We start from the raw sequence: 114372 nt of genomic DNA, 5'->3' as shown, positions 1-114372 counted from the left end.
CTCTCTTCGGCCGAATGCTTCGTTTTGGTATATCTTTTATTTGCACGTCTAGTTTACTGTTAATGGTTTTAGAAGATAGAAAATTAAAAGTGAGAACAAATTAAGGTGGGATTTTACCAACTTGATGTTTTTTTTTTCTTGCGCTCACACTGATGAGACATAACAATTTCATAATGTCTTGAGATCCTGAAGGCTGGTGGAGTAGAAAGGGGATATTCTGCATGATTTCAATACAAAAGTCCTGAAAACACGGTTAAGGTACATCACAACAAAACTAAAGGATATTATCACTTTTGTCGAAATATTACATATATCTAAACGCTTTTTAGGAATAGATATATCCATTTTTAAGCAAATTTGAGACAAAAATTATGAAAGGGAGGAAGTACCTGCAGAAAAGAAGAAGATTATGAGTAAGACAGGTTGTCGCTCGAATACCTTGATTTCTTATACAAATCCACGACAGTTAATTCGGGACGGAAGGAGTACATGATTTATTGCTTTCCGTTCTTCAGGGAAGCACCTGGCTGCAAAGTAAAATTGCACATGACACGCATGCTTAAGAATAATACTCCCTCCGTTGCATAATTCTTGTCTCAAATTTATCTAAAATTGGATGTATCTATTTTTAAAAAGTGTCTACATATATGTAATATTTCGACAAAAATTATGAAACGAAGAGATTAACATTTTTTATATTGTACGTTAGGAGGAGATCTGTGTGGTCCATGGAATGAAAGATGGATTGGTAACAAAAAGCGGCGCTGGATGTCAAGAAATTTTTCTTGAGTGGAAAAATGCAAAAAAAGACATACTTTTGTTAAGAAATCGAATAACAAAATTGATAGTAAAAAAATTACTTGTCTGAGCCCAGGTTCGAACTGGGGACCTTTAGTGTGTGAGACTAACGTGATAACCAACTACACCACCCAGACATCTTGACAAATTACTTATAAGTGCTAATTTAAACCTGTTCATAGCAGACCATCGCGCGAAACTTAATTTAACCGCAGTTGTATGAATTACGCAAAGGAACTAGAAATACTCCTCCTCCAGGAAAGTCCAACAGCAGCGTGACGATTGAGAGCACCGAGATTTCACATTTTCGAGAGACGGGGAGGAGTACGTACAGACGTAGAGTAATGAATACGGGATCGAGCATGTCCAAAATTGCCGTCACGTCTCGCATGAACCGATGAACCCCTTCTGTTCCGGCGTCTCTTCTGCGAGGATGCCATGTGCCCAGGTTGATATGCACCGAAAATTAATCTGTTCAAGTCGTGTGTACTTATCCAACGAACTAAATTAGTACTCCATTCATTAGTATCTCTAATGCATATAGTCTTCAACCTTGACGGTGGGTAAGGCCGTTAGGTGGCTGATACGCTTGGTTAAAGGTACAGCTAGTTCAGGAGGATGAGTCTAGTACTAATTCCTCGGATCACGTGGGATCGATGAATCGATCAATTGATTGAGCCTTCCAATCCAATCACTAACTCCTCGATCGAGAACGCGCGCATATGTACACGCGAGAAAATTGTTGTTGAAGCATGGGAGAGTAAGTTTTACGGTACATGCATCGGAGTAGTTCGTGGCCGCCTGGCTGTCGTTAGAGCGTGCTTCGTCCGTTTCATAATTCTTGTCCAAATATTACATGTATCTAGACATTTTTTATAAATAGATAACTATTTTTGTCAAATTTAAGACGAGAATTATGAAACGGAGGGAGAGAGAGTACTAGTTTCTCAGTTTATGCATACAATATTAACACTGCCATTGCTGACAAGATTTTGCCTGGAGTAAGTGCATTTTGCATTTTGTTCTCACGCCGGAACCATGTTTATTTTTAGGATGCACAAAGGTTCAAGTCTTCTATTTTTTCAAAAAGGGAAAGTTTCCGGCCTCTGCATCAAAGCGACAACATGGCTATTTTATTGCAAAGTCAAGGTAACAACCGGAGATACAAAAATCAACCAAAGAAACAAATATGTAGCAAAGCGTCTCATGCATCCTGCAATTTAACGGCACGCGCCAAACAGCCTGGTCGAAAACAAAGACTCGAGTATGTGCTGAAAATGGCAATTGGAACCTTCGACTGCATCTGGAGACTTTGGATGATACGAAGAAACACACTTTTCTTGATGGGAGATTGTTGTGTTTAGAAAACCGAGTTGCGGTCGCTCTGATTGTCCTCTTGTGTGAACGAGTCAGCCGATACAGCGTGGAGAATGGGCGTTATATGCTGCTGGGCCTAAACTCACTGATGGGCTCTATTTGGCTTTATTCTTTTTCAGAAACCGTCCACGAATTTTTGGCACGGCAACTGGAAAAGAGTTCCCGCGGAGGCGGAGCTCCTCTGATCCTGCCCCTCCTCAGGACTGGTGAGTACCCCCTGTTCCGTTTCCCTCTGCAATGCCTCATCCCGGATGCTTGATTGAATCGCCAGGGAATTCGTTACATTTGATTGTTAACGCCGCTGCGCAACTGGCCCTGTCCGGTGGCGGCTTCCTACTCCTACGAAAACCATGACACGTGAATAAAAAACACCGCTTTGGATCAGGCCAGGGATGGAATGTGTTCGGTTTTGAAAGTTGAAGGACGAAATGTGCTCGGTTCTGAAAGTTGAAGGATGAAAAAAACAGTATGAAATTTCGTCTAAGGGACAAAAAACAAACTTTGCGGGAAACCCTGCAAGAAGCAGGGAAACTAAATACTGTACCATATTTTACCATGTGAGTCCCTAATGACATCACAATTCACAAACCTAGCTATAACCCAGAAGATTATTCCAAAAAAATTAAAGCCGGAAACCCTGCATGAAGCGGGGAAACACCAAACAGATTGACGTCCTATCATTTTGTACCAGAAAGCAAGATCTATATCATCACATGCCCAATCAGATTTGCAGTCCAAACACGCCTTGCGCCTTCCCAACCGAAAGGAAGAAAACGGAAGACAGGGCAATACCCGTTCCAGCCTGTATGAATCTACCACCACCTGAAAGTCAAATGGATCTTACTCTCCCAACTGTTTATTTGGTTCCACCACGAAACCTTGAGTATCAAACATCACATCGATGGACTTAGGGCATCCAACGTGACGTCTCCACGGTGTTGTGGTCGTTCACAGAAAATGCAGTGTTTCTCATTGAGTTCTGATGCTGCAACTGGTATGAATTGGTAGGAGAGGGGGCATTGTTTTTGGTGCATTGTGGCTCACATGGTTCCAGGAACATAAGTAGGTGAAACATGAGGGGCAACTGCTGTTTTAATCCACTGCAGTAAGCATGTACGCACATAGAGAGAAAAGTATATAAGGTCATTCCGGACAGTGCGGGACTGGAGCTCATCAGAGTAGCGTCAAGCTTGAACCATCTGCACACTAACATGAAGGGAGTTAGAATTCAATGGAGATGTGAATCGCACTGGTTATTTCTGTTCGAAAGGAATGCACTTTAATCTAATATTACCTTCGCCTGAAAGAGCTTTGATGTTAAAAATTAATACATTTTCCTAGTAAAGATTTCGTGCTAAAAATTAATATGCTAGCCTAGTAAAATGGTCAAATAAAGAACGACGTTTGTTCTGATCTATCTATTCAATGGTGCCCGGCCCCGGCCTCTGTACAGTTTCTGTTTTTGCTGTTCTTTGCCTTCTGTTTTGTTATTCACTTTTGTTCCAGCTTGCCGGTTGTACTTACGCTTCTTTGCGTCTCCTTAACGAAAATGACACACCGCTCCGTGTCTTCGAGAAAAAAAAAAGAGACAACATAACAAAACAGGTTCTGACAGATAAAAACCAATGTGAAAAGGCAGAAGCAGAAATAAGCAGATTTAAATTGTGCTTCATGTTTTTATGATGGAAGTCGTAATGCAAGCACTTATCCCTTGTTTGTGGTAGTACATCCTTCAAATATGGATTTGTATGCTCAGGTTTTCTAGGAACTCTGAAATGAGAAGTTCACAACCATTCGAGCAAAAGACTACTTACAAAAGAGTTTGCTTTTCCTAACAGTCCTTTCACTGGATGTTTTTTCTTGAGATCTAAACATGGTGAGAAAGATTCAACTAGAAAATACTCCATGCATATGGTCTACATTAAATTTCCGAATGGCAGGTTTCATTTATTTTGTTTACGAAAGGCAGGTTTCATTCATAGGGAGTAATGGAACATGTGGGTCATTTTGCACACAAATGGTTGTCCTTAAAAATAGTTATCACTGAAGAAAAGTTGAAAGGGAGAAACACCTCTTGGTTTGGTGGTGTAGTTCCTGAGGTGTAGTTGTGGGTGCATGACTTCACCCATCAGGGTTCAAATCCTGGTGCTCACAATATAGTTTAGGGGTTATCCCCTACAGTCTTTCCCTCAAAAAAAAAAAGGTGAAACATAAAGGGGGTTCATTTGACAACTATCTGAATCTGTTGTTATCCTTATTGACAACAGCAACAACAACAACAACAACAACAACAACAACTAAGCCTTTTGTCCCAAGCAAGTTGTTATCCTTATTGACACAGCAGAAATTTCACAATGCAGAACCTGCTGGTTGATCATATATAGGTCGAGAAGGATTCCAAACTGGGGGAGCTTCTTAACTCTACTAAATAGAATAGGGATTCTATTGAGCTCAAATTATCCACACATGAGCAATAAAACAAAGAACCAATTGGCGACAAGTAGTCAAGCACTATTCCACATGGTGTTTCGATTGGTTCCCACTTGGTTACATAGTGAAAATCATTCCGGCAAACTTGAGAAAGGTTATCGATATATAATTCTTCAAAAATGTGTCCAATGAGGAAAGGTGACACTTCTGAGATTCAATAAGGCACCACTTCGAAAATTAATTATATTATTGTATTTGCAAAATGATGAAAGCGTTTTCTATGAAGGAAATTCAAAGTGGTGTCCAGGAGCACGTGCTCTCGGGTAAAACTAACAACATTCCGAGCGTCAAAAAAAATTTGAAACAATTTACAGATCTACATGTCCATGGCTTCTACATGTATGTACATTTTAAGTTTTTTTATGGAAAAAGAAATATAAGATTTGAGTCCTGTGTAAAAAGGCAAATTTACTGCTTTAAAAATTGCTTTTTAGAGCACGGATTTGCCATTTTTGTGTAGGGCACAAAATTGGTCCTTTTTCCATAAAAATTTACATGCATACAAAGGACACAAGATTATATAGTTATATGTGCGTAGAAACATTCAGAATTTTTAACACTCTGGACTATTATTTTCATGCTCCCCTCCCGGGAGCCAAAACGCTGCACCCCTTTCTATGAGGACTTCATTCGTGCCAATTTTCACTCATCCAAAGTTACAAGCTACAAATTCTAGACAATAACTGTGATCAAGATAATATGGTTTTACTTGAGTATCATGCACGAGGAAGTGCAAATAAAAATAAAAGGTGAGTTGGAACCATTGTTTTGTCGACACCTTAGATAAAGTCACCTTCAGAAAGTCAGAATCTTCACTTTGTGAGCAAATGATTTTATAAAAAGATTATCAATTTGGCATTTTTACTAACCAGGGATAACTAATCGGTTACTAAGAGATTATGAAACATTTTTTACATGTGAAAGAAAAACAATCGGACATAACTAGATAATTCAAATATTAGGGCTATTACCAGTTCTGGAACATTTCTGTTCTTTAATGTCAACAATGCTGCTTCAGCAAAAGCTTGTGCAACTAGAGCATCTGCTTCTGCCGCCTCTGCTTCTCTTGCACTGCTTCAGCCTCTGCCTCTATAACTGCACGAGCAGCAGTGGATGCAGCCTCTTCTGCAGTCATGGTTAACATATGCGCCAATTCAGCATTAACTTGATATTTTGTGAGGTCTTTACTATCATCGTTCCCTATTCTCAGGGGTTCCCTTCGTACGTCTTCTAGCAGCAGTATTTTGGGATTTCGTTCCTCAGAGTACAGTGCAGGTGCAATCCTGTATTTCCGATTCACCTGTAATATTAATAGAGAGGCATGCTAAAATGGCCTGTAATCTATACTCAGTACTCTTTTTATGGGTAACTGTGTCTAGAGCATAGATAAGAAACAGTATTCTCAATTTCTCATGGTCAAAGCTACTTCACATTCCCAGATAACTGCAGTCTAGAACAAGGCAGCTCCTGGCCGGTTAAAAAATAAATAAAAAATTAAACAATAAAGGATATGTCATGAACAACAAAAGGCATTAACTAAAAACTAGGATTAATAAGACTTTCCAGTATTTAGTACAAATAAATCACACACTTGGCAGACCAATGAGATTGAACATGAAACAGAACGAGATATTGTAGTACATGTTTGGTATTGTAGTAGCAGTCTAATAGAGTATGGTGCACAGTTAAATACATGTATGCATCTTTTGGCATACATGCATATGCAATTGTGCCAAAACATGGCAAATATTGGTGGAAAAATCCTGTATTCTGCTTTAGCAAATATGATAGGCTGTCAGTGCCGACTGTTCAGTTGAATGAAATTAGGCTTCTAAAGATTTTGCATGAGGCAGACTGTATGCAAGTAATTACTTGAACATTACTCCATGTGGGGTCACTAAGTAGTATCGCTTCAATCATCAATAGTTCAATGCTGTATTACATTAATTTCCTCTGAAAAAACATAAATAATCAGTTACAAATTAAAATTGGACTACCTTTATAAGTTTTCCACTGGTGATCAAGTCCTTCAGTTTTGCAGATAATATGTGATCAAAATCATCAGATGGACGATATTGCTCCTATATGGAACCGGGTTAAGAAAGTGATCACATGAAAGCAAATAAGAGGAAGTGTAACAAATCTCTACAAGATTTTTATTAGCAAAAAGGAGCAACCATTTCAGATCAACAAGGCAACAAAAAGGGCGCAACAATTCAACAAGAAGAAGATGGATCAGCAGCAGAACCTAGGATCTACAAACCCATAATCATTCAGGTTATTTTTTGGCCGATCTCCAGCCAAAGAACTGATCCTGCTCATGCTGCATATCAAATTCCAACTTTATTTTTTTCTGTCAGAGTTGGAAATTTGAAATTGGCTCCCCACAAAAAAGAAAATTTGAAATTATTACTAATGACCATATTTTAGTAGAAAATGTGATGAAAGAGAGTGGGGTGGAGTGGGTGGGGATACAGGTAACAGGGAGAAGGTTCAGAGAACCATAAGCAGTCTAGTTCTGGTTTACTGATCAGTTCTGGCATGTTTCCAAACCCTGGATGGGGCAGCCAGCAGGTGAAAGGGAGTAACGGCAGTAGACTGCACAAAAACAAATGCAGGATATCTAGGTCCCACACTAACTTTATTGTGGGATTATCCTCATTTAGATAGTGGAATCAGGCTAGGCATAGTCTTTTGCTTTTGGTAAAACACTGTTTTTGCTTAGGATTTCATTTCAGGCACACACATCATTCAATGAAAATATCTGTTCTCTCTCTTCGTGGAACTAATCCATGGAAACCAACGCCTCTCCGTGAACTCTCAAATGGTTCAGAGTTTTGGTGAAGTCAAAATACTGAATCCATATATGAGAAGCTCTCATGCTAAGTAAAACCTTGGGCTGACTAAATAGAAATGGACAAAAGTGGAAATTAGAAAATTGTAAGCATTTCCGTGAAAGAATGTGAACAGGAGATAAGCAAGAAGATAGACAATAAGAAAGTACATTTGTAGACAGATCAGAAAATATATACCTGTAGTGGTAGAAACGAAACGAAAATAGAACAAGGATGCAAACCTCTATGTAATTAGCAATGGTAGTTCTGTGTGATCCTGTAGGCTCATTCAAATTTTTTACAGACTTCAATATGATATCATTTAGCCTGCAGGAAAGTTATGAAGTAGTAAAACTACAGTGGAGCATCCATAATATCTTGTTTTTTCTTGGACAGCACTATGAGGGGGGTACTAAATAATATAAGGATTTATGAATTAGAGTATTAGACACATCTAACTACCTCCAACGAGATTTTTTTGGTTGTAAACTGTTCCACACTTCACTACACACTGATGATATAGGCTGTTCATCACCATTAGATGCAACTGTCCTGATTGCCATTGAGTGGTCACTGTTCTTAGGAGTAGCTCGGTTCTTCTTTGTGGCAGCCCTTCCCTTCTCCAAAGAACCAAAACCGTAAAAAATGTGTTGATGTTGCGCCACTTGTCCTAGGAGAAAAGGGCATGCACATTAATAACTGCAAATGAATTTGGGATTTAACATCGAAGATTGCATGATTCATAAGAACAGGAATTTTGCAATGGCCCTTGTAGAAGTAAGTGACCTCAAGAAAAGTGGTATCAAGCGCAAGTAGTTCTAACCTTCAGGTCAACATTCGAGCGGTAGCGCAAGATGGAGCTAAATTCTGGATCTCTCAGTATCACCTGCCAACTTCCCACTCCATGCTTTGCTATCCCAGCTCTGAGAGCAGCTTCTTCCTCTGAAGTCCACCTATGTTTTGGAGCTCCCATGCTTATGCCCAATCTCCTCCGTCAAATACAATACGAACATGAATGTGCACCTTCTAACCTGAATTTGTTCATCAGAATATTGTAAATGCTTGCAGAACAAACAACCATAAATGACCAGTGCTGAATTGCATTTAGTCGCTACCCACTGCAAACACTGAATATTCTATCTCCTAAATAACGATAGCTCATACCTTCCCCAAAATCCAACATGTGCAGAAAATACCCAACAGAAATAAGAAGAGGAAATAAACGTGTTACATCCGTCCGTTCTTAGTTAAAGCAAGAAACTAGGTTTATAATAATACCAAACAATGGGGGAAGGATGAAGCACCATGCAAAATCTGGGAAAATTTAGAGTTGTTTAAATAATATTTTGCTGTTGACATCAAAGATCTTCTATTCATTCATTGTTAAATACAGCCCATGATTTACTTAGTGATACAAATTTGAGTCAGGGTGATACTTTGATACTAAACAAAAAATTGTCCTTACAATATGGTCAAACAAAGCAGCAAATTAGGGTTTATACAGACAACCTCAAACTCCTCAGATATAGTTGACGAGCTACAACATGTGGCAACTTCGATGCATCTCTGGATAAGCTTGTAACCATAGTTTGATAATTATGGCCATGTGCAGTGTATGATTGGTGGGTGGGAGACTTGCCCTTCCATTATATATGTATATATAGAAAACTCAGTTTATATATTGATGAGAAATTTCACTGCTATGTTAATGACAACAAGCGCCTAAGGGTCTCAAACAAACCACAAGGAATATCAATTGAAAATGCAAGACGTAACCATGTTGGTCCCTTGGTGCTGATAAATGTAAAAGGTGTGCTAAGAGCACCAAAGGGAAAAAAGAAGAATAAGAACACTGGCATTTCATAAAGCTAGAATTTGCTCCACCATCCATAGTTTTACCTGAAACTCTGACAGCATCCTAAAACACGTCCAAATATCACGAAGTATTGGTGAAGTACAATTCCTTCCTAACAGCTTGAGTTTCTGATTGATTACTAGTCAAATTGAGCAAATATCTTAGCAGAAAGTGATGGATATCATAATTATATGGCTCATTCCTCATCAAAAATGGAAATGTGACTAGTATCTAAATGACTGGTCTGGATTATGATTTATGATCACACCCTAAGGCCCCGCTTGGGAAGTATGTATATATATACTGGCGGAAACATTCCCAGGTGTATTATACTTGCCCCCACGAAAACCCGCTGTTATACAGGGTTTTTTTTTAGGTCGAAAACTTCCGTTTGGCTAGGAAGGCCTTGAAACAAGATGATATTTTGCAAAGAGGATCCATTGATGGGGACTTGACAAAGTCGGTCGCCAATGATGTGATTGCATAAATAAATGCATTGACATGTCTAAAGATTGTTTCCGGGCTGCGCTGAAATCTATCAGCTAATGTACGGTAGCTAGCATTTCGTGACATCATATACATCAGCATTCCTAGCTGTTCTTCAACGCTAACTTCTCTTGAATTTTGCAAAAGATTTTTAGATCTGAGATAATCGGCAAGTCCTTGGAAAATGTTTGACTCCATTCTTAAAACATCATAGCATCTAGTTGGGTGACCATCAAGTAACTCTTGGATATACTTTGGACCCGTGAGAATGGATGTATTCATTGGAATTTTAGTTTTCTTGGAGAGTAGGTATAATGCCGGAAAAACTAAAAACATCATTTCTTCTTCTTCTTCCTCATCAGAATCAGAAATATCCATTTCCAAATAACTCATAAAGGCCTAAATGACAAAATAGGGCAACAATAAGAGGCTAGTATAAGAACAACCATACAGCAGCAGCATACCAGGAGCAGCACAAGCAGCAATAAAATTAGACAAACATGATAGAATAAGAGCAACCATACAACAATTATTTATTACTAATATAGGAGATGCAATACAAGCACGGAGAATGTACTGAAATTGGACAAGGAGAAGGCCAGCTAGTTTACACCTAGTTAACAGGAATCGATTCCCAACCACATTTTTCTGCAAGCACTGCATATACACCTAGTACTTTAGGAATGTTAAAAAGATCATTTGTTTCATCCAATTTCATGTTCCTAGTGTTAGAAGGCTACCATCTTACTATGCTGCTACATCTGGATATAAAACGATCAACACGATGGGCAACACTCTTTGACAGTGTTAGAAAGCTACCAATTTTCTGCAAGCACCTAGATCTATATTTGGATAATATAATCTATCATATCATGTCTGATTACAAAGAGAGCAAAGGTAGTATGATATAATCCAATTATATATGCTTGAAATAACCTCCATTCACATCATTGATCTTATGGGTAACAACTAACAAATGCATGTAAAAAAACTATGTGGGACTAGTACATCTTGCTTGATTGGAGAATATCTTAAGATGTGTGGTGTAGGCAACAGTGGTTGGACATTGGTAATCTTTGCCAGTAGAAAAAGAAACAAGTGCAGGATGGGAAGATGTACCTGCTTGCCACCGGAGGAGAGCAAGGGCCTGGAGGATTCGGTTGCGGAGAGTCCGAGCGGCAGCGTGGTCTTTGGAGAGCTGGTTCCCGTCGTTGCTGAAGCCTCGCGTCTGGCAAAGGCGCCGAAAGCCTTGCGTCTCCTCACCGCCGCCTCCCGAGGCTTCGTGTTGCCTCGCTGACGCCTCCTCGGGGTCTCCAGTCGACAGATCCCACCTCGCCTCGCGCCGGCGGCAGGTTTATAGGGTTCTCGCACCCCGCGGTCGCCCTTCTCCTCGCTTCTTTCTGAACGGGACTTCACGAAGAAATTTTTCCGGGCCTCCTTAGGACATCTCAAGGAACCCCAGAATCCCCCCGTTTTGTCCAAATCTATTCATGGTAATAAAAGCAGCAAGGTTTTCTTCGTCGTGTCATGCATCAATTTTCGTGCATGTCCTGATTTTTCGTGTCTCCTCGCACTCCATCGAACCTTCATTCTCCTATAGTCTTATTCCCACATGGCTGCCCTCCTGGGCCGCTGCCGCCGACTCAACTGCCCGCGCTGCACCTCTCTCCAGTGACTACTCTCGATACGGGCCGGCACTGGATCAGATTCCCGTGCAAGAGACGAGCAGAGAGGTCCACGGCTGACCGGCGCTATCCACCGTCACGCGGTTCCTCATACAATGCACCAACGCGTTCTCCGTGACCTTCTTTTGACGCCAGCACGGCCAGCGGGCGGCGTGGACTGGGTGCCATGTCCGTGGCCATGGCTACTAGCATCAGGCCCGAGCTGCTGTTTGCGGTGCGAGGGAGAGCGCCAGGGAGGAGAGCCCCCGCACGTCGGCGTAGAAGACGGGGGAACGCGGGACGCCGCCAGAGGCGGAGGGGGAGATGAAGAGGGATGCGCGTTGGGGGCTTGGGGTTAGGGGTGGAAATCAGCGAGGGATCTTTCGCCAGGCTGAGCACCAAGTGGAAGACGAGGATGCCCTTGAGCTGGTGGCCTGTGCAAGCTCCGACAGCCCCGCCGCGAAGATGCCGCTGGCGAAGTTGTGCGACCCCGCGATGGGCGTCTGATACCTCCTCTCCTCATCCCTTCCAATCGTCCGCAACCCAAGAAAAAAGGCGTAGAATATCTGAAACCTGGTACCTTTGATAAATTTTTTGGAAATATTCTAATGGATACACATGTGCATAATTTGATGAAAATGAATTTTTACAGCACTGATTTAGATTTCAGGTTGATACATTAATTACTACTCATAATTAATAAAAATGATTTTGACATCAATATGTAAGTAGAATGGACGAGCAAAGTATTTGTTTTAGGCTAGAGTGTATATGATTTATTTCAATTGTGTTTTGTACTAGGTCCGTATGAACCTTTGATTAAATACAAGTGGGAAATAAAACACCGTTGTGTAGACAACACGCATGTGGGAAATAAAACACCGTTGTGCAGACAACACGCATGTCACACTTGACCGTACATTAGGAAATAAATAACACTTGGATTAACACCAAATATTTCGTTCATTTTCATTGAATGTCCAATTATGTTGTTGTGTTTTGTATAAACGTGAATTTTTATATGCATATGTTTAAGAGGCTGTGGCAACGCACGGGCACTGTACTAGTCTGTCCACATATGAGGTTCATGAGCAAAATACACGATCCAATGGGAACCACCATTTGTCCAAAGGTGGTCCACATCCCTCATTTTTTCCCCAAATTCGGGGACCCATTTGTGCAAAACGCGTCCAAACATTGTCCACTTGTCTTCTTGTCCCACATGTCATAGACTCATAAAGAGATAAATGGGTTACCATTGGATAACTTGATATTTTGTTTACCCCGATTTGCCCAAAGACCCCTCAGATGGACAAATGGGGAGGACAAATGAGGGCTCACCGTTGGAGATGCCCTTAGGTCCGTAACAGTTTTCGTCATTTCGGGCCGAAACCGGGGGGAAAGGGAAACGACGATGACGAATCAATCGCGATTCTGGGCTTTGAAGTATCTTTTGTGGCCTCCGTAATTTACACCGGTATACGGGCCGAAAACGACCATCCAATCAGGCCCTAAGTCATATATATTGTGCAATGTGATTGGATTTCCTAGCACACCAGTGTCACTGAGAAAATTTACTTCATGGCTAAAATTTGATCAAACTGACATGTCAAAAGAATGTTGAAACTTGAAATACAAAAAATCAATGCTGGACAGCAAAAATTCATACATTTGATGTAATATAGCTTCAGATGATAGAACCGTTTCAAAAGATAGAACCTTACAGAAACTGATACTGCCAAGAAAAAATTGGAACAAATACGGGGTCGGAAAGTGCAACACAGTAATGTTGTGACCTATATTCCACACAAAACCATGTTCATACACAGCACGATGTGTCCCCAAAACCACATTCACATCGCAATCCCAGTGAATACTCCAAGATGCTTGCTTTTGCAGTTTGGTCTAAAACAGCTAACCTGGATATAATAATTACAATCGCAGTTTTGACACATCAAAACTCAGTACAGAAAATAGCACGCAGAGGGTTTATCCACTTGCCACTTCCAAAGACCCATTAATCGTGACCAAGAACTACGATGCTTATACAGATCCTTACCTCGGGGTTCCCAGCCAAGAATTGTATCAGCATAAATGCGATTGATCGGGACTCGGAAGAAGATGCTATCCCAAGAAAAAGAAAAAAGAGCCCAGGTAGCGTCGATGAAGCCGGAATGTGTTGGGTGGGTGGGGGCGGGGAGAAAGGACGGATACGAGGGATCGCACGAGTGGTTCCAATTCGAGGAATTAAAAATTTGTTGCGAGGATCGTCAACAAGATATTACCTTGGCGGCCGGCGGCTGGCATTGAGCAAGCTTGGTTGGCATGAGGGTCATGATCCGAGGACAGGGCAGACGAGCAAGGACAGCTACCTGCAAAGAGGAAATTGGGGAGATTACCTGTTCTTGGTTTCTCTTTCTCACTTTTCCTAGGGTTTGTGAATTGTAAAGGCAAGAACAATGTGCCAAGGCCAAATACACCAAGTAACATGGTCCAAAGGATCTCCCGACCAACATATTTTAAAAAATATAAAAATGCAGTGTGGAAACGTTCTAGAAAATCAAGTAAAAAAATGTACAGTTTTTCCAAACAAACTTAGAATTAAAACATAACAAAAAAGTAGATGTTGTGTTGCACGTGCATGACACTTCAAGCATGAACAACCTTTTTAGACCATTACGGGTTATCATCCTAGTCTTTCTATACCATGAGATGCACACTCTTATATTTTATACAATCAACTCGAGACCAAACAACATAAAAGACAAAGAAATATCAGGCAGGGGCTAATGTAGAAGAACGTGTCATCTATGTGCACTACGACGTATCGCTCTTACAACCTAGCACGGACAACAAAAAAATACTTCGGTAGCAATCAAGGTATCAAGACATTATTTTCAAGAAGGTAGCGACACACATCCGGCAATGTTGTTGGAACTAGGCGAAGAAGGCTATAACAAACCTTGGAGTTCTCCTTTACCGTTGGCTGCAGAGGAGCACGTGAAACTGGTTGAATGCTAATAGGTAGATGTGGTGTCGATCTCACCACCACAACACCCTGAGACCATTAACAGGGTCATCGTCTCGGGAAGTGATTGATGTCTTTGGTCAGCCGCAACGATGGAAGAGCGCAAAAGGTCCCTATCGTCTGTCCACCGTGAGGACGAAACCGAGCCATCCTCCAACAACGGTGAAGGTGTATGCCATCTTCAATATTAGTCGGTCACCACAATGGAATCAGAGAGGGACCTCGTCGCCACCATTCAACGCGAGGCTTTTGGTCACAACATCCTCCACAACGGGGAAGAGGAGGGTGAAGGCTAGAATTGAGGAGGAGAAGAGGTGTCTAGGGTTGGAAAGGGAGGTGGCTCTTTGGCTACTCAGACCATGACCTATGTCCTATGTAACACATAGACTGATTTGTGAAGTTCAAAGCAGGAGGACGTCGCTAAATGAATACATGTTGCTAGTGGTATAAGAATTGTGGTGCTAAATGAAGATACAATGTGCAGTGTCTCTCCCAGCCTAGTGGAGGAAGTCACTGACTACGGCGGATTAAATTTGCGGAGCTTAAAGTTTGAATAAAGTCACCAAACATACTTTATTAGTAAAATAATGGGCCATTCATATATTTATTTTTCTACTGTCCATCGTCGTAAAATTGTCAACTTAAAGTTCAATTTATTTCCAGTGGTAAACATTATCAGGGCAGGGTAAGATTGTTAGCTACTTTCTCCGATCCATAAAAAGTGTCGCTCATTTTGTACTAAGTTAGTGAAAAATTTGTACTAAGTGAATGATACTTTTTATGAATCGGAGGGAGTACCGTATTTTTCTACGCACTGAGCATTTGTTTTCTTATGTCACAAAGTACCTTTAGTTTTTTTTTATAATTAGTCAAATTTTGAAGATAGCTAACCACGTTTGCTGCGTGGTAAAGTATCTTTAGTTTAAGACTAATAATACTCCACTCGGTATGGATTTATATATTCTTCTCTGCTTGATAATCTCAATTGAAAAATGCAGGGCATATTTTGATTATCCAAGTCCATGTTTTGAAAAGCTCAAAAAAAAGTCCATGTTTTGACCAACTACGAATTCAATAATACATGGATCCTGTTATATAAATGCAATATCATTGAATTCCAATAAAAATACATTCTGCAATGTTATTTTTGTACAATAAATTTGTGACCAGGCATAAAATAAATCGTACACTTTGCAAGTACACTTCGTTCTCACGGGAGCTGCACAAATGTTAATCTGCACACAAACACTTGACACAGGTCCATATAGACATGTTTACACAGACACTGTACTCTCTCGCCACATAATTGTAATGTTGCATTGTGGCCTGCCCATGAGTACATGTAATTAGTGTTGGTTCCGCTAATTAGAGTGGTAGTATGACTTATTGTGATATCAATAAGTGTTAGCACTAACAAATATTTATAGAACAATCTGAAATTTTGTGTAGTATTGTTACAGGATGTATGCTACAGAAAGCAAATTTTAAGTGTTTGGTTCACCTATGTAGTATTGTTACATCTACATAAAACTGTATGTCTCAATTTTATCCACACCTTAAGATACAAAATGTGCATTTTATTATGGGTATTGCCACAAAGAGATAGAAAAGGTGGGACTGTTGTTCCCTGCATAATTGGCCCTTTTCTTGACACATGGTACTATTTTAGCCGGAATTACCTCACATACGATGTTTTCCCATCCGATCTTTGTACGATGTTGTAATCCAGGGCTGTGCTACCGCTGGTTCTTGTAATCACTGCTGATGATAACTATTGTACTAAATATGTTGTACGCCAAGCAGCTCTCAATTTTAGCAGAATTTTAAAAGCAGAGATGTGTTATTGTGTGTTGGTAGGCAATACGTAGCACTGTAGCACAACTCCTCACATTGAAATTGTAATGATTTTTTTGAAATTTATACGAATTTTCAATGGCTTTCACAAAATTACACGAATATTATCTTTGGTTGGCTTGAGTCAAAATGCAGAATCATTAGAGGACTCAGTGTAACATCACATCAATATTAGTCTTTCCAACACATTATCACACTTTATCCTCACGTTCCACAAAACTTTCGAGGAGGCCACCCGTCCCAAAATTGTTCGTAGCCAAGCACTTTTAATTGGCAGGGTTGTTAGGTAATAAGTTAAAAAAAGATGACTCTAAATGATATGGGTAGTTTCTCAATTCTATTAACCCATAGACCAGCATGTCACGCTCCGACTCTTTTTCACGGCTGTCACACCTGAAGACGCCATCTGAATCTGGAGGAACGCTAGCCTAAGCCGGAGTTTGCCTCCTGAAGCATTATCCCAATTGGCATTACAGATTACACTGACGAGTTTACTGATCAGTAGCTCTGTAGTAAATTAAAAGATAAGTCATCTTACGTTTTGGTTTTATCAACTTGCAGAGGAGACAATTGTTATGGATTGGGATGCCATCACAAACTCTTGACCAGTTTGCATCCGAAGAACAGGTAACCAGAGAAGCAAATATTATTGTCCACTGTACTAGTGAACAAAACTGCCCAACTGGAAAAGACAGTTAACTCGTCTTAGAGAACTACCAGTAGCATTTGGCAATGACGTTCCAATTATCTTTGCATTTTGCTTTCCGATTCTAATCTACTCCCTCCAGGTCAAAAACGCTTTTTAGGAACATAAATTTTTAGGCAAACTTGAAACAAAAGTTATGGAACGTATGAGTATATATCTAATTCCTAAAGAAAGGGAATTCCCAGCTTATCAAATGCCAAATTTGCCATGCAAGCAACATTTATCAGTTTCAAATTTGCTTCTAGTGTTACTAACGCAGCAGTCGAAAACTGCGGTAGTCTTCTATCCTTCCATGGATGCTTCGCGCGAGTTCCTCGTGGCTAGAACAGCTAACAGCCTTCCTCGACTTATCGATCTAGTGCAAATGTGCAATCAATCCCCTCGTACAAGGCTCCAACTCCACTGTTCCTGTCCACAGATCCGAGGTTAGCTGCTCCACCGACCCCAGCGAGCGACATATTGATCTGGTGTGCAAGTGAGCTTGCGTTATTTTGTTCTTGTTGACTCTTGAGGCACAATTTGCCTGAACAATGGTTTAACTACGTATTCCTTCATCAATTGTTTAACTAAACAACGTTGGCAGTCGAAATCTGCTGGAGTTTGACAATGATAGGAAAGTGTCCTGGTTCTCTGATTTCCCACAAACGGTATTAACGGGTTGTAAATAAAATTATCTGTCACCCCGTCTGGCGGGTGCCTAAGATCATCTTGTTCATGCATACTAATTGATCTTTAAAGCTTGGCACAGAACAGATCTATCATGAATCAGTAAGCAAAAATGAGATCTTGTATACAATTCCACTATTTGATCGTGTAGATCTCGGAGAAATACAAGAAAATATGTGACCAATAATAGATGTAAACGGGGGTATAGTAACAGGAAGCCCATCTTACGAGAGCAGCCAGTGTCGCAAAAACCCGTTTCCTTCTCGCTTTCTGCCAATCTAACGAGAAACAAGGCCATTGAAGAAGACCAAGCATCAGATACCACATGGCATTCCTTTCGTCTTCTAAACTCCTTATTCATTACAGATACTATATACTAACATTAATAGCAACAAAAACAGAGGAACCGCAATTTTGACCAAAACAAATCGACAGACGTAGATTAGAAATAGTTGCAACCTCTCAGCCGAAAGATGGTGATTAGTGTTGTGAGATAATCACAGAGGAACTCAGCACAATTAAACGACTTCATCACCGATTGCAACCGCTCAAAGCATCAAAAGGAAAACGAAGAAATCCAACGCAAACACCACCAGACAAACAAAAAGGGAAGAATCAACGATGAGGGGGAGATCAGATGGTAGTGCATGTAGTTTCTCATCATCTGAAGATGCAGAGATTTGGTTATGGATTGAGATTCCTCATTTCAAACCCCCATGAAGATGGATCGACCAAGAAACAACTCAGATAAAGAAGAAGAAGAAAAACGGCAATAAGAAGAGAATCCTTTTAGTACTTCTTTCGTCGAGCTGTGCTTGTGTTTTCGGCGGCGGTACCCGGGGTTCAATTTATAGGCTGCCGCGTCTAGGGTTTGGTTCGCACGGGGACCTCGTCGAACCAGTGGGCCGGGCTATAACAGAAGTGTTTTGGGCCTAAGAAGCACCTCAAGTTGGGAAATCAGTTTCCCTCGGGGGCCCCAAAAAATCAGTTTCCCCTGGGAAAAATAAATTGCATAGAGAACGACATGCTCTCTCTCAAAAAAAATGGTTTTCTTGCATGATACTCCTTCCGTCCGGGTATTTAAGTCCCGTACGGAATTTTATGTCAAACTTTACAAAGAAATTACATTAGTTATATGAGTTTTTTGTGACACAAAAAAGATATCGTTGAATTATTATTGGAAAACTCTCTAATGATATAACTTTTATATACATATAGTCATATATTAAATGTTATTTGTATAATTATTGATCAAAGTTTGACACAAAATCCAATAAAAACCTTATAAACCTGGACGGAAGGAGTAACACGAAGATAGCTCACTGTCATTCGAAGTAAAACAACAAGAAAAATTTAGTATCGACGGAAATAGTGACATGTATCCATGTCTGGCTTTAACTCTGGCTTTAACTCTGGTACCTAAAAGGTTTGCGTGTCTTCAAGGCAACCTATTGGGTGTGGAGAGATAGTTGTACAAAATAATGATATAATGGCTGCATCATAGTTCTGGTGTGGTCTCGAAGCTGACACCATAGGCAAGCGATTCTTGGTGCTCGTTCTTTCGTGTTTTTTTATTCTTCATCCTCGATTCATCCAAATTATGATCCAAGACTTAATGATTATTGAAATATTTCATATACTCCATCTATAATGCCTTGTAGTATTTGGGGAATCATTTGGTTGCATGAAGAACTGCCTCTACCAAAGCATGAACAAAGCTTCATCGAGCAATGGCAATATATTCGAGAAAATTGCCCCGAAGGTATTTTTAGTACTCCCGCTCAGGATGGCCCCTTTTGAATATATAAAAAAATGGGTCAACCATAAATCACGCATGGCAAATACCAAATCAACAAAAGTCTTTGTCCGGTCAAGGTGACAACAACAATTGGCCGAGCCACCTAGGCGAGTTAGCATTTAAACAAGTTGAGTTAACTCAGCACTCAAATGAAAGGATCCAAGCATAAGGAAAAAGACTCAATTTAGGACGGTAAAACTAGACACCCTTCAAGGCCTCTTAGGTCATAAAGTATGTGCACCGTGTGATGACCCCCTCGCCCGATCCTGTCCGTAGGGCTGCTGCTCTCGTAGGAAAATCGAAGTGACTGGTTAACTGGGCCGAAAATGAGGCCCACGGACAAACGTCATCCACACTCACAACCCCGGCCGCAGCATCCACGTATCGTCTTCCTTTGTACGCTGCTACCTCATGCCCTCATCGTTTTCACCCGTTTGATCTCATCCGCCGACCATTCCTGGCTGTTATATCTTCCAGTCCGTTCCACCTGGGCCGCTTGTCCTTCGGACCGCTGCTCCGTTGGAAAAATCCATGGAATCTGGTTAGTTGTGCCAGATTAGCAGCCCATCTGTGCAGCAGAAGAGCAGTCAGAATAGCGAGAAAAAAACTGCTCGATCCAGATCCGTCCTCGTCGATGCACACCAGCCCTCCAGACCTTTGTTCTCCTACACTGCAATCGTCTTGCTCGAGCCGCCTGCCCTCACAAGCGACGGTGCGAGTCCGTTTCCAGCCTTCTAAAACACCCCGACCACGAGTCAGTAGGCTCCCCACATGTTTATCCTATCCACGGGAGGAGGAGAAGACTAAACCCCACCCGTCTTTGAAGAAAGCTTTGATCTCTATCGGTTCCCCTCGTCTTTCATAGCCGCTCCGACGTTGAGAGAAGAGGGAAACCACTGATTAACGTTTAACATCCAACTGGTTTTTTCTTATTAGGTTTGGGTGTTCTTCCTGGCGGCAGTTTGGTGTGGAGACCATGTCGTCCATGAAAGGACATTTCGATCCCTAATGAGTTTTGGTGTTAATGACAACATAACCTGTGGACTAATCGTGCGCCATGTGTTTTCAGATTTTATAACTAGTGTTGTGACACGATTCATCGCCCTCAAAAAGGAAAGAAGAGTATAAGGATTTACGGCTTTTTACTTTATTGAGTCGTAGGGAAATCCGTACTATAAAGAGGGAGTCCATTTGGGAACGCTTTGCGTGAATCAACTTCACGTACACAAATCTACTAAATTGCACCCACATAAAGCCTAAACCCAGTTTTGAGTTGAGAGTTGTTGTTATCCTGCTAAGCCTGACAGACAAATTCAGTTTTAGCCGGTACTACCGCCTAAATAGCCGGAGGTTCCGGTGGCCGGAAGTTCTGCCCTGGTACTGGTCAGGTACTGAAACGCTACTGGAATCCTACCGCGTATAGCGGTAGGAGACCGGTAGCAGGGCGGAAGTTCTACCCCCTAGAACTTCCGGTCCACTACCGTCCTGGTACTGGTGTAACTGAAATGTGTCTTAACGGTTGGATTTCAATGGGGTATAAAAGGGGCTTCGTCCCCAACAGGTTTCTTAGGAGAACACCAACAGGTTTCAATGGGGTATAAAAGGGGCTTCGTCCCCAACAGGTTTCTTAGGAGCACATCCAGTTCATCCCCATTCTCTCACTCAAGAACACCAAGAGCTTCAAATCTTGAGATCTCTCTCCCTAGTGCATCCCCCAAGCCAATACTTTGAGGAAGGGTTGAGAAGAGCTCGATCTAGGATTTCACCAAATCAAAAGTTGATTCCCCTCGTTTTCCTTGGTGGATTTTGTTACTCTTGGGATTTTGGGATCCCTAGCTGGAAGATGTTTCTTCAAGCACTCCAATCTTGTGAGTAGGTGTTTGAGGATTTGGCAAGGAGTTTCCAATTTAGTTGTGGATTCGTGCACTTCCCCTTGTTTGTAAAGGTTCGGCTTTCGCCTTCAAGGAAGCCATTAGTGGAACTCACCTCGCCTTTGTGGTGTTGTGAGAGCTCATCCCGCCTTTGTGGTGTGGTGAGTTGGAGAATAGAGTGAGCCTTTGTGGCGTCTCTACCTTTGTGGTAGAGCACTCCTCCAAACGGAGACGTACACCGATCCCAATAAGTGGAACTCCGGTGAAATCTTCGTCTTCCGTGTGGTATCATAGTTGCCCCCTTTACTTACTTGTTTTACTTCATTGTCTATACTTTGCTTCGGCTTGTGCTTCGGCTATTGCACTTCATACTAGGGTTGCATTCCTTTTAGAGAATCTAGTAAACCCTAGGATTAAGTGTTTGTATCTTTCAAGAAAAGAAAAAGAAAAAGTAAAATTTGTTAGTCGCCTATTCACCCCCCCTAGTCGACCATACCGATCTTTTAGTCCACAAGATTGATGTGTCCTGACTCCGTCATTCTGGTGTAGGTGGCGCGGCCTACTCCATGGATTAATGGCTATAGTGGCTCATCTTTGGGCGGTTTTGGTCTTTTTTTCTGGTCGATTCAGCGACGAAGCAGTGGTTTCACAACTTGCATTGCAGGGGTGTGCCCTCGGTCATGATGCGTTCAACGATCTTAAGTTTATACTTTTGTAAGTGGACAACTCATGCGACTTTTCAAAACCTAACAGGTTAGTCCAACTCGTGCAATGATGATGTCTTGCAATCGTCACTAAATACCTTGAGGAATATCAAGATGTGAATGATGAATTTAGCGGTTTTATTTCGAAGAACCATGCTGAAGCTTTTAGTTTTTTGAGAACCTTTATTACTCCCTCCGTTCCAAAATAAATGACATGGATTTGTGTACCTCCATCCCAAAATAAGTGATGTGGTTTTGTATAGACTACACAAATCCACATCACTTATTTTGGAACTTACTATTCCCTCCGATACATATTAATGTCTCAAATTCACTCAAATATGGATTTATTTATGTCTAAAAAGCGTCTAAATACATTTAATATTTCGACAATTAATATGGATCGGAGGGAGTAATAATTTTGTTCTCTGCAATTGTATATTGTATATATCGATTTAAAGCTAGGTACCTAGGTTGCTACTAAAAAAAAAGAATTGCCACAACACCACTAGTCAAAACCAAGAGTTCCCAAATAGCATTGAAAAAACCAAACTTGCCAAAACAACACTGTCGTTAAAGCTTTTTGGGCCAAAATAGCACTATGTTAGTACTCCGTTAATCTTCTCGTCTAAACCAAACCAGCCCGTCCCGTCCCCTTCTCTTCCTCCCCACGAGGCCACTGGTATAGTCCTTCCCTTCCCACGTGTGTTTTGTTCGGATCAGTCTTTTTTTAGGAGAATTTTGTAGCGCCGTGCAATGCAGCAAGTTTCTCAACCTTCTATTGCAACTCCAAGCCCAATGGCAGCAGCCATCGCGAAGGCTTCTTCACCTCCCAATGCATTTACAAGGAGCAAAATTAACTACTACTAGTAGTCCTCTTAAACAAGTTTAGTTAGTTTGCTTGCCAGTGGAAATGAGAGACCTATGGTGTGTGAAGAGTTAAGGGCATATATGTCTTTTTGTATGGCTGTTAGTCTCCGTTAGACTCAGTTAATGGCCTGTTTGGTTTGCTACCAAAACATACCATGCCGATTTTTTGGCCATTGACCAAAATTTGGTATTTGTTTGGATAGTGACCAAATATTTGGCTGCCAATGTTCCATAGCAAACTTTAGTTCATTTTTTTAGTTAAAATTGGCCAACTCATGTACTAGCAAAACCATAACCAATTATTTGGCTAGCCAAATTTTTGGCAGGGCAACTTTGGGATCAAACAAAAGAGCCCCTAAAACCAAAACTGAAGCGGTATTTTGACAAGTTTGGGTTTTTCAGTCGTATTTGAACTCTCGGTTTTGACTCGCGTTATTTTGGTTGTTCTCGGAAAAAAAAAAGGCTCAGCTGGACGCGCGACCTCCAGCCCTAGCCGCCGACCCACCTCTCCTGTTCCTGATTCCCCTCCTCCTCCTCCGAGTTTCAGTCCCTCGGCATCCAAGCGGTGGGTGGCACAACGCTGAATCCAGCATCCGCGGGCGGCGGGCGGCAGCGCCACGCCTACTCCAGCAGCCGTAGGTCCTCATTCGGTCCTCCCTTCTCCACCGGCTGGCGCATGAGGTAGGGTGGCTGGCAGCGACCTCGGTGGCTCGGTGGAAGAACAACGGCGATACTGTTCTTTTTCTCTGTTCATTTCGGGAGTAGATATTTCGGGTTTGTTTGGTTAAAACCGAGAACCGAACCGAACCGAACATTTGGGAACGAATTTTCCTACCAAGCTCCGCCAATCCGGCCCTTTGACCTAGAGCTCCCGCCGTGCCATAGCCCAGCATCACGGCCAGAGGTCTCATCCTCGCCACCCACTGTCATATCCTCCCTCCCGAGCTAGGGTTCCTGCCTCCGCCGCCACACCCTCCCAGCTCCGCCACCGGACGCCCCGCTCTCATCCCGCCCGCCTCCCCTGCCAATCGTGGACCTCGTCCTCCTCCGGTGAAGCGAAGCCGCAGGCGAACCAGAACTCCAGAAGCAGCAGTTCTCGTCCTCCCGCTGCCCGACCAGCTCACCACCGGACGTTCTCCGCCATCCTAGCTCGCTGCTCCCCCTCCTCCCGGCAGGACCAGGTCGCCATCTCCCCCGCCGGAACAGCACCACCAGCCGCCGGACGAGCCCTCTCCAACCTCCTCCACATCGCTGTCTGCCATAAGGTCAGCAATTTTTCAGCCACGTCGCCGGCTACTCATTTTTCAGCCACTAACATCTGCTCCCTTCGATTCATAATAAGTGTCGGGGATTTAGTACAAAGCCTCTGATCCATAATAAGTGTCGGGATTTAGTACAAAGTTGCACTGAGCATTTTTTTGTATGTGTATGTGTGCACAGTGAGCATCTTTTGGCATGTGTAGGTGTTGACAGTGAGCATGTAATTGATATTAGTTGAGCAAATTTTGGGCATGTTAGGCAGTGAGGAATTACACATTTTAACGACGTGATGCTTATGATAGATGGATAAGCGGAAACACCAGAAAGCTACGTGGGTTACACATTTTAACGGTCATGTTATGCATACCATAGATGTATAAGAAAACGTTAATGCTTTCCTTTTATTGACTTGTACATGAGTAAACATCGACTGTATCTTAGTGTCACTGCCTACGCCTGGATCCTGCCTAAATATTTTCACGTTCTCAGGGTGCCAACATCGCCGTCCCTGTTCTTCCTCGTCGGGACATCATTTTCCTTTCCTCTGTCCATCCTGTCGGCAGCCTTTGGCCATTGGGTTTTGAGGTCTGAGGTTGTTTTTAGCTAGGATTAGATAAGTCCCACTGACCTTCAACAATTTCTGGGTATGCACACACCATCTAGATCCGTCCTTGGGCCATATGCTGGTAACCACGAGCCAGTACTATAGATGTCAGGTAGTATAGTAATATGCCTTTGTACTTATTGTCAGATCTAGATTTTCCCTAAGGGTATGCAACTTACACAAAATTTTGATAATATCACAAGTGCGAAATGTACGGCATTTGCCAAAGGTACAATGCGGAAGCTTAGTAAAGTCTGGCAACATTATAAGTTCAACTCACTGCCATCAGCCTGCTGCTTATGGCCCATGCCATGGAACTGCAGAAGCATGGCCGTGCCCCTGCTTTCTGTGGCCTGCTACCATGCGTCCTTGCCTGTTGCCATCGGAGCCCAGAGTGGTCACCTGTGCATCACCTGTTGGCAGTGCGCCAAGGTGCTCACCACTGTCTGGGATGTGGCACCATTCACGTGCCTAGCGCTAGAGCTGGTAAACAGAGTAGGTGGCTAGAGTAAAGCTGCTGATCTGGTCTCTTTTTCTTTATTTTCTATCTAGGCTGAACTGTTAATATTTACAGATTTCTCGGGTAGTCATGGCCTCATGGGCCTACCTGGACTACCCACTGGGTATGCCCATGTTTGTCCTAGTGTATGCATGAATGGATTATTGCTTAGTAGAAATAACCGATCCTCATGTATAACGCAGTTCAGGGTGAATTCTCTAGCAACTTCGTATAGCAGGATGAAGTATTCATTGTACTGGATTTTGACATTATGAATATTTACCTATATATTTTTTACCATATATAGAAGTGTTGTAAGAAAGCCTTCTGTCCATACTAAAAAATCGTGACAATGGCAGATATAATTTCTGTTTGCAATGTTGGTGTTAGTTTAGTCTCTCATATATTCTTGGGAGTGTAACCAGTTAACTTCTTCCGTTTGCCTGGTTGCTTATCTATGTGTTTTTGTGAAATCAAATCTTAGGTGGACATGCATTTTGCAAATGTCAGGATCTAATCAGATGGATTCTGATGGCAAATTTGGAAAAGGTAAGATTCTTAGGTACTACAATTCTTCTTGGTTTATGGAAAAAGGAAACACCATTCACACTAATCTTATGATGAAGCATGTTGGACAGATAAAAAAAGCATCGAGTGTTAACAAAACATCGAGCAATACATATTGCTTCAATTTGTTGCCCTGATTAGTACTGAAAGTTGAGTTTGTCCAGAAGACCATGTTAATATTGTGTCTTCAACTCAATTAAAACCGCTTCGTCATGTGTCAAATCTATTGATCTGTCATAGGCTGATAGCATGGAAGTTGGCATTCTACCACATGTATTATATTCTGTTTTGAGTAGATAAGTTCATGAGTACCATATGCTTAGAACAATATGAACAAGGCTGCAGTATTCCCACCTTGTTTGACTTCTAACATTGAGCCAAGTTTTATCATTATTCAGTTAAGTAAATTGTTGTTATATATTCATTGAATTTACACAGACCTTATGACTTCTCCAACAAAGCACTTGCATACTTGCTACTGAACTGATTCTGTTCAGAAGTTCCCATTCCTTTATCAATTTTGCCCCCGAAGGCCTGAACTTTTGTTATTGCTTGAAAATGCTATTTGCTGAAAGAAGTCTGGACTCTTGACGCACCAGATTGCTTTCGGTGTTTTTCAGGTCCTCGGGAGCTCACTGGTGCTGTTGATTTAATTAGCCGCTACAGGCTGCTGAATCATCACAGTTTCTTTTGCAAGAAACCATTGCCGCTGGCTATCTCAGATACACATTATCTTAACAACGTTGTGGGTGACACAGAAATCCGTAAAGGAGAAGGAATGGAGATAGATCAACTCATTCAGAATTCACACCTGAGAGAGAACACTGCTTATATTCAACCTTTTGACATGGAAACATTAGGACACGCATTTCAGTTGCGTGAAACAGCACCAGTAGATTTGTCTTCGGTAAGATATCCATATCCCTATTAGGAAATTTACTTCTTTTGCTCCACATTCACTTGTTTCACACCTGGATTCACCAGGCTGAAAAGGGTACTCCTACTATATCGGGAAAATCAAAGCTTAAGTCCAGAGACAAAGTCAAGAAGCACAAAAAGCACAAGGAGAAAGACAAGGACAAGGAACAAAAGAAGCACAAACATCGCCATAAGGATCGGAGTAAAGATAAAGACAAAGACAAAGAAAAAGAAAAGGAAAAAAAGAAGGATAAGAGTGTCCATGATTTGGGAGGTGATCATTCCAAAAAACATCATGAGAAGGTAGTCCATTAATTCTACGGGTTTCAAAAAATGAGCATGATTGACTCAGATTTTCCTTATGCTCTAAATTCCTGCGAACTTTGTAGAAGAGGAAGCATGAAGGAATGGAAGACTTGGCAGATGTGCGTAACCACAAAAAAAGTAAGGTAGCATTTACGATGTATTTAATTCTTGCTGTGACATATATCCTTCAATGACACTCTTGTCCTTGTTGCCATTCCTTGTTTATATATGACAGCACAAAAGCGCAAAAATTAATCAAATGGGGAATGAACGTTGTTAGGTGCCAGATGTGACAACTTCTTTTCTGTGTTAGTTCTCGTAATATGGCTCCATGTTTTCTGCTGTTAAAGGGTGGCTCTGAAGTTTTTTGGTCAAACCACTTCCGATAGAGGTATATGCTTCTTGAACTTGTATATTATGTTGTTCCATTCAGTTTTGTGATTTGATTTTTTTACTTCTATTTTGCGAGTGAAGTTATGCCTTATAATACATCACCAATACGCACAGGGACCACCTTATCCATATAGGATATGTCCCCGATACGTATCGGTAAAATATAGGGAAAAAAGAGAGATTCTAATTTAATTCAAATACATGTTGGATACCTCCCTGATATGTAAAGGATATGGCTTAGCCCAGTAAGGGCTTGCCTTATCCTGATTCCCTCTGCCGTTCCTCCGCCTACCGTGACCTTAGAGCATTTCCAACAAATGATGTAAAATAGAGCACCTGAAAACTGTTCTAGGGCACCAGTTTTTGGGTTTTAGGGCACCCATACTAGATGATGTAAAATAGGGTGGCAGCAAAATTTCGGTTGATGCAAAATAGGGCACCACACACATAGGAACATGCCACGTTTTAACTTTGCAAGATCACCACAAACATATCACGAACATATGAATTTAGGTCTTTGCAAAATCATCACACACATTAATAACAACAACAACTAAGTCTTTTGTCCCAAGCAAGTTGGGGTAGGCTAGATATGAAACCCAAACAGAATTTTTTGGAGAATGAAAGTAACACACATAATAACATATGAATATGAATTAAAATCTTAGTCTGATTATCACACACACATCAAGTTCAAAAGCATAGCATAGTTCAACAAGAACACGGGCGGCGGTGGGACATGGAATTGGCCGCCGACGTCTTCGGTAGTTGGCGCACCTCGTCCACGGCCGCCGCCGGCCTTGATCTTCTTTGGCTTTGCGTTCTCCGACGCGAACGGCGCCAACTTCAGGCCGCTGGCCTCCTGCGGTCCCCTTGTCGTCGCTGGCAACGCGGTAGGGTTCGACGCAGCGGTGGCTCGTGGGGGCGCGAACACTTACCGGCGGACGGGGGCGGCGCTAGGGTTCAACGTGGCGGGGGAAGTGCGCCGGCACGGTAGGGCTGGAAGGCAGGGGTGGGGGGAGGGCCAGAGGCGCCGTCCATGGCCAGGATTTCACCGCTGGCAGTCGCATCGGGAGGGTGGCGGTTGCGCGCAGGATGTTTCAGCGCAAGGTTGGCGTTTGCGTGCCGCTGCGATTTGTTTGGGGCAGCCGTTCGGTGCCCCAAATATGCATCATGAGATGCCAAAACTTGGGGCTGCCCAAAAAAATTTGCAGCACAAAATAGAGATAGGTCATCTGCTGGAGCACTGTTTTTGGCCGCTCGTGCCCTAAAAATCAGTTTTTTGGGTACCAAATTTGTTTTACATCATCTGTTGGAGATGCTCTTACTCCCAGTCCCTTCAGCCTGCCTCTCTCCAGCAGGAATCACCATCTCGGCAGGAAAGGAGGGCAATCCACTTATATTTCTACACCTAACAACAAAATTGCTTTTTGTGTGCTTGTCTAGTCTACAAGATGTCTAGTGATCTACCCAACAACCTCTCCACTGTGTACTCATGTTACTGTTCTAGAAAAAAACTGGAAATGCAACTATTGTGAATTGCTATCATGTTGGCTTTACTAGCTACTATAGGGTGCAAAGTCATTTGCCGAAAAATAATAATTTAGGGCTGCAGGAATCCATGCATGTAAGATGGTAATCTGCTGTTGCTACGAAGACATACTCCCTCCAATCCATAATAAGTGTCGGAGATTTAGTACAAAATTGTAGTAACTTTGTGCTAAATTCCCGACACTTATTATGGATCGGAGGGAGTGTAGTTTATTATAAAAATAGTCAAATTGTCTCCCTGTGTTAGTGTTTTTGAAAATTGGCATATACCCTTATCCGTATCGGCCTGATACCGATTCTTGTATCTGTATTGGTGCCAATCCTTTTAAAAAAAAACTGAGAACTAAGATTACAGGTTCCCCATCTCCATTCAACATTTATATACCCTGATGAGTTACGAAATGCTCATTTGACACATTAAACTGGCTCGCGGGAGTACCTACGGTGCAAATTTGTTTGGCTGTCGTGGCACTGATGACATGGAAAGGGCGGGTTGTTTAGGCATGTGTGTGGCTCCTGGGGTACCAAAGATTTTGCAGATTTGTGTAAAAAAAAAGAGATTTTGCAGATTCCAACTTAGGGCTCGTTCGGTTAGTCAGGGTTTGAGGAGGATTCGCCGGGATTTAGGGGAACTTGACCTGTAATCTTGCTAATCCCTGTTCTTCCCGGCTGGGGTGGGAACAAACGAACGGGGCCTTTACAGGGTTGTGAATCGGAATGGTTGAAGTCCTTGTCGAAGTTCCCGGTCATCAACGAAGTGTACACCTTCACCACCCTCCATTTGCAGCCCCGGCTGTTCACCAACTTCCGGTACAGCTTAGTTCTACATCGTGAGCCCGCGGCAGCTCCAGATGACCCGTCAATTGCAGCACCAGCCGCAGAGCCACAAGCTTTTGGTGATGAATAGGGAAGAGGAAGCATGAGGGATTTCGGAAGGAGGCTGGCAATTTTAGGGATCTGGAGGAGGGGATTTAGTTCAGGAGGAATCCTTTATGAATATGGATAGAGGAAGGAAATAATGACAAAAAATAAGGGAGGAGCCGACCAAGACAGTCACTCTTGGCGAACGTGGAACCTAGAAGGATGAAAATATGAGGTTTCCAAAGTTCTAGGAGGTTATATGAAAAACTAGGGAGCCCAAGACCCACACAAAACACGTCACCAGTGCCAGGTCAGCAGAATACAGTAGCCAAACGTATTTTGGACCATAGGTGCTCCAAGCCAAGTTTAAGGTGCCAAGTGAGCATTTTGCGAGATATTGAACTAAATTGCTCCTGCATGCCAAGTTGTTGTGCTAGCAGCGTCATTTACTCTAATTTTATTGTACTTGCTGTCAGCACATACTAGAGTTATTATTATGCCTGCTGTTGAGGTCGTTGATGATTGTATCCTTAAGCTGTATATGCCATACTGGGTGCTGGAGGGATAAGTTGCTAATCTCTCATCAGTTGTAATTTCAGGCCTCATTCTTGATCTTTTCTGATCAGTTACAGCAGACCCATTTGCATTTCTAGTTTGTTTCAGTCGGGACTTCAGATCTTGAAGCCAAATTGGCTATCGGGCATCTATTGGTTCTAGCTTTTGGCCAGTTTTCATCTTTGAGTTAAACTTGGGTACAATAGCTTTTAAGGGTTCTTTTCCGCATGTCAACATTTGGTACAATTTATTTGCACATCATCACAGAATGTGTAAACAGACCAGAATTTAGATAGATGTGCTAGATGGTTTCTATGGTCATTCATCGCTTTAGATGACTTACTGTAACTCATTTCGTACTGTAACATATAGTGATGAGGTACATGTTATATTATGAAACATATATGATGATTTCTTTTGTGTTCTCCTGTAGACTGAAATGAATATCTCATAACTTAGATTCTCGGTGTTGACTATCACATAAGCTGTAATCCTCACCTTTCAGCCTTTTCAAAGATTGTGTCATCCTCATATTTCAAGCATTTATCTCATCCGCTATTTCAAAATGTTGTGCAGCAATTTACTAAAATGATATTGTAAAATTGGCATATGATTGTTCATTTCCTAACTGAGAGCACTGCGAGTTCCTTTTATTAGCATTCATTTAACACATACTGTTTTATTTTACAATGCAGTTACTGCAAATGGAATTTTCTTCATCAAGCTGCGCAGACTTGAAAAGAGCACTTCAAAGTGGATCATGATATGCTAGAAATCTGGGAGAACTCTGAACTTGTCGTATGGAATGATTTGACCTGTTAATTGTTACGTCAGTTTTTCGCTTATCAGCAATTCTTCAGTGTTGCCGATGTATGTCCAGCTCTGCTACATGTATGCCATACCCATGTCCTGTAATCCTGACAACAACAACAAAAAACTGGGCTTATTGTCAATACGCATGATGTGACCATGTACAACGGAGAAGCTAAGTAGCAGACACATACCATGATCCAGCAAAGTGATGAACCTATAAACTATGGGATTTGCAACACTTCCTACGACATTTTTCTCATTCTGTATGGTGACATCGTGGTGTGTGATCGGAGGTTAACTGCACGGGGCACGCCCACGTGCGAGTAGAAATGTGTCGAATTGGGCATTACGACGAGCTGGGTGTCATCCTGTTGTTGGCGTCAAGAGGGGATTGGTCGTGCTCACCAGTGGGCAGTGGCCGACCAGTTGGTTCTAGTCAGGACTCGGGAGCCACTTAGCATCAAGAACGCCGCCACTTCCTATCCAAGTTGCGTGGGGCTACTTTCTTTCTATGCCTCCATTGGAGTAGCACGAGCACAATTAACCAAAGGCATGCCAATTGTAGATGAGCATGCAGCTTCATAACCAAGAAAGTTCATCATAGGTTGATTGATTTTCAGTCAAATTCGGACCCAAAAGATATCGTCTCACTGATATAAATTAGAACTAAAATCTGGTGGAAGCAAAAAATGAGATCCAATGGCTGCCCAGTGGACATCCCAATTGGAATCGTTGTTTTCGATCAAAGTGCTTGACGTATCTCAAACCCAATTTTGGTTCTTATAGCTTATAAACTGAAACCACGGTTCTCCAAATAGAACAAAATCAAATGCTTGTGTGGCTAGAGCTGGACTCCATAGGTCCGATTGTGCCGCATGGTATGTAAGACTTTGTCCCCTGGCACCATACTAAGCCTCTGTTTGGCATTGCGGTGGATTATCATAATTCCGTTTTTTTCACCCGCTTTTCACTATTTTCGTGTTTGGCTAACCAACTTCTCCTACTTTTGTGTGTATTTTTCCACATCGGATTATAAAATAAGTTCAGGGCAACACAGTTCAGTAATGCCAAACTGAGACTAAGGATGGTTTGTTCTGTCCATTCGTGCTGAATGGGATTATCATTTTAGTAGATGAGAGAGAAATACATTGGGTTTTCCTCTGAACTGGAGTCCGACTCGATCCATTAGTTAAGAAGAATAGAGTTGCCCAGTTAATTAACGGGAAACCGGTCAAAAACCTTCATAAACGTCCAAAGTGTCATCATGAAACATGACCGCACCAAAACCACACTGGCCGACCTAGCCACCCACACTCGCTCAACGCACGCAGCCGAAAGAAGATAATCATCGAGGTTGCACGCATAAGTCATCGTCGTCACACAAACTCTCCTTTTGAGCTGTCAACTCTGACTTCCCCCACCAACGCCCAAGAACGTGGTCTCTGCCTCAGCAGGTACGCAAGCTCCCGTCGGCCATTCCAAACAGTCGACCACCCTCACAAGCGAACAAAAGATGCCGATTTTGATGGCGAGCTTCGGATGGTAAATATGCGGCACCGCACAAGAACCCTAGAGATCGGACCACTTCTCACCAAGTCATCGTCATCACGGATCACTCTTATGAGTCGGGGATTCCGACTTTCCAAAGACGAAGCAAAACCAACCCTGAAAGACCAGCAGACACGTCAGATGGACTGACTGCTATTTATGGCTAGCTACTTGATGTTCCGCACACCATAGAGTTATTTTTTTCCATGCCTCCAACAGATATTCTTTTTCAATCCACATCAAAACATGAGTAAAAAGTGGGTAGTTTGGTTCACCAAAATTGGCTAATATAATGGGGATGTCATGTGCTTTTAAACCCGGATTCAAATGATTTAGAACCAGGGTCGTAGCTTCTTGAATGGGGCTGGTGTCACTTGACACCAATGGATTTAGATAATTCTTCATTAAATCAGTGATGATTATCGTTAAATAGTGAGAAAAATGAACCCAATATAACGGAGATGACCCCATCGGCAATTTTATCTGGCTTCGTCCCTGTTTAGAGCGTCTCCTCAGAGTTGTGTCCGAAGCTTGGAATGTTGAGGATACGTACGATCTTATTGAACTTTTCAAACGGGGCCTACGAGTTAGCCACGACGCTAGCGTTACTACTATGCGCATTGTTGGATCCGTGTACATCAACACATGCGCCAGTCAACTTACACGTACTACTATACCAGGAGCAGTTACGCAAAATGCACGCTCCTCCGAGACCCTCACGTCGCCAAATTAAGCAGCCACTACGCCACGTAATATGATATTTTCCTCCTCGAACGATTCAGGCGGCCATGCATGTGCTCGTGCCATTAGTTGGCCACTCATCCTCTTAATGCCCAGCTAATAAAATAGTACTAGCAGTCTACCACACCCTACAATCAATGATCGACAATTAAAAAGATCTAAACTAAAGACTGGGACAATGTGTCTTTTAAGATTCACAAGATTCCTCTTTAGATATATAAGTGAGTCTGTGAGTGTGTAGGGCTCTTAGGTGATCCATCATACGCAGGGCATCAGACCCCCTGCACGGCTTGTCTCCCTACCAAAGCAGCGCGAATATTGGCGGCCCTGTCTGTCCCCTTCCCCTACGATGGATCTAACATAACCCTCGATCCAGCCTGCTTTACTTGTCTTTGGAGAGAAGAAGCCGCGCGTCCCGTTCCTTCCATATGCACGGCGCGCGAATTAGTTTAATTAAACCCTGCTAGCCTAGATCGCATGTGATCCACCTGTAGCTAGTATGACCTGCGGGCATGCAGATCGCGCGCTTGTCTAGCTAGCATAGTTATCTTAAGCATTTCGAAGTTACTGCGTGGTGCGTGCCTCGTCGTTTCTTTACGAGCTGTACCAGTGAAGCCTGTCGGTATCTTGACTTGATTTCCTTCCTTTGGAGAGAGAGAGAAGAGAGAGATTGGAAGTCAATCGGCCGCGGAGATCGGAGAGTCAGACACGACAGTGATGCATCGATCTGCAGCTCCAGGCATCAGGTTGCTTGGACTCTTGTCCAGAAATCAAGGGTCCGGCATGCATCTGCATCCTTTTCTCGCCTCATTACCCGTGCATTCAGATTGTCTTCAGAGTTTCAGTTAACAATGACAAGCTTATGATGATTATCTTCAGATGCCCTTCTCTTTTCATTTCTTTTGTTCTGCTCTCGAATTTATTTAGCTGCTTCTCTGGGCATATAGCTAAAACGGTCTGAACAGCAAGGCCTGATTTGAGGAACTTGACTGGACTGCTACTGAACTTCCCGGTTTCTATCAATTAAATTATTCTTCACGGTAACCAACCGAAAATAGGAAACGCATGCATGTGGTCCATTAGATTTGTATTCCAAAATAAGGAGAGTGGGTTTAAGGTTACTCATTCATAGTCATAGAGGGGCACTTCAATAGATTTGTATGCAGAAACTGATGAAGCTGGTTCCATTGTCCAACAGAAGCAGAATATTATGGGGGACAGGCAGGGGTCCATTAGCCACAAGTCAGTTAAATTTTGCATAATTCTGTGCCTCCTGAACTACTGAACCATGGGTCCCAATGCCCACAAATAATTAGCATGTCATATTCCCTGATCGGCCGGTTTGCAGTGTGATTGCCCTGTGTTTTGGAGTGCGGATCATGTGGAGTTTTCCCTTTTCCAGACCCCCCACATATTAAAATAGCAAAAATATAATGCCAGATTTGTTTCCTTTCTATGAAAGCAGTCAAAAAGAAACGGGAGATCCAAAGTATGATATGCACCACAAATTGGTTGACAACTAGAACTAGTTAAGAACACTTTGCCAAAGGGAAAGAGATGTACAATGTTCATTCATTCGTGTCACACTAGTTGAGTAGATCATATCTCGTATCTTTGGCATGAAGCAACTTAGTAATTTGAAGAACGGGAAGAAAGAAGGAAAACTATCATCTCGAGTTGGTGCCATTTGCTTTGGTTGGTGTACTCGTTGTTGGCGTTTAGGCAGACAGATTGGAGCCGTGGAGTGTAGTGATGTCGTTTAAAACTGTGCAGCGCCCTTAATGGTGCAGGACTTTTTTGTGTAGGCTTGTAGGGTGTCCAGTTGGGCTGCCTCTGCAAAGGTTGGCGAACTGATGTAGTACTAGTATATCTCTTGATAATACTATATGGTTCCCTAGACACTGATAATTGGCAGTAGTATACGCTAATTAATAGTAGCTCTTATCACTTCACCACACACTGTTTTTTTTCAGTGGAAAACGGACAAAAAAAGTTGACAACCTCGCCTTGTGTAGTACAGTATCTTTCTCTTTTCCAAGTATTATTAGTAGTACTCCCAGCTATTATATTGTACTAGACGACGTCCGCACGTTGTTGCGGAAATTTTTAGTTAACATACGTGAGCCCACGTTGTTTAGAACATCCATGAGTGAAAAGTAGCAACAAAGAGAGTCTTCAGTGAAAATGTATAATGAAATTGTATGATAGATTGTAGATTCTTCACTTAGTGGAAACAGCTTGATGAAAAATAGCATGCATGCAGGTGCAAAAAAAAATGAGTTTTTCACTAAATAGTATCCAGTGAAAATGTATAATGGAATTGTACGATAGATTGCAGATTCTTCGCTTAGTGGAAATAGCTTGATGAAAAGTAGCATGCATGCATGTGCAAAAAAAAAATGAGTTTTCCACTAAATAGGTGTGAATAAATTAATGGTGTGATGATGTGGCATGCTTGCATGTTGAGAGAAATCAAGTAGTGGGTTTCTCTTGCTTAAATATAGAAGATTAGGAGTACATGATTATTTGGTACTCACAGATAAAAATTTATCTTGTAATGTTGGCGGTGCGAACAAACATTTGGGACTGACCACCGATTGGGCCCTTGGCTACAGGATGAATACGCATGTTTAGACAGTGGGCGCATGCATGGGTCGAACCCAAGTTGGCATGCAGGAGCAGAGATGTTGCAATTTGACGGGTGTGCGTGCGTTTACATGAGGCCGATCGAGATCGATCGGCGAGACAAGACTCACTGGGCAGGGAATATGTTGCCCTCTTGGGATTTGTCGGTCAGCGGAACAAAACCATGAGCTCATCAACCGCGACAGCGACGACACGGGGGCCACGCACAACACAACGGAAACGGGCGCGGCATCCTTTTGGCGAAAAACGCGACCCCCCCCGCAGATGCGCCCTGTCGTCGAAGGAGACGTGGACTGCGTCGTCGCCTGGGCGGCCGGGCCGGACAGGCGGAACCGATGCCATTCGCCGCTGCCGCGGCTTGCCCCGGCAGAGGCTGCTTTATTCCCCGCGGGCGGATCACCGGCGCCCGCTGTTGCGGGATTCCGCCGGTACTGTGAAAACTGTACGTGTGGCTCATTCGGTTCCGTTGCATTGCATGGATGGGACGGACTAAGGTCTAGATTGGGAGGTGATTGATTTGATCTGTTTGGCGAGGGACCGGGCGGGCCGGGGACGGGATACGATGCTCTGCTCCTTGTCGTTGGGCACATATCTCGTCCTCGTCGTGGCTGTGGCTGCGCTCATGTTTACTCTGGGATTTTCAGACTTGATGAAAATTGGATGGTGGACGCGGCGAAGATCGAAAATACTCCAATCAAGAACAGGTAAAGAAAATGTGATTGTGGTACTACTACTACTACAAGTTTGTGCTTAACATCGGCTCAGCAAACAACCTATTTCATCCGATCCGGGTGCTCAAGAGATCGTAAATATATTTAGCAAATTAATTAAAAAGCGGAATATGTTGACTGATTTTAATTTGTAAATTGATGGCTATAATTGCCCTTTTTTAGTTAAAGATAAATCAACATGCTTGGTTGTTGGATCTTAATCCAATGATAACGTGTGGGAGAGGAGGGAGTAGTGGGAGATAACACTTAGATGGGTCAACAGAAATTTTAAGTATTTTGTTTTTAAAAATAGTCGTCTGAGATAAAACCACATCCATATTTTTTTACTAACCCATAAAAATTGTTTCGTACCAGGGCAGAGACAGTTACCGGCAACGGCCTGATGCGTGAAGAAATTTTATTTGCTAAATTTGAAGGATTTTGAAATTGGTCCGGGACTTTGTTCCTTAATTATTTCTTTTCAACTTCTATATAGTACACTGGCGTTGGTCATGGCTAAATCCTTTCTCCATCACTGGTTTTTTTACATCATTCTAAAATCACGCACAACTTGGTCGACTTATAACTCATAATTTGTTGTTTTTTCATATGACCTGGATATAGCAAGCTCAGCTAAAAAGTGATGCTCATGAATTTGTGCCTTGTTTAAGTGTACTCGTACGAGTGTACCGTTTCTTGGTGACACGCCACGTACTACTACTTAACGCACGATAAAGTTGTTGATATATGATTTCCAAAGGGACATAAGTATATGTGCAAAGTATGTGTATGCTCCGAGGCGACCCGACGAAGGGAATTGCATGCCGTTGGCCTTTGCGCAGAGCCTTGCACCAGAAAAAGTGGCCTTTTTCGCCGGACGGCTTGATTGCCATCCGCGGCAACTCACAGCAGCGAGGGGGTGCCTGGTACGTACGTTTTGAGTTAGTTAGTCTGTGGCGCCTTTCGATTTAAGTAAAGGGCAAGGACGATTGCCTCGAACTGAGGTGTGTCTTGATTTTCCCTAACAAGATACTACCAAAGTGCTAAATCATATATTCAGTACGAAGGCACGATGGCTAATCAGCTCGTTCAGTTTTAATTGCACAGGGTAACCAATCCGGGTGAAATTCAGGCGAAAATATGATCCAGCAGTGCAGTGACCGCAGTAGTAGGAACTATCATCCCGGCCAGCCAGTAATTAATGGACAAATGGCACGTACACGTACTCCGTACGTACGAACCTTCGGTGTTATACCATGCATAGCGCATGCCATGCAACGTGGCAGGTCCACGTGGCCAGCCATGACAAACCTGGCTCTAGCTAGCTAGCTTCTCCATGCTGCGCATCAGCTAGCTCAGCCCGCGCGCGTTTCGTCCCTATAAAACCCCCCGGCAACCACCTTCTCCGAACGCGCAGACCTCCATTAGATAAACCAAACCAGAGTTCTAATTCTTCTATCCATCCAACGAGACTCGAGAGCAGAGCAAAACAAAAACACCGCGCGCGCCTAGCTTCCTCCGATGGCCGCTCCCATCGCCGCGTCTTCTTCGTCCCCACCCAAACCTCCAAACGCCGCCATGCTCCAGCCGGCGCCGTACCTCCCCGACTCCACGCCAGCGCCCAACTCCAGCTCCAGCTCCAGCGTCAGCTCCGCGAGCAGCAGCAGCAGCAGCACGGCTAGCGGTAGCACTCTCCCCGACGGTAGCCGCTCCTCCACCTTCTCCGTGGACGACTCTGCCGCCACGGCCACGCCAGCCTCCTCCCCGCCGCGCCCGCACCGCGCAGGCGAGGTGGCCTGGCTCCCCATCCGGGCCGCCTCTGCCTCTGCCCCTCTGGGCCCGCGCGACTTCACCCTCGTCCGCCGCGTGGGCGCGGGCGACATCGGCACCGTGTACCTCTGCCGGCTCGAGTCCGAGGGGAGCAACAGCAAGTCCTCCGCCTACGCCATGAAGGTGGTGGACCGGCGCGCGCTGGCCAGGAAGGGCAAGCTGGGCCGGGCCGACGCCGAGAAGCGCGTGCTGCGGCGGCTCGACCACCCGTTCCTGCCCACCATGTTCGCCGACTTCGACGCCGCGGGCACGAACTATTCCTGCGTCGTCATGGAGTTCTGCCCGGGCGGGGACCTCCACTCGCTCCGCCACCGCATGCCCGGGCGCCGCTTCCCGCTGGCGTCCGCCAGGTTCTACGCCGCCGAGGTGCTCCTGGCGCTGGAGTACCTGCACATGATGGGGATCGTGTACCGCGACCTCAAGCCGGAGAACGTGCTCATCCGGGGCGACGGGCACATCATGCTCACCGACTTCGACCTCTCGCTCGAGTCCACTTCCTCGCCCGCGCTCGATGACGACGACGACGAGGAAACCGGGATGATGCCGATCCCGGCGTGCTTCCCCGAGGTGCATCTCCGGAGGCTGATGAAGTGGAGGCGCCGCGCCGCGCCCCCCAGGCCCAGGCCGCGCCCTCCGCGGTTCGTGGCGGAGCCGGTGGACGCGCGGTCGAGCTCGTTCGTGGGCACGCACGAGTACGTGGCGCCCGAGGTGGCCAGCGGCGGCGGGCACGGCGCGTCCGTGGACTGGTGGGCGTACGGGGTGTTCCTCTACGAGCTGCTCTACGGGCGGACCCCGTTCGTGGGGGACACCAACGAGGCCACGCTCCGCAACATCGTGCGCCGCCCGCTCCAGTGCCCGCCGCTCCTCGTCGGCTCCCAACCGCACGCCGCGGAGGCCGCCGCCGCGCGCGACCTGATATCGCGGCTCCTGGACAAGGACCCGCGCACGCGCCTCGGGTCGCGGCGCGGCGCCGCGGACGTCAAGGCGCACCCGTTCTTCAGGGGCCTCAACTTCGCGCTGCTCAGGTCCTCGACCCCGCCCGTCGTGCCGCCGCCCGCCGCGCTGCACCAGCACTGCAGCACCAAGGCGGCGGCGCCCTCGCCGGACGTGCAGCAGCTGTTCGATCAATTCTGAGATCAATCATTTTTTTTTTCTGCTGCACGTCGTCGTCATCGTCCAGCAGTCCAGCTGAGGCATGCGCGAATTAACCAGCTAGTAGCGTTGATAATAGAATCTTGTTGACTAATTACCCCTCCGCTGTACAACGTACGCACTGTTAATTATTGATGATGATTGATTAATTTAAATTACCGAGCCAGCCGCCAGCTCTTTGCTAACCTTGATTAGTTGATTATATTATGTCGGCATGATCGATCCATCGTCGATCTATGACCACCTGGTGACGGATCGAGCTTAGCTATACTAGACGATTATTGCATCGAAGGTCGCGTGATTAACTAGCTGGCACTAAGCGCGTCTTCTTACCGGCCGTTAAACAAGTGGGTACTGAGTTCGGACTCAAATTTGGATGATTTGTTTTAAGGGTGCGTGTTCGAGTACAGGCTGATGGTTACCGATCTCAGTTGAGCTGTCACTAGGATGTAGGCGGCGGCCTGTCTTCGGTTTGTCCATGGCCATCATCAGCACTACATTGTTCTGTTGGTAAACTGCAAAACCCAACCGAATGCGAAACTAGAATGATTGGAGCCTGACCGCTCGTCACGTCCACACAGATCGGATCACCTACCGTCCACTTTCCGTTCTACGGCTTGAGCTTTTGGGTAAACTCATCAAATCAACCATGAAACTCAATGTGGTATCCCAGCACAATATGTCTGCATAGCAACAAATTGTGCTCTAAGTTGCTCTCTCCAACTGGAGAATGAGCTTTTGCCATGGTTAATTTACACCGCAACAAGAGAAATAAGAGGTCTGCACCTTTTGCTGGAGGATGAGCAACGTTAAACGCTCGCGAGCACAACAATTACGTACTCAGATGCCCCCAAAAGAGGTGGTTGCCGTGAAAACAATGATGTTGATCTATCATCTTTCTACGTACATAGAACATTTTCAGGGTTTTCATGGGTACATTTGTTTATTGACTTGTCAGAAAAAATGTCCTGTATATAATGAAGAATATCAGTAGTTCAGTACTGCAAGTAGTCAACCTCAATACTCTCCATCATTGCACGCTCAATTCGCTTAGTTTCTTTCATGAAAGAAAATAAAGCTTAATGATCCGAAAGGGACAGAAAATTCGGTATCTAATTAGCTACTAGCTAGATGGATGCCAGTCAAGGAGTTCAGAAACAACAGTCTATATGAGTGACGATTGCTATCATATACACGGTGACGAAGAAGTTAGTGAAAATGGTGTTTGAACATTGACGAAAACGTGGTGGAAGTTCACAGAGGAAGGCACGCACAGGCTTGTTCTAATTGTTTTTGGCTGTAACGAACGATGTAAATTAAGCGTATTCGTGGGTTGATAAAGCACGTACACGTTCTGTTTTCAGAAAGAAAATCTATCTATTCCCTGGCAAGCTACCTAGGACATCCATCCCTCGACGCACATGGCATTCCATAGACGACGATCATTCCTCTCTGTAGCTAGCGTGTGGGGCGGGCACATGTGTACACTTGTATTTTAGCCCCCAGGCATGTTAGTTGCATCACAGCACGGAATGCTACTCGCTCACCAGTCACCACTCATGTTACACCGGTCACTGGTCACATTACATACATGCATATGCATGGATTGGATGCTTGTTCCCTCTGTAGATCTATGATGCATCCGACGATGTTGACGCCATGAAAACCGGTCGATGGACAGGGAATTACGGAAGGTAGTAGCAGGTCCCTCCCGCATGCAGATGCGGCCAATGCAATGGCACTATGGCGTACAGTACTATCTGTCTGCATCTACCGTTGCAGTGACAGCCAGCTTCGTTAGTCGTTTTGTATGCTGTGAGGTGGGCGCGCGCGGCGCGTACGTACCAGATCGAGGAGACGACCACTCATATGGGCTCATGGGATGGCATGGCATGGCACCGCCCGGCCAGCAGCCGGCAGGTTTTCGCCGCTGGTGGTCGCGGCCACGTTTGCTGCCTCCCGTGCTTGCCGGCCGGCCGGACCGGGAGGTGAGACACCGCCATCGCTAGCTCGCTTCCATCCGCGTGAGCCGTGTCTCATCTGCCGCGCGCTGCCGATCCTATCTTATCGCGCGCCATTCCTCGACCCCAAACGTAGGTAACGTAACGTAACCGAGCGCGCGGCCTGGTGGTCTCCGATCCGACACTCCGTATCGTAACAGATCCATGGACGTTTGTCGCCCCGCCCTGGTCCTTAATTCCCCGGGTTCACGGGTCCGTGTCATGCATGCAATGCATGTTGCCGCAAACAGCCTAAGCCGGCAGCTAGTACACTGTGAACCCAACTATGAGAGTATGTAAAATGCACGCGTACGTTATATCTTTCTTCAATTTGTTTTCCCCGGACCAGAAAATTAGTCATACGGAGTACGTAAAGTTCATCAGGCAGCACGCGTTGAAACTGTGAAGTTGAATCATGCATGCACCATGGATAAGAAGCGAGAAGGCCGGATCGGTGCATATATATATATATATATATATGCATGCATGGAGCTCTGTCAGAGCTCCAATCTTATCCGGCGCCGGTACGTACGTATACAAATGTCAAATGGTGATAAAACAGTAACTACTATGAAAACGGTCGTGCATCAATCAGCGCTTGCTCATGGTTAAACTAAGGTAGCAAAGCTAGTAGTAGAAGCATTCAAGATCTTGATGATTCAAGCTCGCTCGCGTGCAGCTAGCGCGCGCTTTATTCCACGGACACAAGAAAAGCTGCGGTGTTCATCATTAGCCGGAGTGGCAGCTGAATTCACTCTATCATCATCGTTACCTTTACAGACAATAGATTGTGATGTTACGGGAAACGTTGCTTACCCCTGCCGTGGCAGGTGGCAGAGGCACCCTTATTCCCTTAAATATCCTTTTGTTATTTGTTTTTGCGGGGGACGCACTCTTAAGAATCTGTCAGTGACATGGGAACGTCCCTGAGACGTAGCAAAAGGAATTTTTGCTCAATTGTCTTGTCTCCCTGGCAAGGTTCCCTCCAGATCGAACGCCAGAAGTAGCTTGGTGGATGTCCAGAAGGTGCACGCCAGGTTGCATTTTCCCCAATGGCATTGGCAGAAAAGACTTAGGTCCAATTGCACTGACAGAAAGTCTAAGCATGTAACTTTAGTTCCCGTCCCAATTGATTCTTTTTTTCTTTTTCTTTTTATACTTACCCGTTTTGATTTTTTAAAATTTATTTGGAGATTCAAACGAACTTCAATATTTGTGAAATTTTGACGGTAAGTTTAGAATTGTGTTATCCACCTATAGTAAAAAAACAATTATTTGGAGCAAATTTGAAATTCTAAGATTTATTTGAATTCGAAATTTGTTTAATTCAAAGAGGGTTCCTCCCATAAAGTTGCATGCATTTGAATTGGAACTAAGTTTTTCCGCCAATTCCATTGGACCTAGGTCCCTCAGCCAGGCCACTTTTGACAAGGGGTGGTGGCATTTCTGTCAAAAATGTTGGTCAGGGCGCCAACTGAGAAAAAAATTCTAGCAAAAGACGATACAACCTTGTGAATTCTGTTTCTGATCGCTAGGCAGGTAGGAGTAGCTCCTATATGGAACTTTTGTCACTTCGAGGGGAAGTTCGCGCAGCTTGCAGGCCGGGGGTAGCTGGTGCTACAGCTTGAAGGGCATGGACTGCAGAAGCTATTCGGATTTGATTGGTAGCTTGTGCCCTCCCCAAGTCTCCGATGTTAAAGATTGATGGAGCATTTTGGACTTCAGCTGCATCTTAAATCGACTTCAGCCAGTGTTTTGCTTTGCTCTCGATGTTGATCTCATCCGTCCATCTGGTCTCCAATTAGTTGTGTCAGAAATATAAGCGTATAATGGAACCGGTTATTTGGTACCGGATCATCCAATTTTTTATTTTTGACGAGAGAATACATACCAAGCCACCTCAAAAATCATGTACTCCTTCCCATCCAATAAGTCTAAAATCTTAGGCTTTGTTTGGATGTAGACATTGAGAGGCTTGGCATTGCATTGGTTTCAATGCCAATATCACAAGATATTGATATTGATATTGAATGGCAATATTTTTGTTTGCATGTTTAGGTATTTAGAGTCCAAACTTGATATTAAGGTTGAATGCCATATCCTGTTTGGATGGTCAATGTGATGAATTGCATTTCAAATATACTATGTATAACATTTCAAATATATTTGAATAACTATATATATACATGACAATAGAAAATGACAAATAAATATTATGTAAAATGGTAGCATCATTTTATAACTTTCCAAAAACATGGAAAATATACACAATGCTGTAATCTTGACAATGCAGGCAAAACATTGAAGTCTTCCTAACCTGCAGAGAGAAAAGATATATCTGCAGAGAGAAAAAAGAGATGAGAGGGTGGTCAGGTCAGAGAGAAAAAAGAACATACTGATGAGAAGAATTAATCATCGTGACTGGAATCGAAATCTCCCATCGCTTTTAAGTAGTGTGCTTGCTCAGCACACGCTGTTGGACATGCGCCGGAGGCAAGAGCTGGGTCAAGACGCGCCCCGAACCTGCAGAGAGAAGGGAGATGAGAGGTTGGACGCCGGGAGGGAGGGCCGTTGGAAAGGGAGGGGCGGGAGGCCGCCGGCGCCGTGCCCAGTTGGAGGAAGGCTGAGCTTCTCCCTAGGGCGCCGCCGCTGCTTTGGGTGGAGGTGCGCCTACCGGCGCTGCGCCCAGCCGGAGGAGGAGGATGGCGGGCAGCGGGACGGTAGGTCGTGGGTCAGGCGCCGTAGAAATTACACGCTGGCACAGAAACGAGAGAGATGAGAAGAAGGGCGAGGTCGTCGGGCGCGGGGCTGCGGCAAGGCAGGAGAAGACCACCGGCGTCGGAGGAGGAGGGAGGAAGGGCGCTGCTACCTGCGCCGCAGCCGCTGGCACCTCGTGTGGGAGGGAAGGGAACGAAGCACTGAGGCAGGGAATCGAGGGAAAAAAAGAAAATTGCTTCCAGCTAGGGTCGAACCCGGGTGTTGTCGAGCCGTTCAGAATGCCAAGCAATGTCGAGGCATACCCCTTGGAATTGTGCCATCGGGGTTTTGTACTACGAGACCAGACGCACCATATCGAGTCCGAATGCGTAGATCGAATACTTTGACGAGCCAAACGGGCTGAATCGTGGTATTCGGGACATGTCCAATACCAATATCTGATATCAAGAGTCAATGCATACGTCCAAACACAGTGTTAGAGAAGTCCGGACATATACAATTTTCTGCACAATAACCAAATGTGAACGAAGGGTGCATTCGAGTCGTGCCTCTACAAACCCCAAGCCCAAGGCTGACCTTTTTTTTTCTTTGCGAGAAAGCCGCGAACTCCCCCCCATACAGGTCAGTGATATGTATTCCGTGTATACGGTCCAAACTAAAGCCCAAGAAGGCTCAGCCTGCAACTTCTTAACGAGCCCATTCCACAGTTTCGGCCTTTCGGGTAGTCCAATACAACCCAGTCCAACTGTGCAACGCCCCAATAACTCTCAGGAATACATTCGCCCAAATCCAAAACCCTAGCTCCACCACAGCGCCTCCGCCGCCTCTCGCCGTCATACGCATCCTCCTCCCCGCCGCGCTCTGCGGGAGTCTCCCAGCTATCTCTCGCGGAGCATCTAAGGTGCATGTAGGAGAAGATGGCTCTAGCAATCTCTATGGAAGCCATCGATGCGAGGGCGCGGGAGCTGGGGATCGACATCGACTCCGTCGATGTCGACTCCATCACCCTTCCACCCGGCGAGGACTTCGATATCCTCAGGTAGCCACCCCCCGCATACCATCTCTGCTTCCGACCGTTAAACCGTAGCTCATGCTGTTCTGCGCTTTTTGGTAGATGGCATCACCTGTTTTATTTGCGTTACACATCTTTGTTTCATCCGGACTCAAGCCTCTGCTCTAGGATAGTTAGCTTTTGTGCGGCGGATTCTAACGGTTAGTAGTTTTTATATAAAAAATGCTTGCTTTGCTAACTGTTAAATAGTTTCTGGCGTGTCTTCACTGCTTTATGTTCGCTGATGCGATTGTTTTGATATATTTATATATAGAAGAGTTTGATTGCATGTCTAACTAGGTTCTGATATGGTTAGCCCCTTGCGTTATCTAGCTGTGTTTGCACAAACATGTGTTGCGGTTTTGGTAATGCAATTGGTCTTTTACTGCTTTAATGCAGTGTTGTGGTGCTGATATTCTTATCTTCCACTAATTTTGTGGAGTAAGGCATGATCAGTTAAATATTAGGCTAGCTACATCAAAGGATAAGCAGGTTTGAGGAGAATGACTATATCTGCTATCCATTTTCTGCACAACGTGTGAAACTAAATCTGCGTCATCTTCACATAATATACCCATAGTTTTCCTGTCAGAGCATTTCTTGATTTTGTTATCTATGTTGCCATTTGATCATGATACGCAGTGATGACGAGGATTTACTTCACAATGAGGATCTTCCAGAGCTTGAAATGGGTTTTGCAAACATTATTGTAGTGGATAATCTGCCTGTTGTACCCCCAGAGAAGTATGAGAAGCTGGAAAATGTTGTACGCAAGATCTATAGTCAAATTGGTGTGATCAAAGAAGGTGGGCTTTGGATGCCTACGGACCCAGAGACAAAGAAGACCCTTGGCTACTGCTTCATTGAGTATAATACCCCACAGGTATTTTGCTTCTTGTCAGTTACTTTTGTTTTTATGTCAGCATGATGTATCGAGGCATTGGCTTAAAATTCTGTTATCTTTGCAAGTCAGATATATTCTGTCTACAAGAATTGTAGTGAGGCCATTCTATCCAAATAAACAAGTGATAGTTCTGTGTCGTAATGCTGCCACCTTCCATTTATTCATGCTGGCTATGTTTTTGGATTAGTTGCTCCTTGAAGTCTTGGAATATTAACTATTTCTTGGCCATGCTTGCCTACGGGCTGTTATTGGCTTGTCAACTTGTGCTGTAAACTTGTGCCGAAGATCTGACACTTCTGTTCTTTGTTTTACATACTATAGTTGTTGTGCTGCGATTGGGCAGCTTGCAATGGTTAGACTAATGGTGGGAAGGGAAACCATATTTGATTTGGACATTTGGTCCAGTTTGTTTGATTGCTTCATGGTGATTGTTAAACATTAGTATTTTTCTGTAGAAAGATGCTTCATCTGAGTAAGAATTTTTTTGCCCTTCTGCTCTTGCTGGATTTTTAGCACATTATTGTCTATAACTGTCGTGATCTGACCTAGTTTCATTGGATATCAATCCAAAATGAACCCCTCACAATCAACAAGTACTTGAAAGGGTTTAGAAAATAATTTGAGTACATAAGTGGGACATAAGACACTACTTTCCACAACTGCAAGGGAAAAATGTGCGAAAATTATGATCGTGTCACCTTTTTCTTGGCCAATATTGTATGTGCTTTCAAATTATTCATATCCCTCTTGGATGATTAGAAGATGGTTATTTGACTTTGTGCCAGGAAGCTGAACTTGCTAGAGAGAAAACAAATGGGTACAAACTGGACAAGTCTCATATATTTGCTGTTAATATGTTTGATGACTTCGATAAGTACATGAAAGTCCCTGATGAATGGGCGCCTGCTGAAATCAAGCCATACACTCCGGGGGTACGTTTGATTTGCTTTCTACCCTCACCAAGTTTATTTCTCTTTTTTGGCAATATCATTGTTGACATAACCAGAATTTTCATATAACATCAACTGCTGCATCTGCAGGAAAATCTACTTAAGTGGCTAACTGATGAGAAGGCCAGAGATCAGTTTGTGATCCGCGCTGGTACTTTCACAGAAGTGTACTGGAACGATGCTAGACGGGCAATGCCTGAGCTTGTGTACCAGAAACAGGTACTTCATGTTATTTTTAGATTTACTTCTCGGAGAACTAAGCTCATGACGGGCTCTTCAATAAATTGAATAAAACAATGTTTTTTTGTATGCTTCTTTTCCAGTATTGGACGGATAGCTATATTCAATGGTCCCCTCTTGGAACACACCTGGCAACAGTGCATAGGCAGGGCGCTCAGGTGTGGGGCGGTGATGATAAGTTTGTTCGTCTAATGCGCTTTGCTCATCCACAGGTACTGATTTGTGGTAACACTAATTTCTAGGTGATATCAAATGTTATTTTTGCTGACAGTTGTCTGTGACAGGTGAAACTGATTGATTTCTCTCCTGGTGAGAAATATTTGGTCACATATAGCAGCCATGAGCCCAGCAACCCTAGGGACACACATGTAAGAGAATGCTGTAGAAATTTCTTGTCTGTACACATGTTGTTGCCTATCTGACTACCATTGTTATACTTGTAGAGGGTTGTGCTAAATATCTTTGATGTAAGGACTGGAAAAGTTATGCGTGACTTTAAGGGAAGTGCTGATGAATTCACTACTGGTGGAAGTATTGGTGTTTCTGGTGTTTCGTGGCCTATTTTCAGGTGAAATACTACTGTTGTACTAAGTGCTTGCACAAACTTATCAGATTGTCATGGTTGGATGCTTACTATAGTTTTGTGTTTTTAAGGTGGGGCGGTGGAAGAGATGATAAGTATTTTGCTAGACTGGGGAAGAATGTCATATCTGTCTATGAGACTGAGACGTTCTCTCTTCTTGACAAGAAGTCCTTGAAGGTAGAAAATGTTGTGGACTTCAGTTGGTCACCCACTGATCCTATCATATCCCTGTTTGTGCCTGAATTGGGTGGTGGAAATCAGCCTGCCAGGGTAAGTAAAAATTTCTGCAGCTAGCTCTTTTGAGCTGTGAATTCAGTTAATATTGAAGTCTAAAATATTTGCTTTGTGTTCAAAGGTAAGTCTTGTGCAAATTCCTGGCAAAGAGGAGGTGCGACAAAAAAACCTTTTCAGTGTAAGCGATTGCAAAATGTACTGGCAAAACAATGGAGAATATCTTGCTGTCCAAGTAGATAGGTACACAAAAACAAAGAAGAGCATTTACACTGGGTTTGAGCTGTTCAGAATCAAGGAACGGGATATCCCAATTGAGGTATTTGAGTTGGACAACAAGAATGACAAGATAATTGCCTTTGCATGGGAGCCCAGAGGTCACCGCTTTGCTGTCATTCACGGTGATGGGCCCAAGCCTGATATAAGTTTCTACACCATGCGCACAGTCAACAATGTGAGCCGTGTGTCCAAACTCACCACACTTAAGGGCAAGCAGGCTAATGCACTATTCTGGTCTCCTGCTGGGCGTTTCATTGTTCTTGCTGGGCTGAAGGGTTTCAATGGCCAGTTGGAGTTCTACAATGTTGATGATCTTGAGACCATGGCAACAGGAGAGCATTTTATGGCGACTGACATCATGTGGGATCCCACTGGAAGGTGCGCTTATTATTACTATCTAAAGGGTCGAGCAATAATCATCTAGTAATAGGATATAGGAATACATCCTAAACTCAAGGAATATACATTCTCAGCTAGAATCGATGAGATTATTAATTGTTTCATCTCTTAAAATACTTGCCCTCTAGTTAGAGCCTTAAAGGGAAATTTGAATTACTATTGGATGAAACCAACAAACGTTATAGTGTGCTTAAATTACCGTACATTGATTTGATTTCCTTCTAATTTAGTGGAACTGAATAGTTTTGTAACTTCCTTGTTCAGATTTCTTGCAACTGCAGTTACCTCGGTCCATGAGATGGAAAATGGTTTTCAAATTTGGTCCTTCAATGGCAAGCAAATTTACAAGGTGTCAAAGGATCACTTTTATCAGGTAGAGATTCCATCCTTTGTTGAATGAATGCACGTGTATTATCACGGTAGTACTGCTTTGTCATGTACTTAATTTGATATCACAGTTCCATTGGCGCCCAAGGCCACCGTCACTACTTACACCAGAGAAGGAGGAGGATATCTCACGAAACCTCAAGAAGTACAGCAAGAAGTACGAACAAGAGGACCAGGACGTTTTCAACCAGGTGGGTGAGCAGGAGCGGAAGAGACGGACACAGCTTCAAGAGGAATGGGAAGGATGGGTTGCTAAGTGGAAGCAGCAGCATGAGGAGGAGCGAGAGTACAGGATGGCGCTTAGAGGTGGGGAGGACAGTGAGAAGGAAGAAGAAGGTGAAATCAAGGAGATTGAGGCGGAGGAGTTGTTGAATGTCACAGAAGAAGTCGTTTCCTTCGACCAGGATTAAAGCACTTGAAAGCTTATGCTAGTCTCTTCTGCTGAGGTCTCTTTGCCATTGTGTTTAGTTGTTGTCGCTTTGCAAAATAGGCTCTGTGGATCAAGCGCATAATTTGTCGATCTTTGTACTAATGCGCTGTACACTTGTCATAAATTTACCAGGCATGTTTCAAAAAAATCAAATTTTGTAGTTGGAATACTAACAGCCAGTTTTGCACTGTTACAAGATTTGGCCCATCTGTGATTTTGAAGTTCCCTCAAATTTGCGGTCCTGAAGTTTCATTTGTTCCAGTATTCAACTCATGACTTCTAATCTATTTTCCTCTAAAAAAAAGACTGATAATCTATTTTTCTTTTTGGTGCTGTTTGATAGCTTACGATTGTTTTGATAACTTGGCTGCACTAGTTTCTTTGAATAAATTACGCTGCTGGCTCGTAAACTTGTGGCGCTGGGATGATTTACTCAGCAAACTCGTATCCTCGATTTAATCCACCAACTTGTTTTGTGGAAACACTTCCGAAAACAAACACATCTCTCCCAATACTAATACTAGCTGCCATAGGATGACACCTTAGAGCTCAAATAGCAGACGGAGTAGAAGAAAGCTGGAGTAATTAAACTTTAAGAAGTTTGGGGTTAGCATGAAACTGAAACATTTTATATTTAGAAACGGAGATGACGTCAATTTTTGTCTTGGCCGGAAGTTGAAGCTTTGCAATTCCCCCCTTCATCATTGTAGGAGAAAGCAACAGGCGACCAGCACTCGAGGGAAGAACTAACAAGACTGGCCATGCTGAAGTGATCGGAACCAGCCGGGAGAGGGGCGTAACCAAGAAGGGTGCTAGTACGCATATCGACACGGAGCAAGTAGTGCACAGTGGTTGGAATGGATGGCCAATGCAAAATAGATGACCTGGTCTTCCAGCACGCTCAGGAAGGGGAACATGGGTGCCATGTCCATCGGCAAGCCGTGCCTCCTGAACTCCGCCTCTTTCCACAGGCTCCCCAGGGTGACCTGGGCTTCCACAGTCCAACAACTCGAATCCTCCGTTAGTCTCCAGAGCGTCAACTTGCGGTCCTCAAGATCCACACGCTCAAGGAAGCCGTCGATGGAGACAAGCCTGATGGACTGTCAGCACCCGATCCGATATTACAAGATGAACTCGATTTGATCTAGATTTGGAATATTTGTTTAGCTGTGATTAACCTCCCATCCACCCACACAGCGACTTCGATCATATTCCAGTTCTATCCTAACCAAGTCCTGCCGTAAGCCAAGATTACGGGCTTCACATGAGCCACTCTCGGCCATGTTCCTCTGTAGTCGTAGGGCCCATGTCGAGGTCGCTGACATGGACCCACTGACGCAGCCCAATGTTCGGTAGGCTCTCGGCTCTGTTGTTAGTTGTTACGACATCTCTGTCGAGGCAACTGTCGTGGCAGCACCCAATGGGGGGCAGGGGTATGGAGTAGAGATCCACGGGATGAATGTCGTCGGAGAGAAGCGCGTCGCAGTCGCAGTACATGAAGCCGCGCAAGAGATCCCCCCAGTAGCCGCGGCCACCGGAGGAGAACACCACGTCCGCGTAGAAGGAGCTTTTATCAGCGAGCCACCGCTCGGCGAACCCGAACCTTGCCGCCTTTACCACGTTCCACGGCGAGCCGGATGACGACGACTGCGACACGAAGAGAACGTCCCGCCATTGGTGGATCCCTTCGTCGGAGACGCAGACGATTTCCTGCGCCTGGACGACCAGGGCGTAGGACTTGTCCTCCGCGTCGTGGGCATGGCGGCGCGCGACGAGGAATGCGAGTCGAGGGTGTCGTAGATGAGCAAGACCCGGCGGTGTAAACTCTGTGGGAAGGTCGATTCGAGAACGATGAGGTTCTGGTCGATGGTTTGGCTGGCGGTGGCTACGCTGCCGCCTCCGAGGGTCAGGGAGGACAGATCTGGCGCGACGGCGAGGTGTGCTTCGAGCTGCAGGGAGCGCACCACGGGATCGGCGTCGCCCTCGTCGTCGAACCCGGACGCCAGCCGTCGTTGTTCGGCTCCGAACGCACGAAGGCTTTGAAGAGGAACAGGGAAGGCGCAGGCTGAGGCATGGCTCAACCGCTCAAGTCTTGATCGCGGATCTTCCAGGTATGTATGTCGAGGAATAGAGACGGCAGCCGCGGGGCTCGCTATGTTCAATAGAATCCGCGGTTCCTCGTCTCACGGTGGAATTGGCGGGCTGCCGCCGAATGCTGGCGATAATGTGTCTCTGAACCGCACGAATTCTCGTCTTCTTTTCTTGTTGGAAACAACTCTGCCGCCTGCGTGGTAGCAAAACGAAAAAACTTTGCCATTGGCAGATCCTAGGTTTGTACACCAAGGTCTTAGTCGAAAGAGCTTAATTGACTTTTCAGTTCAAAATTTTGCTCAATCTCAACAGAACGTCTAGGAATGAAATGTATGGAATCAACACAAAATAGGATAGACTATCAATAACTTATTGATTTAGTCAGAACAATTTCTATGGAGGAAATACAACTAAATGCAGGATGTTCCACAGAAACATAGACCGAATTCATACACAAGTGGAGCTGTGCTTCAATCTGAAATAAGCTAATGACATATGGATTATTCGGGGGGATTATTCTGGCAACATAATCTACAACGGTACCATGGAAACTGCTGAAACATACCCCAAAAACCGATGTTGCTGATACAGGACCGTTATTGGGTCCTACGATGCTTACCTTATTACAGATCGATGAAGATACGCAGGCCATCATGAGCTAATTGCACTTGTATTCCTTCTCTATTATCATAGGAGTTAACACATCAGACATGCTGAGAATAAATATAAGGAAATATAATGTAGACGTTCAACCAGACGCGCACCTGCGAGACCATTCTGCCAAAATTTGGTTTTCTCTGTCATGTTCAAACTCATGATTCATTCCAATCAGCAGAGCTTTCTTAGGGCATATCCTCTTGACGGCATCCAGACTCTGTAAGAACTATACCGCGTTACCATCCATAAATGCAACTGCTGGTTCAAACTACATATAGGCTCGGTTCAAATATCGCAGAAGACCGAATTAAATCGAAATTAACCTCAGTGAAGGTAAGATGGGTACTGCGAGCATTTCCCTGTTCAAATATCGCAAAAGACCGCATCAGCATGTGTGAAAGATTTGCAATTTTTCGGATGATGAACATATGCAGCGGGCTTACCACCCCATGCAACCGGTTTGTTTCTAGTATAAGAAGGTCAAGTTGTCCAGTACCAGATTTCGAAATTCCTGCGGCAACATGCTGAATCAAGGATGCATTTCAATAAGAAATGGAGCAAATCGACCATGATTTATGAGAATGTACAGCACAAGCTAGAAGGACTATTATTTTCAACCTGTAACCATTATTTTCTTTAGCAAAAAAAAGAATGGTTAACATGGATGCAAATAACGATCCTTCTAGTTAAGAATGATTGATTACATGGTTGCAAACAACAGTCCTTCTAGCTATTCTTTGTTTTTACATTCTTATGGACCCTAGTTGATTTAATATATCCAGCAATGTGACTACCATGTGATTTTCCAAATAACATTCTAAAATATATTTTTCTGCAAAGGTCAACCAAGAATGTCTCCCTGCTGCCACATTTAATGCTCTCAAGCAAAAGGGATTCAAATTATCAAGATGAAGAATGATAGGCATAGAGAAACCATACTGTGCTCGGTTCTAGGGAGAATTCTTGAGACATCAGATAAATATGCAACTCTAGCTTTCCTCCCAAATAGGAAGCCTAAACAAATATAATCGTCTCCGTGCATGACCTGAATTGAGAAGTAGAGAACAGTAAGCTGACCGCACCAGAAAGTAAATATAGCAAGATCAAGCTAGCCTTTCACAACACAAGGGTTGTGTGTCTTATACTGGCAAGGGCGCAAACTCTAGCCCTGATGATACAAATGGTTTGTCAACATCAGGCTCAATTATCGTCCAGTCGAGTTTAGCGACTCTGGCAGCTTCATCGCTTTCCTCCAGCTTTTGCTTCATCAAATATGGGAATCTAGCTGCGACACTGCAAAATGAACAGATGTTACCTGATACATGGTTTGATGACTGATATTATCATGGTAGTCCATTCGAAAAGCTAGGGCGACCTGTCCATTGTGAATTGGGTGAGGAAAATTGGAATTGGATCAACATCATTTTTATGGTCACTTGACTGTACCACCCAAACATCGGCAAGTCCTAAGACCGCATCTGCATGCTCATGAGTCAGAATAATCTGCACTGCAAAGAAACAGACTTAGTCTTGCCATGCATACATTTGGATTGATACATTTGGAAAGATGACCACGAATACCTCACCGAGTCAACAGAAGGAACTTTGTGGTGAACAAACCACCGGAGAACTTGTTCTCTAAAGGTCTTGCCAATATCAATTAGAATGTACTTATGTGTGCCATCGTTGTGGCAGCAGTCTATCAAGAGGGATGTGTTGCATCTGAAAGCAAGTATACAGATTAAGACAAGATGAACTGATGAACCATGTTACAGCATTAGCACCATTGCCACAATTATGTTGGTTGTTGCGGTCGCTCTTTGAAAACAATCTTATTTTTCTATTTACTTTGATACAACAAATACTCGTTTTGGAGTCACAAGAATTCACAAGTGTTTCCCTCAATTTTGTAGGCTTCACATTGCTACACAGACAACACAAGAATGGAAAACTAACTGCAAGAACGGTACATGAAAAAACGCTAAAACCAGATATGACGGAACAATACTGGTCACTGTAAATGGATCTCATACTTTATTCAGAGTCCATGGTAGGTTGATCTGATGCTACAAGTTGACTGCCTCTTTGATTCGCAAGATTCTTTTTAAAGAAAAAACAGGAATATTAAAAGTGTGGTATTGGAATGTCATGACATGTTGCTTCCTACAGGAAGAGAAAACACAGAAATAAGCAAAAGAAGTTGTTAGATTGCAGCATAGGAAAACACATGAATTCTAATGAGGATTATCTACTTGGCATAGTTGTCATAGAACTAGAGGATATTTGTTTTTAGGGAAAAACAGTAGATCAGTGATCTACTACCAATATATTAATAAATGGGGTGGTTATGTACAATGGAAAACAGAAAAAAAAACATGAAGGATTCAATCCATGTTTGAAATGAGGCATGTCTTTCTTTTAGCTCTATGGAAGACAAGATTGAGCTCATCTTTGAATATTCTACTGCATCTGTATAATGAGGGAGTCACAGCATTGAAAATGATGTCGTTTCGGGACTTCCATATGCTCCAGGAAACCAGAGTGGTGATTGAACTAGGAATTCTCCAAGAGATTCGACCACCTATATAATTCCTTTGAAATTGCTATGAATCAAATAACCCTGATAATTTGTCAAGAACATGTATAATCCAGCACTCCACTAAGCCAATTAAAAAAAAATTGTAGGCTAAACTGAACGGCGAAACAAAATTGAAGACATGATACATAAGTGGTTTGGTTCGAAGGGCGGGGGTGGACGCAAAAGCATGGAGCGCACCTGTAGTTGGGGTTCCGGTCCGGCGGGAGGGTGAGGGCCTGGGAGCAGACGGCGCACGGCGGCGTGGACGGCTGGATGAGGCACCGCGTGTCGGGCAGCGCGCCGGAGCAGCCCGTGCCCAGGAAGATAAGCGACGACGCCTCTCCGACTCCGGTAGGAGCTGCGGCTGCAGGCTCCATCGATCGCTGATCGCTTTGGCCGTTTGGCGTCTCCTCGGGGAAGAGAAAGACTCTGCTTCCGGTGGTGGGTCGTTATGGTCTGGTTTGTTTATTGTTGGCGAATGGCGACGGTGTTGGCGGGAGTGGTTTCCTTCTTCTCTCGCTTTCTCAATTGTGCTTTGCCTTTGGAAAATCTTTAGTCCGTTGTAAAGTTTTCTTTCCCAAAAAACCTCATCGTCCAGTCACCATGATTTTGACGTTTTGCTGAAATGTCATCCCTAATTTATACTAAATCAATGATACTTATTATGAATCGGAGGGAGTACCTTTCAACAATTTCGAGTGGCAAAAATTTGCATGGTTTACACACGGAGGAGTATAATGGTAAAAGTTGGAATTTTTTGACTGGGCGTATAATTTACAACAAGACCAATTTCATTTGGTTTTGTTAAACGTATCCCCGCATCTAAATATGCATGTACGGTCGTGTCAAGCACCGGCACGATCTAACCGGGCAAAAGAGTCGATCGATCCTACGTACGCACGCCCCATACATACAGGAGGAAGAAGACGACGTCCATCTTCACACACAGCGCGCTTCTCAGGTATAAAGCACCCCACCCAACGGCGATCGATGGCAGGTAGCGCGTGTACTGGCCGGGGACGATCACCTCCGTGCCTCTACGACGTCCACAAGCGAGCGAAGCAGCCGGAGAGGCACGCGAGGAGGCTGCGCGCGGAGCCGGCGAGCGCCTCCGCAAAAGCGCACGACGACTCGCCGCTCCTGGGGCAGCAGGCGGCCGGGCGGCGCAGCAGCATGCGGCGGCGCTGCATTACGCGGCGCCAGATCCGGCTGAGGCAGCCGCGGTGGCGCGGCGTGACGACGATGGCGGACTGGAGGTACGCGGACGCGGCGTGCTTCAGCAGCTGGTTGCGGATGGTGATGTTGGAGGTGTCGAAGTCGTGCACGTCCGACGTCCCGAAGCTGCTCCCGCTGCGGCTTCCGCCCCCGCCCCCGCCAGGGGAGACGAGCACGTCGCGGAGGCTCGTGTACTCGACGCCGCCGCCGCCGCCGCCGCTCCCGCTGCTCGCGCTGCTGCCCCAGCTCGTCGGCCGGGACCGGACGGCGCGGGGCGGCGGCGGCGGCGAAGAAGGGGCCTCATGGGCGTCAATGTCCATGCAAGTAATGGTGGTGATGGGTCGAATTCCGGAGGTCGTGGTCTTGTTTAGATGTGGATGCTAAAGTTTCAGAGAGAGAGAAAAAAAAGGACAAGGTTAAAGAACTTCTTTTGGTCTTCTTATTTTCTGAAGGCTGTGCCTAAATGTAGGAGCTGGTTTTATTGACCTGGCCAAAGGTGGCAAATGCAAACAGGCAAATAATAGTCTGCTTCATGCTCCGCGTGACAGGAACGTTAAAAACAGGAAAAGCATACTGAGTTAATACCATAGGAGGAATAACACAAGTTCAATGATCACAATTCACAAGCTGTTTTGACCATCTGAGCTGTTCCGAACTTCAGTAAGCAAAGATTGGCGGAATATTTTTCGAGAAAACGCAAAAACCTTGCGTCTCGATGCATTGATAGATAAGAAAAAGTTATTTACAAGATCGCGAAGGACCACACCCGATTACAACACAACACGCCTAAATATGATCTGGAAGCAACAACGCCCTCAGACCCACTGCTCCCGCCCGAGACCATTGGCGAGCCTCCGCCTTGACCTCGTCGAGGAGGGAGGCGATGCTGGGTAGAGAGTTGTTGAAGACCGCAGCGTTGCGGTGTTTTCAGATTGACCAAGTTGTTAGCATAACCAGCGACGTAGTGCCTTTCTGAGCCGATGAAGGGGAGGATCGGATCGCTTCCAGCCACCAAGCTGCAAAAGGGACGCCGACGGTCCGGGGGGGGGGGGGGGGCGCAGGTGGATCGGATCCAAGAGAGGATCTCATGCCAGATGGAGCGCGAGAATGGGCAGTCGACCAGTAGGTGGTTCATGGTTTCCAAGGACTGATCACACGGCAAACATCTAGGGGCGTGCGGCAACCCGTGGCATGCCCTTCGCTCAGCAGTCCAGCAGCGGTCTTGGCAAGCCAACCACAAGAAGAATTTGAAAAAGGGGGGGGGGAGCCTTCCAGTTCAGCTTCCCTCCCAAGAAGAGGGCCTCATAACACGACTTGGAAGAGAATTGTCCGTCAGTTGTCCATCTCCAACAAATGGCATCAACCTCGTCCGAGAGGTGAACATCCTGAACCAAAATCTAGACCTGGATATATTGCCAGAGAGCCACCGACCCAAGAGCCCCGCGGATGTCGCGGATCCAAGCGTCGATCGGCGAGGGCCTCCCTGACCATGCGGGACTTGCGAGTGCGCTTTGAGATGAGCTGGTGAAGGTCCGGGGCAATCTCCGATATGGCCCGGCCATCAACCCACCTGTCTTCCCAAAAAAGCGTGGAGGAACCATTGCCGACCGTCATTCTGGTCGAGGCAAAGAAAATGCTCCGCTCAGTGTGGGAAAACTGCATATCAAGCCCACGCCAAGGGCGTTGGGGGTCAATCCTCATGCGCCAAATCCAGCGGGTGCGAAGGCTGACAGCCATTTTGGCAAGGTCATGGATACCCAACCCGCCGTAGCACAAAGGCTGGCAACACCTGGCCCAGTTGACGTGGCAGTGACCGCCCCTAGCGTCCGCTCGACTCGACCAGAGAAAACCACGCATGATCTTTTCCACCTAGATTTTCATTTTCCGGTAGAGGCCCAGCACCATCAGCTGATGCAGGGGAATGGCGGACAAGACTGCCTTGACGAGCGTCGAGCGTCCTACTTTAGTCATCATCCCCGCCTTCCAGGTTGGAAGGCGATCGGCAATCTTGTCCACCAAGGGGGCAAAGGCCTCAGGGGAGGGCTTCCGGATTGCCAAGGGAATCCCGAGGTATTTAACCGGGAAAGGGGCGAGGGGCAACCCATCGTGTTTGCCGCCTCCAAAGCCACCGCATCAAAGCAACCGATAGGGGAATTGAAACATTTGGCAAAATTAGTCCTCAAACCCGACGTCTGCCAAAAGAGGGCGAGGATGTGGCGGACCGCAAGCAACTCAGAGCGGTCAAGATGGCAGAAAATGACCACGTCATCAACATAAAGCGACACCCCAGTCGACAGGTGGCGGGATGCCAATGGCCGAAGGATACCAAATTCGGCGGCCTTGGAGAAGAGCTGGTTGAGCGTGTCAATCACCAACACGAACAACATGGGTGACAACGGATCTCCTTGGTGCAATCCCTTCCGATGCTAGATTGGCGGACCCGGCTCCCCGTTTAGCAAGACTTGAGTGCTGGCCGTGGACAGAAGGATGGCAATCCACTCGCAAAATCTAGGTCCAAACCCCGTGTGCTGAAGCACCGCAAACAAGAGGGCCCAAGAAACCGAGTCGAAAACGTGAGCAATGTCCAACTTCAACATGGCACGTGGCTCATGAAGTCGGTGTAGGTAGTGTGCCGTCTGTTGAACCAGCATAAAGTTGTCGTGGATGCATCTCTTCCTAATGAAGGCACATTGGTTCTCCCCCACCAAGGAACCCAACCTTGGGGACAACCGAGAGGCAAGGACATTCGCCACCAACTTGGCGAAGAAGTGAATCAGGCTGATTGGCCGAAATTCCCTCAAGGTTGCAGCGTCAGGTTTTTTAGGGATCAAAACCAACAATGCTTGGTTCAAACCCTGAAAGCCGCGCCCACACAACGAATGGAGCTTGCGGAACGCATCCATCACGTCCGTCTTAACGGTAGCCCAACATGCCTGGAAAAACTCAGCCGTAAAGCGCGTCAAGACCTGGTGCCTTGCCTGGGGGCATGTGTTTCACCACCTGCCAGATCTCCTCCTCCGAGAATGGGGCATCGAGTTCCGTCAAGTCGGCCTGGTTCGCGCCAAGGAAATCCAGGTCGAGCGAGAGCTGACGGTCCTCAAAGCTCCCCAGCAAGGCGGTGAAATGGTCGTAGGCCGCAGCCATCTCACCATGATCCGAGAGGATAGCGTCACCAACCTTCAGGCTGTGAATGGTACCCCGCCTTTTCCGGTAGGATGCATGTTGGTGGAAGAATGCAGAATTGGCATCGCCCTCCCTCAACCAAGCGATCTTAGCCCGCTGGCGAGCCATGGTGCGTTCAAGCGAAGCCAAACCTAAGTAGGCAAGCTTAAGCCGGGAACGCAACGTCCGCTCCAACAACGTGAGACGACGGGTTCCCATCGCAATATCCAAACGGAAGATAATCTCCCGAGCGACCAATAGTTGGCTTTTGACACAACCAACATGTTTGTTGCTCGGCCACCAAGCGGCGGAAAGGGTCCGAGTCACCGCCATGGGAGGTCCAAGCCCCATCAACCACCTCCGTGAATCCCTCAACTCGGACCCAGAATCTTTCAAATTGGAAGTGCCGGCGACCCTTAGGTTGCGGCGAACAGTCCAAGAGAAGCAGGAAGTGGTCAGAGATGACCGTTGAGAGACAACGCAAGATTGGCAGAATATTACCAGTGCAAGGCCGTAATACTCTTGCAGGCCAGTATTTGTTCAAGAAACAGAGCTGCTGATTCAAGGGCAACAGGGGCAGGACCAGGAAATTTCCAGGCCACCTTCCAGCCGGGACCAACCTCGCTACTCTCACTTCAGGAAATAACGAAACAAAGCACCAATATATGAAATAAAACTTTAAGTACCATAACAGTATTATACATTTCTACTTTGCTAACAGTATTATGCATTTATTCCATTGCTCAGTGCCTCACTGCTGAGCGTGAAGCAAATTGATGGACAGATTAATGGCGAATGTAATCCATTTATTTGCAAGGCGTGGCATAATACAGTGAGAACTCCCTGTTCTGTTATTGTGGGAAAATCAGCGCCACTACAACTGTGTCTGCCTCATTTCTGCTCAGATGTATTAGAAACCCTTACAAATCCCGGCCACATCTATCACAGACTGGTATTTTTGCCTCTGATTCTGGCTTCTTGATCTGCTTCTGCATCTGTGGCAAGTCATGCTCGAGCACATCACTGAGCGCCTTTGATGCTTCTGCAAGCTCCTCGTGACTAAAAAACAATAGGTTTTTTAGATTAGCAAGCAAACAATAGTGATAATAAGAGCCAGTACATGCAGACTTGTGAATAATGGGAGAATGTGGTATGATGGTGGAGGGGTCATACCTGATTGAAAGGGGAGGGGCTAATCGAATTATGGTGTCATGTGTGGGCTTTGCTAGGATGCCTCTGTCCTTCAGCTTGATGCAAATATCATATGCAGAAACAGGGGATAGAGCTTTGTTGCTTAGGTCTACTGCATTAAGCAAACCTCTCCCACGTATTTCCCTAATAATATGAGGAAAATTCTGCTGAACCTTTTGTAACTGATCTCTGAACTCCTGACCTAATTTTGCAGCTCTGCAGCAAAAAATGGTCAGAAGAAGAAATGACCATAGAATTGCGTCTTAAAATAGCAGATGATCTCGCAAATTCAAGAAGAGGAAATCTAGTAAGTACTGGAGTTTCTTGTAATGAATAAATGTACCTTTCAACAAGACCTTCATCTTTGACAGCTTTCAGCGACGCAATTGCCACCGCACTTGCCAATGGGTTTCCACCAAATGTACTGCCATTGATCAAGTATAACTGTATAAGGCTAATTTCAGGACCAAGACATACACACAAAAAAAAACATATTCTGACGGGCTGCACTTAGAGAGCGTAAATTTCTTAATTATAGTGGGGAAACTAGATGACAGCATGAGGACATTTACTCAGTTAAAACAAAACTGAATCAGCCTGCATTTTACTTCACTTCGGAACGAACCAAGAGAAGGAAACAAAATATTAACACTGATTCACACCTTCCATGTTCTCCAGGTTTGATACACAGCATGATATCCTTATCCGCAAGAACTGCACTGACCGGAACTACTCCAGCACCAAGTGCCTTGCCTAGAATCTGGAGAGTTCAAATACTATGTCAAAACTGCATTTATCATCCTAAGTAAAATGAAACCTCAACACCGGGGCACTTACGAAGTGAGAAGATGACATCAACAGAGACTACCAGAAGAAATACTTACCACCACATCAGGCCGTACGTCTTCCCAATCACATGCCAACATTTTGCCAGTGCGAGCTATGCCTGTTTGGATCTCGTCATCAATCATCAGAATGTTGTGCCTAGAACACAAGTCCCTAACAGCCTTCAAATAGCCATCTGGTGGGATTATGACCTACAAAAAGTTAAAAGAACACAAAAGGATGTAGTTGCCAAGTTGGGATCCTCAGGACATCAAACAATCATCATAACAGTAAAACTGGATACATGCACCATAAAAGCCACATATTTTTGCAGTGAAAAGTAAAAATTGTCCTGTCTATTTAGCACTTTAGTCGGTGAAGATACTAACTACTTATTTTCATTTCTTGTTTCTTAAATGAACTTATCAAATTACCTGCAGGAAAATGACTTCAAATATCCAGATATACATGTTAGTGAGATATGACAGGGTGCTAGAATCTGATCACTTGCAATTCAATGTTTTCCTTCTTGCAAGTAATTATTCTACTGCTGATCGTTTTACTACTACCACATCTAGTGACTCTTGATAATTAAGCTGGAAAATGTACTGAAGCCTATCACCTTTGCTTGTTGAATTCTTAGATGTATACCTATAGGAAAGTGCACATGTAGCTGACATGCCTTCCGGTCAATTAAATTCTTGAATTCACTTAGATATTGAAACAGTACAACCATACAATGCCAAGTAGGATGAAATTAGTTTGTTCCTATATAGGAAATAACTACCAATGGATGAGATCCAGAATCCTAAAAGAAAAGACCAGTAACTTAAAGATCCATACCCCAGCTTCTCCTTGGATCGGCTCAAACAAAAAACCACATATCCGATCTCCATGCTCTGAACCAAAAATCGTGTTTGTTAACATGCTTACACACACTAATCACAGTGGCATATAGTTAACAAAGCTCAATGGATTGAGTACCTTTGAAGATTTTCTCCAACCCATCAATGTCTCCAAAATCAACTTTAAGATGGCCAGGAACTAAAGGACCAAAACCACGAGTTGCATCATTATCACAGCTCATAGAGATGACACCCAAAGTCCGACCATGGAAACATCCACAACAAGAGACAATCAAAGCCTGCAAAAGACAAATATTTGACAATAGCAAGTAAGCATGAATCTCCAGCTACTCAAGATATTTACCACTGCTGTCCAGACATGAAATATGGTAATTTTCCGACAGCTGTATGAAGGAGCAATCAAACACTTAAAATAAGTAGGGTACAGCATGCTTTGCAGTTTTTTTTCCATTAAATTTAGTTCTCATTTATTTAATGCAATGATATGCTGTTTGAATTTGTTTTCATGATATGCAAATACAATGAGCAATAAAATATAACCGAGAGCAAAACGACTATAATAAAGCAAGGTATATCTCCAATCACCAACACATAGGCTTAGCTCGGGGTTGCAATAATGCACTTATTTTTAAAGATGCTGTGAAGAATATATTTTTCTTGTGATTAGTCTATTACCCTGTATGGTAAATCATATAGAAGTAGGGTATATCTCCAATTATCACAAGTATGATTATATTAAAGATGCTGTGAAAAATAAAGTTGTAACTTGTGATAAGAAGACTCTTGAATCATATGAAAGTTAGGAAAAATCTGTTATCCAATTATTTTTCTCTCATATTTTATCCTACGTGTTCTACAATTAACAATGTATCTACTTGCAAGTTAGATTTGAGAGTTAATAGGTTATCCAGGGAACACAGGATATGCTAGTCAAATCTGACTTTAAAGCTAAGCATCTTAGCATTTTTAGGTCAGATATCCATTGAAGCAAAAGTGCAACCCAATACGGAAAAAAGAATCTAATAGGATTAAAACGGAACACGTAAACTTTCATGAAGTCATACCTCGTCCTTTGGTATGTTTTTCTTCTCGTAACCCCATTTCCTTGCTAATTTAATAGCTGTTTCCACTCCTTCTGCTCCAGTGTTCATTGGCAACATCATATCATACCCAAACATGCTTGTCAAATACTCCGCAAAGACTGGAAACTTGTCATTGTAGAAAGCTCTGGAACTAAGTGTAAGCCTTTCTGCTTGTTCTATCAGAGCTTTTAGGACTTTTGGATGGCAATGGCCCTACAAAGAATTGAATCTACATCATGTATGCACATATACGAATAAACTGTATCAAAGAATGTGCAACAACTAATGAGTTGTGCCTTCTGATCTGCGAAGACCAAATAGCATTCAGTGATAGTGTCTAACTGCAGAGGAATAACCTGATTGACTGCAGAGTAAGCAGAGAGAAAATCAATATATTTGTTGCCTTCAGGGTCCAATATATGTGAACCTTCTCCTTTCGAAAACACCATGGGAATAGGGTGGTAGCTGCAAGCAGTAAAATGTTTGGAGCACAAGAAAGAGTTTCAGACTAAGTTTTGGGTAACTGCATCATCAAAATTGGAAGCACGCAGTTTCAAGTAAAGTCTGAGAAGTGAGAACCTCCAGATTTCCCACCAATCAAACAAAGCAAGTCCTAGGAAATGCATCTATTCCAACCAAATGCAACAGCAAGCTATTCCTTCGACTTATCGAATTAAATGGGAATTCAGTCCAAATACTTCAGTGTGCAGAATTGGAGTAATTGAGTACGCAGTACTTAGATATACAGAAATGAAGCCTGTACTTCAATATACAGAAATGTTGATATCGTTCAATCACTGTCAGTATTTCGATATACAGAAATTGGAGTCTGTGTCCACAGTAGTCATTAGTAATATGTTCAAATATGGTTGGACATATGCGAATTTCCTCCACAGTAGTGTCAGTAGACACGTGCGATGGTTTGTTCAAATACGTTTCCGCGAGATCAGTTTGATGAGCTAATCACCCCATTTGTAAGCACTAGAAGTAGCAAATAATAAAAGGGGGTTAATCGAACCCGCAAAAACAATCCCACCCTGACAGCACGAGAACAAAACCCAAAATAGCCAAGGCTCACTACGCGTGCGATCCGAGAAATGATGCCACTGAGGGACGGAATTCACCGTGGAGGCGCTCACGCAAACGCAAGCACACTGTGTGCGAGGGGAGACAAGAGGGGATCGGGAAAGCAATCACCATACTTGTGCGCGCTGCAGTCGCGCTCCATCCGTATGAGATCCTCCGACGACAGCGTCGCCGCCGCGTGCTCCGCCGCGGGCGCCGTGGCGGAGCACATCCCCCTCCGCGCCAGAGCCAGAGCCAGCGCCGCACCCCGCCGTGCTACCGCCGCCGCCATCTCCGCCCTTCCCCTCCGCGCTGGCGCGTCAGTCGCTCGCTTCAGGACGCGACCGTACGTACGAGGCACGCCACTCTTCTCCACCCCGCGCCCAGGCTCCGTCCGTCCAAAGCTCCTTTTGGGGTCCGCGGTGGCTTCCTGCGTTGGGATGCGGAATTGATGTTGCTCACGGCGTTTCGTTGGAGCGGAGCGGAATGGAGTTATCCGTCCGCGCGGGAGTCGATCTGCGTCAGTAAGAATAATCCCTACGCCAGTACCGCCGTTTTCGTTACGGAAGGAGGAGGAAGAGGAGAACACGAACGAAAGAGGGCGTGTGAGATCTCTTTTCCCGGACGTCACTGCGCCGTCCCGATGCTCATCGTCGTGGCGACTGTGGCTTTCACGAGTTACTGGTAGTATCTTAGTACGACGTCGACCGCGCCGCCGCGAGTCATCCCCAGCTGACGCAGTGACGCTATCCATCCCAACAATCTCTGATACGGTTTTACCCCGGTAGCGGCGTGCCGTGGGCCAAGCAGGGTCGACGGATGACAAGAAGATATTGGTTTGTCAAAATAACAATGTAAACAAAAACCAATTTTATAGTATGACAAATAATACGTACTTACTAAACTTGGCAGGGAAACATTGACTCCTCGAAGCTGAAGTGATGGGAGAGAAACTCAAGAAGAAGCGGAAATGCGCGAGGGGGAAGAGAAGTCGTCACCGCCCATATGGTAAATTATCCAAAGAAATCTGATCTTTGACGAGTCGTCTGGCGCAACTCATCGGTGACCAAGCGTGCCGTAGATGTCAGGGGTGCCGCAAATCGGAGAAGCACGATTGGTTTGTATAATTATGTTCGGACAATCTAACGGGGGAACGTGCCCAGATTAGTCTCTCCGTACGGCGCGCTTTGTGATTCGTGCACAGGCGTTCGACTTGCAGCGAGTTCGTGATTCCCCTTCTGTCGATCTCTATCTCATCCTGCGATTTTTTCTCTCGCACCTCATCCTCTGGCTAGGCTCCTTCCGATGGTTGGGGAACGGCAGGGCGGTGGTGCCGGAGATTGCTGCGCGACGGCAGGGCGCGGCAGCGCAAAAGGGAGCAGGGAGGCGGCACCGTAGGAGAGCACGGCAGCTGCGGCGGCGGAGCAAGCGAGCGTTGGTGTCGAGGAAGCATGGCGGCGGCGCAAAATGGAGCGCGGCGTCGGAAAGGCACGCGTTGGTGCCGGGGAAGCAGGGGCGGCGGGCGCGTGCTCACCGCCTGCCCGACCACCATGGACGACACACACCACCGCGGGATCAGGGAGCGAGCTGCAGCAGTGGGCAGCCGGGCAGTCCTCCAGGCAGCTGGGTGCTCGCGGCCACCGGCGGCCCGCCGAAGATGCCAAGCTCTGCGAGTTTGTCGCCCTCTACGAGCCCCTGAACTGGAACCTCATCGCTGAGAAGCTGGACGAGAGATCCAGTACGTGCGCACGCAAGCAGTTTGTGCATTTTCACCTGCAAGTCTTAAACAGCTCTAGTTTTTTTTTTTACAGCAAAATGTCTCTCTATTGATCGGCAATAAGGGTTACATTCTCAGTGATGAGAGATACAATGCAACCAGAGAGGAATCATACCAACAATTACAAGGTTGATACTTAGCTACGCGTCCATGGATCTTTGTGTGGGCCAGCAAGGAAGAGCTGCAGGCTTCGGTGGTTCAATAAGCTGGACGCGCACCGCTTCTACGGGAACAAGTGGCTCATGGGCGGTGATAGCGGTGGCGCCGGATAGGACGCGGGCTGACTCGATATCTCGTCTCGATATCGTTTTGTTATGTCGTGTTGTTTGTTTTGTTTTTTTCATGCGGTCCGTGTTACGTGTCCATGGATCTTTATCTGCTTAATACTTAGTTGCCATCTCCATGTTGATTGCGATACTCGTAATCACCAATTTATTTGACGATATTTGCCATGTTTTCTATCTGATTAGTTGGCACAATTTACACGGTATGTCGGAACAGTTAACCCGGTAAATACAAATAGTTTACCCGGTGAGTAGAAGTAGATAATCTGATAAATGTCACACGGTTAACTCGGTAAACAAGCATGAATAATTCGGTAAGTAGACACGGTTAGACCGGTAAGAATTTCATGTAATCCAGGAAGTAGCCGTAGGAACCACATTTCAATCCGGTAAATAGGCACATGTAACTCGGTAAACATGCATGAATAATCCGGTGAGTAGGCATAATTAACCCAATAAGCAAGACATGTAATCCGGTAAGTAGCCGTAAGGACCACGTTTAATCCGGTAAATAGGCACAGGTAACCCGGTAAGTAGGCATGAATAATCAGGTAAATAGTCAAAGTTAACACGGTAAGCAGGACATATAATCGGGTAACTAGTCCGGTAAGGACCACATTTAATCCGGTAAATAGGTACGGATAACCGGGTAAGTAAGCATGAATAATTTAACTGGGGAACGTGTCCATCCTAGTCTTACCATACGGCGTCTGTCTGGCCGTGCGATCCTCCCGATCCTCACGTACGCTTCAGTCTCCCGAACTGCTCTCCTTCTCTATCTCTCGTTTTTCTCCACCGACTGCTCTTCTCTAGTTCTCCTCCCCAATTCCGAGCACACAGGCGGCGGACTAGGCGCGGCAGCAGCGGTTCAGGGGCACGGCGGCCCAACGGGGCAGGGCGCAGGCTACAGGGGTGCGGCAGGGCGCGGGGCCAGAGTAGGATGCAGGGGCGCGACAGGGGCGATGCAGGGCCATGGCGGCTCTACTGGGAAGGCCGCAGGGCCGGAGCAGGCTGCGGCGGCGGTGCAAGGGTGCGGTGGCCCGACGGGGCAGGGTGCAGGGCTAGAATAGGATGCGGCGGCGAGGCAGGATAGCGGCGGTGCAGGGCGCGGCCTATCAGGATAGCGGCGCCAAGCGCGGATACGGCAACGCAATTTCCTTGATGGTGAGCTCCGACCTGGCGAATCGGGCGCCCTGCTAGTAGTACGCGGCCTGTTGCGAGGCCATCCCGTCGAGGACCTGGCACCAGGAATCATCATTGGAGCCCATGATCGGGACGAGGCCCTTGTCGACTTTGATCCCCGCGGAACAACAACAGGTCTTTGCGGCGGTGTCGGAGTAGGGTGTGCGATCTTGCCAAAGCGGTGACAGCGGCGGCGGAGCAGGATGCGGGGCGACTCGACATCGTTTTGTTGTGTCATGTCATTTGTTCCATTCTTCTCATGTAGTTGCCATATACATGTTGTTATTTTTCACACTACTAGAATCACTAGTTTATTTGGCCATTTTGTTTACCTAGTAAGTTGGCACAATTTACCCGGTATTATGAACACTAGGAGGAACAATTAACTCAGTAAATAGGAAGGCTAACCTGGTAAGTATTTTTCAATAATAGTTAACCTGATAAGTAGACACAAATAACCGGGTAAATTAGCACAGTGAACCTGGTAAACACAGACAGTGAACCTGGTAAGTTGTCACCGTTAACCTGGTAAAGACACACGATCAATCTGATAAGTTGGCAACGTTAACTTGGTAAGGACACGCAGTTAACCTGGTAAGTAGAAACAATTAACCCGATAAGTGAAAACAATTAATCCGGTAAGCATGCAAATAGGATGGTGACTTTTGCATTATGGCTTGATAACAAAAGAGATCGATTTTTTTTATTGAAACATAATGCTGGACTAAGTTTTGAAGCACTCGTCGGTACAAATCTAATGAGCGAGGACAGGTTGTGAATTGGACACATGATTTAAGCTACAAATTTTCTGAATCTGGGAAATCAACCAGTACAAAAATGCTCAAACAACCTGCTTTCTTGACGAGCGGCTGCACCTGGCCACCGCGATCAGCGCTGTGCTTGCGCACGTGCACGGAGAGTTGATCGGTTGACACTGGGCCAGGTTGGCTGCTGGGCTGCGCTGGGGAGGAAGCCAGCTGGGCCGCACTGGGGGGAGGCCTGCTGCTGGCCGCGCGGCAGCACGCGCACGTACCGCGCGCGCTCGCGGGGAGGGTGCCACACGCTAAGGCTCTGGTGCGACGTAGCTGGATAGTTCGCTCCAATTATGTTTAATTTAGTTTCAAAATTGCTCTCTAATCAAATAAGTACTCGAATTCACTCGATAACACAAGAACAATAGGAATTTGAATTGTTGTGGATATTGTAGTTCAGAACATAGAAGGGACAATTATGGATCGATGGAATCAAATAGGCGTGGATATTCTTCGGTTACCGTGTGCAAGACATCACACACACTTGAAATTTTCTAACGGATTTCATCATGGCACATGTTTGAACACTAGGCACAAGGTTTGCTTTTCTCAACCGTGTACACAATTCAAAGTTTTGGATCCACCCGTGTACAACTGTGGGTCTTAAAAGGTAATATATGTAGAAGTGGAAACAACTGTCTTGTCAAAGAAACACCATGTAAATCTTGGATTTCTTTACTCTTATAAAGGAGGTCATGGGTGGCGGTGGTCGGTCCCTTCCTACCTCTTTTCCACCGTAAGAGAAATTATCACTTGTCACTTATTATAATACGAAGAGTTAAATTCATTAAATAATTAAAATAGTGATGATGTTTTCCATCAAAATTGAGATAAATTACTAGCAAATGCAACTAACATATAACAGCATTTCTTTAATCATATATGTAATCAAACGAGCTGTTTAATTGTTTCATCCGTAACAACGCACGGGTATTTAGCTAATAGAAATAACATGGCATGCGTCTGGCTCAAGGGTTCGTAATCAAACTATAATGGAATTATTATTTTTGGAAAGGACAAGCTACAATGGAACTTGAGGACTACTATTTGTCGAGACAAAGTCTTGTTTTCCCTCTCTCCCGGCTTTACAAATGAGCCAAAATGTATGGACTAAATGATAAAATTGGGCTGACCTATGTCTTCTGCCAATGTACTGATCCACTACTAGAGCAGAGGATTGACCACTTGCCCTGCAAAAAGCACTATGCCACTCTTGTCCTCCCTGACGAGGAACAAGAATGGGTGATCCGCCACGAAGTCGACAACTTCAACATGCTCCTCCCCCTCGATGGAGAAGCCCGCAATCATATCAGCTTCGGTGGCTGCAGCGGCCATGGTTCCATCCTCGTTGACCTCAACAACACACTCATGGAGCACGCTCCCCACCACAAGAGGTTCCGAGCAGTCAACCATCTCCGCGAAGTCATACGAGGGCCGGAACGGCCGTTCCAGCCTCATATCCCGCAGAAGTTTCGACGCCTCTGTCTTGAACGACACCTTGAACTTGGGGATCCTGAAGTCTCCCACCTCGACCGGCCGTGCAGGGACGCCACGGTCAAGGAACCCGGCCGTGTCGGAGCTGAGCTCACGGACCAAGGCCCCTGAGCCATCACGCTCGTTGGGGAGATAAATGTGCATGCTGAACCTGCGGTTGCCGCCGCCCTCGTAGGGCAGCTGCAGGACTTTGAAGCCGGGATGGCAGCTGATAAGCTGGCGGTTTCTGCTCGTCATGAATGGCACTCGCACAGCGGCACGCCTGCTCTTGTCAGGCAAGAAGAAGTCGCCGTCCATGGTGTCATCGCGGTCGAAGAGGTCCAGCCATGTGCCTCTCAGGTAGAGTGCATTGCCGACGACAAGGATTGTGTCACTGTCGAGGTGGCCGTGCGGAATGAGGTCTCGGATGAAGCCGCCCGTCTTGTCCTCGAACCAGCGGTTGATCTCAACTGTGGCCTCGTCAGCCTTAATTTGGAGCACAACAAAGAATGCAAAGCAGAGAAGGGCAGATATGTGATCCTTCAAGTTTTTCACGCGTAAAGAAACACCGGACCAAACAGAAATTACACAGCAACAGTAGTACAAGAGAAGATGTTCCTGAATATAATTAACAAGTGGATGGATGATTACCTTATCTTGGAAGGGCATGGCTCGCGCCCCGGCCTTGTACTGAACGGCGACCTTCTTTGCAAACTCGGGCCTAAGCTGGAATGATGAGTCCACCCAAACGCCTACAGCGCACCGGACTTCGGGCCCCGCGCTGTTCTCGCCGGCGAAAATACCAGAGGCTACCTGAGAGGCGAGGGAAGCATGCGCTGTGTCACCAGAGGAGCCCAGGAAGGAGACGATCTGAGCAAAGGTGTCGCCCGTGGCACCAGCAGCGAGAAGGACGAGCACAGAGTGGAAGGACAACGGTGAGATGGCCATGTTAGTTTTGTCGCTTCCGAGGTGGAGGAGGAGCCGCGTGGTGAGGGCGGCCAGGTCCCTGACGGCGCCATCCATGCCCTCCATGCCCGTGGAATGGTGCTGCCGCTGTACAGAGTTGCTGGACTTCGTATTCATCGAGAAGTTTCCTGGCCATTAATGATTCATAAATGGTATGATATATTCCTTCGTGGCTAAGCTATGTAGTACGAGAATATAAAATTAAATTAAACATTCGGATACAAAATTACAAATACACGTATATATAACCGGGAGTCTGTGATTGCTGATTCAAGAACAGGAACCAATAAAAATATTAACGGTTATGCTATTGAGAAGTCGTCTGTTGGTTGACGTACTTGACCGTGGGATTTTAATCCAACGATAACACATGAGAGATGAGAGAGTAAGGATAACCTTATGTCTTAATCCAACCAACGATTCTGATACATCAACTGAGATTTGAGACATTTTATTTATAAACAAGACGACCGAGAAAAAACCAAACCCGAAGATTTTTTTTTTGCGAACGCCACACCTGAAGATTAAAAAGGAAATATAATCAAATTTTATTTCGCTGAAACTGCGAGAAAAATCTATATTGGATATTTATGCTAGTTAGAATGAAAAGAGTACACGTTAGGCTGCTTAACATTCGTTGTCTTTTTAGAGCATCTGTAGCAGATACCCATAACAGTGATTCGAACAACACGAGTTCGGTTGAACTGAATCCACATATTCAGCTCTACCGAATTCAAAACTGAAATTTTTGAAAAAAAAACTTCACGCGAACTGAGTTCATCAACCATCAACTATTAGAAGTAGAGTTCATCAACTACACAAAAAAACTACATGATTAAAGGCGGAGCAATTAACAAAAACAAAATGTGCTCCTAGGTCGCCGCCGGCTCCTTCTTCTCCTCGCCGCCTACTCATCATCAGAGCTCCCTCTCCGGCGCCGGCGCCTTCTTGGATTCCTCAATGCCACGGAGGATATCCGGGTCCTCTGCCTCCTCTTGCCGGCGGCGGGCATCCTCCTCGTCGGCGGCCACCGCCGTCACATACGTCGGGTCCTCATCCAGCTCCTGCTCCTCCTCCTCTAGGGTTTCCAGCGAGAACGCGCGGCGGCGTACAGCCCCGCGAGAGGACTCGGCCTCCTCCCACCGCAGCGTGCGTGCGCCGCGAGTGACGATCGAACTCCCCGCCGCCGCCAACGCGGCTTCTTCCGGTCGCGGCTGAGGTGGCGGTGCTTCTCCCATTTGTGGGCACCGCGTCGCCATGCCCTGATGGAACGGCCGACGTCTCGCCGCCTCGTCGTCATCAGCTTAGCCGCAACTGCGGCTGCCACTAGGCTTTCCCCGCCCGCGCGGGGACATAGTACAGCCGTCGCGACGAGCAGCGGAGCGAGGAGCACGAGTGCACCATTGGGTTGCTCGCCGGAGGACGGTCGCGGCAATTGCTCGCTGGAGTTGGGGAAGGAAGCTGTATTTTCGCGGTGGAGGAGGGTTTTCACGGCAGAGGAGGACAGCAGAATGTGAGGGGTTGATACCGAATACGACCCATGAGTCACCATATATGCCTCCGTTCGCAGTTCTTTTCGTGTAAACCGAAACACAGTTTTCGGTCCGGCCCGTTTTACGGTATCTACTCGGGATATTTTTTGGCCCCAAAAGGCCAAAACAGCATACGCGGATGCGGATGGTCATATGCGGGATGTGCTAGAGATGCTCTTAGGGGCATGCACCATCAATGATGATCATCTGCTCTTGTTCAATCCCTGTTTCGTCGGTCAGAAAATGAAGAAAACTTACACCTCGCCTTTGGATTGTCACTCGAACAAATAACATGAGCAAACATACAATTCAGAATCAAACGATGATACCACATAAGCAAGCTTTATTACTCCGTATAATTGTTCTATGCAGTTTACAATACGCACAACTTCTCAATAAGAGTACGTACGGTTGATTCAGAAACTGGTAACCGATGATATATTATGCACGCACGAAAGCACAATTGAACAACGCAGACGAATGAAACATGACATCCAACCAAAAGTAATCAAACCTAGCTGCAAATCGACCGGCCACTTGCACGCACGACGATGCGTGCGCGGGTTGCCTGCTAGCTAGCTTAGCTTATTGCACCGATCGTACTGGTGAGACACATATGTTGCCGAGAGCTTATTCGAGGCCGAAATGCTTCCTCATGCCACAGACGAACTGGAACACGGCCTCGGCGTCCGGCAGCGACTTGGCCACGCACTCGTTCTCCGCGGCGCACCTGGCCGCCCACGCCGACAGCACGGGGCACTCCTCCTCTACGGAGAACCCGGCGAGCCGCTCGTAAGTCAGGAACCACGGCGCGAACGTCACCAGCGCCACGTCCACGTACCCGAGCGCCTCCCCACCGAAGTAGGCCTTCTCGCCAAGCTCCCCTTCCAGCGTCTTCATCACTGCCACCATCTCCTTCTTCCCCTCCTCAACCGCCGCCGCGCCCTTGGGTGACTTCCACACCTTCCCCGCGCACTCCGGCATCTGCAGCCAAGAACACGCATGCACATGGCCAATTCTCATGTAAGAATATATGATCGACTATATGTATGCGTGTTGATATATCTAAGTTGTCTGATTTTTAAGCAAAAGGCTTAAATCGACCTTTGCATCGACATAGGCGGCCCAGAAGCGGTCATGGGCGCGGGCGCAGGGGTTGGCCGGGAGGAGCTGCTCGCCGGCATCGGCGAAGGCCTCGTCGATGAATTCGAGGATGACGAGGGACTCGCAGACGGGCGGCTTCCCCGCGACGAGGAGCACGGGGACCTTGCCGTGGACGGGGTTGGAGGAAAGCAGCAGCGGGCTCTTGGCGGCCATGTTCTCCGCGGTCTCCTCGTACTCCACGCCCTTCTTCGCCAGCGCGATGCGGACGCGGTTCCCGAACGGGCTCACGAAGCAGTTGAGCAGCACCACTCCCTTGCCTCCCTCCATTGCCTCCCTTGAAAGCTTCTACTGATCAGCTGGTTAATTAACTAGGATGTGGTTACGGTTAAGCTGTGTTTTCTTCAATGGGTGGCTGTGTGCGTATATGTAGGAGGGGTCAGCTGAATGGCATATATATAGGGATATGATTGATTTGCTCATCTCCTACGAACGGTACGTTCCTCGTAAGAGACGTCTACCCTTGTTCCCCGTTAATTATTCGGTGCCAGTTAGGAATTAACATCACTATGTGCATATCGGTATCATCGATCTGGATTTGTTTACGTCGTTGAAACTTTATTTATATATGTAAGGTTTTTAGATCTGGACCCAGAGACGAGAGAACTTTGGTTTTCTCGGTGTGTTGTTCGAGATGGCCTTAAGCTCGTTGTATATGCACATGCATGCGCTTTGGGATTAGCTATGTTCTTTCTGATCTTGTTCCTGCAGCTAGCCGATGGATCGGAGGTAAGCTCAATCTAGTATGCCTAACCTAGACAGTCCGCTACGTACATACAACGAATTAGATTTGGTAATTGCCAAGGATTAATTGTTTATTTTGACATGTCAATACACTACGATGTCAAAGGCAGCAATTCTGTCTCGGCGCGTCGTGCAACAAGGATCCTCAGTCGTCCACGTGAAGAATTTGCCAAAGATACCCCCGAAGATATGGCCACTTGGGAGAACCTTGACATGAAGACGTAGTTTCCATCTGGACCGGCTTGGGCCTTGGGGGAGATGGGTCTTGGGAACCAGCCAACCAGGACAAAGCAACAATGTTTGATGTCCAAGAAGTGAAACACGCCTCCGTCAGCCCAGCCCAAGTTATACTGGGCCACAACATGTTTGTCATCGCAACATCAACAATGATCATCACATCCACTCCATGTAGTTCATTGTCGAGGAAGATCCCTTCTCAGCAGTTGTATCTCCTACCCGTCGTCTTCTTAGGCGACTAGGGTTCACGACTCCTCCGGCAACTTTGCTTCCGGTGATGAGTATCATATAGCTATCTGATCCGATTTCCTCTGGGATCCTGTCTCTGCCGTTACTCGGGCTAATTAAGGGGACTGCTTTGTCAGTCTACCCGGCCTTGGTTTCTGCAGCGGCAGGTCTAGGGTTTCCGATTTATACTTCTGTTTCGACGAGTTTTCTGTCCTGTGTTCATGGCGGGACCGGCGGCGTCTTCGGCATCGGGGAGTGGAGGCGAAGGCCTAGAGAGAGCACTGGAAAACTTGGTGCTTCATGAGGGAGAGCTAGACGATGTGGTGATCGCTGTTGAAGATGTGGAGGCGATGGAAAAGGAAGTCCGTTGGCCGGCGCTTGCTAGGGTTCATACCACCCGACCTTTCAGCGTCACGGCCTTCAAGGATACGATGAGATCGATCTGGTCTCTGACTCAAAATCATGTTATTAGGGAAGTTAATGACAATCTGTTCATCGTCAAGTTCTCATGCCTTGGTGATTGGAAGAAGGTGATGTACCGGGGCCGTGGCTCTTCCGTGGATTCAAGGTGGTGCTAGCTGATTATGATGGAATATCAGATGTGTCCAAGATTCCGTTGACCCATGTTGCTGTGTGGGCTCATATCCACTCAATCCCTGAACTCTACCGCCAGCAGACGGTGGTGGATCAACTGGCCAGGAGGATAGGTAAAGTTCTCAGTGTGGATATGAATCCACCGAAATATTATGAAGGGGATTATGTCCGTGTCAGGTCAAGTATCGACGTGAGGGAACCAGTGATCCGGGTGGTACCCTTGAGAACCCCTGGAGAGCGCTTGTTGCTCGATGTCAAGTATGAGAAATTGGGTTTCTTTTGTGATGTGTGTGGACTGTTTGGCCATAGCTTTGATGAGTGTGGGGATGGGCTGCATCCGGAGAGTGCAAAACAGTACGGGAAGTGGTTGTTGGCGAAGCGCCGGGTGGAGGCGACAAGCTTTTCCTTTAGTGCACGGGCTCCATTCTCTGGACGACGGGGAGATCGTGGAGGTGGTGGCCATGGAAGGGAATCTGCTTCGCTGAAAAGGTCTTCTCAGGAGGCTGAACTTAGCAACAAAGAAGAATTGAAAGATACAGCCTCGAGCCCGGCAAAGACTATCAATGCTAAAGGTGGAGAGGAGTTACATCCTGTTGCTCAGAAGAAACTTGACATGGATGTGAATGGCCAGACTCTGTCCAATGATAGGGATGTGATCATGGAAGTTGATAAAGGTGGGGAACGTGAGGATCATCATGACGATGTCCCGCCTCCGCCTCCGAAATATATGAAGCCTAAAGATCACAAGAGGGTTAAGCAGGTTGGGTCGCCCTTAAAGACACAACCAAGTTATGATGGATCGGCGGCCAACACGGCGGAGGACCGCCGGGTGCAATGAGTATACTGAGCTGGAACTGTCTCGGGATTGGCAACGACGCGACAGTTCGCGAGTTGCGCACGCTGGTGCGCCGTTTTGCCCCCTCGGTGTTATGTCTGCAAGAAACACAAGTGACGAGCACGAGGGCGAGAAATCTTTCTTCTACCTTAGGTTTCAATAATTCTTTTGCTGTTAGTACTGGTGGTCAGAGTGGTGGTATGGCCATGTACTGGAACAATAATATTTGAATGTATTTAGTTCATTGCTCGCAGTATCATATTGATATGAGTGTTAGATCGAGTGCTGAGGAACCTTGGAGGCTGACGTGTATCTATGGGGAAGCTACATTACGTGAAAGGCACAAAACCTGGGAGCTGCTCCGTTTCTTAGGAGTGAGTCGGAACTCCCGTGGGTCTGCATGGGAGATTTCAATGAAGTTCTGCATCAGGACTAGCATGATGGTGTTGGTGAAAGGGACTCGGCGCAGATACAGAAGTTCCATGAAGCAGTGGATGTTTGTGGCCTTTGCGATTTGGGATTCAATGGAAATGTGTGGACTTTTGAGAAACGTGTTCGGGGAGGTTCTTGCACTCGGGTCTGACTTGATCGAGCCCTAGCATCAACTTCCTGGTGATCACGGTTTCCTTTTGCTGCTGTTTTTCATCTCATGGCAGCAAGGTCGGATCATTGCCCGATTCTTCTTAAGACGGCGGAACCGATGTAGGGAAGCAGAGAGAGGAGATCACGGGCTTTCCGTTATGAAAAAATGTGGGAGGCACATGAGAGTTTTGAGGCGTTTGTCTCCAAGAAGTGGAAGGAGTCGGGAAAGAGTTTTTCTTTGCGTGAATTAACTAGCAAATTACATACGTTTGCCAAAATTTTATCCACCTGGAATGATGAGGTGTTTGGCAGTGTCCGCAAGAAGACAAAAGAGCTTCTTTTGGAGCTTGAGAGACTCCGGGCTCTGCCGCTTAGGGTAGGCCCGACAGATGAAGAACGGGCTATTGTTGAGAAACTCACTGAGTGGAATCAGAGGGAAGAGATCATGTGGCGTCAACGCTCACGAGTCCAGTGGCTGGCCGAGGGAGACAACAACACTAGATTTTTCCATCAGAAAGCTAGCGGCCGGAGAAAGAAGAATAAAATTGAACGCCTTAGTTTACCAGATGGATCAATTACTGAAGATCTCCTGATTATGTCGGCCCACACAGAGAGCTTTTATAAGTCTCTTTACTCGTCCGAAGGAGTTACTGGTATGGAGGAGGTGGTTGTGTGTGTTCCTGCCAAGGTGACTAGACCTATGCGAGAAAGTCTTGACCGCTCGTATAAGGAAGACGAGGTGAAGACGGCCCTCTTCCAGATGTTCCAACAAAAGCTCCGGGGCCTGATGGCTTCCCGGCACATTTTTTTCAACGGCACTGGGACCTGTGTGGGGATGAGGTGACGAAGGCGGTTCTTGCGGTTTTGAACGGACTGGAAGAACCCAATGATATGAACCAGACCCTTATAGTTCTTATACCTAAAGTGCCAGGTGCATCATCTCTCACTCAGTTTCGCCCTATTAGCTTGTGTAATGTTGTGCTTAAAATTGTGTCGAAGGTACAGACGAATACACCCTATTATCTCGGAGGAACAATCTGCTTTCGTCCCTGGGCGTTTGATCATGGATAATATCATTACGGCATATGAATGTCTTCATTTTATGAAGAAGAAGAAGAGAGCAAGGGGTCCCAATTTTGTGTCCTCAAGCTGGACATGATGAAGGCATATGATCGTGTGGAGTGGGTCTATTTGAGAGCTATAATGATGAAGCTTGGGTTTAGTGATCGATGGGTTGCATCGGTAATGAAGGTTGTGACCTCGGTGTCCTTTTCGGTACTATTTAATGGAGAACGAGCAGAGGTTTTCCGTCCTAGCAGGGGAATCCGTCATGGTGACCCTATTTCACCATACTTGTTTTTGTTAGCGGCTGAAGGCCTGTCTTGCCTGTTAAGGAGCAGGGGGAATTCTGAAAATTTGTCGGGCATCCGTGTGGCGCACAGCACCCTCGGTCAATCATCTCTTATTTGCAGACGACGGCTTGCTTTTTCAAGGGCTAGTACGGAGGGCACAATGGAGCTTAATGAAGTAATTGACATGTACTGTAATGCATCGGGGCGACGAGTTAATCTCCAGAAGTGCTCGATACACTTCAGCAAGGGATGCCCTGGGTCTGTTCGGAAAGAGATAATGGAGGCGCTTCATGTGCCAATCGAAGCTCTGAACTCAAAATATCTTGGCATGCCAACTGATGTGGGGAACTCTAAGAATGGTGCCTTTAAGTATTTGAAGGACCGGGTGTGGGGGAAGGTGCAAGGATGGATGGAGCAAATTCTGTCCGCAGGAGGAAAAGAGGTGCTAATTAAATCTGTAGCTCAAGCTGTACCTACTTACTCGATGGCATGCTTTAAACTTCCCCGGGGATTATGCTTGAAGATAAATTCTATGATTCGAAGTTTCTGGTGGGGAAGCAAGCAAGGGAAGCGCAAAACTCATTGGGTTTCCTGGGACACGATGACAATGCCAAAGTACATGGGAGGTTTAGGCTTCCGGGATATCGAATTGTTCAATCTGTCCTTACTTGAGCGGCAGGCGTGGCGAGTTCTGGTAAGTCCTGATACGCTCAGTGCTCGAGTCCTTCATGCTGTGTACTTCCCACAAGATGGTCTTATGAATGCTATTCTTGGCAACCGCCCTTCACAAATCTGGAGATCTATTGTGGAAGGAAGGGATGTGCTTAAATTGGGACTGATCCGGCGCATTGGCAATGGTCAGTCTACGTATGTTTGGCGAGATAATTGGCTGCCTAGAGATGAAAGACTACGGCCTTATGTTGCTGTCCATGATGACCCTCCTCTGAAGGTTTCTGAATTGATGATTCCATCAATGGCTTGTTGGGATCTGGAGAAGCTTCAGCAGCATTTTCTCCCCATGGATGTGGACGTGATCAGGTCTATACTGATCAGTTCCCTCAACTATGGTGATTACTGGGCTTGGCATCATGAGAAGACAGGCATTTTCACTGTGCGTTCTTGCTATCGCATGTTGGTGACGACTAAGAAAGTGCGGGAGGATTGGCTGGAGAAAAGGCCTGCGTCGAGTACGGGATACACTGAAAAAGCATGGACCAAACTATGGAAGATTCAGGTCCCTTCGAAAGTGGGGATGTTTGCATGGCGACTTGCGCGACAATCTCTTCCCACGGGAGATGTTCTTCAACATCGACATATGTCTACGTCGAGGACATGTGCGATCTGCCATGCTGCAGATGATTCTTGGCGGCACTCCTTGATCGATTGGACAATGGCGAGGTGTGTTTGGGCTTTAGCGGATGATCAGCTGACCGAGCATTTATGTATTTCGGTATGCCCTGATGCACGAGAATGGCTTTTTCATATGATTGAGACAACATCTCATGCGGAGTTCACCCAGATCATCTTGACCCTGTGGGCAATTTGGACTACAAGGCAGAAAGCAATTCATGAATCTATGTTTCAGAGTCCGGTATCCATCCATGGATTTGTGGCAAAGATGCTCTCGGAATTGCAGGTTGTGCAGAGCAACTCTTCATGCCGGTCCCAACCCAGGCGACCGGCTGCTCCTTCGCCAAGATGGATTCCTCCGCCAACTAGGATGCTGAAGATCAATGTCGATGGCGGTGTTGCGAAGACTCAATACAAGGGTGCTTCCGCCGCTATCTGCCGAGACGAGTCGGGCCGCTATGTGGGATCCTCGGCCAGGGTTTTCGAAGGTATCACTGACCCTGCAACACTTGAGGCGTTGGCGTGCTGCGAGGCACTGGCACTGGCGGCTGATCTGAACATTCAGAAATTCTGCATTGCTTCGGACGCGCAGGCGGTCATTAAGGGGATCCTGGAAGGTAATCGCTGCAGCTATAGTCCTATTCTTCACGAAGTTGGTGTCCGAAGTAAAGAGTTTCAAGACGTAGTTTTTGTTCATGAGAGCAGGGTGTCTAATACCGATGCGCATAGTCTAGTAAAGAGTGCTCTTTCTCTTAATCACGGCCGGTTTACTTGGCTAGTAAAGCCATGGACCGATGCTTGTATTACTATTTCAATTGATGAATAAAGGTTGTGTGAGATTCGCTAAAAAAAATGTAGTTCATTGTCCTCTTTAAAAAAATGTACTCCCTCTGATCCTAAATTGTTGGCGAAATATTACGTGTATCTAAACGCATTTTAAGGATAAATACATCCATATTTGGGCAAATTTGAGTCAAAAATTTAGGACTAGAGGGAGTACTTCATCCGTCCCATATTAAGTGACTTTCTATTAATGTACTTTTTAGACATATATTTATCTATATTTGGACAAATTTGAGTCACTTGATATGAGACTGAGGAAGTAATTCATTGTCCTACAGTAAAAAGTAGAGTGAAAACTACCTAACAAGTAATTCGATATGCACATATACATAGCAGCACATATATATATTTGTACATTAACTGTGATGCAGCTAGCACATGTCTTTTCTTATAGTTGTACGCAGCGTAGTAGCTAACCGGCTAGCCATAACTCTCTATCGATCGATCAGACTCGTGCTTCCTGCTCGACCATGTCTCGGTTGAACCGCGTGATGAACTCCTCCACCTTCCTGTTGAGCTCCTCGTTGCTTAACTGCCAGTACTCGCGCTCGTCCGGCGGTGGCGTCTTGTTGCTCATCTCCTCTGCCACCGAGAACCGAGCCGGCTTCCTCTCTTCCGTCGGGACTTCAACGGAGCCCTCGTCTTTGGGTACATGATCGTCAGCTGTTGTCGTCGGAGGAGGATGCAATATTGGCCACTCATCACCCTTCACTATTTCCTTAGATGCAAAACCTCCTTTCACTATCATTGATGAACAGTTCTTGTTGATTCGAATTGGTTCGACTTGGACCGATGCTTCTTCTTCTAATTCCTCCTCACGTCTCTGCTGAACCGAGGCATGGGCATGCCCCATGTCAGTACTGCAAGGCTTGCTCGCTGCACCATCATCTTTGATCAAAGCCAGCACAACATCGTTGCTTGCTACTACTGGTCCATCCTTTCTCAGCTCTTCATCTCCCACGACGACAGGGGAGATGCCCACCATCGTTGGCTCGTCAAGGCGCGCCGCCATCACCGACGAAGTAGCATCTTCATAACTGATCTGTTGTGTAGCCACCGGCGCCGGCTGTTCATCAGCGGGAACGTCGTCGTGGCAGGAGGCGGCGGTGCCGAAGAAGAGCATCCCTGAGTCGGCGGCGATGATGGCGATGATGGAGTTGGACATGAGGAACCAGAAGGTGGTGTCCCTGGCGAGCGTGGACGGCGGGACGCGCAGCAGCGACACGTAGATGATGGGCAGGGAGATCACCAGCGCCGAGATGGACACCGCCTTGGTGATGCTGCCGTCGTGCGGCGGCCGCATGCTCGTCGCCATTTAGGAGTACCTAACTAGCTATAGTCTCCTGTCAGATATGGTGATCGCAAGATCGCAAACCTGTATAGCTAGCTTATTGTGGTGCCTGTGATCGGGCGATCGGCCGGTTGTACATATTGCACCTGCGGCCTGCCCGTTTTATAGTGGTTCTAGTACCCGTTGTTGTGTTAAGTCGTCGCGTGCGAGGGGCTTAATGATTGGGGTATGTGTCTCGACTTTAGAGAAGTACTTCCGGGCTACTACTGTACTTAACGTTGCATATATTCGCGTGGACGAACCCGCGGGGTTTTTGGCCGGAGGCAGAGAGCTGTGGCAAAGGCCGGAGCCGCGCACGGACCGAGCGGTAGGTACGCGCATTAGACCGGGCGGTAAAGCAAAGTCAGTCCACCGGGTGCTCATTGTTTCTACCACGTGGTGGTGGACCGGTGGTACGCGGTCGTGCAGGCCAGCCTTGAGGAGTTGAGAAGGATGTGTGGTGCGTGCTTCCTCAGGACTAAACTCCAGCTAGCACGTACGCATGCTCCATCTGGCCTCTGGCTAGCAGTGATTAAATGGAGAGCTTCCGTACGCAATGGATTTGCACCTGGTTGCGGCCGTTCAATGGTGATCACCAATCAGAGATTTGCACGTACGGCGCAATCAATCAGAAACAGCAGTACTGATGGTGCTCAACGGCAGCACCTGGCACAGCAAATGGTAAATTGTGATGGCGATTGATGACACTATGCTTAACTCCGTAACATGCCTAAGAAAATGGTTATGCCACGATATATGATTGCTAGCTAGTATAGCCACCTCAAGAACCCCCTTCAAAAAAAAAAAAGCGCCACCTCAAGAACTCAACGCTCATCATCGGAATTTATTAACCGGACCATATACTACATATGAATGGAAGAAGATCTTTCCTTGCTGCGTATTTTTCATCTGTGATGCGTGAATATTACGTACGACATATAGTGGGTGTGGATGCATGGTCATGTATACGGTCATGACCACGTGTGTCATCCTCCTATATATATATGAACACCTGGCCTTCATGTCTAAACCAATGTCGTCGTAATCCACAATTGACTTGCTTTGGGCGCCCCTATTTTCGTATACATATAAATTGTTCTTAGAGAATTCATGAAAAAGAAAGGAGAAAAACAATTTGCCCCATGGGCCATGGCACCCGCGTATATCCATGGTGCGATCAACCTGGCTCTCCTCTCAACTTACGCCACCACTTTTTCTCACCTCGCCGCCGTTGGGGGCTGCCTGCTATCCTGTCCTGACGGCGGCAAGGACTCTCCTAACTCCTTGCTCGTCTTGTCATCATCATTGTCTTCTCTTGTTAGTATATATAGTTTTGTGTGCTATGTGGTGCATTAGAAGGCAACTGGTCTGAGACTCTTATATATACTAGTACCGGTACCGTAAGGATTTCGTAGCGGCATATATATAGCCATACCGCAAGGATTTCGTTGCATTAATGATTTCGTGGTGGCTGTTGCAGATCATGGCGATTCAGCGACTGCGCCAAAATGGTGGTGGCAGACTGTTTCGACAATCATTGATGCATATTCTTTCTCCGATATAGTCGTTTGGCGGTGACTATTTTGGTAGCTGGCACATGACCCCCTATCCAGATCCGAGGATTGGTGCTTGCACTAACCGACTAGCTACGGTAGTGAAATACCAAGAGGCACGTGTGTCGGCCTGCTCACTCATTGAATCTAGTGACAATGGTGGATTGGTTGCATGTTGGAGTTCAATTGGTTGCTCCGTACCGGCTATCTAGGGCTGAAAACTTAATCCGGCGTATGTCTAGACCTTCGCTGTGTTCCCTTCCAGGCTCGTACATGTTGCATGGGGTGAAAAATCCCCGTGGACTTGGCCTCGCTGGTCGAATATGAAGATGACAATGCGAGTAATACCCTAAGCTTGGTGGAGGGTCATTTTAATACCTCTCCATTATGTATAGTTGTTGTTTTGTGTTGACGATCTCTTGGTAGCTCCTTTCCAGTCGTAGGAGGGCTTGTCATCGCCATGTATCGTGTTCAGCATCTTACCATGATACGTTTTTTCTTTTTGTCGAGCTTCTCGGCAATGTAATATATGGTTGTGTATATCCTAAATTGTTGTACAATGTCATAATTCAGATAATAAGTTATTATATTTGAAGAAAAATGGAGGGCTCGTAAATATATACCCATACCGAAGGTAATGGTCGAAAGAAATTTTTCCATGCGCACCACAACAAATAGATTTGCTCAAAGTTTAGTGTAAAAAAATATAAGAACCCAAGGTAATTTTGTTGTTGTTCCGATGGATGCGTACATGCTTAGTGGCTCTGCTGATATACATATCACAAGTTTTTAGAACAAACGAATTGTGTGTAAGCACATCGATCCTGACTATGCCTCATTCCAACTAAATCTTCCCGTTCCACATACTCTAAAAGGAACTCGTGCCTCCAATACGTGTATGTAACGGTGTAGTGTCACGAGTTTATCCTTGTAATTTTCTCACAGGTGGCGCTAAAGTTAATTGGATCTGGTTCTCAGGTCAAAGCTACCTAAAACAAAACTTGTTTGGCATCTTGTCAACCCATCCTAATGCTAATCCTCACTCCTGCGCTTTGCGGTAAAGTTAATTTCAACTGACTAGCCTCCTCACTACAAGTGGAAAACTGCTGCGCAGCTCTTCACATTGTCATGATTAAAGTTTGACATTTCGTATTGAAAAATGGCAAAAAAAAATTGGCAACCAAAGAGGAGTTCTCCACTTATCAAGTCTTAAATCTTAAGTATACTACAGTACTAGCATTCGAAAATGACAAGAGGCAGACTTCGAGAAAGAAAGAAAGAAAGAAAGAAATGGGCCGGTACGTATATACTTGCATCTGACGTGCAGTACTACTTGTCAGAAAAACGCAGCGTAAATACAGTGACGGAGCCAGAATTTAGTGCAGGGTCATGGTGTCAATTAGAAGAAAGAAACTAAAGAAAAAAACACACCGGATCAAGTTCGAAATCGCTACCACAAGGCAAGGCTCCCGCCTCCCGGTGCCTAGTTATCTTACTACGATGTTTCTCTGTCTCTGTGTAAAGCTTATCTCTGTCGTTCTCTTTTTAGTTTTCTTCTAGAACGCCAGAAGTAGACGTGCCCAGCTAGCTTGTTCAGTTCAGGCATGTGAACGCGACAACGTTAGCCTCCTTCCGCTGTCTGATCCGAGCGATAAGCACGATACTAGTACGATCTTTCTTATCCCTAAAGAGGCAATCGGTGAGTTTTCTTCTTCGAGTTTGCAGAGTTGATCGATTATTATTTGTCCGTCCTGGCTATAGCTTAGCTACTCTTGACAGTAGCTCGGTTCCCAGCCGCCAAGACATGCGCATACGTGGCCTCCCTTGACAGTGAGGTCGACGTTTGCCGTCGTGCCTCGTGCACGCGGCTGGTTGTTTCCGGGCTTCAATGATTTTTGGGGGGAGGATGTCTGCCTGTCTGGCTGTTTGGGAGTCGAAAGAAGAAAATTGTACAGGAGTGAGGCCAATTAGTAGCTCGATCGTTCGCCATGTATCGTTTGCGTCAGCGTGATCAGTTCAATGCCTGCTGACGTCAGTTACAGCTTGTGCTCACGTGTTGAAGATACATCTAAACGCTCCTGAACAAGACATATATCTACAATTTGTTGAAATACCTTTGGAAATTTGGAGACGGTACCCGATAATGCTAAAAAAAATTACATGGCGATTCCAAGTCTCCATCCAGTCGAGTTGAGAACAAGGATTGATCAGCTCACCTAGATAGGTCAACAAGCCAAACAAGTTAAGAGAAAGGCCTTGATTGAGAGAAAAGGACCCTAAGAGTCGATGGGAGGGCCTTTAAGTACTAAAAGCAATATTAGAGGTATCGAGAGGAGCTATCACGTTGATCCACATCATCCGAATTAATTTGACCATTAATTTTATACTTCACGATCAAGATTTAAGGGAGGTTATACGTTTGTTGGGCTTGCACAGATTAAATTGGTTTAAGGAGGCATTAGAAAAAATTACCCACCTATGCCATTACGTAAAAACGCGCGTACTGTTTTCTTCCTTTGACCTCACGAAGTTGCCCCAGGTGTTCTGTTCAAAAAAAAGAAAATTGCCCCCGGCGTTGGGCAGCCGCCGCAGACTGCAAAAATCATCGACACTTCTCACGTGTTGGTTGCCGGCCAGGGCTCAAATCTCATCTCACATTCTCACGTGTTGGCTGCCTGGGCTGAAATCTTTTAAGCTATGCCCACCGCGGCATGCAACATCAAGCCAAGCATCACGAACAGAACTAGGCATGGGTGTAAGTATACATATGCGTCTTTCGATTGCTCCGTATGTTCCCACAATTGCTTGTAGTTTTCAGATTTTAGATTCGTTAGCTTCGCTTTCTCAGGCCGGTCTAATCAACGTCATCAAACAAAAATAACAGTTGTGTGAATGCTCCGTTTGTAGTAGACCGTATAATCTCTAGATTTTACATGCTTAATTGCTTCTCCACGTTGTATTGTGCAGAGGAGACCAATCAACACCATGGAACAAGAGTTGTGATCAATGTTTAAATTGGTTTAAGGCCCATGTAACCGTTGATTTTTTAGGTCCTCTTTTTAGTTAATCAATAAAAAAAGGATAGATTTTCTGGGGCATCGTCCTTTGCTCGCCTCCTAACGGTAGGTCCATTGTGTTCGTCCTCGCATCAGAGATCGTAGGTGTAATCAATCTGTTATTGCAGCGACACAATTTATAGGCTACAGTTTGTTGTCTCAATCTGAAGTTTGGAATTTCTTCTTCCCTTCAGCTGCGATCTACGGAGTAGATTGCAGATGTGATCCGTAGAGCTAGCATTGCGCAGATGTATATTTGCAAGGAATTGTTTCTTGACATAAACTCATAAGTTATGTTATTATTAAATTAGTAAGCCATTGCCGTCATATACTCTCAGGTTGAGAAACGACGTGCATGATGGAGTCATAGATTCAGAATCTACGCTGAGTTTTTGGTATAATTTTCCATATATGAGATTTCCATTTTCTCTCTCTTTTATACTCCTTCCGTCCCATATTAAGTGACTCAAATTTGCCCAAATATGAACGTATCTATGTCTAAAGGGCGTCTAGATGCATGTAATAAAACGTCACTTAATATGGGACGGAGGGAGTATCTACAGTTAAAATACGCGTCTAGATACATGTAATAGAAAAGTCACTTAATATGGGACGGAGGGAGTATGAGATAGGTGCACTAAAAACAAAAGAGGCTTGTTTGGTGCACCCCCTTCCCAAAGATTTTTTACGTTGGTACATAAATTGAACAAAAAGAAAAACAATTATTTCTCATCTCGCACCAGCGTTGCCCAGTTACCCTCAACGCGCCGCTGGCTCCCTCCTCGCAGCGGCGCCGCTGCCTTCCTCCTCCAGTTTGCCGACCTCACCCGTTCCTCCTCTGGTGTGAAGCAGCATGGGGAATGGCCCCCTCCATGAATCACCGGCCGATTGGGAGTAGCGACAACTCGATTGGCGTCGACAACTTCAAATCCCGCTTGACCAAGCTCGGAACCAATGAGATTAGAGATTTAATTGATGGGGAAAATTTAGACAAATATTATGATAGAAGGGGAGCTAAGGGGGAGGTGAGGAGCGGCGCGATGGCCGCCGAGAGCAGTCTTAGAAGAGGGAAGAGAGAGGGAGACAGAGAGAGAGGCTTATAAATTCTAAATTGACTATCTTACCCTTCTCACCGAATGGGCATCATGCAATTTGAACCGTCATGGTGTTTGAATTTGGGGAGGGGGTGTACAGGCGCAGAGTGAAAAGATAATTATCCAGACCGGCTAAAAATGATGATTAAAGATGTTTCCCGTGCAATGTGCGGGACACCGTGCTAGTGTAGCAAAAGATACATGTTCATTTGTCGTGGATTTTAAGGTTATTTATCTTTTACGTGTACTCACTTTATCTCACCTTGAATAAACCCAAGGGGGAAACTCTGGAACTCCTTTGCAATGGCGGAGCCAGGTGGGTGGCACGGTGGGGCATGCCCCATCCTAAAAATCTAGCCTCATGTATAGATGTTTTAGATATATTGCATAAAAGTTCAAGAAAACAATCTCTTTTAGAGGAAAAATACAACAAAATCCACTTGCCCCACCCTAAACTTTTGTTCTAACTCCGCCACTGCTCCTTTGTGTCCTAGCCTTGACTCCCGGAAATATTCGTTCGGTTTGAGGTCGAGAGGTGAGCCTACTAGAGCTCTCTAGAGTCCGATATTTGGAAAGACACACTCAGTCCGGAGTCAAGTGCTCAGGACGTCCTAAAAATAGTGAGGACGGAACTCTCCCCCCACTGTGTCATAGCATTGGAGTTGAGCGAGACTATACCTATTCGAAAAAACACCGTGGTGCCAACTTGTCAAGTGTCCATCAAGCATCGAGAACCCTAAGTCGTGGCTCACTCGTACTCTGTCCATCAAGCATCAAGAACCCTACTTTTGGCGCCATTCTTACATGAAACAATACTGGACCTCGTTTCCAAGTATACCTAGGCATGGGTGGCCCGGCCCGGCCCAGGCTCGGGCCTCAGTTTCCAGTCGCAAGCCCGTCCTGAAAGCCCGAAAAAAGCCCGAAATGACCAAAAAGGGTATTTTTTTAGGATAAATAGGTATAAAAATCATTTATTTATTCCGAAAATAATTATTTTAATGCTTAAATGGCCTATTTTCGGGGTTTCGGGCCGGGCCGGGCTCGGGCTTCAGGTTTGACCGTCGGGCTTTTATGAAGCCCGGACCGAACCCGGTCCAGCCCGAGGTTTGCCCAGGTATATTTCCAAGATATCGTCAAAATGTACACAAAGATGAACTAATTCGATTTGGACGTCTGAACTGTTGTTAAGAGAAGTTAGACATCATACAGCAAAGAGACTGTGCCCATGTTCGGGAGATCGTTCAGAGCCTCTTTGGATAATTGCAAAAACATAGGAATGGAAAAAACATGGATTGAAATGTCATGTCATTTTGAATACTATAAGAATTCGAAATATAAAAATTGTTTGAAAAGAGTGTTTGAATGTTTCCTAGGAAAAGAATTTTGAGATTATATGAAGTAAGAGGTGAGAGATAGAGAAAAGATGCATTCCAACTTTCAAAGGAAGGTTTCAAAGAGGTTAGACATCATGTTTAAATTTCACCAAAATTTGAAGGAATAGTTCATATCCTACGATCCGAATAACATCTATAAGAATTATTCTTTAGGATTAGTACCATTTATTTTTCCTTAAAACATCCTAGGAGCCAAAGAGGCCCAGTGTCTATCGGTCACGGTCGCACGTCCTACACCGGCGCCGCGCCGTGTCTTACGGTCTTAGAGCAAGAATAATAGTGGGTTATAAGCTGGTTACCAGAATTTCAATACTATATTGGTGCTTAGTTGGAAGAAAGAGAAAAGAAGAGAGAAGAGGAGTGGGATATTAACTAGTAGCCAACTACAACACGTGCTCCTAGACATCTTGTGAGACTGTAACGTGGGTCTGCTATTAGTAAAGTAGTACCTATTATAATGACATGGCCAGCAGCCTATAGCTGTTGATCTTGCTCTTGCCGTGTCTGCTGCGCCCTTTTTATCAGGGTCGGGCCGATCGAGGCGCTCGTCGCCTTGCTACTCGAAAGTCGGAACACGCAAGCCCACCACCGTGTGCGCCAACCAATTAAATTGCGGTTCACTGCTGCAAGCGAAAGCTCCCGTGCTCTGCTCGCCGGTGCCTGATGCGCGCACGCACGACCATGATGAAAGCTCTAGCCTGTGGTAGTACGCCCCTGGCAGGCAGCCCGTGGCCCGCGCGCTCGTGTTCGAGCCAGAGTCGCGGCTGCCGCGCCGGGCCGTTGTCGTCTGTCGCCGTGCCATGCCATGCATGCATGTTTGCCACCCACTGCTAGCTAGCTATAGCTAGTGCAGGCTCCTGTGGCAACGCAACTGTTGTTGTTGAGGGCCCCCTCTTCCGTCTTTTCAAAGCACACATATCGATCTTTGACCGTGCGGTCTCGTCGTCCAGAGCTTGTGTTTGTGTGTCTGTGCACTGAAGCACAGCCACAGCTTACGTGGCGTGGAGGAGCTCTCTCTGCGCCAGGGCTGCATCCAGCACGAGCCAGGACGCCCAGTGCCGCAGCTGTATACATGTGTATGCCCCAATGGGACCATCGCCCAGGTGCACCGCCCGTACGTAATGTACGTACGTGCGTACTGATTCGGGATTCCTCTGCCTCAGACTGTCTGCTCAAACAAGAGGTGGGCGGAGGGTCCAACCGGCCAAGCAAGTGAGGCGTCTTTTCCGATTTATTTTTTCTGTGTGCTACCGTACTAGTGTACTACCAGTATCATCAATTTATGCCTGCCTCCACCAAAGTACACGGGATACAACAATTGATGTACAACGTCGTCTTTTCCCCCGCTACGTACTGGCATTGAATACCACTCACCAGAGCCGACCATTCGTCCGTGTGGCGCTATGCATGCATGCATACGGACTACATCCGTGCAAACAGCGGGGTGAAGCCCCGCATGTCTCGAGTGCCATCATTCACTGTTAATGAAATTGACTGATTACATCGATGTCTCGAGTGCTCTCATTCACGGTTCATATTTACACTTTTATACGTACGTATCCTCCTCTTTGTTGTCTTGCTTGTGCAGTGCACTGACCGACCATGGTTCTTGATGACATTGGGTTGTCAGTCAGGTTTATGTTGGCCACCTTTCCCAGTAAACTTTTCCGATTTTAATTTTCCACCTCGCGCGCGCGTGTGTGTCAGTGCTCGTGTCTTGTCACGATCTCAGAGCTCATAAAGCTAGAGCTTTCAGACGAGAAGACACATCTATCTAGCTGGACTATCAGCGTATACCCCACCACGTCCTTCGAAAAATGGCTTCTTCCCTCTTCGTCTCGCTCACCATCTCCCTCCTGCCGATCCTCCTCTTCCAAGCCGCCACGGGAGAAGCACCGGCGCCGGCGGAGCTGCCGAGGTCGGAGCTGGCGGCCATCTTCCGCGTGATGGGCGACCTGCTGGGCGACCCGACGTGGGCCGAGCTCCACCCGCGGCCCTGCACGGACACGCCCTGGCCCGGGCTCCAGTGCGAGCTGGCCCCCGACGACAGCCGCCGCCTCCGGGCCACGCGGCTCCATTTCGGCCCGGACGTCTCCGCCCCGCCCTGCAGGCCCGGGGCCCGCCTCGCGGCGCCCGCCATCCTGGGCCTCCCCCACCTCAGGACGCTCTCCCTCTTCGGCTGCTTCGTCGGCCGGCCCGTCGAGCTGCCCCCGGCGCTCTTCACCAACACCTCCTCCCTCGAGCAGCTCGTCCTCAAGTCTAACCCGGGGCTCACGGGACGGATACCGGCCACCTTGAGCAACCTCAGGACTAGCCTGCAGGTGCTCAGCCTGTCCCAGAACGGCTTCCGTGGCGAGATCCCCCGGGAGCTCGGCGGCCTCGCCGCGCTGCAGCAGCTCGACCTCAGCTACAACAACCTCACCGGCCAGGCACGTTCGTTAACAAACTAGCTACGTGCTGCCGCAAACGAATTCGTTGTTGCTAAATGTGCATGTCGTGTCGTTATGGTGAGATGCTGACACGTTACATTTTGCGTTTTGTTGCAGATACCGGAGGAGATCGGAGGGATGACGAGGCTGACCATCCTGGACCTGAGCTGGAACGGCATCGAGGGCGGCGTGCCGGGGGCGCTGGGCAGCATGAGGATGCTGCAGAAGGCCGACCTGAGCTACAACCGCTTCGTTGGCCAAGTGCCGCCGGAGATCGGGTCGCTCAAGGAGCTGGTGTTCCTGGACCTGAGCCACAACGGGCTCGCGGGCCCGCTGCCAGCCACACTGTCGGGGCTCTCGAAGCTGCAGTACCTGCTGCTGCAGGACAACCCCATCGGGACCGCGGTGCCGGCGGTGGTCGGCTCGCTCCGCGGGCTGCAGGTGCTGGGCCTGTCGGGCTGCAACCTCACGGGCCCGATCGGCCCGTTCTTCGCGGCGCTGGGGGGCCTGATGGCGCTGTCGCTGGACCGAAACCGGCTCGACGGGCCCATCCCGGCCAGCCTGGGCGCGCTGCCGCACCTGGGCCAGCTCAACCTCAGCCAGAACAGGCTCGCGGGGGAGATCGCGCTGCCGAGGGAGTTCGTGGCGCGGCTCGGCAGGCGGCTCGACGTGCGGGGCAATGACGAGCTGTGCGTCGGCAGGGGCCTGCGGGCCAGCTTCCTCGGGGCGCCGCCGCCGTGCGTGGCAGGAGGCGGCGGCCCAGGGAACGTCAACGGGACGTCGTCGGCGCTGGAAGACGAGGGATCCGGTTGCCGAGGTTACGGGGTCGTTGGAGGTTTGGGCGGATTGCTCTGCCACCTTGTCGTGTTGTTGATGTTGGTACTCGACCTGTGATGATTAATTACTGATTAGTGAGCGATCATTGATGGTTTACTAATTACTACTAATTATGGGCTCCAACCTGCGACGGACAGAGGATGGATCTCTGTTTTCCCGACCCCTTTAAAATGTCAAATATCGTGCATACGATCATCGCCACATGAAATCCTCTTATGCAGCATTTATGGTCCCTTCAAAATGTCAAATATCGTCCATCGGATCATCGCCACATGAATCCTCTTATGCAGCACTTCTTTTTTACATTTGTAAAATCCAAAACTCATCGCAACATTGGTTGTTTTGGATATTCCAATAGTTTTAATCACTGCATCATCATAATTTAGATATTTGACGTGGCTACTTTTTAAGCAAAAGGACTAAATTTCAGTCCACGTACTAGAACCATTTGATTAAGATTTGTTGTGACATCCTCATTCTTGTCTTTTTCACGTGTTGTCATTGGATGAAAATCTGATGGCCAAATTCCTCAACTGATTTCCAACAAGAAGCTACTTCTTCATAGCAAACCCGTTCAATATTAGTACAACAAAGCGTCTTTATAATTGTGCTTTGAATTCATTTGTAAGAGTAGAGATGTTGAGTAATTGTTTTTGCCCCATTTGTTATTTTGATTTTACAAGTATATAACGGTCCCCTCATGGCTACTTTAGGGAGTCCATGTTTCTCAGTTGACTTAAACATACTTATTTTCAGTCAACAATTATAACTACTTGATTTAAATTTTCTCATCCATCATTTGTACTTGCCTAAATCTTAAATTATAAATTAATCTTAGTGATTAATTAAACTGTTTTTGCAGTCGACTTAGAAATAGTTATTATTCAGTCGCCTCAGAAATAGCAAAACCTGTTTTCTGAACGTGCATAAACTTTATTAGGCGAATCTACAAAAGTCCCAAGGAAAGGGATCTCTCCCGAATATACTCTTGTTTGTGCTTGGTCACTTGTCAACTGTTCACGGGTTATTCCTCCGATTCTAAATAACTAGCTAGGTGACCCGCGCAGATTGCGTGGCTAGATTTATATAATGTAATGTTATATGTTTTCGTTCTCATTCATTTTGTATTCAATTTAGACCTAGTGTATTTGGAACAATTCACTTTTTTTTTTGAAAATTTGTTTCTTTATTACAATTTTGGCTACCAAAATACATAGTTCTTTAGTCGTTTTTGTTATATCTTTGGAATGATAAGACCAAATGTTCTCAATGCTTATATGAGCTTAAATTCATAACATGATATATTGTAGATTAGATAGTCATTACATGTTTTACTGGGAGAGTTTGTTTTATTAACATCGTGTGCAATATAAAAGTATTGAGCTTATATTGTAACATATGTGTTTTTAGTTGTGTTTCAATTTGCATGTCAAATTTTTATTTTAGATATTTAAAAAGTTTCATTTCAGACATTGATTATAGACATTTAGATTTTAATGGATAATGCAGTATGCTGTGATTTTTACCTACCCAATTTGTATCTATTAGTCCCATCATTCAATGGTCTTTATTTCGTCATATTGTCTCTGGTTTTTTTTGTTGCTTCCAGCGGCCGATAGCGATAGATGTTTGACTTTAGGTGTCTAATTTGCAATCATGGATTTGGGTGCGCTTATGGTAAATTGGCTTCCAGCTTGCGTTTTCTTGCAAGGATGCTACTACCGGACGGCAGATGTTGACGGATACACGGAATTGGTGATGGTGCATATGTCGATGTATGGAAGCCGAATTTGTTAGCTAGTAATGTTTTTTCATCCGATACACATAGCATTTACGCCATGTTTTTTCTTTTCCTATTTCATTTTCAAGATCTGTCCACATTCAATATCAAGTCATTTTACTAAACATCTCATATGAGGTATGATTCGCATGGCAGAACGTCACCGACAGTTGGAGTAGTTGGTTCCAGCTTGTCTTTTCGCTCTAGTATTAAGGTGTCAAACATACGATAAATTTGCATAATTTCCAATTCTCCTCTTTTTTTCATCGTAGTTGTTGTATGTCATTTTTTTAATTGATTCAGATTCGAAATATGGGTTTGTTTGCTTTGCACTTGGTTTCACGGCTACAACCTAAAAGCCCGTACTGGCACCTGATAAGGTCGATCCGAGTATGGTGTTACGCCTGGCTATGGATAGTACATTTTCTGCTTGTATCCATCGGGTTTTCTATTTTTGCCACTAAAATCTGAAATCAATAGCAGATATATTTTTTGCCTACGTGGACGTGTGGTGCCTTCTGTTTTTGTAACTGATTTTATTTTCAGCCGCAGGATAACTTTGGAACAATTTACACGCCTTAGAATTTTTAGTTGGATATATTTGACCCAAATCTACCGAACAGCAAGCAGAGCCACAAATCTCTCTGCTCCGGTGCCTCCCAGCAGCCCATATCCTCGATCCCTCGTATCCTTTCCTTCTCTGGTCGGAGTTGCATCTCATGTGGCTAATATTTTTATTGGCCAGAGTTCCCTCAGTGTCTAGATAGAGTTTTTTTATTGCCTTACGGTTCTGCTCCGGATTGGTTTTTCATACCTTAATACAATCAGATTACATTTCCGTAATCCTTACCGATCGGGGGAGAGTAAGGTTTTTTTTTGTTTGTAGAATTGCGTTCAAGTGATTTATTCTCGGCCGTCCGATAACTTTGAAACAATCTACACAATAAAATTTCTGCTACTTTAATTAGATATTAGATTGTCGTTGTTTTAGTTCAAATTTGCATTAAAACAATGACAAAAATTTAGGATCGGAGTGAGTACATATTTATACTAAATGAGTGATCAGCGTCGTTTTCGTGAAAAGAAGAAGGATGTGTTTGGTTTGACGTCTTTTCTTATAAACGCGGTATAAACGCAATACTTAAGTACACTCACTTCTATGAACGCACACACACACATAGTCTAGTCTTATGAGCGTCTTCAAGAGACTGAGTCGACAGACAACGGTTGACGAAGTCACCACAAGCGTTTTTTTAATGATGGCTTTAGTAGCCCACAAGTTGACCAACTTCAACAAAATGAACTAGCATGGATAGCGAAGCATTAGCTTGGCAAAAAGTATAAATTTTCATCCAAAAATAACAAAATCTTAGCAAATAACCGAAATTTCCATCCTACTAGAATTTCGGATGCGGATGAAATTTCAGACGCAGAATTGAGAAATTTTCATTGGATGGGCTCAATTCCACCGTTTGGATGCGGATGGAATTGTGTCCTGGAATCGGCTCCCAGTGATTTCCCGTCCACCGACCTCCACTGTCTTCACTCTTCAGCAAAACGTTCTCCCCAAACCATATTGGCCCGGAACCGAATAACTCGCCTGAATACATCCCGCGTTCTCCCCAAAACGTTTTCCCTCTCGACACGACCGTCGAAGTAAGAGGGCAAGCCGGAGGCGAGCAGCGACCGACGGCGCGCGGTGGTCGACGGCGGCAGGCGGCGCGCGCGCGGCGGTCGACGCCGCTGGTAAGTTCCCTCTCCTGTCCTCCCTTCTCCAGCCCCTCGCGCCATTCTCCAGCTACCACGCCGCCATTCCGCCCCCCACCTCCGGCGTCCCCTCCGTCTCCGGTGCGGCGGTCCACGCCGAGCTCTACCAGCTCCCGAGGCATGCTCACCGCTGTCCCCTTCCCCTTCAAAACCCCATGGAGCATAACCCCACCCCACATCCTCACCTCCGCTGCTCCGCATCCCTTCCTTCTCCGATGCGGGTCGAGCTGAACCGAGCTCCACCTGCACGGCTGCACCCCATGGCGTGCTCCCCGCCGCCCCTTCCCCTTCCAAACCTCATTGAGCAGAAGCCCCATGGACTGAGCAGAAAACCCTAGATTTCTTGCAAGTTCTTTCATTCATTAATTTTATTTCTTGTCCCTTTCTTCTCACAGGATATTTGAAGCATTGGACTGATTGATGTATGGTTGATGCCTGCCTCCAAACTTGATGTATGGTTGTTGTTATGTATGTTTCATGTTGTGAACATTCTTGCTGCTATGTATAGTTGCGGTTATGCATGGTTCATGTTGTGAACATTTTGTGTGAGCTGATGAACAATGCTATCTATTGTTGTTGTGATGATATTTTTTTTTACTTTGGTTAGTCAATTTTTCAGAAACGTCGCTGCTGATATTTTGCACATTTTCTAGATTTTTATATAATATCGAGTCTATTAAGAACATTTTAAAAACCTGCATTTTATTTTATTCTAAATTGATACATGATCAATACAAATATATGCACTAATAATTCATTTTCATGCATGTCTGGACTGTACAATATTCAAACTTAGAAAAATTACAATTCAAGTAGGAATTGGAATTGGAATTGCCTCTTCTCTTTGATTTCATCTTTTTTCAATGTATTCCCAGGCAAAGGAGAACCCATGCACTGTCCATTGTTGCATCCCTAGTTACACAAATTGTTCATCAAATGTACACATCCGATAGGTAACATGCACTTCTTCTTTATGCTTGTCTTCTATCTCTCCTTGCAAGCCAACACTATCTTTGACCTGACCAGCCAAAGCAAATTTCAGAGTGCAGTGTGTGGCTTCCAAGCTTCAGCTCTTGTCCTTTGCCATTACAGTTGCTGTCACTTTGCTCTTCCACCCTTGTGCATCCGTTGAGTTCCAGCATGAGCTCTCCAGCTGGTCCGGCGGCATCGCTACATGGTACGGTGACGCTAATGGTGCTGGAAGTGAAGGTAATAGATATCCGAGAGATGCTAGCTCTGCCCAAACTGGCGTCTGATTGCCTGGCGTAGTAAATTATTGTCTCATGTATGCATGCCTCAACTATATGTGCTGTAGGTGGTGCATGTGGATACCAGTATGCTGTTGACCAGCCGCCATTCTCATCCATGATTGCCGCTGGCAGCCCTTTCATATATGATTCTGGTGATGGCTGTGGGTCGTGCTACCGGGTGCGTGCAGCTCTATGCAGCTGAGTCCATGAGCATGATTGCAACTGTCTGTCATTTGACATTTGGAAATCTTGATTCATCAGGTTATGTGTGCTGGCAATGAAGCTTGCTCTGGTATTCCAGTGACCGTCGTCATCACGGACCAGGGCCCTGGCGGCGGGCCATGCCTGAGCGAGCTAGTCGATGGCCAGTGCCAGAATGAGGCAGCCCATTTCGACATGAGCGGAACAGCATTTGGTGCCATGGCGAAGCCTGGCCAGGCTGACCAACTCCGCGGAGCTGGCCTCCTGCAAATCCAGTATACCCGGTACACATGCATCGATGAGCATAGATCGTAGTTACTTTACATGGCCTCTTCCAACAGATGTATGGTTTCCATTATTCTGCTGCCTCAGCAATTTGTGATTGTACCAGTGTGCAGTGTGACTGGACTGGAGTAGGCTTGACCTTCAAAGTGGACACCGGATCAAACCCAAACTACCTCGCTGTGCTCGTCGAGTACGAGGACAGCGACAGCGACCTTGCGGCTGTCGATCTCATGCCGAGCAGCACTGGGGCGACATCAGCGTGGATCCCAATGCAGCAGTCCTGGGGAGCAGTGTGGAAACTCAACTCCGGATCCACCCTCCAGGGGCCGTTCTCCATACGCCTGACCTTCAGGTCTGGCAAGATGCTCGTCGCCGGCAATGCCATACCTGCCGGGTGGAACCCTGGCGTTGCGTACCAACCAGGCGGCATTGCGGTGAGGGATGACCACCGGGCGAGCGGTGGCTGTCGGGGCTATGGGCTGTACCACTTCCTCCTGTTGTTTGTGATATTACTTCAGCTGTGATGTGATGTGACTCTAGTCTGGTGGTTCTCTGTGTCACTTGTCTACGATTAACAGGGTGGATGGATGTATTAACTGTGTTTTTCTTGTAGCTTTGAGGATGGATTGCCCCTTCATGTGATTTCTTTGAGCAGCATGCAACTATTCTGACATTCTGCTAGTGTAGTTTTGTTTGGACAATCTCAGTGTAAATGGTTGATTAAACTGACTGGGTAGCCGGTAGGTGAAGCGATTATCTCTGTTTCTCAAGCGATGGCGTGATGCACTTTCTTTATATCCATCAAAGTATCAAACTGCAACTTTGTTTGGAGAATGTAAATATGTTTGATTAAACTTCGTTAGTCGCACTTTCCAGTGATAAGTGTCCGCAATTTGGGTTTTTTAGTACACACAATTGAAAATATTGAACATCTGGGCGTAGAGATGTTTCTACCATGCTGAACATTTCAACTAGTAATATTGGTTTTTCCAAGGTTTCCACCAAGAATTTGTTCTATCTTTGTTTCTTTTTACGGGGAAGCAACCTTATATTGGTATCAAATAATTGTTACATCATTAATTAAGAGTGGTAAAAGGTTGCTAGGGGGATCATCGACCCAAACACTCTGGATTTGATTAGCATGTCGTGCAACTCAGAGACGAGCTTGAAACATTCCTCCAGAACTGCAGCAGCCGGGCCATGGAAATGACCACCTTCCTTCGTAGCCTGGAAAAGAACATCAGAGTTTACCAAGACCTTGTGGCAACCAAGCAGATCCGCCAGCTGCAGACCATGCAGCAGGCCATATGCCTCTGCAGTAACCACATCAGGAACATGCGAAAGCAAGTGGCTTGATGCGCCAATGAAGAAGCCCTTATTATCTCTGAGTACAGCTCCGGTTGCACGGCTCAACAATTCATGCCTGAAGGCTGCATCCACATTCAGCTAGATCATCCTGCTCGGAGGCTTCATCCAACCCACCTCTCTTCATACAAGCTTTCTTGGATTTAGCTTTCTCAAAATTAGCCGCCAAGACACAGATCGCTGCAGCTATACGTTGAGGTGTCTGGATCGTTTCCTTCTCAGAATTTGTTCCATCTTAGCTGAGGCTTTGTTGCTCATTTCACTGAGATTTGAGTCATCTACAAAAGTTATCAGGAACTGCAGCTTCTGCTCTGAGAAATTAAGAACAAATCACCGCCTGACAAAATCATATCATACTGGCCATAGCAACTATTGTACTAAAACAGGTATACATGCCCAGCTCGTTTAAAAGAAAATACATCATGCAAACACATGTTCAAACCCTATCATTCAAGAGTTATACAATGCAGAAACGGAACACTTGGACCATGTCCATGCAGTAGCTAATGCACGACTCAAATACAAATAAAACGGCTAAGAGCCTATACCCACAATGAACACCTCGCTACATGCAAAAATAACGAATGAAAGGCAGGATACATATAGCTTGACAGTACTGAAACAGATGGCTATTGGCATATTTGCTCAACAGCAGCAACAATCTGTGCAGGCTGCACAACGGTTGCATCCTCCAAAGTCGCGGCATACGGGGTTGGAACATCCTGTGATGACAAGCACATGATAGGGGCATCTAGGTAGTCCCAGAAGTTGTCAATGATGGCTGATCTCAGACTGGCGCCAATCCCACCCGTACGCATGCACTCCTCCACAATCAGCACACGGTGGGTCTTCTTAATGGAGTTGCCTATTGTGTGAAGATCAAATGGTTTCAACGACCTGATGTCAATCACCTCAGGATCATACCCTTTGTTTACTAGGGTCTTTGCAGCCTGCATCACATGGTACCTCATACGTGAATATGTGAGGATGGTCACATGTTCCCCAGGCCGTACCATCTCAGCCTCCTCCAGGCATAGCACATACTCCTCATCAGGAATTTTCTCCTTCAGGTTGTACAGAAGGACATGCTCAAATAGCACAACAGGGTTCTCACTCCTTATGGCAGCTTTCATTAAACCCTTAGCATTGTAAGGAGTAGAGCAAGCAACCATTTGGAGGCCAGGGATTGACTGGAAGTATGACTCTAGACGCTGTGAATGCTCTGCACCGAGCTGACGACCAACACCACCAGGACCGCGGATCACAACTGGTATCTTGAACTGGCCACCCGAGGTGTAATGAAGCATGCCGCAGTTGTTTGAAATTTGGTTGTAAGCAAGGAGAAGGAAGCCCATGTTCATGCCTTCAATAACAGGCCTCAGCCCCTTCATTCCTGCTCCAACTCCCATGCCGGTGAACGAGTTCTCAGCAATAGGTGTATCAAGGACTCGAAGGTCTCCAAACATATCAGCCAAACCCTTGGTCACCTTGTAAGAACCTCCATAGTGACCAACATCTTCACCAAAGACACACACTGTCGGATCTGATTGCATCTCTTCCATCAAACCCTCACGAAGAGCCTCGAACAGCAAGACCTCATGCCTACACAAAAGTTTGGACACAATTAGGAGCTTGCACAGAAGTATATGAGAAGTCATATTCATAAAAGATCAAATGCAGTAAAATATTTCTGTTTGGACAACATAAATTGCAAGAATAGTCGTTCTTGCATGGTTGCCTTTTAAAGACTAAAACTCAATGCAAAGCTTCCCACAGAGGAGAGTGTATAGAGGTCAAAGCCAATGTCCCTATGTGGGCAACATCCAGCTGGTTCCAGCCAACTCATTCACATCTTACAAGGGATAACTCATGTTGGTCCAAGAGGCCATCCAGCACCCAACTTAATAGTAGTACATTTAGGTTTGTCCTAAGTCAAACTTAAGAAAGTTTTACCAAGTTTATATAAAACCAACTTCTATGACACCAAACAAATACAGTATGAACACATGTTTTTATGATGGATACAATGAAACCATTTGGCGTTGTAAATCTTGGTATATTTTTCTATAAAGGGGTCAAACTTAGAGAATTTGATTTAGGACAAACTTGAAGCAATTTTTCTATAAAGCATCTCCAGTTTTGTTAATAATAATTTTTCCTTGAAGCAACAAGGGAACACTTGCTGTCTTTGTTAAAATAACTACTACTCCCTCCGATCCATATTAGTTGTCGAAATATTACATGTATCTAGACGCCTTTTAGGCATAGATACATCCATATTTGGGCAAATTTGAGACAATTAATATGGATCGGAGGGAGTACTACATTTTTTTCACTTAAAACTGTGAGGGAAAACCCTATAATATAAATATGAACCCAAATTTGTGTCCATAAAGACTTCAACTCAGGTGTTGGGATTGTACACACACCCCTCCCCCAACAAAGGGAGGTAGGCTCTTCCTGTCAAAATAACTAATTCAGCTTGCGTTTCACAGAAACTGCTTGGCCGTATATGCTCTTAGCCAGTTGGAAACTGCATACTGGGTTGCTATTAGGATACTTGTTGGGTACCGCCACCAGTATGCTGGCTGCCAGAAGAATCGGCACATCAGAACATTAGGCAATTGGTCCTACGATATTTTCCATCAGTGAAAAGAAACTGAAACTATGCTGTGAAAACATGTGAATTCTGAATCCCCATCCACTCAAGCGCTCAAATCCAAACAGAACAGGCTCTCTGAACTAGTAAAAACAGTGTAGATCTGGTCCTTCACTCCTAACTATAGATGAACTTTCAGATTTTATTATGTACTACCACCGTTACATCTTATATAGACTTTGTTAGTTCAAATCATAGTTCTTTATATTATTAAAGAAACTAATGATACCATTTTCCCCTGATATTTTTATGAGGCAAATGATTGCTTATACAGTACTGGTTAAAACATACAGAAATTCATCGCACACTTTCTTAAACCCCATGTGTTTCTGAAAAGTGGTACGGAGTAGTAATATGTTTACTCCCCAACTTCAGGAATTGACAAACATTTGCAACTTAGAAAACAACTATGCCATGACAATCATATCTAACATGCAGAATTATGTGAGCCCTAATAAAACTTAAAATCAGTCAATTGAATAGTTTGTTTTGTGTTTTCCTTTCTGAGATGATTTTGCATGGATCCTGATTCATCACAAGTACTCCGGAAGTCAGCAAACACTTTGTTTATATCGTAATACCGCATAGATAAGGAAGTGTGCTAGCATCGTCTTACCCGTCAGACTTGGATGCCCCCGCGGTCGCCGGCGCATCAGCCTTGGTCTGCACACGCGAACACACACAAGCAACAGTTCAGTGCACCAGCAGATGACAACACACAAAACAGGAAGCTAAAAGTTCTCAGAGAAGAACAGAGCACGCAACTGCAACGGCGCCACAGGACACCAGCCTGCCGCGTGGCCGCGCTTCGGCGCCCGATCTGGCCACGCGCACGCTCCTCACCGCTACAGCAAGAGGAACACCCCCAAAATCAGAAAAGATCCAGCAGCGAGAGGGAAACCCGGAACGCGGCGATGGTACTACCTGGGGAGGAGGATTTGCGGCCGGCAGATCCCACGCGCGGGGTGGCGGCCGGAGCGGCGACGTGCAGCGACGATGCGGCCGCCATTGCAGACTAGGTAGTTCGAGATCTGGGGGGCGGAGAGGCAGCTGGTGGTACTGGCGTGTATATGTATGCGTATTTATTTATAAGGGGACGGGAGGAGGGTGGGTTTTGGTGGAATGCGGGTGGCGGTGGCGGAGGAATGGAGGGGGACGGCGGCGGAGAGAACGAGGCGCGGGTTGGACTAGGGAGACGAGAGGAGAGAACGAGAGAGGTGATGACGGGATCTATGGAGGGGAGACAGAGGGAGATCATGGACGGATGGATTTGATCTCAGCCGCTTAATTTCATTTTTCATCAGGGTCATGGCAGAAATCCAATGTTTATTGTTGCGCATAGGTACTCAACATTAGAAACCGGAGACACCCTTGGATCGATTGCTAGGGCTTACATATTTTTCCTTTGCAATCTATATTTCGATTTTACTATTTCCATAAATATTTTTCTACCCAGAGGATGTCGCAATCTCTTATGTATTCCACTTGTGTTGTTGTCCTCGTCTAGTTTCTCTCCTTCCACACACAATTGTTATAGCGGTTTTTTCTTCTGGACATCACCATGAACCTTCAAATTGAGCTAACTTGCTCTGTGTCTATTGTTGTTGCACGATCGGTAGCACTCTACGTCCATTAGGAGTATCATCAACTGTAACACCCCAGCGTCACTCATGGCGCAGCTCTCTAGGTTCCAAGACTGGCCTCACGGACCAACACATGTCTTTCCAGCGCATTTTGTCCTCACTCATGCGCTCCCGGAAGAAACTTCCCGTTCGGTCACCCATCCTCAAATTGCTCTCAGCCAAGCACGCTTAACTTTGATGTTCTTTTCGGATGGGCTTCCGGAAAAAAAAGGTATACCTTGTTGAGAGAATTCTATCAATCCTATTAAGCCGTAGGCCAGTGTGTCACATCAACACATGATGGAGAAGTGGATATGGTAATGAGAAAGAAGATCATTTTGTAAGAACTCAATTGCTGCAAAATATTAAAAAAATTGTCTTCATGCTAGCATAAAAGTTATCCATAGTATTCGTTTGGAATATGGCAACATATCAAGTGAGAACGACTTCTACGGTTTAAGATTCTACAAAAACACATTTGTTGGAAGTGTGATGCTCTACAAACGTGCAAAACTTCAAGTCAAAACTCAAATGCCTTTGGAAGACATAAAAAAGAAAAATATACAAATGAATAGTGCCAAACGGTGAAAGAAAACAAAAACACTATTTATATTGAATTTATTTTTTTCACTACTGCTAAACGTAATTGAGTTTGAACTTGAAATTTTCACATACAGAACATCACTTATCTAACTCATGTAAACCTTTTAAGAATATTTTGAACTTTTTACCATGGTATTCATGGAATATTTACCGGATACGCCGATTGAAATAGTATGCAAATATGTTAGCTTACGTTACTTTTGTCAAGAAACAACTCATGCACCCACGTTGCTCCCTTATTTTTTTTCAAGAAATCGAAAGCTGTACCGATTTATTAAGAATAAATCAATTTGTTACGATTACCTCATGCGTGTGGCAATGGCAAAATCCACTACAGTGAACCTAACAACTACTCCCCGAACAATGGGCCATGACCATCGCACCTAATGAGCATTCTCGCCAAAGACGCCACTCCTACAGCTTTCAGGTTCCAACACATGAAACCATGTACGGAGTATTTGAATACCATGTCTTCCAAGTTCCAGCCATGGAATTAAGTACTCTCCTCGATTTTAAATTAACGCATGTAGCCTTTCAGATTATTCTCAAAATCGGTGTCCTTCTACACTTCTAAATTTTAATGCATTTTAGCCAAAAAAAATTCCTATTTTGACATTAACGTTGTAAAAAATAACTAAGTCCTCATCTGGATTTTTCACCTCATTTAGATAGAACTACGATTTACAAATGAAGAAACAGAAAGAGAAATTATGTTTCGAATAGTCCCATCTCTGATGGAGAGTACTTTTATCTAACTATTACAGCAAACAATCTTTCGTCATCTTGATCTGTGAATAACAGCATGCCTCATAATTAAAACAGATAGTGTTGATCGAGGTATAACATCACACAAGTGACCACTGAGACTTTCACCAAATCTAACCCGGCACATATCCACAACATGCCCGAAACGGCCCGGCAACAATGAGCTAAGAGCATCTGTAGCAGATCCCGCAAAAGGCCGAATCGAAACCGCTATTCGGTTTTTAGGCCAAAACACAGTCGGAACAGGTACCCCAAACCGGACCGGACCGGAAAGCAAGTTTCGGTATACAGCAAAGGGCCTGCGAACAACGGCACATATGGCGCTCGGAGGGTCGTTTCGGTTCCAACTCCTCACATTCCGCCGCCCCTCTCCACCGCCAAAACCCTCCCCGGTCGCCGAAATCCGTCTCTCCTCCCCAACTCTAGCGAGAAATTCAAGCCATCCCCTGCCCCCATCTTTTGCAATGGTACATTACGGGGCCTCCTCATGGTCGACACCTCGCGGCCGCGAACTCATCCTCTCCCCGCGCCGAAACCCTAGCGACGGGCGCAGCCGTGGGGGTGCTGAAGATGACAAGGCAGCCCGGCTGCGGCCGCGGCCGCGGGGTGCTGAAGATGACGAGGCAGCCTGGCGGCGGAGCATCGGCACATGGCGGCGCGATGCAAAACAAAGTGGGAGAAACACTGCCACCTCAGCGCTGACGCCGAGCAGAGGTACCAGGCGTACCTCCAGGAAGAGCCACGTTGGCGGCGGCGGAGGCGGCGGGGCAAGTGGATTTACGAGGCCGCGGCCGCGTCGCACACACGCCGGGCCAAGAGGAGCCCGAGTCCTCCAGTGCAGCCGTGCGCCGCCGCTTCTCGTCGCCGGAGGAGGAGGTCGACGAGGGGCAGCAGCAGCTGCCGAAGAAGGAGAAGCAGAACGACGCGGCAACCGCGGCAAGCCTCATCATCGAAACCAAGGAGCTTGCCCGCCGCGAGAAGGAGGATGCCAAAGACCCGAAGCTCCAACTCGCCATCGCTGAATCCAAGAAGGGGATTCCAACGGGGATGGAGGTCATCATTTGAAAAGGCGGGAGGGGAAGGACGTGGCGCCAGAGAGCCTCCAGAGTATAAAACTAAGCCAGCGGCGATGACAGGGAGAACATTTTGTTTTTGTTAATTGCTCCTCCGCTGACTATCATGTAGTATATTTTGTGTAGATGATGATGAACTCTACTTCTAGTATTTTTTTGACCAGTGAACTCTACTTGTTGTATGAGATGTGAATGGTAGTATACCTGGGCAAACCCCAGGCCGGGCCGGTTCGGGTCGGGCTTCATAAAAGCTTGATGGTCAAACCTGAAGCCCGAGCCCGGCCCAGCCCGAAACACAGAAAATAGGCCATTTAAGCATTAAAATAATTATTTCCGGAATAAATAAATGATTTTTATACCTATTTTTTGTTAAAAAAATACCCGTTTTTAGTCATTTCGGGCTTGTTTCAGGCCGAGCTTAGGATTGGAAAGGGAGGCTCCAGCCCGGCCCGGGACGGCCAGGCGGGCCACCCATGCTCAGGTATAAATGGTAGCAGATGTGATGAACTCAACTCACACGAATCTCTTTTTCAAAAAATTTCTGTTCTGAATTCGATATCTGTTTTGGACGACGCAATTCATAACAGCAAAACTGGATTCAATTCAACCGAACTCTTGCTAAACGGTTCGCAGTTTTGGGGTATCTACTAGAGTTGTTCTAACGCTAAGGATGCAACTCTAAACATCAAGAGCCAGATTTGGTTAAAGTTTCAAAACTGATTCACTTCTAAAAAATGTTGCAAGAAAACTTAAAATTCTATCAAGTGATGTAATTGTGGCGTGTACAAGAAATCAAGTTAGAATTGGCAGAGCCCTACGGTTGCATAAAAGACGATCTGCAACCAGGGCGCCATGCATTAACAAGCATTTCCACTAGCCCTTCGATCAAAAAATTGGCTGCTCTGAGCAGGGCTTAAAAAAAACATAAATCCCCTGACAGCAACCAAAAACTCAACATTTGAAGAGGACCAACAATATCCCTTTAAGTTGCAGTTCTGATGGAATCAGAGTGATACCAAAAAGATGAACCATTTCTTGAGTAAACAAAATGGTAGGAGGATTTGACAGCCAACAGCTCAAAACATAAGTACATGTCATGTCCACGCATACTGCACTGGCAGCAACGGTTTGCCAAAACTGTGATCATACAGTAGTAGATATTTATACCCACAAGTGCTCCTTGCGGTACTCTCTTACAATGACAGGTACACTTGTAGGTGGAAGCTGCAACAGGAAGGGAATTCAGTCAATTAAATGGACAAAAAACCAGACACCAACTCAAATATAATGAACCCCTAAACAAACTAGCATATGCGCACATAGCCAAACTGCAGGAAAAAAAAGTCCATTCAATGTGATCTGCTTGGTTTGCTATCGGCACCGAATAAAATTGTACAAGAAAAAAAATGGGTACAAAACTACAGAAGTCAATACAGAAGCAGACATAAAAAGATCACAAACAGCGAGAACAAAAACATGAAAGGAAGAACAGAAATGTGCATGTTAGGAGTTCAATAAACAATTCTCATGACTAGCAAGATTTGCTAAAAAGAATCAGCGGACCTAGTTCATAGCTCAAATCAAAACAGGAAAGCAAGTATAGATGATACTGTTCAATACAAATCTGTACCAAAAGTAGATCAAGGTTTCAACACTCATCTGATGATTAACAGAACAGTGTACATTATGCAGACAGCTGTTATACAGATAAAAATAACGGCTAAGTTGATCACTAAACAACACAATGAACTGCCTCCATAGTAACACACTGTCAAGACAAGTGCCGTCAAAAAAACTGTCCAGACAAGCAGTACCCATGAGCTAAATAGATTCACTAATAAAAAAGAGCATCCATTATATTGATAACAGACAAAATTAAGTAACCGTGAGAAAAAATTGAAAATATACCATATATGAATTTTCTTAAATATACTACTGCAAGGACTACAATCAGAAGCGTAGAATATCTTACCATTCCATAATCTGTTATGATCATCGAGACGTAATCAGAAGGGGTTGCATCATACCTATCACAGGTGCAAAATTATTTCCATGAAAGGAGAATATCAATGGATCTAAGAAACTATTTCACATACAGGATTCAGGAACATACATTAGATTTAACAGTTGCAGGTTTTCGTTGTCAGCCCAGTTCTTAAGATGGCCCAAGTCTGCCCTCCCAGGAACTTTGGAAATGACATCTGGATCACCTGAGTAAAAAAAGACGTTAGGCAGTTCTTATGCATGACCCAGATGCCTAGCTACTTAAATGCACACAAAAGTATACGTACCAAGCTCATTAGCACATATAGAATCAAGTTGCACCCTCTCATGAAATTTGTATGCCTCGCAGCAAACCAGAACAGGAATTCCAAATGCGTGTGCAACCATAGCCACAGATGCTGTCCCAACTCGAGAATAAACTGTTCCATTTGATAATATTGAGGACGCACCCAAGAAAACTCTTGTAACTTCATGCATGATGTATGAAACTGCATTAATATGAGTATATGTGCAGTTGATACCCTTTGCCACCAATCTACGCAGTAATCCTTGTCCCTCAAGCTTGGGACGAGAATCCACCACTATAACGCGGAACTTCCTACCAAGTTCATGAGCATAATTCAAAATCATTTCAACAACTGATGATGACCCGTATGTTAGCAATACATCATCGTCTCTGACTTTTGTGATGGCATGGCTGACAATAACCTGATCCGCAACAACTATCTTTTCATTAATAAAACGCTCAATGTCAGTCTGGAGACTAACTTTGGTTTCTGACTCTGACAATGTAAGTGGTAGCTTGGCAATCCTGTTTTTCAAGAACCTAATAGCATTTCCCATGCTAATTGAGAGTGGCCTGCACTCAATAAAAAATGACACATAACTACTGATTTTTGCCGTAAGATCTCTGCTGAGAGTTTTGTTTGGTGGCGTTGAGTAATCTTTTATTGCCTCTCTGAATGCAAGAAGCATTGCTATGCAACGACCATTGCCACCAGATACCTCACCAGACAAATATTGGAGCCCAACCTGAAATATAGCAAAAAAAAGTGAGTCAGTCATACTTCACCAAAACTGAGGATATTACTTACTCCTAACATTTACTATTTAGTTGCTACATAAATCTATTTAGTTGCTACATTTACTTCTCAAAGAAACCAATCATCAAGGCATTAATTAAAGCAAATCAAGATCACAAAACTGTTCACTAGGTTTGCCTGGCTTTCTTGGTATATCAGCGGACCAACTTAACACCCAGTAACGAATTAGCAAATATATTTGCAACCCAGTAACTGACATAATCACATGATTCAAATGAAGCTGTAGTTGGCAACCATAAAGAGCTTCAGTGATCACACAAACAAATTTACTAGATTTAGAAAGAACATAGAAGGTAAACAGGTGATTTACATCAAGGGCCAAAAATTGCTAATGCTAATTTTAGTGAATGGTTAAAATGCACCAAAATCCTTGAGCTGTTGCTATGAGAGCACAGTACTTCAACGAACAAAACCACTAAAGGAACAAAGGATTGCTTCATGCATGCTCTACCATCTCATATGTTCACATATATAAAAATTTGATATTTGTTCCGGAATACATTAAAGGTGACATAACGAAAGAAAGCATGTTACATATAAAAAATAACTAACACAGTATTCAATAGTTTTTATTTGTGCTGATGGTATATGGAATGTTGCAACCTCAGATTACCACACCTCCATCCAACTACAAAATGCACAAAGATTAATGTGGGATGATGAACAACAAATCATTATGGAATTATCATTGAGATCGGTGAACAAAAATTTATATATCGCACATAGATGACATTCTGGGAAGATTGAATGCATAACAATTACCTTATACACAGAAGGGTGTATTGGTTCAAGTTGAAAGAATTTTGACTCAAGGTCAGGGAGTTGAGTGCCATGCACGTACTGTGGCAGATGCCTAAACAATTCAACTCTGTTTCGAGCTTCTGATTGATTGACAATTGCACGCTTTTTCGCTTTCTCCACACGATGCACATCATCAAACTGCATGCGGGGATGAGGAGCGTCTTTCTTTCTATCTCTCTCTGGTAGACGTTCAGAAATCTTCTTCTCAGAACCAACTGTACTTGCAGCATGGGGCACATCTTTCTTCTGAGAAGTTTTTGCTAACTTGGCTTGCTTAGAGATTGCAGGATTAGCCCCAGAAGCAGCGCCTGTAGACTTTCCTGATAAACCTACAGTCCAAATCAAGGTGCCCGTCATGCTTGGAAACAGTGGCTACGTGTGTAAGATCATCATAAATAAATATGAATTCAATAAAAATAAGCACTATCTAACACTAATTGCATATACCATTTGGAAGTCAAAATTTTACTTTACAAAGCATGCCCAAGACCCACCCAGAAAAAGTGTGTAAGGGGTGAGAAGAGACGATTTCTTTAAAAAAAACAGTACGATATAAAAAGCCGAAAGCAATATTACCTGCTTCCTTCGCAGCAGCTTTAGCAGCACGCTGAGCCTCTTGAATAGCACGCCTCTCTGCTTTAGAAGTTTTCTGTTTTTGCGGAATGGAGGCTGAATCGCCAGCCAAATCTCCCTTGTTTGCTTCTGAAGAAATAAAAAGAAAATCACGCGAAAATTAATAGATAAAATTATCAAATAATTTCCTCGTAAACTTTACCATATGTGGCTATTAAGTATCACATATTCACATCATCATCAAAGGCAACGATGAATATGATGTAATTCAATTACTGAAATACAAAATTCAAGTATATCCTAATTTCAGTAGGAACCTTCAAATAGTAAAGTTTTCCCTGCATGTTTGACACCTAAATAAAAACCTGCAGTTCACATTGGAATTGGAATGTAACAAAAACGTTAACTTACATTCCTATTTGACAAGCAACAGTTTGGAATAGCCCCATCCATTCTAGGGACATGATGATTCAAATATTATATCAATCTCTTTAACAAGATTATCTTTGAAGGACTAGGAAAAGTTGCGAACAGTAGTATATCAAGTTCTTTGACAAAACTATCTTTGAATGACCTTAAACTATGTGAAACTATAATACTCCTTCCGATCCATATTAATTGTCTCAAATTTGCCCAAATATGGATGTATCTATGCCTAAAAAGTGTCTAGATACATGTAATATTTCAACAATTAATATGGATCGGAGGGAGTACCAACTTATCAAACATATGTGTACTTTGCACAATGGAAAACAATACACCAAGAGCAGGCAATGTAACTTAACCTTTTTTTTTACTTACATGCTTGATTAGTTTAACATACAGGTGATACAGTCATGCCCTTCCATATTAAGGAAAACATAAATGTCTCCAGTTAGTACTGCGCACACTTTTTGCATAGGTCAACTCAAAGCATCTTGGCAGAATGACAGATTCAGCTGAGAAGTGCTGACCATCCAATTGCTCTGTATTTCAACTAACTGAACTAATCAACAGTGTTAACTGATTTTCCCAATAATGAAGCACATGATAAAACTAAAGAAACTCGATTGTTAAGATCGCACAACAGTATTATAAATGATTTTCCCTGTAAATCAACAAACACTCACTGAGTGCCGTAGCCGCTCAATCTTTAGAACAGTGGGTTCAATAAATTATAATCCGCATATTTATCTTACCACCTCTATTCTTCAGTCTTATTAATGAATTGTGAATTGAGTCGAGTACTTTTTTATTAAGCCAAGGAAATTCTTCAATGTTATTGATGAAGTGTGAATTCAGTTGAGTACTTTTTTCTTCATCAAACTGTTAACTAAGAAACTATGCTGCAATGGTTCAAGTCATATGAAATTGTCGTCATCGCCCGACACCACGGCATTGCAGTATCCCTCCTCTACTTCATTGCAATGACAACGGCATCAACAGACAAGGCTGTGGGGTAAAAGTTTAAAGTACTGCAATCGGGCAGGGTTTGCGTACCTAGCTCCCCAGCGGAAGGGGCTAGGGACCTCGAGTCGTCCTCGCCGAGCTCGGATGCGGCATCGAAGCGCATGGAGGAGGGCTGAGGAGCCGAGGAGGCGAGGATGGCGTCGGACGCCGCGGGAGAGGGGGAATCAGGGGAGAGGTGGTCGGCATGGAGCGGAGGCGGTATCATGACGGGGGAGAGCGAACCCGGGGCGAGGTCTGACGCCGTCGGCGATCCAACGGCCGTGCCCGACTGCGGCGCCGGGGCCGCGCCGACGGCGGCCGGCTCGGTCGGGGCCGAAACGTCAGGGGTGACGAAACCCACCTGACGGATCTTCGGCTCGACGCCGCCCGACGTGGAGCGCGGCGGACGGCGGAGATCCATCGCCGTCGCCGGGGTGGGTGACTTCGCGCGAGGGTTTGGGGTTTGGACACGACGCACGAGACGACGAGAAGGGTGGAGGAATCTGTTCGGGGCTATGGCCCTGTTTCGGTGAGATTAAAACTGTTTTCGAACTTTGGCTTACAAGCCATGAAAATATCGTGTTTTCGGTTTTATCTTTTGACATTTGACTTGATATGGTTATATGACGGTATAAACAAAAAACCAAAATCAAAAACAATTATTTAGATGCTTTTGTGATTTATAAGCCAAAATACATAATAATCGGTGGTGGCCTGGTGGCAGGGTGCAAAAGGAGCCTTGGGCCTTTTAGTTTTTGTTTACAGAAGTTGGGCCTTCTGATAGATGCGCTCTTTGTTACAGGTTAGGCCCATCTTGAGTGGGCCTGCCGGGATGGAAACCAGGCCGTCCCCGGCGTCTCCACATTTAGTTTTGCTAGTACCCTTTTTTCCTTGCAGCAATGGCTCGGCAGAAACTCGTTGATAAATTGTTAAACAAAATACTAAGGCTGCATCTGCAGTGATTCTCGTAATCCTATTTTTTCACCCACTTTTCACTATTTTCGTGTTTGACTAACCAACTTACTTTCGTGTGTATTTTTTCACAGCATATTATAAAATAAGTTTACCGCGGTACACTTCACCAATGTCAAACTGACCCTAAATCTATTGTGGTTTGGTATAGACATTGCGGCTTACACCATGTACTATTTACCTGTTTCTAGTATTCTTTCTTAAGTTGATTCACCGATTCTCTAGTGAATTACTATCATTGCGCAGAAAGTAAAGTCGTCCACCTTATGCTCTCTGAAGGTCCAAAAATGACACAAAGTACATTATTTGACATTTTAAACCACTTTTTTCCATTGCATTTTTCACTTTGTGCCTAAACTCGTGAATTATCCGAAACCTGGTGTGTGTGCACTTGCGCACGATGCGAGTACTATCAGTACTACAAAACAATGTATATGTGACGAGTCATCAATGACGGGTATTTCACGCCCATTACTGATACGCCCGTTACTGATGAGTAGTCATCAGTCACGGGCGCGCAAGGCCCGTCACTGATGAGCATTCATCAGTCATGGGCGTGGACCGCCCGTCACTAATGGTTCGATGTGAAAAATGTGAAAATTCACTCAAACACTCAATAGTGGCGGTCCTTTCACCAGGCCCGCCACTGATAACATCTCCTTAATTGGGCTGGCCCAACATTTTTTAGGATTCGTGCGGGCGGTATAAATATCTACTCTCTTCCTCCCTCTCCCTATCTCAGCGTCATCTCCAACTCCCCCTCTATCTCTCCCCGAGCCCCCTCTTCTCCCTCTATCTCTCCTAGCTCGCGCGCGCCACCAGCTCTCGATCTCCTTATCCCCATAGCCCGCTGGTCTCCCTCTTCCTCGTGCCGGCCGGCCCCGCGCGCCGCCAACGGCTGCCGTCCTCGAGCCCTTACACTGCCGCCGGCCGCCGACCCCATGAGCCGCCGGATCCGCCCTCGGCCCCGACGCCCACCTCGACCCCCGCCCGATCCGGCGCCACCGGTATCGCCCTCTTCATCTCTCTGATTTCTCTCCCCCTCTCTATCTTTTCTCTCTCTCGAGTTCTTATCTCTCACTCGATTTCTTCTCTATTGCAGGTTCCCATCGGCGGCCCATGGAAATCCGGCGTACCCGACATCGACCAAATTCGTGATTTGTTTCTATGTATCAATCTGATTCATGATTTTTTTGTCCATTTTCTCTCTTCTGTGTATCAATCTGATTCGTTATTTGTTTCGTCGACGACCAAAATTCGTGATTTGTTTCATCGGCGACCAAAATTTGCAGGCCCGTGGCTTGTTGTTTTTTTAAATCTCGAAAATATTATCAGTGACGGGTGCATAAGCTGTGACCGACACTGATACGTACACATTAGTAACGGTTGGAGCGACCGTTACCGATGATACCCATCATCAGTAACAGGAAGTGAGTAACGGCTGCCCCGACCGTTACTGATGTTGTTTTTCGACCGTTACTGATAAGCCTTTCTGTAGTAGTATATTGTACACGTGTATTCCTGAAGATCCTAGGCATTGTTTGGCACAAGTGTTTTTTTACGGTTTCTAATATGTTATCCACTGCAAATGCAGAAATACTAAACCCTGAATCCACC

At 45.4% G+C, this 114372-nt stretch overlaps 14 protein-coding genes, 1 long non-coding RNA gene and 2 other non-coding genes across 29 annotated transcripts; 6 read left to right on the top strand and 11 right to left on the bottom strand.

The window, feature by feature from the left end:
- Positions 1 to 861: 861 nt before the first annotated feature.
- Positions 862 to 935, bottom strand: TRNAV-CAC. Its single transcript has one exon. It is a non-coding gene; the product is annotated as a tRNA-Val (tRNA).
- A 1695-nt stretch (positions 936 to 2630) lies between these two features.
- On the bottom strand, positions 2631 to 11316 carry LOC100831004 (single myb histone 6-like). Its single transcript, XM_024457807.1, is given in 9 exon segments — positions 2631 to 3374; positions 5637 to 5737; positions 5740 to 5965; positions 6663 to 6746; positions 7742 to 7826; positions 7962 to 8133; positions 8136 to 8169; positions 8323 to 8530; positions 10960 to 11316. Coding segments are annotated over 8 exon segments (867 nt in total). The 5' UTR covers positions 8473 to 8530; positions 10960 to 11316; the 3' UTR covers positions 2631 to 3359.
- Positions 11317 to 17946: 6630 nt separating this feature from the next.
- LOC112270289 lies at positions 17947 to 18092 on the bottom strand. The gene has a single exon (XR_002962684.1). It is a non-coding gene; the product is annotated as a small nucleolar RNA F1/F2/snoR5a (small nucleolar RNA).
- A 5379-nt stretch (positions 18093 to 23471) lies between these two features.
- On the top strand, positions 23472 to 31576 carry LOC100827934 (mediator of RNA polymerase II transcription subunit 19a). Of its 4 annotated transcripts, none has more exons than XR_002962036.1 (7): positions 23472 to 23682; positions 25849 to 25913; positions 26552 to 26838; positions 26916 to 27152; positions 27239 to 27298; positions 27391 to 27546; positions 30560 to 30943. XR_002962036.1 is itself a non-coding variant. In XM_024457238.1 (6 exons), exons 1-6 carry the CDS (start codon positions 23678 to 23680, stop codon positions 27408 to 27410), a joined length of 669 nt encoding a protein of 222 aa, XP_024313006.1. In that variant the 5' UTR covers positions 23476 to 23677; the 3' UTR covers positions 27411 to 27491. The 4 variants fall into 4 exon arrangements, 1 of the variants encoding a protein (XP_024313006.1); XR_002962035.1 differs by lacking the exon at positions 30560 to 30943 and adding an exon at positions 31211 to 31576 and having other exon boundaries at positions 23473 to 23682; XR_002962037.1 differs by lacking the exon at positions 30560 to 30943 and adding an exon at positions 31211 to 31576 and having other exon boundaries at positions 23474 to 24266.
- A 6790-nt stretch (positions 31577 to 38366) lies between these two features.
- On the top strand, positions 38367 to 40140 carry LOC100824875 (protein kinase PINOID). The gene has a single exon (XM_003561932.4). It carries the CDS (start codon positions 38495 to 38497, stop codon positions 39935 to 39937), a length of 1443 nt encoding a protein of 480 aa, XP_003561980.1. The 5' UTR covers positions 38367 to 38494; the 3' UTR covers positions 39938 to 40140.
- Positions 40141 to 44104: 3964 nt separating this feature from the next.
- Positions 44105 to 55939, bottom strand: LOC100827621 (putative hydrolase C777.06c). Of its 4 annotated transcripts, none has more exons than XM_024456529.1 (10): positions 55652 to 55939; positions 54462 to 54597; positions 54251 to 54378; positions 54021 to 54168; positions 53815 to 53920; positions 53319 to 53386; positions 53199 to 53234; positions 52983 to 53092; positions 52838 to 52899; positions 44105 to 44293 (listed from the first exon to the last, which is right to left on the bottom strand). In XM_024456529.1, exons 1-9 carry the CDS (start codon positions 55828 to 55830, stop codon positions 52842 to 52844), a joined length of 969 nt encoding a protein of 322 aa, XP_024312297.1. In that variant the 5' UTR covers positions 55831 to 55939; the 3' UTR covers positions 44105 to 44293; positions 52838 to 52841. The 4 variants fall into 4 exon arrangements, with proteins under 4 accessions (XP_024312297.1, XP_010232150.1, XP_010232146.1 ...); XM_010233848.3 differs by lacking the exon at positions 44105 to 44293 and adding an exon at positions 52489 to 52703; XM_010233844.3 differs by lacking the exon at positions 44105 to 44293 and adding an exon at positions 52489 to 52693 and having other exon boundaries at positions 55652 to 55938.
- On the top strand, positions 45431 to 50359 carry LOC100822093 (eukaryotic translation initiation factor 3 subunit B). The gene is made up of 11 exons (XM_010233855.3): positions 45431 to 45712; positions 46367 to 46607; positions 47414 to 47560; positions 47669 to 47797; positions 47902 to 48030; positions 48103 to 48186; positions 48262 to 48386; positions 48473 to 48671; positions 48757 to 49289; positions 49575 to 49683; positions 49769 to 50359. Exons 1-11 carry the CDS (start codon positions 45591 to 45593, stop codon positions 50105 to 50107), a joined length of 2157 nt encoding a protein of 718 aa, XP_010232157.1. The 5' UTR covers positions 45431 to 45590; the 3' UTR covers positions 50108 to 50359.
- A 113-nt stretch (positions 55940 to 56052) lies between the features above and the next one.
- On the bottom strand, positions 56053 to 57271 carry LOC100827320. The gene has a single exon (XM_014897106.2). The coding sequence runs from the start codon at positions 56986 to 56988 to the stop codon at positions 56491 to 56493; it is 498 nt and encodes a 165-aa protein (XP_014752592.1). The 5' UTR covers positions 56989 to 57271; the 3' UTR covers positions 56053 to 56490.
- A 3223-nt stretch (positions 57272 to 60494) lies between these two features.
- On the bottom strand, positions 60495 to 66977 carry LOC100840888 (ornithine aminotransferase, mitochondrial). Of its 5 annotated transcripts, none has more exons than XM_024457196.1 (10): positions 66752 to 66977; positions 64151 to 64259; positions 63777 to 64007; positions 62831 to 62990; positions 62690 to 62745; positions 61906 to 62058; positions 61684 to 61781; positions 61365 to 61445; positions 61004 to 61237; positions 60495 to 60889 (listed from the first exon to the last, which is right to left on the bottom strand). In XM_024457196.1, the coding sequence occupies exons 2-10, from the start codon at positions 64241 to 64243 to the stop codon at positions 60751 to 60753; spliced, it is 1245 nt and encodes a 414-aa protein (XP_024312964.1). In that variant the 5' UTR covers positions 64244 to 64259; positions 66752 to 66977; the 3' UTR covers positions 60495 to 60750. The 5 variants fall into 5 exon arrangements, with proteins under 5 accessions (XP_024312964.1, XP_010232140.1, XP_024312963.1 ...); XM_010233838.2 differs by lacking the exon at positions 66752 to 66977 and adding an exon at positions 65756 to 65876; XM_024457195.1 differs by lacking the exon at positions 66752 to 66977 and adding an exon at positions 65760 to 65794.
- On the top strand, positions 66019 to 67053 carry LOC106865903. Its single transcript, XR_001405493.2, has 2 exons — positions 66019 to 66597; positions 66671 to 67053. It is a non-coding gene; the product is annotated as an uncharacterized LOC106865903 (long non-coding RNA).
- Positions 67054 to 70078: 3025 nt separating this feature from the next.
- On the bottom strand, positions 70079 to 71410 carry LOC100826390 (serpin-Z1). Its single transcript, XM_010231226.1, has 2 exons — positions 71039 to 71410; positions 70079 to 70873 (listed from the first exon to the last, which is right to left on the bottom strand). Exons 1-2 carry the CDS (start codon positions 71408 to 71410, stop codon positions 70079 to 70081), a joined length of 1167 nt encoding a protein of 388 aa, XP_010229528.1.
- Positions 71411 to 73208: 1798 nt separating this feature from the next.
- LOC100836613 (glutathione S-transferase U24) lies at positions 73209 to 74400 on the bottom strand. The gene is made up of 2 exons (XM_003561889.2): positions 73990 to 74400; positions 73209 to 73869 (listed from the first exon to the last, which is right to left on the bottom strand). The coding sequence occupies exons 1-2, from the start codon at positions 74314 to 74316 to the stop codon at positions 73516 to 73518; spliced, it is 681 nt and encodes a 226-aa protein (XP_003561937.1). The 5' UTR covers positions 74317 to 74400; the 3' UTR covers positions 73209 to 73515.
- A 6686-nt stretch (positions 74401 to 81086) lies between these two features.
- LOC104581993 lies at positions 81087 to 82309 on the bottom strand. The gene has a single exon (XM_010231225.3). It carries the CDS (start codon positions 82124 to 82126, stop codon positions 81257 to 81259), a length of 870 nt encoding a protein of 289 aa, XP_010229527.1. The 5' UTR covers positions 82127 to 82309; the 3' UTR covers positions 81087 to 81256.
- Positions 82310 to 90988: 8679 nt separating this feature from the next.
- LOC100825767 (protein TOO MANY MOUTHS) lies at positions 90989 to 92699 on the top strand. The gene is made up of 2 exons (XM_003559593.4): positions 90989 to 91667; positions 91785 to 92699. The coding sequence occupies exons 1-2, from the start codon at positions 91056 to 91058 to the stop codon at positions 92559 to 92561; spliced, it is 1389 nt and encodes a 462-aa protein (XP_003559641.1). The 5' UTR covers positions 90989 to 91055; the 3' UTR covers positions 92562 to 92699.
- A 3170-nt stretch (positions 92700 to 95869) lies between these two features.
- On the top strand, positions 95870 to 98557 carry LOC100825458 (expansin-B12). Of its 3 annotated transcripts, none has more exons than XM_024456889.1 (7): positions 95870 to 96030; positions 96447 to 96519; positions 96927 to 97004; positions 97094 to 97260; positions 97367 to 97479; positions 97563 to 97786; positions 97894 to 98557. In XM_024456889.1, exons 2-7 carry the CDS (start codon positions 96506 to 96508, stop codon positions 98309 to 98311), a joined length of 1014 nt encoding a protein of 337 aa, XP_024312657.1. In that variant the 5' UTR covers positions 95870 to 96030; positions 96447 to 96505; the 3' UTR covers positions 98312 to 98557. The 3 variants fall into 3 exon arrangements, with proteins under 3 accessions (XP_024312657.1, XP_014755889.1, XP_010232132.1); XM_014900403.2 differs by having other exon boundaries at positions 95871 to 96030; positions 96447 to 96473; XM_010233830.2 differs by having other exon boundaries at positions 95872 to 96030; positions 96447 to 96503.
- A 933-nt stretch (positions 98558 to 99490) lies between these two features.
- Positions 99491 to 103051, bottom strand: LOC100827441 (pyruvate dehydrogenase E1 component subunit beta-4, chloroplastic). The gene is made up of 4 exons (XM_003561866.4): positions 102736 to 103051; positions 102577 to 102656; positions 102428 to 102474; positions 99491 to 100754 (listed from the first exon to the last, which is right to left on the bottom strand). Exons 1-4 carry the CDS (start codon positions 102818 to 102820, stop codon positions 99782 to 99784), a joined length of 1185 nt encoding a protein of 394 aa, XP_003561914.1. The 5' UTR covers positions 102821 to 103051; the 3' UTR covers positions 99491 to 99781.
- Positions 103052 to 106611: 3560 nt separating this feature from the next.
- LOC100824770 (translation initiation factor eIF-2B subunit delta) lies at positions 106612 to 112296 on the bottom strand. Its single transcript, XM_003561857.4, has 7 exons — positions 111835 to 112296; positions 110359 to 110484; positions 109744 to 110111; positions 108166 to 108910; positions 107988 to 108084; positions 107847 to 107901; positions 106612 to 107098 (listed from the first exon to the last, which is right to left on the bottom strand). Exons 1-7 carry the CDS (start codon positions 112202 to 112204, stop codon positions 107036 to 107038), a joined length of 1824 nt encoding a protein of 607 aa, XP_003561905.1. The 5' UTR covers positions 112205 to 112296; the 3' UTR covers positions 106612 to 107035.
- Between the last annotated feature and the right edge of the window lie 2076 nt (positions 112297 to 114372).

The sequence above is a fragment of the Brachypodium distachyon genome, chromosome 1 (genome assembly GCF_000005505.3).
Source record: "Brachypodium distachyon strain Bd21 chromosome 1, Brachypodium_distachyon_v3.0, whole genome shotgun sequence".
In the NCBI taxonomy this organism is placed as follows: domain Eukaryota; kingdom Viridiplantae; phylum Streptophyta; class Magnoliopsida; order Poales; family Poaceae; genus Brachypodium; species Brachypodium distachyon.
Note: the sequence above shows the minus strand (reverse complement) of the source record. Positions and strands in the feature narration are given on the sequence as shown.

What these genes read in the sequence shown, in the direction of transcription:
- LOC100827441 (XM_003561866.4), bottom strand. Translation starts at nt 102,820, where the DNA reads ATGGCGGCCGCATCGTCGCTGCACGTCGCCGCTCCGGCCGCCACCCCG. An exon ending in CCGCAAATCCTCCTCCCCAG is followed by an intron (nt 102,657 to 102,735) that starts GTAGTACCATCG and finishes CTCTTGCTGTAG; the next exon opens with CGGTGAGGAGCGTGCGCGTG. An exon ending in GGGGCATCCAAGTCTGACGG is followed by an intron (nt 100,755 to 102,427) that starts GTAAGACGATGC and finishes ACTTTTGTGTAG; the next exon opens with GCATGAGGTCTTGCTGTTCG.
- LOC100824875 (XM_003561932.4), top strand. Translation starts at nt 38,495, where the DNA reads ATGGCCGCTCCCATCGCCGCGTCTTCTTCGTCCCCACCCAAACCTCCA.
- LOC100827621 (XM_024456529.1), bottom strand. Translation starts at nt 55,830, where the DNA reads ATGGAGCCTGCAGCCGCAGCTCCTACCGGAGTCGGAGAGGCGTCGTCG. An exon ending in TAGAGTTTGCGCCCTTGCCA is followed by an intron (nt 53,921 to 54,020) that starts GTATAAGACACA and finishes TTCTCAATTCAG; the next exon opens with GTCATGCACGGAGACGATTA. An exon ending in TCTCCCTAGAACCGAGCACA is followed by an intron (nt 53,387 to 53,814) that starts GTATGGTTTCTC and finishes ATGTTGCCGCAG; the next exon opens with GAATTTCGAAATCTGGTACT.
- LOC100825767 (XM_003559593.4), top strand. Translation starts at nt 91,056, where the DNA reads ATGGCTTCTTCCCTCTTCGTCTCGCTCACCATCTCCCTCCTGCCGATC. An exon ending in ACAACAACCTCACCGGCCAG is followed by an intron (nt 91,668 to 91,784) that starts GCACGTTCGTTA and finishes GTTTTGTTGCAG; the next exon opens with ATACCGGAGGAGATCGGAGG.
- LOC100840888 (XM_024457194.1), bottom strand. Translation starts at nt 65,613, where the DNA reads ATGGATAGCGTCACTGCGTCAGCTGGGGATGACTCGCGGCGGCGCGGT. An exon ending in GATGAAGGTCTTGTTGAAAG is followed by an intron (nt 61,238 to 61,364) that starts GTACATTTATTC and finishes TTTTTGCTGCAG; the next exon opens with AGCTGCAAAATTAGGTCAGG. An exon ending in GCCCCTCCCCTTTCAATCAG is followed by an intron (nt 60,890 to 61,003) that starts GTATGACCCCTC and finishes ATTGTTTTTTAG; the next exon opens with TCACGAGGAGCTTGCAGAAG.
- LOC100826390 (XM_010231226.1), bottom strand. Translation starts at nt 71,410, where the DNA reads ATGGATGGCGCCGTCAGGGACCTGGCCGCCCTCACCACGCGGCTCCTC. An exon ending in CCATGCCCTTCCAAGATAAG is followed by an intron (nt 70,874 to 71,038) that starts GTAATCATCCAT and finishes CTCCAAATTAAG; the next exon opens with GCTGACGAGGCCACAGTTGA.
- LOC104581993 (XM_010231225.3), bottom strand. Translation starts at nt 82,126, where the DNA reads ATGGCGACGAGCATGCGGCCGCCGCACGACGGCAGCATCACCAAGGCG.
- LOC100827934 (XM_024457238.1), top strand. An exon ending in TGATGGCAAATTTGGAAAAG is followed by an intron (nt 25,914 to 26,551) that starts GTAAGATTCTTA and finishes GGTGTTTTTCAG; the next exon opens with GTCCTCGGGAGCTCACTGGT. An exon ending in CACCAGTAGATTTGTCTTCG is followed by an intron (nt 26,839 to 26,915) that starts GTAAGATATCCA and finishes TGGATTCACCAG; the next exon opens with GCTGAAAAGGGTACTCCTAC.
- LOC100824770 (XM_003561857.4), bottom strand. Translation starts at nt 112,204, where the DNA reads ATGGATCTCCGCCGTCCGCCGCGCTCCACGTCGGGCGGCGTCGAGCCG. An exon ending in AGCTGCTGCGAAGGAAGCAG is followed by an intron (nt 110,112 to 110,358) that starts GTAATATTGCTT and finishes TTTGGACTGTAG; the next exon opens with GTTTATCAGGAAAGTCTACA. An exon ending in CTGCAACTGTTAAATCTAAT is followed by an intron (nt 107,902 to 107,987) that starts GTATGTTCCTGA and finishes CACCTGTGATAG; the next exon opens with GTATGATGCAACCCCTTCTG.
- LOC100836613 (XM_003561889.2), bottom strand. Translation starts at nt 74,316, where the DNA reads ATGGAGGGAGGCAAGGGAGTGGTGCTGCTCAACTGCTTCGTGAGCCCG. An exon ending in CCGCCTATGTCGATGCAAAG is followed by an intron (nt 73,870 to 73,989) that starts GTCGATTTAAGC and finishes TCTTGGCTGCAG; the next exon opens with ATGCCGGAGTGCGCGGGGAA.
- LOC100822093 (XM_010233855.3), top strand. Translation starts at nt 45,591, where the DNA reads ATGGCTCTAGCAATCTCTATGGAAGCCATCGATGCGAGGGCGCGGGAG. An exon ending in TCAAGCCATACACTCCGGGG is followed by an intron (nt 47,561 to 47,668) that starts GTACGTTTGATT and finishes CTGCATCTGCAG; the next exon opens with GAAAATCTACTTAAGTGGCT. An exon ending in GTGGAAATCAGCCTGCCAGG is followed by an intron (nt 48,672 to 48,756) that starts GTAAGTAAAAAT and finishes TTGTGTTCAAAG; the next exon opens with GTAAGTCTTGTGCAAATTCC.
- LOC100825458 (XM_024456889.1), top strand. An exon ending in CAAATGTACACATCCGATAG is followed by an intron (nt 97,005 to 97,093) that starts GTAACATGCACT and finishes AGCAAATTTCAG; the next exon opens with AGTGCAGTGTGTGGCTTCCA. An exon ending in GCTGTGGGTCGTGCTACCGG is followed by an intron (nt 97,480 to 97,562) that starts GTGCGTGCAGCT and finishes TTGATTCATCAG; the next exon opens with GTTATGTGTGCTGGCAATGA.
- LOC100827320 (XM_014897106.2), bottom strand. Translation starts at nt 56,988, where the DNA reads ATGGACATTGACGCCCATGAGGCCCCTTCTTCGCCGCCGCCGCCGCCC.